Below are 144179 nucleotides of genomic sequence, written 5' to 3' on the forward strand. Positions count from 1 at the left end.
ATCTTAAAAAAAAAGGTAGAGCTGGCCAATAACAGATAAAAGGGGAGGGGGGAAAAAAAAAGAAAGAGGGACCTCAGTTTACCTAACCTCACAGGTTGACCTTTAGAGAAAATGAAAAATGCTAGTTACGAATGGTTGGATTACTGTCAAGCTACCAGGAGGACAATGTCTTGCTTCCTGTCTGTTTAGGGTGCCTATTACTCTTTTCTATATATGTTTTTTAAAAGAGAGAGATATATTTTTCTTTGAGAAAGTGTGGGAGCAATGTAGTGGGGAGGGTCAGAGAGAGTCTTTCAAGCAGGCTCCACACTCACACAGAGCTCGATCCCAGGACCCCTAGATCACGACATGAGCAGAAACCAAGTCGGTCACTCAACTCACTCGGCCAACAAGGCACCCCTTAGGCTTCCTTCTAAAAAGGAAAACCCATTGGAGGTATAAAGCTCTAACTGCACATCCTGTGGTGCCCTGTTCAAATGCAGGTGTCTCTCGGATTTCTGGCCGCCGTACTACAGTGGATATAAGCTCTGGTTCTGGAACGAGGCAATCCTGGGCTCTAATTTCAACTCAGTTATCAGAGGTAGCCAAGAGATTAATTCCTGGCCCTTGAGAAACAGGTTAAGTTATTGGGTGGGGCCTTCTGGAAAACCTCTTTTTTTTTTTTAAGGATTTTACTTATTTGACAGAGGTAGCACAAACAGGGAGAACAGCAGGCAGAGAGAGAAGCAGACTCCTCACTGAGCAAGGAGCCCAAAGCAGGACTTGATCCCAGATCCCTGGGATTATGCCCTGAGTTGAAGGCAGATGTTTAACCGACTGAGCCACCCAGCTGTCCCTTTCTGGAAAACTTTTCAAGTTTATTTATTTCAGTGATAATTCTCTACACCCAATGCGGGGCTTGAACTCACTACCCTGAGATCAAGAGTTGCACGCTCTTCTGATTGAGCCAGCCTGGCGCCAAGCCCCCGATCCCCATCCCCAAGTTTATTTAAAGTGGAAAACTTTAAAAGGGACAGAAGCAAATGACATGTATTTTTCTTTTCCCTTCCTTCTGTCTAGAACATGGACATGATGACGGAGGTGGCATAACTGCTTGATAGCGACAAGGTTGAAGGCCACATGCAAAGTATGAAAGAGCAGAAAGATGGAGGAATCTGGGTCTATGAGGGCGTCATGGGGTTGCACTGAGGAGCCTTAAACTGCTGACCTCCAGACTTTTTAATGTGAGAAAAATAAAAGCAGTCATTTGTTGTTGAATCTGTTTTTTGGGTCCATTTTTTTTTGCAGCTTAAATGTTAAGCTGACAAATGAATTCACAAGATTATTCAAGGATTAAAAGAGAAAAATCTATGTGAAGAGTGTAACACAGTTCCTGGCCTATAGCAAGTTACCGCTGAATGGTTGCTATTATTTTGGAGACGTTGGTTGACTGCCAACAGGGAAAAAAATCAAACATAGGATAAACAATTTGGGAAGTGAAGAAAAGTGCTGAATAGGTGCTATGATAGGGTTGTAAAAAAATTCAGAACACATTCAGAGCCCAGCCGTGCATGCTCATAAGGGGTCTGACTTATAGTAGATACTCATTGTATGTGATTTCTTTTGCGATCCTCTCTAAGAACACAAACTGATGTCATTTATTCATATGAGAACCTTGATCAATGAAGATGAGACTAAGCAGAGATTTTTAGGACTCTTGAGAAGGGCTTTATGTAAACAGTTAGATTTCAGTGAGGCATTCCATTCAGTGTTTCATGTTCTCCTGCTTAAGCAGTACTGTCAAGATATGGATTAAAGAAATACTCAAAAAAGGCACCGATAAAGAAAATGCCACCGGAAATGGTGACACAGATGTGGTCTGCCATCTTGATGACTCAGATACTAGGTCCTAGAGGAACAGAAATTTGCTGAATGGAGAAATCTATTTTGTTGCCAAATTGTAAGTTAATAATGTCAGTCATTCCAGAGAAACAATACTACTGAACTTGAACACATGAGCAGAGAAGAACTTCACAAATTCAGCTTGAAAACTACACCAGCAAAGTATAATGAAAAGAGCCATGTGAAGACCTGGAATATTATGATCAGATCAGAGAACTATGTTAATTTGTAACATAGTTATATGTGGTTGTGATTGAGCCTCCAAAGCAATGCACTGCAGAATAGTAACACATTTCAAGTAAACAAAAGAAAGAAGCTGGGAAGTTTAAAGGACTATTAAAATTTTTAGCTTTTTTTTTTTTTTTTTTAAGATATAAATATCTGACACTGGAATGACCCATAGAAGTGCAACTGTTCAAGAGAATGAAAAACACAAAGCCACTGCTGAATGTAAATACCAAGGGGAGGCTGAGTAAAAAGAAAAGATAGGAAAGGCAATAAATCACAGTCTACAACTATCATATTTTCAAAATTGTAATTAGGTATTACCAAATAAAGTAAATAAACAACTCTTAAGTTAGAGTGCAAAATGAAAGCACCTTATTGTTTTAAAGGCGCAAAAACAAGACAATACAACATAAGCATATCCACATTTTAAATAGTTGTGTGGTGGGTAAATGCCATTTAAAAACACTTTCAATAGAAAAATGATTTATAAGACAGTTTACAGGAGATCAAAAAAAAATCAATGTTTAATACCAACTTTAACTATAAATAACTAAAAAGAAACAAACTGCCCCCTATTGTGCTTTTGCTTCAACATCTATGTCTTCTGTTCTTTGCTTTTTGGAGAAAACATTGCATTGTAAGGCTGCCGTCTTTTGGGACGAGGACAAGGATCATGATCTTCCTTAATGTAACCTTAAAAACAAATGGCAAATTTAGAAGATTGTATTTGCAACATGTATTTCTTTCAGTATATACCATGTAACATCTGTCTTATTTAATGCACTCTAGTTTACATGATCCTCTGATTATTAGCTGTGCAATGTTAATGAATGATTTCACTACTTAGCATAAGTTTCCTCATTTATACTAACAATAATAGCAGCAAACATTTATCAAATGTGTTGTATACATTATCTCAGCTAATGCTCACATTCCTTTGAAGTAGCTTCCACTATATCTCCATCACAGATGAGGTGACGGAGGCCCAAGAGGTCAAAGAACTTGCTCAAGTTCACAAAGCTATGGAAGTGGAAGAGCTGGGACTTTGCCCAAGATCGGTCTAACCTCCGGAACCAGAGCTCATGAGTCCTTTCCTAGTCTGCCTCCTACAGGTTTCAAATGGAGACAAACCGCTAAACAAGAACTCTTCACTATTAGAATTCCAGGTGCTTATCAAAGGCTTTCTGTGGCAGCTACTTCTTTAAACGTGCCCCTATACTCTTCAACCACCTGATTCTCCTAAGGCATCTCGAATCACGTGGTCTGCATTCTGTCATATCCCCTTAAGGTCATGGTAGGTGTAAAAACACAGGCTCTATCTAGATTGTTTAATTCTATTTGATGACCAAGCAGCATCATTATGTCAAAGGGAATGTAATTCAGCTTGTTAATGGGGAAAATGAAAATATGGGAATAGTCACAAGAGACTTTGCACCTTTTGGAAAAACTATCTTACTACTTGATATCCTCATCTTCAAAGCTGTATACATTCTCAAATCATATTAAATGTCAGTGCCATATTTGAACGAGCTACTTGCAACAGTCCTCTAAACAAAGGTTCTTTTTACTCAGATGTGGTTTATAAATACCCAGCATTCGTAAGTGAGGTTTTAAAAGCTAAAATTCAGACTAGTTGCTTTAAGAAGATGCTTTCTTTTTAACAATATAGCTTTGCTAGCAACTTTTGTAATGTTATTATTTTACTAAGTCATTTTGATTATAAGAGAAATTAACTTTCTGAAATTTGAATGATAAGGATATTGAATGCACAATCATATTAAAGTGATTATACACAATCTCTGATTTCAATGGCATGACTCAGAGTTAAAGATGAGCCTTTTAACTTTAGGAATTTTTTTTTTTTTAATTTTTAAATATTTTATTTATTTATTTGACAGAGAGAGATCACAGGTAAGCAGAGAGGCTGGCAGAGAGAGAGAGAGAGAGAGAGAGAGAGAGAGAGAAGCAGGCTCCCTGCTGAGCAGAGAGCCCGATGTGGGACTCGATCCCAGGACCCTGAGATCATGACCTGAGCCGAAGGCAGCGGCCTAACCCACTGAGCCACCCAGGCGCCCCTAGGAATTTGTTTTTATGTCAAAGAACTAGCCCTTGAGCAGAAGGTAAGAGGAACCATGGGGGAAAAGTCAAATGGTTAGATTTGGGTATATATAGTATTTTTAAAAAAGTAATTACAAAATGTTATAATCTGTACTTTCACCTCTTTCCATACACGTCTGAGTGGAAGGAAAACCAACTTCCCAGAAATTCTCTGGTGTGTTGGGTGGAATGTAGCGGAACCGATGTCTTGAACAGGAAGCCAATTTCTTTTCTCTTTCTTCTGCTGGAATATCTGCATAATACTAATAATAAAAACTGCTAAGTTTTTCACTTAGAAATAATAAAGGGACTGTTAGGCTTATTGATTATAAACTAGAAGCTACTAAAGAAAGCAGTTAAAGTATTCAGCACGTTAAGGAAAACAACACTCACTGAAGATAATATTAGTAATTAATACTAACAGTAACTAGTGCTGGTCTGTGAAATGTTTGCTCCACAAATGAGAAAAGGAGCTTGGAGCTTGTATCACAATGTAAACCAATATGCTGCTTTTCTTATCAATAAGGTCTTACAATAAAAAAAAAAAAAACCAAAACACCCCCCCCCCCCCCGCCAAATGCCAGTTTAGCTTTACGGCATGCTGAGTAATGAGCTGATTTATATACTTGTGCAAATTCAACTAACAGACCAATAACAAAACTGTACTTTGAACAGTACCTTTTTTAGTTGTTATTTGGATATAACATGTGTGTTTTGAAGTAATTTTCTTATCCAAGTTTTTACAAATGAAAAGTTTAGCTTTGAATGTTGAAACCTTCATGATTTCCCCCTTTAAACTATTTTTTTTTCCAATTAGGATCAAAGACATATGATTTTTTGCAATTGCAACCCAAAGAATTTGAACTTCATAAAAACAAGGTTAAAATTTGTATATAAAAAATGTACAAGTCCTTCAAGCTCTAGCCCTAAGAAAACAAAGCAGCAGTATAAAGCTTAATAGAACACATGACAGGATCACACAATCCAGCTAATTCCACATCATACTTGAGAAACTGAAAATCAAATTGATGATTTACTGACAATATCTTCTATGGAAAGTGGCAGACTAAGGGCTAAAACTTAAGTTTGAAGGAAAGGTGTTTTGAATACCTCTGAAACAACTTTTTTGGGGGTTATCTCTTTCATCTTTCTCATTGCTGTGAGTACAAGTCTTGGTTACCTTAGCCTGGACATGGGATGGGATGACCCTAATTAGAGAGTCATGATTATCAATCAATTTAGAGAAACCCTGCCACCAAATTACAACACATACAAGAGCAACAGTGGGCCGGTGTAGCTGTAACACAGTGAGCAACCGGGAGAGTGGCAGAAGATAAAACCAGAGAGAAGTGGGGTGTCGTCCTTGATAAGGGCTTTGGGTTTTATTTCTGAGTGCAATGGGAAGACATGTAGGGGTTTCGGACATAGAAATGACATGATTTAATTTTTATTCTAAAAAGATCATTAGACAGCAAAAGATCATTGTGTTAGAAAGCACACAGTGAAGACAGAAATGCAGTAGACGTCAGTCCGAGCCAAGCCACTCGGTGCTGCTGCTCTCAGGCCCCGTCCTGCCCCTTGACACCCAGGATCCCGGACTCCCAATCCTCTGGCAGGGAGCCCAGGAATTGAAGCACTTAGTGCCGACAGAAGGACCTTTAATCCTAATTTCCCCACTGGGGGCAATAAAAACCATTAACATCTCAGAAATACCTTTCTTTAAAAAGAAAGAACATTAAAAAAACAAACAAACAAAAACATACACTGTGAGGAGACAAGTACAAAAAAGAAAAGAAAAACGAGGACAGAGGTATATGGGAATTCTCTGTACTTTCTGCTCAGTTTTGCTGTGATCTAACACGACTTTCCAAAAACAGTTGATTAAAATAAAGCAACAGAAGGAAAGCACTTAGAAGCCAATTATTTCAATAGTCCAGACAAGATGAAATGGAGCTTTGGTCCAGGCGGATAGTGGTGGTGATATCAAGTGCATGGAAATGGGATAACTTTGAAGATAGAACTGGTGGGATTTGCTGATAGATCCATTACTGAGATATGAAAGAAGAAAAGATAACTATAAGAACTTTGGTTTAAACAGCCAGAAGAATGGGGATAGAGGAGACTCAGGTGATGTTTGGGAATCAGCGGTAGAAACTGTTTGCTTTCGGATATGGTGAAATGTGAGAAGATTATTACACTTCCACATGTGTATGACATATTCCACAGGTAGAAAACATTGGGATACATTTAAGAACTGTAAGCATAGAGATAGTATTTAAATACACAGGACTAGCACTTTCATTCCTGGTCATGACAGAGTTAACAGGGAACAGATTTATCCCCTATCTTAAACAACAAAAATATTGAAATAAAATGTATGAGACAATGGTTTTTATTTATTTAGTTTTGAAGATTTTATTTATTTGAGGGGAGGGGAAGCATAGAGGGAGAATGAGAGGGAGAAGCAGATTCCCCACTGAGCAGGGAGCTCGATTCAGGCTTGATGCCAGGACCCTGGGATCATGACCGGAGCTTGCAAGGCAGACACTTAATTGACGGAGCCACCCAGGCACCCTGAGACAATGGTTTTTAGAGCCTGAGTAATAATACAGGAAATGATTCCTGAGAGAAGGAAGGAATCTGTGTTTTCAAGAACTTTTTTCTAACTGGTAGTGTTAGTTCCAGATTGTAAAGAATTACAGTTTTAACTCAAAACTGGAGGGTTGACCATGGTCTTTAGTTAAGAAATCATGACAAGTTCAAATTTGTGTTACGAAAATTCATGATACAGATTTTGCTTGTACTGTCAAACTGCTTTCCAAAATTGCGATCTCTATACTCCCACTGTTAGTTAAGAGCCTATTTCTCACCAAATGCTTACTCACCTGCACTACAAGCTATCCATAAATAACTTTAATTTGCTGGTTATAAAATTTTCTAACCCACAGCTGTTAAAAGGAAAATTTAAAGGAAACTAAATCACTAGAGGCAAGCGCCTAAAAGCCAACAGACAGCAAGGGAAGAAATTAAAAAACATGTTTCAAGAAAACACAGAGCCTGCCCGAGATATTTAGTGATGGTTGGGTTAGTACTACTTTTACTTCAATAGTCCAAGATAGCCAATGTATAAAAGGAAAATATAATTGTGTTCTAAGGATGACATAGAGCTTGCTCATTGCATTGTGTTTAGGAAAGAGTGGGGAGAAAGTTAAGAGATTACTGCCTCTTATTCTTTTTTTTGTGGTGAATTTTTCAGCCTTGTCATTTTGTCCAGATAAGAGTATATGAAGGAGCAAGTAAAATACTAAAAGGGTGGCAACAACCCCAGGAAAATATGCTTTAACCAAATCAGAAGAGATCCCAAATCATGAGGGGGGAGAAAGGGGATAAAAAGAGGTTCAAAAAAAAGAAAGAAAGAAAAAAAAAGGAATTAAAAAAAGAAAACAAAGAAAGAAAAGTATGAAAAAGAAAAAATATATATATTAGATAAACTAGTTAAAAAACGTTAAAAATGAAAAGGGTAAAAGTTAAAAAAATTTTTTAAAAATTAAAAAAAAATTTAAAAAAATTAAAAAATTTAGCAAAAGTAGAGAAAAAAAATGAAAAAGAAAAAAATTACTTTAACTGCAAGACTCAAAAATCACAGGGAGAAAGCCATGAGTTCCGTGCTTTGCTTTCTCCTCCTCTGGAATTCTGCTGCTCTCCTTGGTATTGAAACCACACTCCTTGGTAGAGCATGGTATTGGCACAAAAACAGACACATAGATCAATGGAACAGAATAGAGAGCCCAGAAATAGACCCTCAACTCTATGGTCAACTAATCTTCGACAAAGCAGGAAAGAATGTCCAGTGGAAAAAAGACAGCCTCTTCAATAAATGGTGCTGGGAAAATTGGACAGCCACATGCAGAAAAATGAAATTGGACCATTTCCTTACACCACACACAAAAATAGACTCAAAATGGATGAAGGACCTCAATGTGAGAAAGGAATCCATCAAAATCCTTGAGGAGAACACAGGCAGCAACCTCTTCGACCTCAGCCACAGCAACATCTTCCTAGGAACATCGCCAAAGGCAAGGGAAGCAAGGGCAAAAATGAACTATTGGGATTTCATCAAGATCAAAAGCTTTTGCACAGCAAAGGAAACAGTTAACAAAATCAAAAGACAACTGACAGAATGGGAGAAGATATTTGCAAACGACATATCAGATAAAGGACTAGTGTCCAAAATCTATAAAGAACTTAGCAAACTCAACACCCAAAGAACAAATAATCCAATCAAGAAATGGGCAGAGGACATGAACAGACATTTCTGCAAAGAAGACATCCAGATGGCCAACAGACACATGAAAAAGTGCTCCATATCACTCGGCATCAGGGAAATACAAATCAAAACCACAATGAGATATCACCTCACACCAGTCAGAATGGCTAAAATCAACAGGTCAGGAAATGACAGATGCTGGCGAGGATGCGGAGAAAGGGGAACCCTCCTACACTGTTGGTGGGAATGCAAGCTGGTGCAAACACTCTGGAAAACAGCATGGAGGTTCCTCAAAATGTTGAAAATAGAACTGCCCTATGACCCAGCAATTGCACTACTGGGTATTTACCCTAAAGATACAAACGTAGTGATCCAAAGGGGCACGTGCACCCGAATGCTTATGTCAGCAATGTCCACAATAGCCAAACTATGGAAAGAACCTAGATGTCCATCAACAGATGAATGGCTCAAGAAGATGTGGTATATATACACAATGGAATACTATGCAGCCATCAAAAGAAATGAAATCTTGCCATTTGCGACAACATGGATGGAACTAGAGCGTATCATGCTCAGCGAAATAAGTCAGGCAGAGAAAGACAACTATCATATGATCTCCCTGATATGAGGAAGTAGTGATGCAACATGGGGGCTTAAGTGGGTAGGAGAAGAACCAATGAAACAAGATGAGATTGGGAGGGAGACAAACCATAAGTGACTCTTAATCTCAAAACAAACTGAGGGTTGCTGGGGGGAGGGGGTTGGGAGAAGGGAGGTGGGGTTATGGACATTGGGGAGGGTATGTGCTTTGGTGAGTGCTGTGAAGTGTGTAAACCTGGCGATTCACAGACCTGTACCCCTGGGGATAAAAATATATATTTATTAAAAAAAAAAAAAAGAGATTATAGTTGTACCAGTTATTTAGAAAAAAAAAATATGAATATATCTCATTTCCTGAGAGTGCTGGGATAAGAAATAAATGTTAGTTTCCTACTAAAATATCAGAATTTTCCCCAAATAGTCTATGAATAAGGAAGGGCCTCTGCTGTAATATAACACTAGGGGGAAAAAATTAAACAAATACAAATAAACACAGAAAAGAAAAATGGCACAAATGTTTTTAAGTTGGTAAAAAGACGAGGGCTTAGGTTCCAGATTCACTTAATGAAAATCTGACAGATGGAGGGCTTTCATTTCCAAGTATTTAGATCTTCCAAGTCACAGCCAGTGTGCTCTTTACTTACCCATCCTGCTGTTCCTGGGTCAAATGAGGTTTCTACATAAAAATATAGCTCTATGATTTTTAAATCATGCATTTCTAATCTATAAAGCCGTATTTTAAAAAACCCACCAGACAGGATTCACATTCGTACTTACAATTTCACATTCCTTACATGTGTGTCCAAGCAATTTTCTTCTCTCTTCTTTTTTCCGAACTACCTCAATATGAGGAAAATTTTGTAAGCCGGTCTCTCTGGAAGAAAAATGAATTAAGTTTAAAAATTAATCCATTTGTTACTACAAAGACCTTTGGCTTAGATTTTTATTTTTATTTATTTATTTATTTTTAAAGATTTTATTTATTTATCAGAGAGAGAGAGAGGGAGAGCAAGCACAGGCAGACAGAATGGCAGGCAGAGGCAGAGGGAGAAACAGGCTCCCCGCTGAGCAAGGAGCCCGATGTGGGACTCGATCCCAGGACGCCGGGATCATGACCTGAGCCGAAGGCAGCTGCTTAACCAACTGAGCCACCCAGGCGTCCCTTGGCTTAGATTTTTAAATAATGAAGGTGAGGGCCCAAAGGAGAAATAATCCCCAAACATTCATTCATTTAATTTGAAATGTTTACTAAGTATGTTAGAAAAACACATTTTTTCATGCATTCTTCATTAAATCCTTATTAGGTGCTTACTGTATGTCAGGTATTTTTATGTATATTGTTTTCTAACTGGAAAAGATAACTATTACTTTCTATTTTTGCCTCTGATTGGCTGAATATAATATATAAGATAACCTAATTTATTATTATTTAAATATTTTAGGGCGCCTGGGTGGCTCAGTTGGTTAAGCAACTGCCTTCGGCTCAGGTCATGGTCCTGGAGTCCCAGGATCGAGTCCCGCATCAGGTTCCCAGCTCCATGGAGAGTCTGCTTCTCCCTCTGACCTTCTCGCCTCTCATGCTCTCTCTCACTGTCTCTCTCTCAAATAAATAAATGAAAAATAAAATCTTAAAAAAATATATTTTATGTATTTACTTAGAGAGAGAGAGAGAGAGAGTGAGGGGCTTGTGGGGAGAGGCAGAAAGAAAATCCCAAGCAGGCTTTGAACTGAGCATGGAGCCTGATGGGGCTCGATCTCACAACTCTGAGATCATGACCTCAGGTGAAGCCAAGAGTCAGATGCTTTTTTAAAATAATTAATTAATTAACAAAAAAAGGATTTTATTTTATTTATTTGACAGAGAGACACAGTGAGAGAGAAGTAATACAAGTTGGTGGAAAGGGAGAAGGAAATGCAGGCTACCCACTGAGCAGGGAACTGATGCAGGGCTCAATCCCCACTCGGTCCTGGGACCATGACCTGAGTAGAAGGCAGTTGCTTAACAACTGAGCCACCCAGGTGTCCCAAGAGTCAGATGCTTAACTGAGGAGTCACCCAGGTGCCCCTAAAATAACCTAATTTAGAAAGAAATACTGTACTATTAAAGCCAGGAATTGGTGTTCTATAACATAACCAAGGAAGAGAGTAACTATCTATTAACTCAGTTTTCTTTAAGAACTTGTATTTCTGGGCTAACCCACTCCCCCACCCCCCAAAAGGATATTTTTCTCTGTGTATATTATTATGTGCCATTTTCTCTAAAAATTTCTTTTGTTTTCTTTTTTTTTTTTTTAAGATTTTATTTATTTATTTGACAGAGAGAGAGAGGTCACAAGCAGGCAGAGAGGCAGGCAGAGAGGGGAAAGCAGGCTCCCTGATGAGCAGGGAGCCCGAGGTGGGCCTCGATCCCAGGACCCTGAGATCATGACCTGAGCTGAAGGCAGAGGCTTAACCCACTGAGCCACCCAGGCACACTCTAAAAATTTCTTTTTCTGCCTCCATGCCCCCTGGATTCTTCAAAATGTTAGGAATAATTATTTGCATTTGTCCTTAAATGGATCAGATCCTACTGAGAACTACTGGGAACCTAGGAGGCTCAAAGCCACTGAGCTATGGGTTAATGAGGTATAGAGGGCTTTGGGAAGAAAAAGCAAGCAGAAGTACAGATGTTTTTAATATACTGTATCCTGCTTTAAGTTTTAAAGCTCAATATAGAAAAGTCCAAACTTACAAAATAGGTAAATGAAGACTTGTGATGGTATACATATCTGTTTATATTAGAAACATCCCCAGAGAGCTTCAAGAGCCCGACTCACAAAAACCGATTTGTAAAACAACTTGTTGGGACAGTATCTACTCCTCTGAAGTGTTCTGATCCCCTGCCCCTCTAGTTGGCAAGCACTCTGTCTCAAAGGGAAGCTTTAATTGCTCTATGTCAAAGTATACGAGGTTATAGATCCTGTGGGGGCTTAAGCCCAAGAACTCTCAACTTTAGAGCAATCTGTAAGTTAAAAGGACAGATAAAAAATTGCTTTCTTTCAAATGGTTTATGGACTCTTAAAAGCTTATATAGGGTACATTTTGGCTGTACCTTCTCTGAGTATTGTTTATTCTGCTACTGTTGTTCTAATGCTGTAGGGAATCTCCTACGACTGGCATCTGTACTAGACCTTAAAGCATCCCCTAAGAGATTACTAAGCTTCTTGTCGCTCAAACAAAACAAAAACCAGGGTTTGCTAGTATTGTCTGTGGGGAAAGGAACAGTGCTAATTTTAAGATTTTTGCCATCCTCATGCCTTATACCCACCTCCTATGTCTCCAGCTATCTAGTGGTTTCAGAATAATATAAAATTACTCATATTTTTAAGAAGTTAGTGGACTTTCAATATCAAATGCTTGAAATGACAGTTCTTACTCTGCAGTCTTTAAGGACTCTATTGCAAAGATACACAACAATATAAAAAGAAAATGTACAACATTATTCACTGCAGCGTTCAGTGTTAGCATAACTGTAAATACTCCAAATACCCATTACTAAGGAATAGACTATGGTACAAACAATAAAGTACTGTGCAACTAAAAAGAGAAATGCGGAATACCACTATACGCTATTATGAGTGATTTTCTAGGATATATACTTAAATGAAAAAAGCAAAAGCAAAACACAAAAAGTATACATAGTATTCTACCATTTGTTTAAGGGGAGAAAGAATGACTATATATTTCTGTATAGATATTGACTTTTATTTTTTAAAATGGATTGACAACTCTATTTTTAAACAAATGGTAGGGAGCTAATATGGTAGAGGGGGCAATGATGGAAGCCAGCTATATTGGAATATACCCTGTTTTGTAGCTTCTAATACCATGTATGTATTTTACATAATTTAGGAAAAGAATTAAAGATAAAAGAAACTACAAAATCAAAGGCAAAATAAAACAAACCCAGGGACTGAGTCACAGTGACACATCTACACAAAAAGTAATTATTCCAAATGGCTTTAAAACACAATGCCTGGACTGTACATTCAGAATATACCTTTTCTTTTCGCTTTCAGAATTTTTTTTATGAAAAAATGTAGATAACATGGTTGTTCCAATAGAATATATCTTAAGAACAAAAAACCCAAAAGACATCTTAAACCATTTTCCTAAGTCATATTATTGGTGATAGTTTATATTATTCTGAGACTTCTCTATATATTAAAAAATAAGTTAAATGAGAAATTATGTTGTAGCACTGAGAAGTGGGATTCTCATTCGGGGGAAGTAGGTAAGATGTGAGACAGAAGAGGTTATTACATAAAAAGTTCTGAACTTGAACTGGTGCTATCAATGTGAAAAAGTGTAGTTATCTTAAAAAAGGAAACAAAAACCTTAATCCTAACTGTCCACCTGAAAGATCTAGAAACAATGACTAACTGTGGCAATGAGCAACCCTAGCAGTTAGACTAAAACACATGAAACATTTAAATCCATTAGTTCATAATGACCCCACATATAAAAACTCCCTAGTCACATTTGGGATGCTAGGGTACTATTTCTTTGGAGAACTGGTAAATAAAGGAATTAAGCATTTAGTAACAAAACAACAGCTCTTATCTATTAGAGTTTTACAGGCATCAATAAAAATTTGTCTTGGCCTGTCAGATCTCTAAAATCCTCAACAGAAATAAGTAGAAAATAAACTTTGCTTCTTAAGTGACTCAATTTGCTAGCAACATAACTTGAAAAAAAGAAATAAATTTTTTTTTGAATTGAATTACTATGCCTAAATTCACTTCTAGAATGATTAGTACATGATTAAAAGTTATAGAATTTGCCATCTATGGGGAAGCTGGAGGCTCAGTCAGTTAAGCATATGACTTCAGCACAGGTCATGATCTCAGGGTCCTGGGATGGAGCCCCATGTTGAGTTCTCCTACTCAATAGGGAGGCTGCTTCTCCCTCTACCTCTGCCCCTCCTCCTGCTTGTGCTTTTTGTCTCAAAAGGAATTGCCATCTTTGAATAAAAGGCACAAAGCAGCATTATTGTTCAAAATATAAGATGCGCAGTTTTTCTTTAAAGGTTTAAAAAATCTTCACACAACAATTCTCAAGCTTGCTACCTAAAATCTGATACTATATAATGGTTACAATATATAATACAACAAATTCCTAAAGTTCATATAAAGTCCCTACTAAAACAGAACAAGAATAAAATCATTTGTTATAAAAAAGAGAGAAAATAACTATTACTACTGTCAAAAGAAGAGTAGTGGGAATATAAATTTCCTTATTTGTAAATTTGTCATTTTTATGCTTCAGTCCCTCTGTTGTTAAATCATAAGGTAATGACACAAACTTGATTTTAACCAAAGTAGCAATTTAACAGTTCAGAGGTACTCTGACAAAGATAGTTCTGTTGTACTTCCAATCACATCGCTGGTATTAATCAAGACCAACTTACCTTGCATCATCTTTAAAATATGGCTCCACAAATGCTTTCTGTTTGACTTTATCTTGTTTATCACCAGGAACTGTAAACAAAACACACATACCACGAACTGAATGCAGAACTGAGAAATGGCTTTTTTGGAACAAGAATGACCTATATCAGAACTTCCATTTTTTTCAGATTTCATACTCTAGGCTCCTGGGCAACTTGTTTAAGTTTTCTGTAACTAATTTTCTCTTCCTTTTTCATCTGAACAATGAGATGGGTGTTGATTATCTTGTATACCTCAGAAATACTAGAGATAAAAATCTTACCTATAAAACCATTTTAGATTTAAAAACTGTATATACAAAGCATATGTACGTATGTATAGATTGTATATAAAATTATTTTAGCATTCAAAAGAATTATTCTGATGACCATTACCATTTGGCACCAAACAATAATAAGCAGCTTTTAATATGTTTCACTTACTAGTCCAGCTGATTTTTTTAAAGTAAGCTCTATGCCCAGTGTAGGGCTCAAACTCACGACCCTGAGATCAAGAGTCACAAGCTCTATGGACTCAGCCAGTCAGGCATCCCAGTCCTGCAGATGTTTATAATGTGTCTTTGAAGTAGATTAACTAGGAAATTGAGGTTAAAGAATTTTACCAGAAAATTGGTGACAAAGTAAGAACAAAAGCTTATGGACCCAAATCCCAAGTTGTCTAGACCCAAATAGGCAACTGCTATTGTGTATTCAAATAATCAAAATTAATCATGCATGGGACGTCTGGGTGGCTCAGTGGGTTAAGCCCCTGCCTTCGGCTTAGGTCATGATCCCAAGGTCCTGAGATCAAGCCCTGCACTGGGCTCTCTGCTCAGTGATCTCTCTCTCTCTCTCGGTCAAATAAGTAAATAAAATCTTAAAAAAAAAAAAATTAATCACGCATGGTACTAAGTTCTGGACAAGCAATGTTCAAGAAGAGAAACCAGGTCTCCTATCCTCATGGAGTCTACACCACAGTGAGGGAAAAAGACATTAAGTAAGTCGACAGCTAAGGCTTTTCTAAGGAAGGATATGAAAGGTGGTAACTGATGAATAAAAAGAAGTCAGCCACAAGAAGCAGGAGTGGAGAATGTTCTAGGTGAAGGTCCTGAAATGGGAAAAAGTTTGGTATGTTATAAGAACTAAGAGAAGGCCAGTGTGGTCAAGATTGAGTGAAGAAAGGTGTTAGGAAAGATGAGATCAGATATGTGGGCAAGCACCAGATTATGATGGGCCCTGGAAGCTGAAAGGAGTTTGAATACAAAGCAAACCACTGAAGACTTCTGAAAAGACTACTTTACTGAGGGATAATTTATATAAGAAACACACTGATTTTAAGATACTCTGATTAATTCTGACAAATGTTTACTGCTGTGCAACTACCAACCGAATCAAGAGAGAGAACTTCCATTGCCCCTAAATGTTTACTCCTATTCCTCTGCTTCTCAAACAGATGACTGTTCTCTGATGTCTCTCTCCTCTCTCTATGGAGCGATGATTTCTGCCACCACAACTTAGTTATGCCTGTTTTAGAACTTTGTATTAATGGAATTATATAATATGTATTTTCCATCTTTTGGATCTTTCTAGCTCAAAGGACTTTTAGAGATTCATTGCTGAGTCTAATACCCTCCTTTCTGTTGACAAGTAGTATTCCACTATATGAGTTTACCACAATTCATATTTAGTCACCTGTCGATGGACATTTGGATTGTTTTTAGTGTTAAGTTGCTACAAATAGCTATGTTATGAACATTCTTGAACACAATGCTCTGTGAACACCTTTTGTTTCTTTTCTTCATATACCTAGGACTGGAATTGCTGGGTACTACGGTGGGTGTATACATAACTTTAAAAAAACCTGACAAATCTCAGTAAAACTGTTATAAACCTTGCTGAACTCCTTTCCACAGTACAATTTTATATCCCTAACAGCAAAATGTGAGCGTTCCAGCTGCTCTTCACTCTTGCTAATGTTAGGTAGCGCCAATCTTTTTAACCATTTCAGTGGTGTGAAGTAGTTATCTCAGTCCCTCTTGTCCAATAATGTTGAGCATATTTACATGTGCTTACTGGCCATTCAAATACCTTCTCATTGAGGGTTTTTAAATAAGAAGATAATACAATCTAGTTTACATTTAAAATAAGTGAGTTTTGAGTCTGCAGAGAATGGACTGGAGTGGAGGAACAACTGTCATAAAAGACCAGTCAGGAGGCCTGCAGTAGAACTGTCGAGAGAAGAGAGGTTTAGACTAGGGCAGTGGCTATAGAGATGGAGAGAAGTGATATGAAACATAGTTTGGTGATGGTACTGCCAGAGTATCAGACTGGGCATGAAAAGGTAAAGAAGAAGTCAAATATGACTTTCAAATTTCTATCTTTAGTAACTGGGAGAATAGTTACTGAGATTTAATGAGACCAGGAAAGGCAGGGAAAGCCCAAATTTGGGTAAGAAAATAAAAATTTCTGATTTGAATGTATTAAGTTCAAGGTTCTCATAAGATGTCCAATAGGTAGCCGGAGTTGAGTCTGGGGTTCAGAAGAGAGAGGACAAAGCTAGGATTGATGAATATATAGAAACATCTTCACTTGGTGTCCATAATAGCACATACTCTTGATTCCCTCCTACTTCACTGGCTCTAGCTCCTTTTCAATTTTCTTTGCTCGTCCCTCTTTCTTCAACATTTCAAAGTTGCCATACCCCAGAGATCAGAACTTGAAATGCTTCTCTTCTCTATACTTGGGTGATCTCACTCAGTTTCATGGTCTTAAGAACCATCATGTACTTGCTGTTGACCTCCTGCCCCCTAAATTATTTCTTTATTCTGGATGTCTTGTCTAAACTCAACACATATCAATTATCTACTAATATTTCCACTTGAATGTCTAGTAAGTATCAACATGTCTAGAACCACGCTTTTGATATCCTCCCTGAAATTTGTTCTTTCCTGTGAGGAAAGACTAGGTAGAACTTTGTGAAATGAGGGTCAAGAACATGAAATACATGTTCTTGTTCTCAAATACATATATGAAGAATAAAATCCTAAACTATATGCCTAGGTGACTGGGAAAAATGAAAAAGCCTAAAAGGTCACTTGGTAAGAAATAAAGGGAACCTGGTTTGGATATTCTAAGTTTAAGTTGTTAAAAAGACACAAAAGTAGCATTTGCATTTGCATTTACATTATATTTCCTATAAGAAATGCAGGACTGGGATTTATCAGAGAAGACAAATTAGAGATGCAGAGGTAGTTAATAGAAGCACGAGAGAAAAGTATATGTGAGGAAGAAACAGTCTTGGGATACTCTAGGAAGCAGAACTTTCCAGAGAGCAAAACAACAGTGCGGAATTGCCACAAAAGATAAGTGAGAAGAAATTTTGGGATGGTCAATGTGAGAAGTAATTTGGAAAAAAAAGGACAGAAATTAATTATATCTTGTAAAAAAAATAACCCCCCCCTTAAGTGAAAACAATTAGCAAAAGGCTCTTAGGGGGAAAAAAGTGAACTGAACAGTTGTAAACTTTTATCACAAAAGTTGGCTTGGATCAAGTTTTTGCTACAGACTAAGCTACCATGCTGTTCTGTACCTTTGGTTAGGGTCTCAATTACTTTGAGCTAATAAGGGCTGTATTTTTTTATTAAACCCAATGGGAAGTATAAGGAAAACATAATCAAGGTGGACTATTCCATAGCAGAAGGTATGCTCATATATAACCTTTGCATTAGACTACTTTTTTACTCACAAAAAGGAAAAGAGACATTTAGCAAGTATTTTAACTTTCATTTCAGATTATTTAGTTAAGAGATTCACTTAGAGTATTCTTCTTTTCATTCCCACCCTGCACTATAAACTACTGCATCTTTTTTTTTTAATTTTTATTTTTTAAATTCTATTTATTTATTTATTTTTTTAATTTTATTTTTTAAAAAGACTTTATTTATTTATTTGACAGAGATCACAAGTAGGCAGAGAGGCAGGTAGAGAGAGAGAGAGAGAGAGAGAGAGAGAGAGAGGAGGAAGCAGGCTCCCGGCTGAGCAGAGAGCCCGATGCGGGGCTCAACCCCAGAACCCTGAGATCATGACCTGAGCTGAAGGCAGAGGCTTTAACCCACTGAGCCACCCAGGCACCCCTAAACTACTGCTTCTAATTGAAAGTAATTTTATTATTTATTTTTTAATTAAAAAAATATTTTATTTCTTTATTTGAGAGAGTGAGAGAGAGCTGAGTAGGGGCAGAGGGAGAGGGAGAAACAGGCTCCCCGCGGAGCAGAGAGCCCAGGTGGGTCTCAGTCCCAGGACCCTGGAATCCTGACCCAAGCCAAAGGCACACTTAAGTGACTGAGCCACCGAGGCACCTTGAAAAGAATTTTAAAAAAGACTGATACATAGAGTCACATTATTTTGTCTGGGAAGGTAAAGCATTCAAACAGAGAATTAGTCTGAATTTTTTGCAAAACACTTTCCTTCCAACTCTATTGCAATGATAATTACTAAACAAAGAACCCTGCCAAAACTTTTTTATGAACTTTATGCACAAGTTACAAAGAAATCTGTGTATTCGATCAAGATTAATTTCTTAGTTTTGATGAATATTTTATGGTCATATAGTAATATAAGGGGAAGCTTAATAAAAGGGACTAATTTTTTTTCTCTCTGAGCTATTTTCTTGTAATTCTTTAATTGGCCTGGAATTATCTCATTATCTATAAGAAACTTATATAAGAAATACAAAATTTTAGTTATTAATATACACCTCATCAAGTCTTTGTTAACTAGCTCATTGACTTAGTGTACTGATATAAGTGTAACTGAGAAGCCATAATTAAAAAGAAAATAGCCTTACTGTTTGGTTTCTTTGTGGTAGTTGACAATCCCTCTTTTTCATCTGCCACCTGGGGGAAGCTGTCTGCCAGACAGGATTCATATTCTTCATGTGTTGTCCGATCGAACATATCTTCCAAGCTATCATTCATTTTTCTTTCTCCATCTATGTAAAAGAGCACTGGCTTAAGGCAACAAGCAAGCTTTTTGCTTTCTATGCAGACCAATGTGAAACTTGTAGTAACTGCCACACAATACACTTGCCTAGTATGTACACGAGGCAACAGTAAACCCCCAAGCATAGTTACTGTATTTACAAAGATTTTATGGTAGGGCTTTAACTGTACTTTATTCATGTGCAGAGAAAGCTACTTTTTGTTGTCATTACATACATAAAAATATTTTCCTCCTTATTAGCTCATGTATAATTCATACTACACTAAAATGAGTTCTACCAAAAAACTGCGAGGAACAGAAAATGCATCATAATGAATGATGAAAAATACTAAGTTTAAATAAAATATGCATAAATAACTGACATTAAAATCTATAGAATCTTGCTCATCTGCTTATTTTTCTAATGTGGTAGCAAAAGAAGTATTTTCTTACATATATACATATATATATAGACATATATACATATACACTATTATTATCAACAGTAACACTTGGTAGTTGAGTATTGATAGAAATTATGAATTCAATTCCTCATTTGCTATGTTAAGTGCTAAATTCATCCTCAGAGTACTAACTACATTTCCCAATATATAATCACACTTTGTAAAAAACAGAAATAGATCCAGTTGGCTAACACACACAATAGAGCAGAAGTCTGCTGGGATTCTTCTCTATAAAATAACTACCACCTCCCCCAGTCTATGGTGCTCTAGCACCCTTACCCTGTTTCATCTTTCTCCAGAACTTGCCATCATCTACCATACCACATATTTGATTGTTTCTCCCCTTAAATCAGAAGGTAAGTTCCATGTACTTTTATTCTGTTTACTCATTATTTCCAGTTACTGAAACACTTCCCTTTATAGAACTGAAGCTCAATATTTACTCAATGATTATAAGTACTAGTTTTTTCACATTAAGGATCAAATTTGTAAATAATATACAACTTCTACATGCTAGGCAGTGTGCTAGGTATTCCCAAAATATTCTGTATATGCTGTTAGTAAATCACAATGTTAAATCATTAGTTTTTTATTCTTAAATAAAAATTTAAAAAAATTTTTAAAAATTTTAATTGTTTAGAGAGAGAGTGTGAGTAAGGAGGGAGGAGTAGGAGGGAGAGGGAGAGAGAGACTCTTACGGAGACTCCATGCCCAGCATGGAGCCCAATGCGGGGCTCAATCCCACCATCCTGAGATCATGATTTGATGCTTAACCAACTAAGCCACCCAGGTGTCCCACTAGTTTATGTTTTTGTTGGTGTGACGTCTGACTGAAATACTTGACAACGGAGACTATATCCTTATTAATCTACCATATCATCTGGGAAGTCTAATACACAGTAGAAATATAAAACACATTTTTAAACTGAAATACTAGCAGTATTTGGGGAATTTTATTGGTATGATTCATTTTTAACCAATTCTAAGTATAAGAAAGATCTACCTCATGGGTAAAATGCACAGACTGTCTTTTTCCACACATGGCTTTAAGAGTATCTTCTACCCCAGGTGCTGGTCTTAAACTCCTCCACCGCGTGGGAAGGGCTGCTTGCTTGTTTTGAATTTGGGTAGGTCTTTGTGACACTATACAGCTTCTAAGGCCAGATCATAAAAATACCATGCACTTCTGCCTTACTCTTTTTGGGATGCTGACTCTGGGAACCTAGTCTCCACATGACAAGGAAGCTCAAACTAGCCCACGTGGAAAGTCTGTATGGAGAAGCCCTGAAACTGAGTGAAGGTAGATGCCAAGCCACCCTCATACTACCCTATGCTTGTCTACCCTCTGCTGTTCCAGCTCTAGCTACCACTGGCCTACAAATGCGTAAGAGGCCCTGGGACAGAACGGTCCAGCCAAACTCTTCTCGAATTCCTGAACCACAGAAACTATGAAGGTTGAGAAGATGACTGTTGTTGTTTTAATCCTTTAAGTTATCAGAGTGATTTATTATATAGCAACAGTATTCACAGTATCTTATGTAGCCAAAACTGTCTCCACTCATTAGTTCAATTCTAACCTCATTTCCACATGATAATGCCTTCAAACATATTTGGGAAACCATCATATTTTTCAAATTAAATAGATAAACTTGAAGCCAAAGTAGTCATGCTTTAGTTTTGCCTGCTCTTTCTTTCTTCCTTCCTTCATTCCTTTCTTTTTTGACAGAAATAAGGAAAATATTATCAGGAACTGATACCAGACAAAACAATCTTAAAAGCAAATTACCTTCTTAAGAAGAAAGTTACTTAAGTATCATTCACTATAAAAGGACAACAAATCACTGTTGGTTTTTATTTTTTTTTTTTAATAGGCAGTCCTTTCAACGTGGGTAGCCAACTACTTGATTGTATGGTTATTCATTCCTAAAGAACAAAGAATTAAGGCAAAGGCTACTACAATTGTCCCTCACTTACTGCAGTTAGGGCAGCAAGAGAGAAAGCGTTTCTTTAAAAGATTTATTTATTTGAGAGAAGGGGAGTCAGAGAGAAAAATAGAGAGAGCATGAGAGTGAGCGCATGAGTGGGTGGAGGGGCAGAGAGAGGGAGAGAGAGAGGGGAAGCAGGCTCCTGGCTGAGGAGGGAAGCCCGATATGGGTCTCAGTCCCATGACCCTAAGATCATGACCTGAGCTGAAACCAAAAGTCAGATGCTTAATCGACTAAGCTACCCAGGTGCCCCGAGATAAAGTTTTTCAAAAGAAGTGGGGACATGACCGGCTCCAGCCCTGGGCAAATAGATTACAGAATATTCAGAACAAGATAGGGAATGTACATTCAGAGCATCCTTAGTTTCTAACAGATTGATCACTGGAAAATGTCCTTGCTTTTGGCATTGCATCCCCTGTTGCAGGTCCTAACTCTTCAACGTAAGAGTGTTAAGTGACAGTATTCCTGGGTTACTTGATCTCATGCCATATGCCTCTATAGTTAGGGATGTTGCTGACATGGTACCAACCAAAATCCTTCCACTGCTCCTGCCTCTTTTGGAAAATCAAGGCTTTAGATGAAGAATTAATAGTCTGTTACCAGAAAAGGCCAGACCTGTTTTCTGTAGAAGCAGAATATGGCAGAGTAACTCAGCATATACACTATTATTCTTGGTTTACTGCTAACTTACAAGTCTATAAGGTAGAATTTCTCCTTTTCACCTTAACAAATTGCAAATTCCTTTTTCTAAAACAGGACTCTCAAGATTCCCTTTTACAGAAAATTATCTAGCGGTAATATCAGGCATCAGCAAACTGTTTCTTAAAGGGTGAGTCAGGAAATATTTTTGGCCTATGGGCTCAGTAAGATCAGTCGCTATTACTCAGCTCTGCTGTGGTACCATGCAAGCAGCCATAGGCCATAGAGAGACAAATGTGAGGCTGTGTTCCAATAAACCTTTATTTATTAAACTGGCAGCAGGCTGTGGTTTGGTGAATCCTGCAAACAATTTTAAGTTTTCCTGGAAAAAAGAGACTTTGGCTAAAGATTTTTTTCCCTTGAAATACTGAAACTGAGCTTTATTAAGAGAAACCTATTTCTCAGAAGACGAAAAAAAACGCTGGTTTATGATGAAGTGGTCACTTTTGGTCATCAGTGCAATGGTACGACTATAAACGTCTCTCCACATTTTTATTAAATTAAAAAAAATCAAATCTTACTTGGACTTTTTTCTCCCTTCTGCTCCTGATTCTTCATTTTTAAAAGCACAGTTTCACTAACCAATGTGCAGTCCATGTCCACTGTCTCTCCTCCTGCTAATCTTGACTGACTGCCATCCTAAATATTTAAAAATTCAAAAATTTTAACAATTATCCTGCATGGCCTTATATATTACTTATAAAAAATTCTGGTAAAATATACATAGCATGACATTTATCATTTTTACCAAATTTTAAATGTACCCTTCAGTAGCATTAAGTTACATTTATTTTTACCTTAGGAATATATATAAATTAAGGTTTTATGTCTGTAAAACATTTTAGCTTCAACATACAAGCATCCTCTCTCAAGCCCATGAAAGGAAGGACTGCTGCCAAGGAAGGGAGAGTTGTGCACCACTGAATTCCCTGGGCTTCTCCTCCCTTTCTTCTCCAGTTGGCTTCATGATAATGAATGTCCGTGTACACACAAAGAACAAATTTCATACTATAGTAAGTTAAATACTTCATTAATATCCCCCCAACTGAAAGAGAACTTCTCAAACTATATAGAACCCAAATATAATCCAAAAGGGTTATTTCCACTAGGAATTTTAATTATTATTTTTTAAGAGGTAGGGAGGAGAGAGGGGGAGAGGGAGACAGAGAATCTTAAGCAGGTTCCACGCTGAACGTGGGCCTCCATCTCACAACCCTGAGATCATGACCAGAGCCAGAATCTAGAGTTGGATATTTAACTGACTGAGCCACCCAGGTGCCCCAGAATTTTAATTTTTAAAAAAAACATACAGTATTTAAAAAACAGCCAACTAGGAAAATAAATTTTTTTCTTGATGGTAACATTAATTTAATCAAATCATATAATGAATCACTTTGCTAAAATATAAAATTATCAAGGGGTGCCAGCCATGTGGCTTATTCAATTAAGTGTGCCTTCAGCTCAGGTTATGATACCAGAGTCCTGGGATCGAGCCCTGTGTCAGGGTCCTTGCTCAGCGAGAAGTCTGCTTGTCCCTCTGCCCAACCCCCTGGTTGTACTTGCTCTTTCTCTCTCAAATAAATAAATAAAATCTTTAAGAAATATCTATCTATATATGTAAGTTATTAAAATATATAACTAGAATTTTTCATTATTTTAAAACTATAATAATATTTTCCAGAAAAGTCCTTTTTAAAAAAATTTTTAATTTTTTTTTTTAGAGAGGGAAAGAGAGAGGAGGGGCAGGGGAAAGGTAGAGAGAGAATCTTAAGTAAGCTCCATGCCCAGTGCAGAGCCCAACATGGGGCTTGATCTCATGACCCTGACATCATGATCTGAACTGAAATCAAGAGTCAGATGCTTAACTGAGTGAGCCCCCCAGGTGTCCCAGCAAAGGCCTTTAAAGTCAGAAGGTATTATTATCCTTTCAAAAATATCATGAGGGACGCCTGGGTGGCTCAGTTGGTTGAGCAGCTGCCTTTGGCTCAGGTCATGATCCCAGCGTCCTGGGATCGAGTCCCGCATCGGGCTCCTTGCTCCGCGGGGAGCCTGCCTCTCCCTCTGACTCTGCCTGCCACTCTGCCTGTGCTCGCTCTATCTCTCTGACAAATAAATAAATAAAATCTTTAAAAAAAAAATCATGAAGTTAGAAGAATAAGCATTTTTATTTCTTTTTTTTTCTGAATAAATAAATCAGGTTTTAAGAGGTATTTGATTATCTTAAGGTCACAGAGTGAGTTAGGGGAGGAGGGTGACTAACAACTTACTAGAATAACCACATGGAGCTTGGTTTTACTTTCTAACTTACCTTTGTATCTATTACAGTAATATCCATTTTATATTGAGAAAGGTCTGCTCCTGGATCAATGCTCCACTGGATATTTTCAAAGGATACATCTTCAATAAGGAGAAAAAAATACAATTAAAAATGGATTTTTAAACATTCTTACTACTTTAAAACATTATGGGATCCACAGAATAGGAAAAAAGATTTGCAGATCATATAGCTGCTAACAGGGTTATATCTAGGACATATAAAGAACTCTCACAACTCAATAATTAGACAAATACTCCAATTGAAAATGAGCAAAGAATCAGATTCTTCAAAGAAGGGAACTGGCCAATAAAGCACACGCTAAGATGTTCAATAGCATCAACCATCAGGGAAAGGGAAATCAAACCACAATGAGAGAACTTCACACCCAGTAGGATGGCTAAAATAAAAAAGACAGATAATAACAAGTATTGGTGAGAATGTGGAGAAATGGGAACCTCATGTGCTGCAGGGGAGAATGTGAAATGACATTGACACTTTGGAAAACACAAAGTTCCTCAAAAGGTTAGAGAGTTAGCATACGGTCCAATAATCCTACTCCTATTTGTAACTCAAGAGAAATGAAAATATACATCTACATAAAATTGTACATCAATGTTTATAGCAAGCATGATTTACAATAGTGAAAAAACTGAAAGTAAAAGAAGTCACAAAAGATCATATATTGTATGATTCCGTTTATATGAAAACACCAGAATAGGAAAATCAACAGAGACAGAGGATAGATCAGTGGTTGCTTAGGATTGGAGAAGTGGGGAGAGGAATGTAGAACGACTGCTAATGGTATTGCTCTTAGAAAAAATATTTTTACTCAAGTATAATTAACATACAGTGTTACATTAGTTTCAGATATATAAGAGGATTCAACATTTCTATATACTTCTCAGTGCTAATCAAGAAAGTGTACTCTTAACCCCCTTTATCTATTTCTTATTTTTATTTATTTAATTAACATGTAATGTACTATTTGTTTCAGGGGTACAAGTCTGTGAATCATCAATCTTACACAATTCACAGAGCTTACTATAGCATATACCTTCCCCAGTGTTTATTACCCGGCCACCCCATCTCTCCCACCTCTGTCCCCCCCAGCAACCCTTAGTTTGTTTCCTGAGATTAAGAGTCTCTTATGGTTTGTCTCCCTCTCTGGTTTCATTTTGTTTCATTTCCCCCTCCCTTCTCCTATGATCCTCTGTCTTGTTTCTCAAATTCCTCATATCAGTTAGATTATATGATAATTGTCATTCTCTGATTGACTTAACTCACTTAGCCTAACCCTTTATCTTTTTCACTAATTCCCACCCCCTTACCTCCCCTTTGGCAATTATCAGTTTATTCTCTATATTTAAGACTCTGTTTTGGTTTTGCCTCTTCTATTTGTTTGTTTCTTAAATTCCACATGTAAGTGAAATCATATGGTATCTGTCTTTCTCTAACTTATTTCACTTAGGATTATACCCTCTAGGTCCACCCATGTTGTTGCAAAATGGCAGGATTTTTCTTTTTTATGGCTGAGTAATATTCCACTGTATATACATAACCACATCTCTTTAAATCCATTCATTTACCTATGGGCACTTGGGTTGCTTTCGTATCTTGGCTATTGTAAATAATGCTGCTATAAACATAGGGGTCCATATATCTTTTAGAATTAGTATTTTCATTTCCTTTGGGTAAATATCCAGTAGTGGAGTTATTGGATCATATGGTAATTTTATTTTTAACTTTTTGAGGAACCTCTATACTGTTTTAACAGTAGCTATGCCAATTTGCATTCCCACCAATGGTGCATGAGCCTTCCTTTTTCTTTACATCTCTGTTAACATTTGTTATTTCTTGTGTTTTTGCTTTCAGCCATTCTGACAGGTATAAAGTGATATCTCATTATAGTTTTAATTTCCCTATTTCCCTAATGATTAGTGATGTGGAACATCTTTTCATGTATCTTGGCAATAGGATGCCTTCTTTGAAAAAATGTTCAGGTCCTCTGACCATTATTAAATTGAATTATTTTTGTTTTTGGTATTGAGTTGTGTAAGTTCTTCACATATGTTAGACATTAACTTAATGGGTACTGTTCTTTTTGAGGTGATAACAATGTTCTAAACTTAGACTACAGTAATGCTTGCACAACTCTGCGAGTATACAAAACAACCGACTTGTACACTATAATGAGTGATTTTTATATCAAAAATAGTTTTAGGGGCGCCTGGGTGGCTCAGTGGGTTAAAGTCTCTGCCTTCAGCTCGGGTCATGATCCCGGGGTCCTGGGATCAAGCCCCACATGGGGACTTCCTGCTCAGCTGGGAGCCTGCTTCCCTCCTCTCTCTCTGCCTGCTTCTCTGCCTACTTGTAATCTCTGTCTGTCAAATGGATAAATAAAATCTTTTAAAAAAAATAGTTTTAAAAAGTTAAAATTATAACACTGTTTGGGGGGTGCCTGGGTGGCACAGTGGGTTAAAGCCTCTGCCTTCGGCTCAGGTCATGATCTCAGGGTCTTGGGATTGAGCCCCACATCGGACTCTCTGCTCAGTTGGGAACCTGCTTCCCCCTCTCTCTTCCTGCCTCTCTGCCTGCTTGTGATCTCTCTGTCTGTCAAATAAATAAAATATTTAAAAAAAATTGTAACACTCTTTTGGAGGAGTTTTCAATGTATGTGGACATGAATGACAACTACATAAAGCACAGTCACAAAACACAAAGTGGCATAATATTAACTTTAAGTAGATTGTGGAAGGTTAAATGGGATTTATAAGCCCTGGAGCAATCATGAGAAAAAAAAAACCCAAGTCAAAAATGTTAAAAAAAAAAAAAACCAGAAATGAGAGTGAAAAAAGTGTTTTCATACAGAGACTAAAACTATTGCTAGAAGAACAACTGAAGAATGTGCTTCAGGAAAAAGGAAATTAAACCTTGAATAAAGGAAAAATTTTGAATGAAGAATAAAAGCAAAAATACTACATAGGAAGTATAGAAATATTTCATGGCCGAAAACCAAAAAGACTCATTTTAAACACAGAAAAATTATGAAAAGATTAACATACCTATTAAGAGTAAAAAAGGTTTTCAAGTAAGAGGTTTACAAACCCATATAAATGTGTGTGTATATATGTGTGTGTGTGTGTGTGTGTATATATATACATGTAAATGCAAAGAAAAAGGACAGGCTACCTGTGGGGTGAGGAACAAGGTTTAGATGATGAATATTTTACTTTATGTATTTTAAAATTCCACATAGTTTAAAATTTGTAAAGCTTCTGTAAAGAAAATAAGAAATTACATAAAATAGGTAAGTCCACAAAATCATCTATAAAAGAAGGTTTTAAAGACCTCAGTTCATTTTTTCAAAAAGCATGAGAGCAGGAAAATCATATGTAAAAGGAAACCAGGGAGAATCATCCTGTAAACATAGAAATATGCAGGAAGAAATGTTTTTCCTAAAACAATTCAATATATTCAAAGAACGTATATTATATAACACTCAAGATCATTAAAAAGGAGTAGAAATGCTATTTTCTTTTTTGGAAATACTATTTATAGAAAACATACCTTGACTGTTTTGTACAGACTTTGTTTTAGCAACTCTACATGGATTTAACTGAAGGACGGATGTAAGTTCACATGCTCCACGGACTGACCTGGCTATTTTTACTGGTTCATGAGAATCAGCTCCCTTAAACAGAAAGAATTATTAGCATCTAGATGAAATCATGAACAACCATTTTAATAAAATTACTTGAACATTTAACACAAACCTTCACATCATCGAAAAGATTCTCGGTCTCCAAACTTTCACGTGGACGTAGAGGGATTTTAAAGATGGGATTTTCTTCCTTGATTTGTAATGGTGTTTTATTATCTGGAGATGATTTACCCAAGGACTGGAGGATGCACTCCTGTAAACAGGGTTCCTCTGGGGCATCTCTGGTTAACACACAGCTCCCGCTCAAGGCTTTGCGGCTCGAGGAAGAGCCCTTTGGAATGGGCTTCAAGGCCTCATAGAGAGTCACTTGCCTAAATCTGATTTTAGAGGTCTCACTTCCTTGGCTTTTCTCTTGACGCTGAATAGCGGAAAATCGATCAGACAGATCTAGAGGTTTATCCATCACATAGTCTCCATTCATGGAAGAATGACTATCAAGTAACAAGGGAAAGGCATTCTCTTTATCAAAAGAGGCTTGGGGGCTGCTTACTTCATCTTCACTTTCTTCCTCAATTTTCTTCCTTTTGGATGTTCTGCTTCCCAGTGATTTCAGGGGTGTCACAAGTTTGTCTTTATCAGTGATAGCATCTTTAATATGATCAAAACCATCCTGTTCATTTTTGGATTCACTTACGTTTTTATTGATAAGCATCTGCTTACTGGAAGATGACTGGTTAATGATCTTGTTCCCTTCAGACCCAAGATTATGATGTGTGAAAAGGACACTATCTTCAGATTTTGATCTAGTTTTCTCTGATTTAGAAGTAGAAGTGTTGTTGATGGGTGCTGTTTTCAGAAGGTTTTTTTTCCCAGTCTCTAAGAGAGAAGGGGATAAACTTGTATTCAAACCTAAACTACGTTTCATATTAGAAGTAGCTCCAAATACAGGAGAAGATACCCGAGTAGTTAATTCTTCTTGAGGAGGAGTCTTTGACTTAGAATCTGAAAATCTAAAAAAAATAAGGAGTGGTAAAACTTTTTTCCTACTAAAGAAATAGGGTAAGAATTTTAAGACAAGCATCTGAGAAGACTTATACTAATACAGAATTATTAATATTAAGGGTCTTAGACTCAGTACGGTATTAGACTCAGATGATTAACCAACATTTTTTTGAAATAGGGTAGAGCTGTCAGCTTTTTTCATTTGGCTGACAAAAAATAGAGGAAAGTGATACAGTAAATCTATCTTAATACCTTGATATTCCTATCCATAAATATTTTTCCTAAATAATTCAGAAAACTTCACTGTCTAAGAAAATTATATTTTATTAAATTCTACTGGAGACCCAAACTCTTTTTTTAGTATGAAATCTTGTCATAAGTGACTTTAAGAAACAAACTCCTCCTACAGAATTGAACATAACTTAGGAGCCAGTCTGCCTGTAGCAGAGAAGACAGCTGTGATAGCAGGAGTATTAAGGTTAAGTCTGAAGATGTGGAATGGGTAAGAGCTCTGGCTCTAGTCATTAACAGTCATGTGGTGTTAAATTAGGCATTTAATTTCTGTGGAGTTGCATTTCTGTTGACTAAAAAACAGGAGCAATAAAACCCACTTTAATGAGTTACTTTGGTGACAAATTAAATATGATAGATACATCTAAAACCAAAAGCACTTTTAAAAAGCAAAGCAATACACAAATACAGTTATTATTAGTGGATGTTCTGAAATTCATAAATGAGATACAATGCAATCTTGAAAATTCATAGAAGCTTATAGGAGCATTTTATACAACATTTTTCTTTTGGAAATACAAACACAGAAGGGATGACTGGGTCTTGATAGAGGCAGAGGAACAAGGCTGGAAACTTAAATAATGCTTCACAGAAGTACAAAAAGAATCTAAAAAATAATATCCATCTCTCTATAGTAATGCAAAAGGCCCTCAATTCATCATAAAGTGGGGAAAAGATGTATTTTTAATTATTTATTTGAGAGAGAGAGAGAGAGAGAGAGAGAGAGTATCTCCAGCAGACTCCCCTCTGAGCATGGAGCCTGACTTGGGGCTCAATCCCATGACCCTGACTGAGATCATGACATGAGTTGAAATCAAGAGTAGGACAATTAACCGATTTTGTTACCCTGGTACCTTATGGGGAAAATATTTTTTAAAATAAAAATTAATAGATGTTCTTTGTTGGCTCAGTCAGTAAAGCACACAACTCCTGATCTCAGGGTCCTGAGTTTAAGCCCCTGTTGGGCATGGAGCCTGTTTAAAAATAAATAATAAATAAATAAAACTGGAATGACAAACTATATGCTGACAGAAACAGTTTGATTACACAGAACTCACTGTAATGAGATCTCACCAACAGTCTGTAAATTTTTTTAACCAAAGTGCCCCAAATTACCTTGAGTTATCTTCATTATTTCTTATAGATTCCTCAAAAGGTTGTTTCTTGTGATCTTCTAAACATTGATAGAGTTCATCACCAAGAGGGCTCATGGGACCCTGAGATTCCTTCAATAATAAAATATAAATACATAAATACAATGGAAGATTACTCATTCTTAAAGAGGAATGAAATGTTGATACATGCTGTGATGTGGATGAACCCCCAAAATGGGGTGGAAGAAGCCAGACTCAAAAGCCACATAATGTAGGATTCCATTTATATGAATTTTCCAGAATAGGCAGACCCTTAAGGATAAAAAGCAGACTGGTAATTGCCAGGGGCTGTGGGTACTGAGGAATGAGGATCGAATGTTTAACAGATACAAGTATTATTCTGGGGTGATGAGAATGCTTTGGAACCAGAGACGGGGTAGCTGCAGAATACTGTGAATAAATGTGAATAAATGAATAAATAGTGAATAAATGTCACTGAACTGTAGATTTTAAAATGGCTAATTTTATGTCATGTGCTTTTCACCACAATTAAAAAAAAAATAGGACGTACTTTTAAGTTTAAAGAGAGAAAGCCATCAATTTATTTCACTATTTGAAGTAAGTACACTCTATTACTGGTATGTAACACTCCATCAACTCCAATTCCAAAACACATTAAGATGAGGCAAAAGGAATAAAGATAATTATTTATGTTGATAGTAAACAAATTTAAAAGAATCCTTTAGAGAGCGGTGCTTCTCAAACTTTTACATGCATTCAAGTCAACCGGGGACCTTGTGAAAACACAAGTTCTCTTGCTGTAGGTCTGGCATGGGGTCTGAGATTGTCTGTCGCTAACAGAACTTTAAGGTAACGAAGATGCTGTTGGCCTATGGATCACACCTGGAATAGCATGTTTTTAGAGATCAGCTCCCTTAATATATTTGGTGTTTAAACTACTTACTTGTCAGATTTATGGGTAGGAGGGAATTAGAAACCATTAAGACACATTTAAAGTTCAAAGGTTAAAAACTACCCACTACCACTGGAATAGTGGTTTAAAACTAGAAAGAGCAAAAACAAGATCCAAACGTAATGAAAAATCAATTCAATTTTTAAAAATTTAACAGTAAGACAATTTTATAAGAGCAAATATACATTTACTGACTAAAGCAAAGGAACAGTATTTTAAAGTTGTATAAAAATAAAACTTAAAATTGAAGAGTTAAGTTTTCTGTTTTTAGGGATCACTTAAGGAAAAAAAGTGAATGTGCCTGATGTAAGTAAGGAAGTACTAAAATAATGAAAAGAAATTCATTAGATCAATTTCTAACTTAATCCCTAAGAATTAGATTGCACATATAAAGACAAAAAGCTAAAGCATCTATAGCAGTCCCAAGAACTCAGCCTGTTTTCCAAAACAAACCTCAGATTAAAGGATATTGAAAAGTTCCAATAAATTCTGACACCAACCTTAAGGTTTAAGTCTTCATTGAGACAAAACAAGGTAGGAGTAGGGAGGACAGAGGAAGCAAGGAAGGGTTGGCCAAACCCTCCAAGCCATCACCACTCTCCCTAAATTTTTACTCAACCTACAACTTATGATCTAAAGAATTCTAGACTCTAGGTTTTTCGGACGCTGGAGTAGATAATATAAATGGGCCTTTCTAACCATATCAATTTTGTTCTAGGCCTTTATCCCATGATCCTTGGATAAAATAACTTTTCTCTTGCTCAATTCTCTAAAAATCGACCTAAAAGGACACCAATTAATTCATATTATCACCAAACTAAACAATTACTTACAGATTCTTCTTGAACACTAAATCCAAGTGTTTCAGCAACAACTGTAGCTAAGTTAAAAGATGACTTATCAGTAGGACAATTGCTTGTTCCACGTGTTTCTAAGTAAGAAAAAAAAACCCTGCAATTACACAATTGTAGAAAAGAGAGATACTGAAAAATACAAAAAAGGAAAAAAAGAAGCTTAAAGAACCACTCTATAGATAGCACTGGACAATTGTAAAATTCTGTGCAAAGAAGTCCAAAATATCTATTATAATAATAATAAATTAAATTGCAGGTACCTAGCATTTACATTTGCCAAGTTTTTTTTAGCTAAGGTTTTCTATTTTTCCTAAATGAATAGAATGCAATGGGCAGATTATTTTTCTTATTGCCACTGAAAAAACCCCCCAAATTCATATATAATTGTGCTGGATTTCTTGCAGTCTGAGATACAGCATGAATATAAAACTGTATTTGTAGTATCTTTCATGAAAACATACTTTGTGGGAGAGATTTTCAGCACTGCATAATTTAAGATTAAGCTAACACATATTTACAGAAATCATCTGTGTTCAAGTATTTAACAAAGTTTTATGTGTACAGAGTTTCAACAAATCAACAGGTATTGATGGGAACATACTATGTTATAGGCATTGTGCCAGGCACTAGATAAGAAGAAAGAAGGTTCTTGTCCTCAAGGAGTTTAAGGACTGATACAGGTGAAACAGAAAGGTGAGAAGAATTGCAATAAAATGTGATAAAAATTAAAGGTACAAAACGAGTGACTTAAACATAGAGGAAGGACTCCTAAATCTGTCTTGGGTTATCAGGGAGAGTTATAACAAGTGATGCCTAAGGTGATCCCTTGGTCACCTTAGCAAGAGGATCTGGAGAGGTCACCTGGGCCCAGGCACAGAGGGAAGGACTCTAAGTTAATGTGAAAGGGTTCAGAAACGTGAAATAAAACTGCATGTTTAGAGAACTACAGGTGTTTTAATTGCTGGAAATCAAAATGCAGAAGATATAACTACAGCAGGACATAAGCCCAGAGACGCCAGCGAGGAACCTCTGTCACTTTCTCTCTCTCTCTCTCTCTCTCTCAGGGGTGTGGAGAGGTGAAGAATGGAATCCCTCCCCTACTGGATTCAACTGGGATGAATGGGAGATAATACAGACGAGCTATAGAACACAGATCACTTTTTCAGCTTCGAAGAGAAGCTATAGCTAAGGACAGAGAAAATTAAAAGAGGGGTTATTTTTAAAAAGATGGAAGGTAACATATGCGTATATTGAAAAGAAAAAACCTGAAGAGAAGCTGGAGATATAAGAGGACAACTGAGGGAGCAAAGTCCTGGCAACAGGAGACGAGCAGCAGACGAGAATGGGCTCCAGAGTGTAGACAAGTAAGGATCTGCCACACTCAGTGTTATGTCTCCAGCACCCTTCGCCAGACAGTCTGTCTATACACATGTACACACACACACACACACACACACACACACACAGAATAATATGAAATGACTTGTTAGCTTTTAGAGAATAAGTTTTGTACTCACATTAAGTGAATGTGATTAACCTTGACCAACCCTTTCAACTGAGCTCTGGATTTCATCTCCTCTCACCTTGTCACGGATGTAGCAACTCTTCCCTCTTTCCTTAGAATTATTCATCTCTCTCTATTTGATCATTCCATCAACATAAAAATACGCTGCACAGGGGCGCCTCGGTGGCTCAGTTGGTTGACCATCCACCTCTTCGTTTTTGGCTCAGGTTGTATTCTTTTTTTTTTTTTTTTAAAGATCAGGTTGTATTCTTAAAGTCCTCCGATCAAGCCGGGTGTCTGGCCCCTCGCTGAGTGGAGTCTGCTTGTCCCTTTCCCTCTGTTCCTTCCCCCACCCCACAGCTTGCTTTCCCGCTCTCAAATAAATAAATAAATTTAAAAAATATGCTGCATATGCTATAATACCCCATCTTTTAACATCCTCACTTGACCCATTTTCTAGCTCCTGTCCCATTCTCCTTTCCCCTTTACCATAAAACACCTTGAAGGACCAGTTTGCAAGTGTTCTCTCTGCTTACTCTCCTAGCTTCTTTTGACATGCAACAGTCTGGCTGAATACCATTACATTTTAACAATTTGTGTTATGAGTTTTAATACTCCATGATCTGCATGAGACCACATCCAATAGTCAATTTTCAGTCTTCATATTCCCTGACTTATTAGCACTGTCTGCCACAGCTGGCCACCTCTTCCTCTCTCCACATGGCTTAAAGGACATTACTTTATCTCAGTTCTTTTTTAAAAGAATATGTATTTATTTATTTGAGAGAGAGAGAGAGAGAGCAGAGGGAGAGGGAGAGAAGGAGACTCCTTGCTGAGCACAGAGTCTGATGCAGGGCTTGATCCCAAGACCACAAGATCATGACCTGAGCAGAAATCAAGAGTTAGATGCTTAACCAACTGAGCCACCTAGGAGCCCCTACCTCAGTTCTATCTTACTGGCAGCTTCTTCTCCGGCTACCTACTTTGTTGGTTCCTCCTCATTTTCACAACCTCTAAATTCACCATCTAGTCAGCTGTAATATTGCCTTTAAGGAGGTGAAAAATGGTTCTGAAAGCAAAGGAGTCTTTTTATGCATAAAGCACTTATACATACACTCGTACCATAGGTCGGTAGTATTGAATTTCCATGGAAAATTGGTTAGGGGAAAAAGTGTCTAAAAAGGCTAGGGTAGTGGTAAGAAAAATAGCTGAGAATCGCTACTTTATATAATGAAGCACCCCAGAGCTAAGTACTTTAACTTCCTCTCTTCTCTATCTACATTCACTTGCTTGGTAATCTCATCTAGTTTTCTGATTTTAATACCACCTACACGCTAACAATTCCCATTCCTCTCTTAGACCTTTCTAAACTCACATCCAATTACTTACCTTACTTGAATGTCTATCTAGCATCTCAGAATATTCTCAAAAAATAAGCTTCTGATTTCTAACCACCCCACCCCACCCCACTTTATAAATCTGATGTTCCTGGTCTCTTTCTTCTTAGTAAACAGCAGCTCTAAAGAACAGAGTTGCCCAGACCAGTCTCCCCTCACTCACTTGGCCCCAGACACAGAGGCTTCCTTAATGTTCCTTCTAAAGAACCAAACAACACCCTGATCCCAGGGCCTTTGTGCTCTGATTTCTCTATCTGGGGTGTCCCTTCTCCCAAATCTACATAACTCCCTTGCTTCCTTACGTCTCTCCTCAAATATCACTTTCTAAAGTGAGGCTTCCCAATATATATATATATATATTTTTTTTTTTTTTAAGATTTTTTATTTATTTATTTGACAGAGAGAGATGACAAGCAGGAGAGAGGCAGGCAGAGAGAGGGGAGGAAGCAAGGCTCCCTGCTGAGCAGAGAGCCCGATGCAGGGCTCCATCCCAGGACCCTGGGATCATGACCTGAGCCGAAGGCAGCGGCTTAACGCACTGAGCCACCCAGGCACCCCGAGGCTTCCTAATATATTTTTAAATATTTTATTTATTTATTTGCAAGAGAGAGAGAGTGAGAGAGAGATCACGAGCAGGGGGGTAAAAGTAGAGGGAGAAGCAGACTCCCTACTGAGCAGGGAGCCCGATGCAGGACTCAATTCTAGGACCCTGGGGTCATGACCTGAGCCTAAAGCAGATGCTTAACTGAATGAGCCACCTAGGAGCACCCTAATATCTCTTCTTACCCAGCTTTTTTCTTTAGAACACATGCTTCTACCTAATATGTATTTATTTTCTTTTTCCCTCATCTAGATTGTACACTCTATGAGGTTTAGGGCTTTGTTTTGTTCAGTGCCTGCTATACAGTAGGCACTCAAGTATTTGTTGGATGAATGAATAAAGCACAGAAAAGCCTGTTTACTTAAAATTATTAGCTATTTGTATTAATATGGATGGGATACTACTATGAATTAATAATAGGATAACATGACTTTCCAATATGAAAAAGACTGCTATTCAACCAATAATACAAGCAAAATCATATGGAAAATACTGTCTAATTCAGATTTTTGGCCACTCTTGCCCACCAGTAATCACAAACTTTAAACTTATAAAGTAAATCTCAGTATGTTGCTTACTAGCCACCGGGGACTGACTCTGATCACAAGTGTCAGCCACTAGAATTTCACTTTCATTAGGTTTATGTTGTGGATGAGCTGAAGACTTTGGAACTTTTCTCAGTTCTAAAGGGAGAAAAAAGATTACATATAAATAAATAATTATGATACAAAATACCAAAATATATTATAAGCCAAAAGAAACTTGTCTTTAAGTGCATTAGAAGTATTATTTTACTGAAAAAAATTTTCATATTCCTATAAAGAGTTCTTTCTTTCAGTTTCACTAAGAAACAAGTTAGGACTGTGAGAGAAAAGGACTAGAATAGATAAGCTTCTTCTGACCTAACCATCCTAGAGTTCCAATATTTTAATACATCTTTTCCTTATATATTTGTTGCAAATCAGTAGGCTCATTTAAAATGAATACTGCATCATATATCTCAACAATCTTTGTTTTTAGAGTTTTTACTTATTGGAAGGAAATCCCAAAACATGCTTTATTAGAAACCATTCCAATGTTTAAGGATTTAATTTAACAAAAACCAAAAAAAGGACAAAGTAAAGGGAAAGAGACTTTTATTAACTATAACTAGAAAATAATAGAATACCCTATAAACTTTAAAATAAGGAAGGGTAATAATAAGGGAAGAAAACCATGTAAACAAGTTTTAAAACAATTTGCATGGCTCAAAAACAATCTTGTATTTTATAACCAAAATTTTAGATTATCAGTAAAAAGGGATCAGAGCAAGATTAAAACAGAAAAATTAAGTTTTTTTTTTTTTTAAAGATTTTATTTATTTATTTGACAGACAGAGATCGCAAGTAGGCAGAAAGGCAGGCAAAGAGTGAGCTGGGGAAACAGGCTCCGTGCTGAGCAGAGAGCCCGACATGGGGTTCGATCCCAGGACCCTGGGATCAAGACCTGAGCTGAAGGCAGAGGCTTTAACCCACTGAGCCACCCAGGTGCCCCGAAAAATTAAGTTTTAAAATAGTTAAAGGTTATTTTCATATGATGAAGAAATAAACCCAAAGCATTATACAAGATATAAAAATGACTTTCCTAATAAAGAAAACTGCTGTAATTTGTTTTTTTTAGGTATTCTTACAGATGGATTTAAACATGATCTAATATGTAGAGGCTTATCTGTAGTGATTCTGTCAGATAGCAGACTAAAAGGCCAAAGAACGTTTACTTTAGAGTCAAGACCTTACATTTTACTTTATTTAGTTCCTAATTAAATGTAAGATTTGTTAACAGTTCTTTTGTTTTCCACTAGATGGTGATGCAAGCTCATATAAAATGGAAAAAAGAAATGGTGCCCCTTTTCCAATATCAAAGAATAAGATCTACTTTTTATTTTAAAGGCATAGCTACTCTTAGTTTATTTGTATTACTAAATTATCTCTAGAAATATGTACAATCCTTCCTCCAAATGCTTTCTTTGTTACAATTTAGGTAAAATGAAAGTCTTTACTTCATATCAGTATTAAAAGAAATAATCATTGTATCATATCACATGATAAATTTCAGGGCTATATGCAAAGGCAGTTCCAAAGTATTTAGCAGAGGTGGTAAGTAGGCCTGGAGTTAGAAATATGTCACTGATTAAGCCACAAAGTAGATACTTTATAAAGCCACTTCCTGGTTACCATCAATTGCTACATATTATAACAAAAACAGCCAATTAAAGCTACTGGTAGGAGCTATGGGTAAGACATGGAAAGTACAAAAGTTTAGCTCCGGGGTGATCTGTATTTGAATTCTGACTCATCTACTTACTTGACAAGTGACCCAGAGTCAATTATCTAATCCTTCTGAAGAGCAAACCTTTCTTCATTACAAAATGAAGATACTGACAGCTACCTTCCAAGCTTGTCAGAAGGATTAAAATATAGTAATAACTCACTTGAATCACTCAGCATATACCTGGCACACAGTAGGTGAAAATTAACATTAAGTTCCTTTCCCTTTTTTCTTCTAATCCCACTCAGTTATAGTCATAGGAATATTTTTTTAAATAAAAAGAGAAATATACACTATATTTATAAAATGCTGGGGGTTTACATATTCAGAGAAGCAATGCACGCCCGTACATAACATAGGCAGAAAATGTGACGTACAGTTGCAAAGTAAGTTCCGTAACAGTGGCTATCTTCCTTCCCCTAGTTGGAAGAACAGAAAAACTCACCATAGCAGAACACTCTTGTACACACTATAAAACTCAAAAACCCTTACCGTTTGCACACACAGACTGCTCTAGTGTAGCATGTGTTTGTTCTGTGTATCGGACACGGAGGTTCTCCTTTCTTCGGAGCCGATTAATGCCCGAAAACGAAAAAGCTGTTATTGGTGAATCTGGAATAACATTTTCCTCAGAGTCAAGATCAGCCGCTTGGTGCTGTTGATCATTTCTAGAGGAAAATAATGATAAATGCAAGAAAATTAATGCAACACGTATTTATTAAAACATCTCTCTTTAGCATGGACTTATAAAAGAACACAGGTATGAAGCTGTAAGAGATGTAATTACTTGAATTTAATACTCCAAATCTAAATACAAGGAATAGAGAAGTATTCAAATGTTTTAGAGTGCCAAGTGGGGAACACTACTATAAGAAGTGAAATACAAAGTGTAGTTGGGGGTACCTTGAGGTGAAATGAAAAGAACTTCAAATGGGAGAGAAAATGGGCAGAGGAGCTACACATTTGAGTGAAGGCATTCGATACTCTGCACCTGGCATTAGAGAAGGGCAAGCTAGAACTACATGAGCAAGAGCCTTGATTAAGTTTGTGCATAACTTATAAAGCAAGAGGAGAAGAGTTAATTAAGGTTTTGGAGCATGGAAATAATGTGACAATTGAGCAGCAAGACTGCAACATGGACTGGGACAGAAAGAATGGAGGCAAGGAATCAATTTGGCAGTGTCTATGATCCAGGCTCTTGTCTATGATCCAGGCAAGAGTTTCTGTGGGTTTGAATTAGAATGCTGAAAATAGGGGCGCCTGGGTGGCTCAGTCGGTTAGGTGGCTGCCTTCGGCTCTGGTCATGATCCCAGGATCCTGGGATCGAGTTCTGCATCTGGACCCCTGCTCAGTGGGAAGCCTGCTTCTCCCTCTCCCTCTGCCTGCTGCTCCCCCTACTTGTGCTCTGTCAAAAAATTAATAAGTAAAAATCTTTTTAAAAAATGTTGAAAATAGCTATGGAGAGGAAGGGGCCAATGTTAAATACTGTGGTAGTAAAGTCAATATGATTTGGTAACTGACGAACACAGGGTGATGAATAATACTAACCGTGGTAACTACCAACATCTGTTGGAGGTTTATATTGCCAGGCACGAAGTAGAAGCGCGACATGCATCGGTTTAATTATCACGACTGTATGTGCTATAAATACCACTCTCATTTTATAAATGAGAAAATGAAGATATGGAAGTTAAGTCACTTATTAAAAAATTAGTAACAGAAGCAATATCTAAGTCCCGGCAGCCAGATCCCAGGACAGTAGTGAGAAGCACTCAATGTGTTATCCTTAGTGTAGACCATGAGACTAATAACTGACTACAACAAGTAGGATTCACACTTTGAGTTTCCACCACTGCTTCTACCCTGGCCCCCTTACAATTTACTCTCAACACATCAGTCATAAAAGCCCTACTAAAACTTCAGTCATAGAGTATCACTCCTCCGATTAAAACCTGCCATATCGGGGGGGACAAGATGGCGGGGTACTAGGAAGAGGCGTCTTTTCAGCTGGTACCCCAAAGTGAGCTGATTACCTACCAAAGAACTCTGATCACCCATGAAATCAGCCTGAGATCAGAATTATACACGTCTGGATCTCTACAGGGGCAGAAGACGCCAGTGAGCAGGTAAAGCGGAATGGGAACAGCGGACTGATATCGGAAGATAAACAAAAGGGGGAGGGAGCCACCAGAGGCGACCGGTGCAAAAGTAATACCCCGATACGAGCGAGAGTGCCCTGCGTCTGGGGACCAGCATTAACTCGGAGACTGGTTGAAAGCACTCCAAAAGAGCAAAGGATCGCGGGGGCAAATTGTGGGAATCGGGGCGGCTAGGGACAGGGGCTTGAGTCCCCGGTCCCAGACGGCCTCCCCGGCGCGGAGGCAGAGAGAGTACGGCGGAGAAACCGGCTCCTGGTCCCTAAGCCGCCAGCGTGCCCCAGAGCGCGGGGTTCCGGCTCCTGTGAGGGGATGGGAGCCAGTCTGCAGAACGCGCGCTAGCCCTACCACAAAGCTTGAGATGCGCGTGCACGTCGCTCCAGCTCTCCTGGGTTTCTAAGGCCCTGGGGCGCTTCTTGACCCGGGCCATTGTTTCAAAGTCTAAGCCGCGCGCCCGCGAAACTCTTCCCCGGACAGAGGCGCGCAAAAGCCCAGCCTGCGGCTTACGGACCAGCACCCCGTTCTCAGTGCCCCAGACGCGCGCCCGACCCACAGCCGCCTCTGAAAAGAGGTGCGCGCAAGCCGGGCACTCCCAGCCCCGGCCAGCGGCAAAATCTCAGTGTGCGATCGCTGCTTGGAACCTCTCTGGCGGTCAGGAGCTCCCAGACAGCCACCACTGCCTTGGCTTTGGGGACGAGCAAAAGATCCTGCGCCCCCAGGGTCTTTAACTTGGAACCTGCACTGCCAGCGTCCAAGGGGGAATTTATTCAGCTTCTGCACCCAGACTGAGGCTTCTGAGACGGAGATCAGGAAGTGTTCCAGGGTGCACCTTGACTGCACCAGAGTTGATACATCCAGCTACATCTGTTCAGTCTTCTCCCACCAAAATGACTAGGAGGAGGAATGCCCAACAGAAGAAAAATACAGAGGATGGACCTTCCGCAACAGAGCTAACGGCTATCAACATAGACAATATGTCGGAAAGAGAATTCAGGCTAACAATTATCCAGGCAATAGCTAGGTTGGAGAAAGCCATGGATGACCAAACAGAATTGATTAGAGCCGAACTGAAAGCGACCAGACAGGATGTTCACAATGTTAGGGCGGAGCTTAAAGCTACCAGGGAGGAGGTCCACAATGCTCTCAATGAGTTCCAATCCAATCTAAACTCTCTCAAAGCTAGGGTAACTGAGACAGAAGATAGAATTAGTGATCTGGAAGACAAACAGATAGAGAGAAAGGATCAGGAGGAAGCCTGGAACAAACAGCTTAGATCCCACGAAAGCAGAATTAGGGAAATAAGTGATGCCATGAAGCGTTCCAACGTCAGAATTATTGGAATTCCTGAAGGGGAGGAGAAAGAAAGAAGTCTAGAAGATGTCGTGGAACAAGTCCTTCATGAAAACTTTCCGAGTCTCGCGAATGAAACCAGCGTTCATGTACTAGAGGCTGAACGGTCTCCACCCAAGATTATACACTCCAAAAAAACATCACGACACCTGATAGTCAAATTGAGAAATTATAATTGTAGGTATAATCTCTTGAAAGCTGCCAGGGCAAAGAGGCTCCTTACTTACAGAGGGAAGCCCATCAGAATAACGTCAGACCTGTCCACAGAGACCTGGCAAGCCAGAAGAGGCTGGCAAGATATATTCAGGGCACTAAATGAGAAGAACATGCAGCCAAGAATACTTTATCCAGCAAGACTGACATTCAAAATGGATGGAGAGATAAAGAGTTTCCAAGACCGGCAAGACTTAAAAGACTATGCAACCACCAAGCCGATACTGCAGGAAATATTAAGGGGGGTTCTATAAAAGAGGAAAAATCCCAAGAATAGCATTGAACAGAAATATAGAGACAGTCTACAGAAAGAAAGACTTCAAAGGTAACTCGATGTCAATAAAAACGTATCTATCAATAATCACTCTCAATGTGAATGGCCTAAATGCACCCATAAAACGGCACAGGGTTGCAGATTGGATAAAACGACAGGACCCATCCATATGCTGTCTACAAGAGACCCATTTTGAACCTAAAGATACACGCAGACTGAAAGTGAAGGGGTGGAGAAGCATCTTTCATGCCAATGGGACTCAAAAGAAGGCTGGGGTAGCGATTCTCATATCAGATAAATTAGACTTCAAACTAAAGACTGTAGTCAGAGATACAGAAGGACACTACATAATCCTTAAAGGGACTATCCACCAAGATGATCTAACAATTGTAAATATCTATGCTCCCAATATGGGAGCAGCCAATTACTTAAGAAAACTGTTAATCAAGATAAAGAGTCATATTGATATGAATACACTAATCGTAGGTGATCTTAACACGCCTCTTTCAGAATTAGACAGATCATCGAAGCAGAAAATCAATAAAGAAACAAGAGCATTGAACGACACATTGGACCAGATGGACCTCATAGATATATACAGAACATTCCACCCTAAAACAGCAGAATACTCATTCTTCTCAAGTGCACACGGAACCTTCTCCAGAATAGACCACATACTGGGTCACAAATCAGGACTCAGCCGATACCAAAAGACTGAGATTATTCCCTGCATATTCTCAGATCACAATGCTTTGAAACTGGAGCTCAATCACAAGGAAAAGTTCCGAAGGAACTCAAACACCTGGAAGCTAAAGACCACCTTGCTTAAGAATGCTTGGATCAACCAGGAGATCAAAGAAGAACTGAAACAATTCATGGAAACCAATGAGAATGAAGACACTTCGGTCCAAAACCTATGGGATACAGCAAAGGCGGTCCTAAGGGGAAAATATATAGCCATCCAAGCCTTGCTCAAAAAAATTGAAAAATCCAGAACACACCAGCTGTCTCTACACCTTAAAGAACTGGAGGATCAACAACAAATCAAACCAACTCCACACATAAGAAGGGAAATCATCAAGATTAGAGCTGAGATCAATGAGGGAGAAACCAGAGATACAGTAGAACGTATCAATGAAACTAGAAGCTGGTTTTTTGAAAGAATCAATAAGATCGATAAGCCACTGGCTACACTAATCCAAAAGAAAAGAGAGAAATCCCAAATTCATAAAATTATGAATGAAAAGGGAGAGATCACAACTAACACCAAGAAGTAGAAACAATCATCAGAAGTTACTACGAACAGTTATATGCCAATAAGCTTAGCAACCTAGATGAAATGGATGCATTCCTGGAAAAATATAAACTACCAAAATTGAACCAGGAAGAAATCGACAACCTGAATAGACCGATATCTAATAACGAGATTGAAGCAGTGATCAAAAATCTCCCAAAAAACAAGAGCCCAGGACCTGACGGATTCCCTGGGGAATTCTACCAAACCTTCCAAGAAGAAATAACACCTATTCTCCTGAAGCTGTTTCAAAAAATTGAAGCAGAAGGAAAACTTCCAGACTCTTTCTATGAAGCCAGCATTACCCTGATCCCCAAACCAGGCAAGGACCATACCAAAAAGGAGAATTTCAGACCAATATCACTGATGAATATGGATGCTAAGATTCTCAACAAGATCCTAGCCAACAGGATCCAACAACACATTAAAAAGATTATCCACCATGATCAGGTGGGATTCATCCCTGGGCTACAAGGATGGTTCAACATTCGTAAATCAATCAATGTGATACAACAAATTAATATGAGAAGAGAGAAGAACCACATGGTCCTCTCAATTGATGCAGAAAAAGCATTTGACAAAATCCAACATCCGTTCCTGATTAAAACGCTTCAAAGTATAGGGATAGAGGGAACATTCCTGAACCTCATCAAATCTATCTATGAAAGACCCACAGCAAATATCATCCTCAATGGGAAAAAGCTTGCAGCCTTCCCGTTGAGATCAGGAACAAGACAAGGATGCCCACTTTCACCACTCTTGTTCAACATAGTATTAGAAGTCCTAGCAACAGCAATCAGACAACAGAGAGAAATAAAAGGTATCCAAATTGGTAATGAAGAAGTCAAACTCTCTCTCTTCGCAGATGACATGATTCTTTATATGGAAAACCCAAAAGACTCCACCCCCAAACTACTAGAACTCATACAGCAATTCAGCAGCGTGGCAGGATACAAAGTCAATGTGCAGAAATCAGTGGCTTTCTTATACACTAACAAGGAAAATACAGAAAGGGAAATTAGAGAATCGATTCCATTTACTATAGCACCAAGAACCATAAGATACCTGGGAATAAACCTAACTAAAGAGGTAAAGGATCTATACTTGAGGAACTATAGAACACTCATGAAAGAAATTGAAGAAGACACAAAAAGATGGAAGACCATTCCATGCTCTTGGATCGGAAGAATAAACATCGTTAAAATGTCTATACTGCCTAGAGCAATCTATACTTTTAATGCCATTCCGATCAAAATTCCACCGGCATTCTTCAAAGAGCTGGAGCAAATAATCCAAAAATTTGTATGGAATCAGAAGAGACCCCGAATTGCTAAGGAAACGTTGAAAAACAAAAATAAAGCTGGCGGCATCACCTTACCTGATTTCAAGCTTTATTACAAAGCTGTGATCACCAAGACAGCATGGTACTGGCATAAAAACAGACACATAGACCAGTGGAACAGAGTAGAGAGCCCTGATATGGACCCTCAACTCTATGGTCAATTAATCTTCGACAAAACAGGAAAAAATATACAGTGGAAAAAAGACAGTCTCTTCAATAAATGGTGCTGGGAAAGCTGGACAGCTATATGTAGAAGAATGAAACTCGACCATTCTCTTACACCGTACACAAAGATCAACTCAAAATGGATAAAAGACCTCAACGTGAGACAGGAATCTATCAGAATCTTAGAGGAGAACATAGGCAGTAATCTCTTCGATATCAGCCACAGCAACTTCTTTCAAGATACGTCTCCAAAGGCAAAGGAAACAAAAGCGAAAATAGACTTCTGGGACTTCATCAAAATCAAAAGCTTCTGCACAGCAAAGGAAACAGTCAAAAAAACAAAGAGGCAACCCACGGAATGGGAGAAGATATTTGCAAATGACAGTACAGACAAAAGGTTGATATCCAGGATCTATAATGAACTCCTCAAACTCAACCCACACGAAACAGACAAACACATCAAAAAATGGGCAGAAGATATGAACAGACACTTCTCCAATCAAGAAATACAAATGGCTATCAGACACATGAAAAAATGCTCATCATCATTAGCCCTCAGGGAGATTCAAATTAAAACCACATTGAGATATCACCTTACACCAGTTAGAATGGCCAAAATTAACAAAACAGGAAACAACATGTGTTGGAGAGGATGTGGAGAAAGGGGAACCCTCTTACACTGTTGGTGGGAATGCAAGTTGGTGCAGCCTCTTTGGAGAACAGTGTGGAGATTCCTCAAGAAATTAAAAATAGAGCTTCCCTATGACCCTGCAATTGCACTCCTGGGTATTTACCCCAAAGATACAGATGTCGTGAAAAGAAGGGCCATCTGTACCCCAATGTTTATAGCAGCAATGGCCACAGTCGCCAAACTATGGAAAGAACCAAGATGCCCTTCAACGGATGAATGGATAAGGAAGATGTGGTCCGTATACACTATGGAGTATTATGCCTCCATCAGAAAGGACGAATATCCAACTTTTGTAGCAACATGGACGGGACTGGAAGAGATTATGCTGAGTGAAATCAGTCAAGCAGAGAGAGTCAATTATCATATGGTTTCACTCATTTGTGGAGCATAACCAATAGCATGGAGGACAAGGGGCGTTAGAGAGTAGTAGGGAATTTGGGTAAATTGGAAGGGGAGGTGAACCATGAGAGACTATGGACTCTGAAAAACAGTCTGAGGGGTCTGAAGTGGCGGGGGGGGTGGGAGGTTGGGGTACCAGGTGGTGGGTATTATAGAGGGCACAGCTTGCATGGAGCACTGGGTGTGGTGAAAAAATAATGAATACTGTTTTTCTGAAAATAAATAAATTGGGAAAAAAAAAAAAAAAACCTGCCATATCTCCCCATTTCACTTGAAACACAAGTCAAAGTCTTTTAGATGATCTAATTTTCCCCCTCCTCCTCTTACCTCTCTGATCTTTTTTAAAAAATTATATTCTACTTCAATCAGCCTCAGTTTCTCAATCTACCCACTTTAGGTTCCTTGTTCTAGCTCTCCCGTCTGCTTGGAATGCTCATCCCCAGATAACACTCAGCTATCTCATTTCCTTCAAGTCCTTGCTTTAGTTTTACTTCCCCATCAGTGCCTACCTCGAACATGCTCTTTAAAATTGTAACCTCTTGGAGTGCTTGGGTGGCTCAGTTGGTTGAGTGCTGGACTCCTGGTTTTGGCTCAGGTCATGATCTCAGTGTCGTGAGACTGAGCCCTGCATTGGCTCTGCACTCAGTAGAGATTGAGATTCTCTCCCTCTCCCCACTCCCTGCTTATGCTCTCTAAAATAAACAAAATCTTGAAAAAAATAAAAAAATATAATTGTAACCTTGTTCCCACACCTTCGGTACTCCTGTTCCTTGTTACTCTGCTCTGTTTACTTTACCCACAGTATTTTTGGCTTTCAAACTTAGTATATAATTAATTTGTCTGTTGCTGACCTGCCAGAATGTAAGCTCTAAGAGGATAAAGAATCTTTGGCTCACTGATGCATCAAGTATCTACAACAGTGGGCACTTGGTACATACTCAATAAATACTTGTTAAATGAATGAATATGAGGGGTTCCCAGATTCTATTAGAAAAATAAATTTGTGCTGATCTAGGCATGTATTTTTGCCCAACTCAATTCTAAGACCAATGACACCTTAAAACTAGGTTTGGACCGAATTGTGGTTATCAAGTAAACAGTTAATTAACTTGAACTCAATTGACTTTCCCATGTGAAATGATTACTGATCTTATTGGTCAATTCTTTTTTTTTTTTTTTTTTAATAATTATTGTTCAATTCTTCCCAGTCTGTCAGGCATTCAAGGCTTTATGTGATAAAACCAGTCTATCTATTATACTTATTATCAATTTGTAATACTATTTCTAAAAAAAGAAGCAAGGAGAATTTTATAAACTATGACCAACAGAGATTTTAAAAAATTACAATATTAATTTTTCCTAATACAGATTTATATCTTAATTTCCTGGATATCAGTAGCCTATAATCCTATATTCTATACTGAGGAAAATCTTCAGAGCTAATATCTACTTTTTACTGTTTTATTGTGGAAAAATAGAGTAAGTTAAGGTCATATGAGAAAGCCTTATAAATTAATGGAGTGTAAAATCTATCTGACCTTGCCTTAACCAATCATGTCACAGGCTATCTGCCTATTAGTCATGAAAATTCAACCTGGAACATGAATGAGTCACAAGAAATTGATTTCCTGGCAGAGTCAACCTATAAGTAGTGGGGTTCACAAAAGGAAAATAAAAACAAAGCCTAAAAACCCTAGATCTAATTAAAGGTGTCTAAACCAGTACAAGTAAATTAAGTACTGATTTTGTCTTTTTTTGTCATAAAAGGGAAATTCGAAAAACCAAAACAACTTCCATGTATTAACCAAGTCTCTTCTTTAAAGCATTAGTCTCACTAATTTTTGAGAAACGTCAGAAGTTCATGCTATAGCTTTAGTTATTATGCACACTGGTCTACTTTCTTTCACTTTTCTAACAGTACAAGAGTAAAATTTTTTTGATTGTGTGTTTTATTTGTTGGCCTTCCCTTAAATTCCTTTCAAAACAACTTAAATTGTTTTTTTTCTTAAGACCTATAAAGATTCAGGGTCTCACTCTGTAAGAAGAGTCTACAAAAAAGTCTTTTAACATTCAGCTTTTCTCCTCTAAAGAACTTAGTTAAAACATGATTTAAACTTAACAAAGCAGTTATAGCCATCAAGTTTACTTAAACATTCTGATTTTCAAAAAAAGGAAAAGAACCCTAAAACACAAACTAGTGAGTCTGCTACCCTGATCTCTTAGAACCAGTATGTACTTATAATATTCATAATTCAAGTAAGACTAATTTTAATTCTGAGGAATGTTTTATTGTATATGAAGCTCTCACAGGAAGGCATGTGACAATGATTCTCTTGATATCATCTCCTGAAGAATGATAATGAAGGAAATATGTAGTAGTATGCCTCAGGGTTCCATCCTCAGGCAGATTTTGCTCAACATTTTTTAAATGATTTTGATGAAGGGCCCTAATGGAATATTCATCAAATTTGTCAAAGACATAAAGCTAAGAATAAAAGCTAACTTAATACATGGCAAGAAAAAAAATCAACATATGAAAGACCCCCCAGAGGTTGAAACAATGGGCCAAATCTAACAAAATAAAATAGAACAGGTTAAATGTGAGATTATAAGCCTCAATGAACTGAGTCAGAAGAGAGAGAATCCAGGCTCTGCCACCTACACAGGCAGATAACCTTTGGAGGATGCTTTAGCACGAAACTACAGAAAGGTTATACAAACTCTGAAGTGAGGAAGACCTGGATTCAAATGCTAGGTCTGACACTTATCAGTCACGGTGGATAAGTCAATTAACCCTTCTTAACCTTGGTTACTGTGTCTATAAAGGAAAGCTGTGAAAAGTAATATATGTAAAGATGAAATCCAATGCTCTTATTTACTTTTTTAAAGATTTTATTTATTTGACAGAGAGACACAGCAAGAGAGGGAACACAAGCAGGGTGAGTGGCAGAGGGAAAAACAGGCTTCCCACCGAGCAGGGAGCCTGATGTGAGGGTTGAACCCAGGACCCTGGGATCATGACCTGAGCCGAAGGCAGACGCTTAACAACTGAGCCACCCAGGTGCCCCAGTAGTGCTCTTCTTTTAAAATGAAGGCAGCTAAATGGTATAAGGTTTCTTTGACAATCTACTATGAAGCTATGACTCCTTTTTTTTTTCCCCCTAAAGATTTTATTTATTTATTTGACAGACAGAGATTGCAAGTAGGCAGAGAGGCAGGCAGAGAGGTGGGGGGGGAAGCAGGCTCCCTGTTGAGCACAGAGCCTGATGCCAGGGCTCAATCCCACAACCTCTGGGATCATGACCTGAGCCGAAGGCAGAGACTTTAACCCACTGAGCCACCCAGGCGCCGCAAAGTCATGACTCTTAAGTCCTGTATTTTTATCTAAAACAACATATCTACAAGTAGAGGATAGGAAAGACTCTGGCTTTAAGGTTTTAGTCACAGTAAGACCAATAAGAATCAACCAATAATATTTATGTGCTGTGACCACATTAATATAAGTAGAAAGATACAAAAAATGGAGAGAGCAAGATTGCTCTATTAGTCAGACCATACCTAGAATATGGAGTACTTTTCTTTCTTTCTTTTTTTTTTTTAAGAGAGAGAATACATGCGCGTGCATGGTGAGGAGGAGGAGAGGGAAGGAGAATCTCAAGCAGACTCTCCACTGAGCACAGAGCCCAACACGGACCTTGATCTCTGGACCCTGAGATCATGACCTGAGCCACAATCAAGAGTGGGACACTTGACCGACTGAGCTACCCAGGTGACCCTAGAATACTGAGTTCTTAGTTAGGATAATGACAAACTAAAACGTTAAAGAGAAATGGTTTTTGAAGTCTTGAAGTAATGCCTCCTGAGGAACAGTTTAAGAACAGAGGATATTTACCTTCAGGAAGAGTAAGACTCAGGAGGGCCCTGACAGTTGTCTTCAAGAATGTAAAAAGTGGCTCAGTGGTTTAAAGCCTCTGCCTTCAGCTCTTGATCCCACGGTCCTGGGATCGAGCCCCCCGTCAGGCTCTCTGCTCGGCGGGGAGCCTGCTTCCCTTCCTCTCTCTCTGCCTGCCTCTCTGCTTACTTGTGATCTCTGTCTGTCAAATAAATAAAAAAATAAAATCTTAAAAAAAAAAAGCAAAAAGTAGAAGAGGGGGTAAAACTTGTTTCAGATGCTCACAGAAAGCAAAACCAGAATCAACAAATAACCTGTAAGTGGACTGAATTCTACACAAACTTGGAAAGAACTTTCTATTAATATCTCACTAGAATTAAACAGGTTTGAGAGACTAAAATTGCAGTGGAAGTGTTCAAACAATGGTTATTTGTTAAGAAAATTATATAAGGAATTCAATTTGGAAAAAAGTGAAAATGAAACGAATATTACAGTCCTTGAATGTCTAAACTGCTTTGACCTTCACTGATTCAGTATATCCATTTCCTAAAACACAGAGAGCCATGACCTCAACACTTAGCTTATTTATTGCTTTCTGTGACTGGCAGAGTTGAATATACGTATATGCATACACACACACAATTTTTAAAACTTTAAGACAGCAGATTTTTTCTGAATAACTTCTTACTACAGTGTCACTAAATAACTGTCCTACCATATAAGTTATCTGTAACATTTAAACCAGCTTAGGTCAGAATTACTGGATTTAACAAGCAGAGGTGTAAGTCAAATGTTTTATCTAAGTGAACGTTCAGAGGGATTTTAGGCACTGACAGCATAATGTTACAGTGGTTTAGGGAGTCAAAGAAAAAAGATACTACTTGCCATTTTTTTAAACTGCCAAGCAAAAGTATATTTGTTTAAGGAGAGCAAGCTACAAAAGAGGTTGGCTTATGAGAATAACAACTACCTTAAACTTCAGAAGAGAACTTAAAGGCACAATAGATAAGCCCCTACACTGTTCTGATTCAGACATGTCTGAAATAAAAGATGCATACTTCGAAGCTCATGCATATAGTTACTCTTTACTGTAATTTCAAACTTTAGTTTTTATTTCTTTTCTAAAATATCAGTGAGCTTTAACAGAAAAACCTGTGACTTTCAGAACACTAAAAGTAAACTAATTCTGAGTGAATTTGAATTCATATTTCACCAAGAAAATGATATTGTCCAGTTTCAATTCACTTTATGTACCTTGGTTTTGGAAGCGTTTATGTTTCTAATCCCATATTAACCTCTACATGTTCATTATCTTATCTTTGATATTCATAAATACCAAGGCTGAGGTGTTCAGAATGCCATAAGCTACATGTAAATCACTTCACAAACCATTAATTAATGTAGGCCAACAATCACTTATCTGCAATCTTTGGAACCAGATGTGATGTGGAATTCAGATTTTTTTTAACACAATGGGTAATATGGAGCACATACAGCTTATTACAGAACCCCTCCAGGGAAGCCTGAGGTATCATCCTGTAGTGGGGTACATTGCCATTTTTACAGCAAAGCACAGGAATGCTCACGTGAGGTGGGATTGATAAGGACTATATAAATAGCATCCTGTGAGTTGGGGTGAGGTTAGGTTGTAAATACCATTAAGAAAAAAAAAAAAAACACTTTTGGGTTTTAGAATCATATATAAGAGATTGTGGATGTATGTTCTAGCTTACATCAATGTGTGGTAGGAATAAAACTGGAAAGTGTTGACATTTTCATACATGCATGTTTGATAATCTCAGTCTGATCCCACAGCCTTCTTTCTTCACCTGCCATTCCCCTTCAAAACTCCCTTCACTAATATTTAGTGGACTGATAAAATGGGAGGATTATGAAAATCCTATTGGATATCCACTACTTAAAAGTATATACTGATAAATATGTTTTATTCCACATATAAGATATGTTTATACATAAGACAGTAACTATTCTAAAGCCATAATAATGTGTCATACCCACATAGTTTACCAAAGATTTTGTAGATTTCTGCTCAAATGCAATAGAATCTTTAAGATCCCTATAAAACCACAGAGACTATTCTGAATTCTAATTCTTAAAAATATTTCATAAGTTTTATATAAATGGGAACTAAGAACTGGCCATATCTCAGCTCTGTGACAGATTCTTTTTCTGAGATACTGTTGAATAATGGAAAAATCAGAGGGGTTTAAGTCAAAAGATAGGGGTGGGAGTGATAGACTTATTTACCTGACTAGCTGTGAGACAATGGCAAGTTAATTGACTTCTGTGAACTTTGGCTTCCTTGTCTACAGAAGCAGAGATAATAAAAACTTGTAGAATCATAGTGAGGATTAGAAATAATAAACAATGCACAAAGAAGAGTAAAGTACGCAGAATACAAGTTATTATTTTTATTCTGTGTGAGAAATGGGAGAAGAGGATCAGAAAAAGTAAGAAGTTCTCCACGTCTGCAAAGTGTGTAAGAGGAGAAAGTTATTCAGATTGCTTTTATGAAGCTTTTGGGTCAGGGCTGAAAACTCATATATTTATTTAAAATATAAGTATTGGGGCACCTGGGTGGCTTGGTCATTAAACGCATGCCTTCAGCTCAGGTCATGATCCCAGGATCCTGGTATTGAGCCCTGCACTGGGCTCCCTGCTTGGCAGGAAGCCTGCTTCTCCCTCTCCCACTCCCCCAGCTTGTGTTCCCTCTCTGTGTCTCTGTCAAATAAATAAAATCTTAAAAATAAATAAATAAATAAAATATAAGTATTTCGGGGCATCTGGGTGACTCAGTTGAGTGTATGACTCTTGGTTTTGGCTCAGGTCATGGTCTCAGAGTTGTGAGATTGGGCCCCACTTTGAGCTCCCTGGAAACTGCCCCTCACCCTGGCTCATGCTCTCTCTCTCTCTTTCTCTCAAATAAATAAACAAATCTTTAAAAAAATAAAATACAAATATTTCAAATAAATAATTATAAAAATTAAAATGTTTTACATTAATTTTTTTCTTTATATACACATTAACCTAATAGATACATATACACTCTTCATGTGTACTCCCAAAAGAGTGATTTTCTTTATGATATTGCAGAAAACTGTACCATTTTTAAAAATGAAACTTGCAACTCTTAATATCTTCAGTTTGTATAGCTAAGTATAATAAAGAAAGAAAATTTAAGGGAAAATATTCAATTTTCTGTTGCAATTAAGTAGGAGATACTTACTCAATTTTCTGTTGCAGCTGTTCAGAAAGCTTTTTATTTTCTTCCTGGAGAGTATTCTTTTCATTCACTTAAATATAATATGAAAAACAAGCACATATATGTTAGGTTTTTTCAATAATATCAGTAATTATGGAGAAATTAGGATTTCTAATTCTAAGCCATAATGTTAGTCAGAGTTAATGCTACTGTGCAAGACTAATCTGTTACTTAGTAGTGATCACTACATCGCATATTGTGCCAGTTCTATGTAACTGATTAACTGATAATTTTATTTTATGCTTGTGGGCAAAAAAGAAAAAGTACTTCATGTCCTGGGGAGTACGGTTTAATTATTCTACTGAAGTCAAGAGGGCATTCCCTCTGTTACTCAGTCCTACTAATTCCAAATACCATTTTAGTAAAAGACCTTTATCTTAAAATAAATCTGATATTAAAAGTAAAATAACACCAAAGAGCAGTATAATTTTTATAACATTAGCACATTTAAGTCAAATTCTCTTCCTTAATTATACCCTGTTCCATAATTACAGCATCAGTAATTTAAATATATCCACTGAAATAGTATTTATTTGAATCTACCTTGATTAAATTTTCCTGTCTGTGTTTATTTAACTTAGAAAGCAGAAACTCAATTTTGGGCCAAATTTCTACTTCAGTCAGCACAAAAATAGATACTTTATATATACATATAGTATACTTTATATATATATATAGTATACTTTTGTATGTCACTAGCTACACATGTACTTTCCTAGGAGGAATATCCAAGAGCTCACAGTAAATATGACTAATCTCTAGAAATAAAGTTAATCATATTCTAAACATTTGTTAATAATTTAGTGGCTTATGAATATAAACATAATTTCCTTCATTGAGTAAATAAAACTTTTTTGGCTATCTATAATTATATGAGGCTACTAAACTACCTTCTATGGAGGATCTTAAAAAAATTGATATGGACAGTGTCTAGAGAAAAGTATAGCCTAATGAGGGACCAGATATTACTTAAACGTATTCTATACTGTTGAAAGCAAGAAGGACGTTATAGAGGTACAGAACTAAAGGAAATTTCAAGGAGAAACAGGTTACTTTGGGTTCTTGAGAAGATGAGGAAAGGATTCATCAAAGACAGGAAAACTGAACCAGAGTTTTCTGGTTTTTTGTTTTGTTCCGTTTTTTTTAAAGATTTATTTATTTGAAAGAAAGAGATCTTGAGTGGGGGGAGGGGCAGAGGGAGAAAAATCTCAAGTAGATTTCCTGCTGAGCATGGAGCCTGACATGGGGCTCCATCTTATGACCCTGAGATCATGACCTAAGCCGAAACCAAGAACGGGACTCTTAAGTGACTGAGCCACACAGGCACCCATGGACAGAGTTCTATGCAGAAAAGTAATGAAGCAAAGTTAGAAAAAAAGATTGGGTATAACAACAAATGGTAGGAAGTCTTCAAAATCAGGTTAAGTAATCTGAACTTCATTTTGAAAGATTACCAGGTTTTATTTTTCATAGCTGAATGATGGGAAGATTGGTTTGTTAGTATGTACAGCCTATACCAAGGTGAGAAAAAAAAGCACTGACAAGTCAGGTGATCCTTAAAATATGAAATGAGTATTTGGACTAATGTGGAAGGTACAGAAATAGGAATTGAGCACAGGCAGAAGAGCTATTACAGATGCAGAATCAGTAATTATTTGGCAATTCATCCTCTCTAAGGTGAGAGAAATCAAAGATGACCTTAAATTTCTTATAAAGATGGTTTTACTTGACTCTCCCTCTCCAAACGCCAATGAAATGACAAAGCAACTCTAACAATAAGTCAACTGCAATACTGACAAGTCAAAATGGTTGCCACCAGCAGATCAGAACTAAGAAAAATTCACTAACGTTTTAAAAATAGATAGACTCAGACTGATGGTAAAATCTAACCAAAGAAAAGGCCTTTTAAAAAGTGAGCCTTTTCCTCAGAACATCACATTAATTCCAGTATAGGCAGAATTCCAGAAGTTGCTGAATGAGCAAACAGTTGCCCTTATGCTAAAGTCATGAGAATAGATTTCCAGAAGTATTAACATTGGAGCGTCCATTAATAAATTCTGAGACAAGGAGATCAGGGCAGTAACTTACAGTAATCACTACAGAAGGCACTCCCAGAAGTGCCTAGAAGACAAACTATCCATATACCCTACAGAAAATCTCTCCGATCAAGTTCCCTTTTCTCCTACACTCTGCCATTGAAGTAGGGCTCCTGTAAACCAGAACCTGCACTCACTGTTAGTAAAGTAGGCATTCTTCCTTGAGCTAAAGAAGTTAAGTCTACATTTAACAAAAGCATTAATTTAGAGACATCTATAATTATAAACAATTAAGGGTCAAAAAGCACATAAAAAACTTAAAAAACACTATTTTTTTAAAAAAGAACTAAAAACTGGGACTCCTGGGTGGCTCAGTCAGTTGAGTGTCTGACTCTTGTTCAGCTCATGATCTCAGGGTCATGGGATTGAGCCCTGTGTGGGGCTCCACACTCAGCACAGAGTCTGCTTAAGAGATTCTCTCTCCCTTTCCCTCTACTTCTTCCCTCCCCCAGCTCTCTCTTTCCCTCTTTGTAAAATAAATAAATCTTTAAAAAAAGAAAAGGAATTAAAAACCAGTGGAAAAAAAAATTAGCCTCTGGATAAGTAGTTTTAATATAGGAAACAAAAGATATCTGATGACATCTTCAGATTTCAAAGGCTGATAGATTCATTAAAAACAAGCAACATTAAGTGGGTAGGAGAAGAATCCATGAAACAAGATGGGATAGGGAGGGAGACAAACCATAAGTGACTCTTAATCTCACGAAACAAACTGTGGGTTGCTGGGGGGAGGGGGGTTGGGAGAAGGGGGGTAGGGTTATGGACATTGGGGAGGGTATGTGCTTTTGGGTAAATTGGAAGGGGTGGTGAACCATGAGAGACTATGGACTCTGAAAAACAATCTGAGGGGTTTGAAGTGGCAGAGGGGTGGGAGGTTGGGGGTACCAGGTGGTGGGTATTATAGAGGGCACAGCTTGCATGGAGCACTGGGTGTGGTGAAAAAATAATGAATACTGTTTTTCTGAAAATAAATAAATTGGAAAACAAACAAACAAACAAACAAGCAACAGGTGGCCATGAAAGAAACAAAGGTCATAATCATTAAAAGCATAATAAGTGGGATGAAAACAGACTAAATGTGAATGAAGACAGAATATCTACCTAAGGAACGCACAAAATTCAGCATAAGAGGATAAAGTTACAAAGTGTAAAGAAATATTAGACAGAATGGGAGGACCTGGCATCTTAATAATATGTGTTCCAGAAAAAGAAACAGAGAGAATGGAAAGGGATACTTAAAAAAAGCAGAAAAAAAAAACCCTTCTTGGGCTAAGTAAACACTTGAGGATTGATGGATGAATTAGATATTCTTTTTTTTTTTTTTTAAAGATTTTATTTATTTATTTGACAGAGAGAGATCACAAGTAGCAAAGAGGCAGGCAGAGGGGTAGGGTGGGGTGGGGAAGCAGGCTCCCTGCCAAGCAGAGAACCTTACTGGGGCTGGATCCCAGAACCCTGGGATCATGACCTGAGCTGAAGGCCAAGGCTTTAATCCACTGAGCCACCCAGGTGCCCCTGAATTAGATATTCTAACAGTGATCTTGCTATAAAATAACTAGAACCTACAGAAAAACGTAATTTTTACTAACTGCTGAGCTCACAGGAATAGAAATGCAAGGGACTCCCACACCACTACCACAATCATCAACAAAAACAAAGTAAAACTCTGAGCTAAAACCAGAGCAGTGTAGGTAAGCAGATGCTGGTATCACAGCCCTGGTGGACGGACTGAACCTGAGATATCCAGTTTAAGCCCAAACTCCTGGAATGGATCCAAAGTAAACCTTATCCTTACCACTAGAGTCAGCAGAAGATAACTCCAATATGGATTCCCAAGTATTTCAGAATATAGAAATATCTTATGTAGTAATGAAATGGTTAAAGATTTAAAAGATGGAATGTCCAAAATGAACACACTAGAAGTGATTACAAAAAAGTGGGTAGGCAGACAAGGTTGAAATAATCTGAGCATCAATAATAATGATCATAACTGAGTGACACACATTCAATATATAAAATCCTATGGGTTTATTATACTCAAAAAAGAGAAAGCCCCACTTTAATCAAAAACAAAATGAAACATCACACACACACATAACCTATTTGTCACCACTGCCAGTAACTATTACAGAAGACCCTACTCTGAAAATTAGCAATTAAAGGGAGAAAATTAAGATGTACCATGCCTTTCTAGTAGGAACTATATTTCAAGGTAGCCAACAGTCCCAATTTATAAGGGTAAAATCCTATTTTCCGAAGAACACAGCTAATAAATGTAGAAAGAACAGACATGAAAATTTAGCATTTTATAATCTCTAAAGAATCAATTCAGGAAAGGCTCACCAGTAGATGTGAAAACCATTATGGAAAGACAGAAAGAATTAAAATTTTTGCAAGATTTCTTAGTATCACACAGCCACCCCCCCCCCCCCGATTACTTGGTGGAGAAAATGTGACTCTATTCTAATAAAGAAACATGGCTATCACCTTAACCCAGTGATCAATCTTAGAATCCCTAAGAGTGGAATAACCTGAAAATATCTGTCTCCTGATACGATGCAATATGAAGTAGCCAGCTTTAGTTATGAAGTACTGTTGTCAAAAAAATGTTTAATCTAGACCTAATCAAGCCTTCACATCCAGTATTTATTCAATAGGAAATAAAGGAACAAGATAAAATGTTAAAAAAAAATGCAGAAGGTGGCAAAATTTTAGGAAAATGACCCTACTTCAAGAAGCCAATGTTATGAGGGTGCCTGGGTGGCTCAGTTGGTTAAGCGTCTGCCTTCGGCTTCAGTCACGATCCTTGGGTCCTGGGATTGAGCCCTATGTTGGGCTCCCTTCTCAGTGGGGTGTCTGCTTTCCCCTTTTCTTCTGTTCCGCCCACCCACCGCTCATGTTGTCTCTTTCACTTGTGCTCTCTCTCTCTCAAATAAATAAAAAATCTTAGTAGAAGAATGAAACTCGACCATTCTCTTACACCGTACACAAAGATAAACTCAAAATGGATAAAAGACCTCAACGTGAGACAGGAATCCATCAGAATCCTAGAGGAGAGTATAGGCAGTAATCTCTTCGATATCAGTCACAGCAACTTCTTTCAAGATACATCTCCAAAGGCAAAGGAAACAAAAGCGAAAATAAACTTTTGGGACTTCATCAAAATCAAAAGCTTCTGCACAGCAAAGGAAACAGTCAAAAAAACAAAGAGGCAACCCACGGAATGGGAGAAGATATTTGCAAATGACAGTACAGACAAAAGGTTGATATCCAGGATCTATAATGAACTCCTCAAACTCAACACACACGAAACAGGCAAACATATCAAAAAATGGGCAGAAGATATGAACAGACACTTCACCAATCAAGACATACAAATGGCTATCAGACACATGAAAAAATGTTCATCATCATTCAAATTAAAACCACATTGAGATATCATCTTACACCAGTTAGAATGGCCAAAATTAACAAAACAGGAAACAGCATGTGTTGGAGAGGATGTGGAGAAAGGGGAACCCTCTTCCACTGTTGGTGGGAATGCAAGTTGGTGCAGCCTCTTTGGAGAACTGTGTAGAGATTCCTCAAGAAATTAAAAATAGAGCTTCCCTATGACCCTGCAATTGCACTCCTGGGTATTTACCCCAAAGATACAGATGTCATGAAAAGAAGGGCCATCTGTACCCCAATGTTCATAGCAGCAATGGCCACGGTCGCCAAACTATGGAAAGAACCAAGATGCCCTTCAACGGACGAATGGATAAGGAAGATGTGGTCCATATACACTATGGAGTATTATGCCTCCATCAGAAAGGATGAATACCCAACTTTTGTAGCAACATGGACGGGACTGGAAGAGATTATGCTGAGTGAAATAAGTCAAGCAGAGAGAGTCAATTACCATATGGTTTCACTTATTTGTGGAGCATAACAAATAGCATGGAGGACAAGGGGTGTTAGAGAGGAGAAGGGAGTTGGGGTAAATTGGATAGGGAGGTGAACCACGAGAGACTATGGACTCTGGAAAACAATCTGAGGGGTTTGAGTGGCGGGGGGGTGGGAGGTTGGGGTACCAGGTGGTGGGTATTATAGAGGGCACGGCTTGCATGGAGCACTGGGTGTGGTGAAAAAATAATGAATACTGTTTTTCTAAAAATAAATAAATTGAAAAAAAAATCTTAAAAAAAAATCTTAAAATAATTTTAAAATGATAAATGCATTGTGTATGAGGGTTCTTTACTATTCTCCCTTCCTTTCTGCATTTTTAAAATCATTTCATAAAAAAAAAAATAAAGAAGGGGGTGCCTGGCTGGCTCAGTCAATAGAGCATGAGACTCTTGATCTTGGGATCATGAGTTCAAGTCCCATGTTGGGCATACAGCTTATTTAAAAAAAAAAAAGAAGAAGAAAAAGATGACTAGGCAGACTTGAAAAAGAACCAAATAGAATTTTAAGGAATGAAAAATTTGGTTACTAAAATAAAATAACTCAGCACAAGAAAACTACTGAAATACTTAGTATATTGAACAAGACAGTTGAAGGGCGCCTGGGTGGCTCAGTGGGTTAAGAGTCTGCCTTCAGTTCAGGCCATGATCTCAGAGTCCTTCGATCGAGCCCGGCATCGGGCTCTCTTGCTCAGCGGGGAGCCTGCTTCGCCGGCCTCTCTCTGCCTGCCTCTCTGCCTACTTGTGATCTTTCTCTCTGTCAAATAAATAAAATCTTAAAAAAAAAAAAAAAAAAAAAGACAGTTGAAATCACTCAGAACACTGCAAAGAGAAACAAGAGGATGAAAACAGGAAAGGGATATCAAGTGTATGAAGGAGAGAATGATGAGGTCTCATCCAGAATCCAAAAACAGAGAATGGAGAAAACACAGTATTTGAAAAGCCAGTAGCTGACAGTTTTCCAGATATGATTAAAGATGTGGTTTCATAGATTTTGTAATATATACTAAACAGAATAAAAAAAAAAAAACTTGGTTAATTGGTTAACTGACTTAAAATTATAGAGCACCAAAACAAGAAAAAAAATCTTAGCAGCAGTCAGAGAAAAATGATTGTTACCCTGAAATAGCCTTACAAAAGTAAAAGTAAAATAAAAACATCTGTGGATAAAAACTAAGTGTAGAAGCAACAAATACCTTTTTTTTTAAAAAAACAACAAAAAAAAGATTTTATTTATTTATTTGAGAGAGAGAGAGAGTGAGAGAGAGCAAGAGAGGGGAGAAGGTCAGAGGAAGAAGCAAACTCCCTGCAGAGCCGGGAGCTGGATGAGGGACTCGATCCCAGGACTCCGGGATCACGACATAAGCTGAAGGCAGTGGCTTAATCAACTGAGCCATCCGGGCACCCCCCTAACAAATGCCTTCTGTAGGATGTATCTCAGAAAGGATAATAATCCTAGAAGGAAACTGAGGTGCAAAAGTAGTAATAAGCAAAGAAACCCATAAAATACATAGGCAAATCTTTTAAAAGACTGTCTTAGTAAAGTCATTTTTAAAGAAGCTTCTAACTTAGAATGCTAAGAAAAAGTAAATGAAATGCTAGGCATAAATAGTATGTAAGCAGAGTTCAGGTGTTTTAAGGTCTGTGTATTATTCGAAGGTGGTCAAGATATTAACTTTATATTTAGGAACGCATGGTAAAATTTCAGTTGTAGGGCGCCTGGCTGGCTTAGCTGGAAGAGCATGTAACTCCTGATCTTGTAGTTGTGAGTCTGAGCTCTGTGTTGGCCTAGAGCCTACTTAAAAAAATTTGTTTTCAAGGTTGATCAAAAAGATATAAAGAATTAAAAAACAAAAAGTAAAGTATCGGATACAAATAAAATAAGACAGACATCCTCAAAATTCAAAACTGGGAAAGTAAAAACATAAAAGAAAGAAAAGGGAGGAAGAAAACCAAATAGCAATGAACAGAAACATGAAAAAAATCATATATATGAAGGCCCTGGTGTTTTTTTATTATTATGATAACTTGGGACTTGACCTTGGCAATTTTTCTTTGGTAAAATTAGTTTTCTTAAACTTTACCATAATTATACAGGTAGTTATTACTAATGGTGCAATTCTGAGACTACTGTGCTTATGAGATTTAAAAAATGAGTAGTTGGGGGTATTTTCATTCTGTCATCCCTATGTCTTTGGGAACCAGGCTTCTCAGTATGGGAAGAGATGGAGATGCTATTAGAGAAAAGGTTAACAACAGATCTACAGTCTTGAATTTGCATTTTAAAAGTGAATTCATGAGGTATTTTGTCTCTCTGAAAATTAGGCAAAGGATATTCAAGTTATTCTCCAAGAAGAAATGCAAACTGAATATCATGTAAAAAAATAACTTAACCTGAATAGTTAGAAGGAGAATGCTAACTTAAAAAAGATATCATTCTTTACCCATAAGATAGGGTATTATTAATTCCTACGTTTTTGCTCGAAGCTAAAGAAGATGCAGGGAAATGCATGTTTTCAAACACCTCCCCCCACCAAAAATCAAGCTGTCCATCAACAGCAGAATCGCCAAATGACATCTACGCTATAGAATATAATGCAGCCATGAAAAAGAACAATGTCTTTAGTCCTTTGAAGAGTTTGGCTATTTTTCAGATAGCCAGATTTGTTGGTAATTTGATTATTAGGTATGCAGACACTATCAGAGATTATTGCTATACTAACAATAATATAATTGTAGATCTCAACTATGTTAAACAGAGATGTAATAGTTTTCTACTTACTGATAGTATTCTTATATTCCTAAATAAACATATGTACCCATTCACACATACACACCATAGAAGCTACAGACTTAAATTAACATGTAAAGACTTCTAAGTCATAGCCTAAAATGAATTAAAACATGTCAGAACAAGAAGTATGGTATGGTCTCATTAAAATTTAAAAGAGAAGAGGGGGACACCTGATTGGCTCAGTCAGTGGAGCATGTGACTCTTGATCTCAGGGCTATGAGTTCAAACCCCCCTGTTAGGTATAGAAATTACTTAAAAATAAAAATCTTAAAAAAAAAAAAGGGGGGGGGGAGAGAAAGAGAGAGAGAGAAGAGAGAGAAGGAAGGGATAAAACAAAGGAGAGACAGACAGAAAAATAAACCTGGACCCAGAAGGATACATGATCAGATTGTTAATAGTAATTATCCCCAGGAACAAAATAAAACTATGTTCTTTCTCTTTTGAAACAATGAGGTTATATATACTCATTTATTCTTGTTTGAGTAACCAGAGGATAGCAATATAATAGAAAAAAACAGAAGACGGACTTAGTTTGGAAAAGAAGCTAAATTAAATCTTAGATGTGTTGGTTGTGAGTTGTTTATAGTGAATCAAGGTAAAGGTCACTAAGAGAGTATATGAAGTGTTAATAGAGAATAAGGTTAAGAGAGGTATTAGAAGAAAAGGTTAAGAGAAGGCTAAGAATGTAAGGAAGCCCTACATTAAATGTGTAAGGAGACTCAATAGAAAACGATATATTTGTAATAGTATGTCATGAAAACCAAAGAAAGTATATACTTTTGTAGAATACTAAATTGTATTTTTTGTATTTAACTTTACTAAATACTAGTTAAATTACACGAAATAAAAATAACACTAAAGAAGGAAGTACAGACATAATGGAAGGAAATTTCCTTCTTGCTTTATAGCTAGTGGGACTCGAGGCCAATGTGGATAGTATTGAGCCCACCTTTTTGTACCCTATTTCTTACTAAAATAAATAAGAAGTTAAATCTACAGAAGGAGAATAAAGGACATTTGAACTTTTGCCCACATGAGGAAAAAATGTATGTGAACAATCCATTTGATTACAACCATTTTAATAGTAGGTTTTAAAAACAGTACATTATACTTTAAGTAATTAATGAAGAAAAGGAAACTCACTAAGTTCTGTGATAAGTTTAAGATTCTGCTGCCGGATATTTTCAAACTCTTGCTGTTTTTTCCGCATGTGCTCTTCAGTTACTGCACAGCGATCACATAATCCTGCTCTTAACCTAGGAAACAAAAAGAAAATATTTTTAGAATAGAACTTAAATGTTCTTACCAGAAATTAAGTTTATGAGATCATGGTTGTGTTAATTAGTGGAAATTCCTTCACTATGGATATGTTCACCAAATCATTATGATGTACACTTTATTTTACAATTTTATTTGTCCATTATACCTCTGTAAAGCTGAAATTCAATTTTTTCTGAACTACTAAAAGACACTTCATTATATTTGAAAGCCTAGATTTTTATGCTTTTTGAAGCTCTAAAGAACCGACTTGGTAAATACAGAGAAAATTAACTAGTTTAATGATGTATTATACCGTTAGCAAACACAAAATGAATGTTCAACTTTTTTAGCTGAATGAATACTAAAGGTCCAAGAATACTAAGTAAACAAAACAAAACAAAAACCCCAAAACAACCTTTATATTTTGTTCCTTTCATCATTAAAAAAGCCCCAATGTTGGTTTTTTTTTTTTTAATTTATTCATTTATTTTAGAGAGAAATGGCATGTGCATCCTGAATTGGGGGTGAGGAGGCTGGGCAGAGGGAGAGTGAAAGAGAAAGACTCTAGCAAACTGCCCTATGAGAGCAGAGCCCCATGTGGGGCTTGTTCTCACCACTGTGAGATCATGACCGGATCCCAAATCAAGAGTTGGTTAATGACTGAGCCACCCAGGTGTCCCTATAATAGACATACTTTAGATTCCAAGATACAAATACACTCAAGGCAAAAGGATGGAAAAAATATATACCATGCAAACAAAACCAAAAGAAAGCTGGAGCATCTACCTTAACTAATATCAGACAAAACAGACTGTAAGAGAGAATGTGTTACTAACACAGTGAATTTTATAATAAAAGGGTCAATTCATTACAAAAATAGAACAATGATAAATATAGGCATCTAACACTAGAGCCCCAAAATATACATAGAGCAAAACCCAAGAATTTGAAGGAAAAAAGGAAAAAACAAATTCAACAATAATAGTTGGAGATTTCCACTCTCAGTAATGAATAGATCAAGTGAGATGGGAAATCAACATAGATCTAGCAGACCTGAAAAAAACCAACAACACCCTGACCTGACATCTACAGAACATGCCACCTACAACTGCTGAATGCACATTTAGAACATTTGCCAGGACCATTTCCTAGGTCACAAAACAAGTCTCAATAAGTTTAAAAGCACTGAAATCATACAAAGCATGCTCTTCTATCACAATGGAATTAAATTAGAAATCACCAACAGAAGAAAATTGGGAAAATCCACAAATCTGTGAATCCTAAACAATGTATTCCTAAATAAACGAGTTAAAGAAGAATCACAAGGTAAAGTATAAAAATAGGCCACAGCATACATGCACATATAAAGCAATGGTCAATAAAAAGTTCTTGAAGACTAAATATGTGATTATCAAAATAATCTTAATAGTAGGGTTGGAAAATAAAATAGAAAAGAAATATTCTAGAACATGGGGAAAAAATAAGTGACAGAAATCAGAGAAAAGATTATAAAGAATCGGTTTATGGCTGAGAACTGCTCCAGGAGGAGAAAACTCAAAAATGGAGAGGGGAAATAACAGAAAAAAATTGCCATATCCTCAGAGATACCAGCCTTCAGGTTAACAGGCTGAGTGTCCAACACAATGAAGGAAACATACATACCCTTCCCTCACATAATTTTAGAATGATAAGAAGGTCTTAAATTCCAGGAAATAAAAAAAATCTATTATCTATAAAGGAATAACATTAGAATGGTATCAGTTTTATCAACACTGGGTGCTAAGAGATAATGAGAAAATGTCTTCAGTCTGGAGGAAATCTATTTTGAACCTAGAATTTTACATCTATTCAAAATATCATCTAAATCAATAGAAAACAACATTTTTAGACAAGCAAGGACTCTGAAGATTTACTTCCTGTGTACTTTTCCGCAGTTATTTGAGGGTGAGCTATAAGAAAATGAGCATAAAAAACGAATAAAAGGAAAAATAGGCCCACATTTTATCAACTTTTCATTGGTATATATTCAAGGTCTAAATAGTGTAGCTATAAGAAAATGAGCATAAAAAACGAATAAAAGGAAAAATAGGCCCACATTTTATCAACCTTTTCATTGGTATATATTCAAGGTCTAAATAGTGTCTGGCACAAAGCTGGTACCCCATAATTATCTGCTAACTGGAAGGAAATAATGGACTTAATGTAGAAATCCAGTGAAGAGAAATCCCAGAATGGCAGTTGTAGAATAACCTAGAAAGTAAATGCTCCAAATTAGTACAGAAAGTTTTTTAGCTCAAGAAAAGGAACAAAAAGGATTATAATCAATAAATAGAATAACTAACACACTACATAATATTAATGACCAGTAAGGAAAACATGTTTCTTATCTCAACATGAAAAAAAGTAGTTACAACTTCTAGGACAAGCACAGCCAAGCTCATACAAATATGTCCTTGTCATAGCACATTATGGGCTGATTTGAGGTTAATTTGAGCAGCTGATTTGAAACAGAGTAAAAAAGTAACTATGTGGCCTGGACATTAGAAACAGTCTCCTTGAGTGGCACAGAGGTCATGACATCGGATCTATAGAGAAGAAAATGTTATCCTGGCTCAGCAAAGAGTATTTACAGAGTCAATAAATAAACACTATTTACTATTTTTCGGCTTCTATAATTAAATTATAACCCAAATACAAAAAAGATTGAGATCTGGTAACAGAAAACAATATAACCATTGTCAAGACTGTCAATATTATTTACATGGAAAGATTCAGGTTAACACAGGGTGGGAAGTAGAAGAGAAGAATGACACAGGGAAAGGTTGAAATATCAATACCTTCCTCCAAATACAGTGGTGAGTTCAGGGAGACTGTTCAGACATTTTCCTAAAATATATTCCTTGTAAAGACATACTTTTACATAAATGTATGTATTAAGGTTCAAAGGTAACATAGAAGAACTAAAATAGTAACTATTCAAAAATATGTGAGAGATAAAAAGAATTCTCATTGTCATAGTAAGAAGTAAGCAGATATTGTCTCAAATTGATAAATCAAGTATTAAAGTAAAAATACATCATTGATGGGGTGCATGGGTGACTCAGTCATTTAAGCGTCTCAGTTTGGCTCAGATCAAGATCCTGGGGTCCTGGGATGGAGCCCTGCAACAGGTTCCCTGCTCAGTGGGGAGTCTGCTTGGCCTTCTCCCTCTGCCCCTCCTCCATTTGTGTGCTCCTTCTCTCTCTCAAATAAATAAAAAAAAATAAATAAATAAAAAGCAAATACATCATTTAGAACTTTGGAAAACTAAGAACTGTGACTGACAGGGATGGGAAAGATAGGTACAAAAAACCTTTTTTTATGGTAACTATGTATCTTTATAATGTACATGCATTACTTGAATAAAAATTCAAAAGGGGGAACATAAAATAAGCTAGATAGCATATTCATTTCATCACAGCATTTAAATTTAACAGTATTATATTCTCAAATACTTTGTATGACATCTTTTTGAGAAGGTACTAAAAAGTATATACACTTTCTTGTCTTTCTGCTATAATACTTGTATCTTCAGATTCTCAAGCATTTCTACAGCTAAGGGTAAAGTCTATTTATGCCTTTAAAATTCCAAAGAAAATAAGTCTCTGTAAACCATTCCAAAACCAAAACACTATTAAACTGTTATAAGAGGCAACTCAATTTTAACTATTTGCTTAAAGTACCTGACATTTCGTATTTACATTTCTCTTTTAAACATTGCTGTAATTAATAGCTTAGGGTCCTTGTAATAAACAATGAAATAGCTGACCTGACTGTGGTAAATAATTTATACACAGAATTACTAAGCCATAAGGGCCAAAGAGAACATGACATTGAAAAGTCATTGAAGGGGTGGCTGGCTGGCTCAGTCAGTAGAGCATGTGACTCTTAATCTCAGTGTAGTGAGTTCAAGCCCCATGCTGGGTGTAAAGCTTACTTAAAAAATAAATAAAAAGTAAAATAAAAAACAGAAAAAGAAAAAAATCACCGAAAAACACTGAAAGAGGTAAATGGCACTGAACAATTCTCATGAATTATTTAAATGTCATTCTACTAGTCAGTTTGTCAGTAAAAATTGAACACTATTGTTTCTAAGAAATCAAATCTAATACATTAAAATGTTATGATGTATCATCAAAAAGAATTCCTTGGAATCCCTAGTTTTCAAGTTCAAAAATGCCACTGATATAGATAGCTAAAAAATGAAACAATATTCCCTAGCTTCTTTATTACTTCTAGTTTTCTCCAATTAACTGCCATTCTTGATAACAATATCTGTGGAAAAGTGTCAACTCTTGATTGCTTCCAGAGCCTAGTTTAAATTTAAATGAATGTGAGAGGGGCGCCTGGGTGGCTCAGTGGGTTGGGCCGCTGCCTTCGGCTCAGGTCATGATCTCGGGGTCCTGGGATTGAGTCCCGCATCAGGCTCTCTGCTCGGCAGAGAGCCTGCTTCCTCCTCTCTCCCTCTGCCTGCCTCTCTGCCTACTTGTGATCCCTCTCTCTGTCAAATAAATAAATAAAATCTTAAAAAAAAAAAAAATGAATGTGAGAAAATATGCTAGCTCCTATTTCCATCAGCAAGGTTCCACCACTTTCCTCTTGCCTATTTTCCACTGATGCTATCAGAGAAAGAAACAGCCTCAATTTCACAGGAGAATGAATGCAATTTCAGTCGCTGTATATAGGTAACAGGGAAAGAAGAGTAATTCTACTTGTAAGATCAGAAAGCAACAACTATCGTGAGTTATATTTCAGTTTGTTCATAGGGATGAAGAAGTAAAACCTTTAATTTTGCAATTGGAAAACTTAGCAGATTAACAAGTATGCTCAATTGTTTGCTATACCCCAACAAGATTTCCTCAAATTTATTCATTTTCAAAATGAATAAATTTTCAAAACATGTACAAAGAGTACTGTACGTGCTAAAATACAACAGTGCCCTGTCTTTTCTTTTAAAGAGTTTATAGTGTATTAGAAAAAGAGAGGCAATAAAAAAGTAATTATGGCAAAGAATCATGACAGTGGAAATAGGGGGTACTATGAAAGCACTCAGCAGAACTAAATCCACTCTAGAAAGTCAGAAAAGGTCTCCTGAAGAACATATTTAAATTTAAACCTATGAGTAAGACAAAAAGAGGACATTTAGTCTAGTATTTGAAAAATAGTTGCACAACACTAAGTCCTCTGATTATGAGTACAAATTTTCCCTTTCAATGACAGATGAAATACAAGTTTCCTATGACTGCCAAAAATGCTTTTAAAAATACTGAAATCTATTAGACAATCATGGCTTAACTGCTTTGTTCAGATTTTTTTTAATGCATTCTATCTACTCCACACAGTAACTATTTCTTAGATTTAGTGAAATACTTTGTTTTCTCTAAGGAAAGTCTATTATAACAGCAGTAGTAGAACATAAAGCAGCCATATAAAATTATAACTTTTTATTATCTAATTTACCTTTACTGAGTAATTCCTCTCATCTAAACATCTCACAATGTTTTTACATTAGCATAAAAATTTTGTTTCATCCTATGAAGAGTAAGCAGCAAGTTTCAGAATTAGTGTTTAGAAATTTTAACAAAACACATTTTGCTTTTTATTTTATTTATTTATTTATTTAAAGATTTTTATTTATTTATGAGAGAGAGAGAAGGGGAGAGAGCGAGCACAGGCAGACAGAATGGCAGGCAGAGGCAGAGGGAGAAGCAGGCTCCCTGCTGAGCAAGGAGCCAATGTGGGACTTGATCCCAGGACGCTGGGATCATGACCTGAGCCGAAGGCAGCTGCTTAACCAACTGAGCCACCAAAATGTCCCACATTTTGCTTTTTAAAGGTTTTAGCAAAACATTTACTTTTATAGTTTTTTTAAAACTTGCTATAGATATCATTCTCATACAAAATAAAACTAATATGAAATTTTAAGTAAGGCAGAACTTTATCAAATTTTATCTACTTAGACATTTAAAGACAGAACAGAACAGAATTAGTAGCAATTTAAAAGATAAATTAAAAAAAAAAAATCCCCAAAAAGTCAGACTAGAAAGTGGACAATGCTGGGGAATTAACATTTCAGAGTATCTGTTTCAATAACTTTAGGTCAAGTACAAATACTTTGATATGATCAGTCTTTACATAACATTTACAAAATTAAGAAAATATACAGACAAGGCTTAAGAAAAACAGAAACTGGGGGGGGGGTTGTAAAGTCAAATTTAACCTAATTATCCATAAACTGTGATCTAGCGATGGTTTCTTAAATCTTTGCCAGCTCAGTTTCCTCACACATAAAATGGTTTTACTATCTACCTTACAGCATTAGGGTGAAGATCAGGTGTTAGATGTCGGGATACAAAGTGAGCCCCCAATACATATCAATCGCTGGAGAGTTAAAGCCCGAGAAAGATGTCCTCTCCACCATTCCTCCCAAATGCTCCACTACATATCCAGAGAAAACAAGGATGTGCCTCACTACACTAAAAGAAGAATAGCTGATGATTTCCTTTTTTTTTTTTTTAAGATTTTTCCTTATTTATTTGATAGAGAGAGACACAGCGAGTGGAAGAGGGAACGCAAGCAGAGGGAGTGGGAGAGAAGCAGGTTTCCCGCTGAGCAGGGAGCCCGATGCGGGGCTCAATCCCAGGACCCTAGGATCATGACCTGAGCCAAAGGCAGACACTCAGTGACCGAGCCACCCAGGTGCTCCTGATGATTTCATTTTTGATCCTGGACTAGCTTCCTGATACCTTAGCTGGAGAGAGACTGGGTCTGGGTATGACACACAGTACAGACTGGAGTGCTAAGTGGCTGGAACCACAGTCACCAATTAGGAGGGATAGCAGAAGTTTCTAAAAATCACTATATGTACTTTTAATTGTATTAATCTTATTTAATCATCCAGGTAGCCCTGAGAAGGTATGGCTAGTGCCATGTCATATATTCTTGGCTTTTCCTCCACTCTGATAATTTTTGTTTCACAATTTTTTTTCGTTGGCCGGGCCTTATTCTTCATTAAAGCTTAATTAGTATGTCCAAGGATTCTGCACTAACACCTCTTCCAATTTTCTTCCAATACCCTTTAAGATGTCCTTAGATCTCTTATCCAGTCTCTAGGTTTTTAAATCCCATTTATATGGAGAGGATAGCATTCAAATTCTTTTCTCCAGCCTGAATTTCTCTAGTTAGTTTCAGACTCACATATATAACCATCTACTTGAAATCTACATGTGGATATAATAGTTGCTGTCAATATCTGTTCATATCCGTTTGTAATTTCCCTACTTAAACCCTCCAACTGCTTCCCATTGCAATTCAAATCCAAACTTTTTGCCCATGATCCTACATAATCTAGTTACTCCCACCTTTCCAATCTTATCTCCTATAATTAACCCTCCTATTAATTAAGAACCACAGTGGACTTCCTATTTTTTTTTTTAAGACTTTATTTATTTGACAGAGAGAGACACAGTAAGAGAGGGAACACAAGCAGGGTGAGTGGGAGAGAGAAGCAGGCTTCCTGTTGAGGGGGGTCATGACCTGAGCTGAAGGCAGCTGCTTAACGAATGAGCCACCCAGACATCACTGGACTTCCTATTCTTCAAATGTTTCAAAACTTTTTTCTCCCTAAAACTTCTGCATTTGTCTGTTCTCTTTTTTTCTCTTCAAGTTTAGTTCTTCAAGTGACTAGCTCTTACCGGATTCATTCAGGTCTCAGGTCAAATGGCACCTCCTCTGACAAGGCCATCCTTGACACCCATCCCTTCACTTCCAAATCAATGTCTATGACACTTACTTATATCATTCCATTTTATTTCTTCATAGCACTTACAGTCTGAAATCACCTTATTTGTATGACTCACTCCAATCCTCTGTAAATTAAATATCAGCTCCATGACATACCATGGACAGTATTATCCCTAGCACCTAACAGCAACACCTAGATCATAGTAAAGACTCAAATATTTATGAATCTGAATCAAGGGCACAGTATAAGCTTGAAATTCAAATTCACAGCTATGACTCCGAAGCCTATGCAGCTTTATTCCACAACAGGCTGCCGACTGCAGTAAATGTGCACCCTCTGGGACAGCAGTTGTGGAAGACAAATATACAATTGTAGTCTGCCTAGGTGTGGAGTAGATTATCTCACCTTTGCCTCCAAGATACAGAGGCAAACTCAAACCACCAGCCCTTCTGTAACATATACAAAATAATAGCAAAAGAAAATTATTAACTGTTATTTGTTATCGGTAGTTCAAGGTCTTAGATATCACTTACAGTTCAGATGGAGGAATATAGCAAATCCTGGAAGTCTTTTCTAAATCTAGGGTGTTAATCTCATAGGAGTGAAAAGTAAAGTATGTATCTGGAAGTAAAGTAAGTGATAGGCATTATTGTAGAAATACTCAGAAAGAAGAATCCCTAGACTGCCTGCAAATAGAGAAATGTGAAGGAGGAAAAGGGAAATATGAAGATAAATAGAATTGTGAAGCAGTTTCCACCTACTTAGATGTAAAAATGCAATTAAGCCATCAAATGAATCAGAACATTAATTCTAAGTACTTAGAGCTATTCTTAAGCTTGTCCTATATCAAACACCAGATAAAGAAATATTACTTAAAGGGTAAATTGATGAGATTGCTGTAATTAATAAAAAACAAACTTGTAAGTATATATCCTTAATTTCATACAGTATTTATTCAAAGTTGACATCAGGTTGGAAAAGGGCACTTTTAGTCCCAGAACTGTTTATAAGTCAAAATCAATGTTCTATGCAGGGGGAATCACCTCCTACTCGAGAACACCTAAGAACCAGACTCACCGATCTTCTAAAACTTTAATGGTTTCATGGAGGACTTTCTGTTGCTCTCTCAGCTGTTGATTTTTGGTGAAGAATTCCTCTAGTCTCTGTGCGTCTCTGAAAGTCAAGAAATAAGTTTATAGAAAAGTCGTAATAGGATAATTATCATAACAGGAGAATTCTACTATAAGAACCCCAAATTATGGTCCTACCCATAACATGTATTTCTTATACTAAAATAAATAACTTCAAAGGTAAAGTTTAAATATCTTGTTAATTAAAGTTCAAATTATACTAGAATTTGTTCTGCAGTGTTTTTATGTATTGTGAAGGTATTATTCTAAGTACCGGGCATTCATTATACAATGCTGGAACACAGAGGAAGGAGTGGATTCTAATGCCATCATTGACTCAATGTTGTAAAAAATGCTATTAAAGTATACACTGTTTATTATTTTGTCTACATTTGTTAATATAAGTAACAGATATCTCCACTCATCTCTATTCCAATTATGGGAGATATATACTTTCTTATTAATGTCTGTATTGCCTAAACTTATTTGGCATTAATTTTTAGCCAGACCTAACAGTGGAGTGGAAGTACATGAACCGTATATCCGTATATCCTAAACCTAGTTTTGAATCTCAGCTCTCAGTTGTCAGCTGTGTGATCCAGTGCAAGTTATCGAAACTCTTTGTGCCTCAAAAAATGTGGATACATTACCATTTATCTAATAAAGTATTTGCAAGGACTAAACAATAATGTATGCATAGCATGCAGAATAGTACAAGCACTCAGTAAATTCTATTTATGCACCTATCATTGTGATTTCATAGTCCAGAAAAAACAAAGACATCTAAAATGTTCTTCTAGTAGATTACCTGTTTATTTTCAAAGGTAATGTCATATTCTACCTCTCCATCATATTTTTTAAAAAGATCACATTATTATATAAAGTATGCATATAATTTAATTCTAAGAAAACCCATTAGAAATTTGACTGGGATTTTCTCTATGGTCTTAAAGATGAAAAAGATAATACTGTGATTGAAACATCTTCCCCAGTCCCCTCAAGGGTCTAGAATATCAGATGACAACTAGTCCACTACAAATAGTAGATGTCAAAATGACTGTATCAAAATGGCTAGAATGTAATATAACTGGCAGCAAAACAGAGTCAAACAACTAAGTAAAAATGTCAGATACCCAATATAGAGGATACTTTGTACATTCTGGTTGAATAATTCACATTAAATGAAAAAGGAAAAAATCAATACATCAAAGAGAAAGAGTAACAGTCTACTGCATATAGTTCTGGTAGTGTATGTAGACATCTGAAATTTTGGATATATATAGTGATAGCTGAAACTCATTAATTTGGCTGTTTCCCACTCAATTAACAAAAGATTGTTGGGGCACCTGGGTGGCTCAGTGGGTTAAGTGCCTTTGGCTCAGGTCATGATCTCAGGGTTCTGGGATTGAGCCCCACATTGGACTTCCTGCTCAGCGAGGAGCCTGTTTCCCCCTCTCTCTCTGCCTTTCTGCCTACTTGTGATCTCTCTCTCTCTGTGAAATAAATAGAATCTTCTTAAAAAATTGTCTATTAATACTTCTAGAAAATGTATTTAATTCAGAGGTAGTACCAAGATTTCATTGATCCTACTTTGCAAACAAATATAACCAAACTAAGAACTAAGAACTTATCTAAATTTGGGGGGAAAATTGAACACTTTTTCGAAGTTAACAGACTGTTAGCTGCCAGCACCCATCTGAATTTATTTTTAATCTAAATAACCTGTATCATAAAAATATAACAATAAAATATTACATTCCAGATCATACATTGAAGAATTACACTCTCTTTTTCTCTAAAGGAATGAAAAGGTCATAGCAAAATGTTTTTTCTTAAATTATGAACAAAAGAGAAAACTTTGTAATAGTAATGTGATATTTGATTTTTCCTACATATACATATTCTATTCCAGTCTATTTAGAATGATTCAGAATATAACAGCATTTGTTTTAAAACCAAATAGACTTATGGCCTAAGTTTAAATTAAAACTAATCTCAATTAAAAAAATATTCGGGGTGCCTGGGTGGCTCAGTCCTTAAGCGCCTGCCTTCAGCTCAGGTCATGATCCCAGGATCCTGAGATTGAGTCCCACACTGGACTCCCTGCTCAGCGGGAAGCCTGCTTCTCCCTCTCCCACTCCCCCTGCTTGTATTCTCCCTCTCACTGTCTCTCTCTCCCTCTCTGCCAAATAAATTTTAAAAATCTTAAAAAAAAAATATTCATGTCCTGGGGGAGGGGGTGGCTGGGTTATGGACATTGGGGAGGGTATGTGCTATGGTGAGTGCAGTGCTGTGAAGTGTGTAAACCTGGCAATTCATAGACCTGTACTCCTGGGGCTAATAATACATTATATGTTAATAAAAAATTAAAAAAATTTTAAAAAATTGTCAACTCAGTGGTAAACATAATGGGGTTACATGAATAACTTAACAAATTCCTTAAGAAAGGAAATTGATGAATTCTTTTTTTTTTTTTTTAAAGATTTTATTTATTTATTTGACAGAGAGAGATCACAAGCAGGCAGAGAGGCAGGCAGAGAGAGAGGAGGAAAGCAGGCTCCCTGCTGAGCAGAAAGCCTGATGCGGGGCTCGATCCCAGGACCCTGAGATCATGACCTGAGCCGAAGGCAGCGGCTTAACCACTGAGCCACCCAGGCACCCCAAATTGATGAATTCTTAATGGTACAAAAACCAGTCATGCACTTTCAAAAAAATTAAGAGTGAAATATATTGTAAGATAGGTCTACCTTGGACCTCAACCAAAGGAAGCTGGTTACTACTATACAAATAACCAACCTCAGGTGCCTGGGTGGCTTAGTCAGTTAAACATCTGCCTTGGGCTCAGGTCATGATCCCAGAGTCCTGGGATGGAGCCCTGAATCAGGCTCCTTGCTCAGTGGGGAGTCTGCTTTTCCCTTTCTTCCCACCCTCAGCTCATTCTCTCTCTCTAATAAATAAAATCTTTAAAAAACAAAACAAAAATAAACAACCAATCTCCCTTACCTAATTAAGATAATCTCGATGTATCTATCCCATAAGCAGTTGTTTCTTCTTTTTTTTTTTTTTTTTAAGATTTTATTTATTTATTTGACAGAGAGACAGCAAGAGAGGGAACACAAGGAGGGGGAGTGGGGCTGAGCAGGAAGCCTGATATATGGGTCGATCCCAGGACCCTGGGATCATGACCTGAGCCCAAGGCAGACTCTTAATGACTGAGCCATCCAAGTGACCCAACAGGCAGCATTTTACTGGAGCCTCAGTATCATTTTCCTAGTAGGTAGCCTTCTGTCTTTTGGAGGTAAATTAACATTTTTTTTTTAAGTTTTGTTAATTTATTTGAGAGACAGAGAAACAAATGGGCTGGGGGCAGAGGGAGAAGCAGGCTCTCCACCAAGTGGGGAGCCAGACACAGGGCTTGATTCCAGGACTCTAGGATCATGACCAGAGCAAAGGCAGACACCCAACTGACTGAGCCACCCAGGCACCCTGACAAATGCACATTTTAAATAAATGGCATGTAAATAATAACTGGCATGTAAAAGTAGATAAACCTTGTATATGAAAATGTAACTATAAAATCAATGTCATATACTGGAGGGGTAGAGAAGCACTATAGTAAGAGACATAGGTAGTACTATGAATGAAGAAAATGGAGAAAATTATATGTGTTCAGGTTATATGCTCCATAAACTTTGTTATAAGGAATTAAAAGTATGTAAATAGTCCCGCACAACTACAGGATTTTTTTCTTTGTAATTTTTAAAATTTCTTCATTTCAAAATAATTTCAGGGGCACATAAGTGGTTCAGTTGATTAAGCATTTATCTTCAGCTCAAGTCATGATCCCAGGGTCCTCGGATTGAGCCCTTGGTCAGATTGGGCCTGTTTCTCCCTCTGCCTCTGTCCCTTTCCCCTACTCATGCTCCCTCTCTCTCAAATAAATAAAATCTTAAAAAAAATAATTTAGAAGGGTTTATTTTGCAGGTGGGTAGTTTATACTTTAGAATTTTAAAATTTCTTGGCAGCTAAAAAGGGAATTATCTTGACTATTATAAAGCTGGATGGCTAAATATGGTAAATGTTATCTTTCTATTTCCTCAGAGGAAATTTAAGTAGTTATTATTTTTCTTTAAAGAATGGCAAACAAATAGGATGATCGGATTCACTGGCCATTAAGACAATCGGCTGGTAATAACGGATACACATTGGTAAAAACAGATGTAGTCCATGTTCATAAGCATGGTAAAACAATCAGACACAGCTTAAGTATAACTTTTCAAAACACTCTCATAATATTCAGTTGTGAATGCTTTTACATGTTTAATTTTATAAATGAATTTGTGTAAGAGAAAAGCATTAACATGTGTAGAGACAACTATCATCTAAACATGGGTCTGAAACAACCAAGTGATGGACAAAATATGGTGTAGTTATTGATTCCTCTTCTAAGGATAGGGAATTCTTATCTTATAAATACAGCTATTCTAACAACATGGAAACAAGACATCCTGATCATTCTTATACCAAACTGTATACTATAAAACATACTGACAGAGAGGGATTATGGTAATATACGTAATATACGTTTATGGTAATATACGCAATATAAGTAAAGGGAATTCAATTACTTACCTATGCTTCTAAAATGATGTACATAGGTACCTGATGTACCAAGCTACCTGATGTACATAGGTACAAAGCAATTACAATATATATTAGAAGGTTGCTAAGAGGATCAAATGACTCTGTAAACTACAAGTGAAGTAAGGCATTATTATCAGCTACTGAAAAACCAACTGGGTTTCCACTCTAAAATTCAAAACTGTGGGGCACCTGGGTAGCTCAGTTAAGCATCCGTCTTTGGCTCAGGTCATGATAGTGGGATCCTGGGATCTAGTCCCACATTGGGTTTCCTGTTCAGAGGGGAGTCTGCTTCTCCCTCTCCCTCTGCCTCTCCCCCTGCTCATTCTCTCTCTCTCAAATAAGTAAATAAACAAAATCTTAAAAAAAAAATCACAAGTGTTATAGATGATCTTTGAGAAAGTAAAATTTGGCAGTCATTTACAAACTTAATGTTTCTCATGTAGTTACCAATTGGTAACCTATATTATAGGTTGGTTATAGGTATAGCAAAATACATTCTGTGTAAAATGTCTGTAATAAAAAAGTGTATTTGTGATAAGCAAATCTAGACTGTTTCTAATTATGCGTCATGACTCAACTTCAGGGAAATATTCTGATTCAAGCTAAGAGGAAATATTACCTTGTAGTTATAAATCTATCATTTAAAATAGTAATATTGTAGAAAATAGAATCACTAGACCTACATGAAGAATCCATTTTAATAAAACTAAATTCCTTTAAAAACATGTAGTGAATGAAGTTTGAAACGTGCAGTCAAATAGCAAACACAGTAATTTCTGGGTTTCAGTATTGCTTCTTATTTTTTTTTTTAAGATTTTGTTTATTTATTTGACAGAGCGAGAGAGCACAAGCAGGGGGAACACCACAGGGAATGGGAGTGGCAGGCTCCCCACTGAGCAGGCAGCCTGACACAGGGCTCCATGCCTGACTCAATCCCAGGACCCTGGGATCATGACCTAAGCTGAAGGCAGATGCTTAACTGACTGAGCCACCCAGGCGCCCCTCAGTACTGCTTCTTAAAAGTGACCAACATTGTGATTAAAGGATGTCATTCTAATCAATGGTTGTTCATCTAGCATAAAGAAGATCATTAATCAACAAGGAACCAAGGCACAATATAAAGAACTCATTGTCTAACTACTGATCAGCTCTGAAACATTATGTGTTTGGTAGTAGAAAAGCAGAAGTGGGGCGCCTGGGTGGCTCAGTCAGGTAAGCATCTCACTCATTTTCGGCTTAGGTCTTGATTTCAAGGTGGTGAGATGGAGCTCAGAGATGAGCTCCACTCTGAGGTGGAAACTGCTTAAGACGCTCTCTCTCCCTTTGCCCCACTCTCTGCTCCTGTACTGCCTGCACTCTCTCTCTCTCAAAAAAAAAAAAGAGCCAAAGGGAATAAGTTTGGTATGGTACTTATCTTGTGATTAGCAATGTTTGTAGCAACCAACACTAGTTGGGCTATAAATAAAAATGGAGATGAAAACAACAAAATTAGTACACTCAAATCATTAAAAATATTTTCATCAGGGGCGCCTGGGTTAAAAGCCTCTGGGTTAAAGCCTCTGCCTTCGGCTCAGGTCATGATCCCAGGGTCCTGGGATTGAGCCCCACATCAGGCTCTATGCTCTTCGGGAAACCTGCTTCCTCCTCGCTCTGCCTGCCTCTCTGCCTACTTGTGATCTCTGTCAAATAAATAAATAAGATCTTAAAAAATTTTTTTTCATCATTGAAAAGAAGTGTATTAGGGTGCCTGGGTGGCTCAGTGGGTTAAAGCCTCTGCCTTCGGCTCAGGTCATGATCCCAGAGTCCTGGGATGGAGCCCCACATCGGGCTCTCTGCTCGGCAGGGAGCCTGCTTCCCTTCCTCTCTCTGCCTGCCTCTCTGTCTACTTGTAATTTCTGTCTGTCAAATAAATAAATAAAATCTTAAAAAAAGAAAAGAAGTGTATTTATTCCTAAGTAAAACAATAATGTTTCACCTTTTTTATTTCAAGTGAATTAAAAAAGAGAAATTTTACTTATTAACCAAGAGAATGATCCTGTTTTCCTCAATCAACTGACACAGTTTCAATGTATTTATTTTTGACATAACTCTTATCATGGGAAGAACTTACATATACATATAACTCCAGTTTTCTTCTGCAACTATGCAGACAATTCTGACATACATAAACTATCAATACTAATTAAAATACACTAAAAAGCTGCAGAGTTTTTGAAATCCGTATTGCCCATAGACACAAAAGGTAATTTGTGCCATAAAAGCAAATCATGCCTCAAGAGCTGCACAGGCAGCTCTGTAGGAATAGGATTAGTCTAACTAGTGACGTTTTTTGATCACCTATCCAACAGCCATTTTGTTCTCATTCCTTGCTAAAGAATACTGAATTTCTTGACTATCCGACAGTTGCTTGAAGAGAAGTTGGTTTCTCTAGACTCAGGGGATGAATGTTAATTTTTTTCAATTTTTTTAATGTTTCATCTTAAAATAATTTCAGACTTACTATAAACAAGTTATAAACATAGAATAGAGTATCTGTATATCACTTGACTTCTCAAAATTTCACATCTTGCATAGCCATAGTACAACTATGAAAATCAAGAAATTAACATTGATACAATACTATTAACTAATCTACAGACTTCACCCAAATTTTTCCAATTGTCCCTCTAATGTCATTTTTCTGTTCCAGGATCTAACCCAGGACCCCACATTGCATTTAATGTAATTCTCCTTACATCTGTGATAATCTGTCCATCTTCCTTTGTCTTTCACAATCCTGACATCTTGAAAAGTAAAGGTCAGTTATTTTGTCCTTCAACTTGGGTTTTTCCATATTTCCCCATGATAAAACATGGGCTATGCATTTTTGGTAAGAGTACAACAGGAGTAATGTTGTGCTCTTCTTAGTGCATCAAATCAGGAGGTAAATAAGACTGACATATCTGATTTCTAGTTAACTTTGATAGTTTAACTGAGATGAATTCTGCCTGGTTTCTCTGCTATAATATTATAATTTTGCCCTTTGTAATTAATAAGTATCTCAAGGGGAGATACTTGGAGAACTTTGCAAAATTCTAACTAATAAGATACACACCCTAAGTTTACTATTCAGGAAAGGCTTAATTTCCTCTATAAGTTAAGAAACATCTCTCAGTTGTGGGAACTAAACATAAGAAACAGAGAAAGAAATTATTCTGTGGTTAAGATATTTAAAATGACAACCGTAAGGCAGGAATATGTATACTCTCAATAATACAAAGCATTTAAAAATATTGCTAACTAAATAGCATCATAAAATCACTCTTCAAAAAATCCTGTTTTAAAAATTTATGACTTTATATTTCTGAATCTAAGTTATCTCCCATACATGATTTTCTAGGTGTGAAAGGAAACTTCCCAAATTTTCATTTTCAGATTATAATGGAGAAAAACAACTGGGTGTGTTTTGATGGGTGGCTGTTAACTCCAGCTTTTGGTTAGAGCCTTGGAAGCTCTAGGAATATGAAGTAACTGAGGCCCATTGGTATGTATATACCACAGAACAAATTCAATATTAGTCACAATGATAATAATTTTTGTTATGAGCAATAATATTCTATGATGCCATCTGTTTCAGATTACTGAATGTGGAAGCCCTAGGGAGCCATGACTAAAATCTGCTTCTGACTTAGAAATTCAGATCTGATTCTAGGCTTAATAACCAAAACAATTCAGGGGAACCTCTGGTAATTTCAAACTGATTAAATAAAAGGGTCTCATTTGTTCCCATTTCTTATATCAGTTCAGAAATCCCAGAATTATTCTGCTCCCCTCTTGTAGTATCTTAAATTCTAGGTGTTAATCACAGGTGAGAAAAGAATGCTACTGACAGATCAAAATGAATGTATATAGACCAGGTCTCATCTTAATAAATACCTTACGGAAAAAATTTATATATATATATATATATATATATATATATATATATACACACACACACACACACACACCCATTTATATGTGTGCACATATAAAAATTATATTAAAATATAAATGAAGCAAATATTAACTAAGGATATACTCCAAATTAAGTTAGTCTTTTTACCTTAGAATTCTGAAAAATTCGTTGTCAACCATCCAAGGTCCAGGCTGTAAAGCTAATTTCTTATAATGGGGCACCTGGGTGGCTCAGTGGGTTGAGCCTCTGCCTTCAGCTCAGGTCATGATCCCAGGATCCTGGGATCGAGCCCCGCATTGGGCTCTCTGCTCAGTGGGGAGCCTGCTTTCCCCTCTCCCTCTCTGCCTGCCTCTCTGTCTACTTGTGATTTCTGTCAAATAAATAAATAAAATCTTAAAAAAAAACCCGCTAATTTCTTATGAATAAGACATTAAGAGCAAATAGGACATTAGTATCAATTACTTTAAACATAGGAAATCATTGTTATACACTAATACTTACAAAATTCGTTCCTTTTTTAGTTTGGTCACTTTTACTTGCAAACCTAAAAAGAAAAAAAAACCACAGTATTTTACTTACACATTTACCATCTCTAAAGCAGTTGATCTGAGTTTATGAGTCTAATGCTACACTATTAAGTCACTCGACTCTGGGCTCTGAATAATGAGCCAGGTCCCATTAGTTTGGAGAGTGTATTTCCCTTGCTTTTACCCTGAGGTCACAAAAGTATATCAGCAACATTACTGCTTTTAGTCTGTGACAGCTAGTAGAATAAAATTTTCTCCACCTAAAGTGAGTTACTTCCTTTATAATAGCAGGGGCAAGCATATAATTAGAGGTTCACTATAAATGGAGATCCATGTTCTGACATAGCCTGTGCATTTGCTAACAGTAACCGTGCTTATGTAGGCTCAAGTCTTTTGGGATTAAAATAGATTATGGCAGGAAGTCTTGGACGAAGAGCAAAACTGCTAATGCTAAAGTACTTAACAAAGGACACCCAAGATAGCTGTTATATGTATTTTTAATTCTAATTGAGTCTGACACAGAACATAAGAGAAGACCACTGCCTTTGGGACTCATGTAGTTCTAATGAAGAAAGGCTGAAGGGCACTTAAACTGCAAGGAAGGATATGGACAAAATAGGGTAAACATTTTTAATTTTTAGAAACAATAATTAACAAAAGGAGAAAAACAGTCATTAAACAAATATGAAAATCTATTCAGCATCACTAGCAACTAAATAGAAATTCAAAATAAAACAATTACTTAGCAATATTATGAAGATTTTAATACCCAGTATGTTGATTAAAAAAAAGTGTTGTAGGGGCACCTGGGTGGCTCAGTGGGTTAAGGCCTTTGCCTTCGGCTCGGGTCATGATCCCAGGGTCCTGGGATTGAGCCACACGTTGGGCTCTCTGCTCAGCAGGGAGCCTTGCTTTCCTCTCTCTCTCTGCCTGCCTCTCTTCCTGCTTGTGATCTCTGTCTATCAAATTAAATAAAACCTTTTATTAAAAATAAAGTGTTGTAAAACTATATTCCTATACTTTGCTGGAAATATTACAAATTGATACAATTCTTATGGAAAGCAATTTAGAAATATGTAATAGGACGCTTTCATTGAGATCTTCTTTCTTGGATTCAAACCATAGGGAAACTCATAGTCACAAAGAATACTGAGCAATTTATAGCAATACAAACTGCTTAAAATAGGCATATGTTTAAGTAAATATAACACTTGTTTTTTAAAATAATACAGTTACTAAGATCATTAAGTAAAAAGAATGTTGATTTAGCAACACTAAACTATATGGTTTTCTATTTTCTCTATGACCTCTATTTTCTGCAATATGATTATCACAAGGGGAGGAAAAAGTTTCTGTATTACTTTTTCTGATTCCTATATCAATCTTTTTACTGTTCTACAATTTTCGCAATTGTGGATATTTTATTTACTTTTAAAAATACTGCTTACCGAGTTTTTAAGTTCTATATCTACTCAAGAATTTCTTTTATTTGGGGTAGAGTTAGTCCCAATAAATAGGTATTAATTGACTAATTTTTTTTTTAAAGATTTTATTTATTTATTTGACAGAGAGAAATCACAAGTAGATGGAGAGGTAGGCAGAGAGAGAGAAAGAGAGAGAGAGAGAAGCAGGCTCCCTGCTGAGCAGAGGGCCCGATTCGGGACTCGATCCCAGGACCCTGAGATCATGACCTGAGCTGAAGGCAGCGGCTTAACCCACTGAGCCACCCAGGCTCCCCCTTAATTGACTAATTTTTGAAAACTCAAAGGTTTAGTGTTTGCCTTTGGTAGTTTATGGGTTCTAATAAGCCATACATTTCAAAAAGTTTTCCATGTAATATATATAGTAACATTAATAAATTTGTCATTTTTAAGAACAGGACTTTTCATTATTGGTTTAATTTAGGACAAGCTTTTGAACAACATAATTTAGACAAATAAGAGTTTTCAAAAACTTACACATTTCTCCCACCAATCCCCCTCCATGTTGCTGACTAGGGATGAGGCTAAAAGTCATATAAATACTGAAGGGAAAGTCACCTCTCCTTATTACACCAAATAGTAATGATATGCTGCTAGGAAATCTAGATATTATAGAAAAATGAAGGCCCTGGACAATTTTTTTGTGTTAGACTTTGGCCCTATTTCTCAAGTTTCACCTCTAGGAAATGTCCAACTGATATGATACAATTTTACCCCTATTTTCACAGCCTAAAATTTGACTAAACAAGTATTATGAACAGTAAAAAAAAGTTATAATCGAATATTCACAGCAGCTTTATTTATAATAGCCAAAAACTAGAAACAACCCAAATACCCTTCAACAAGTAAACTGTTAAAAAGAAAAAAACCTGATGCATACTCATAGCACATGCTATGATTATGCTATAATCATGCTATTGATTATTCATCAATAAAAAGGAAAGAAATAATGATACACGCAACAACTTGGATGGTTTCCAAGGAAATTACGCTGGCTGAAAAAAAGCCAATCTCAAAGAGTACGCCCAGTGTGATTCTACCTACATAACATTCCTCAAAGGAAAAAGTTATAAAGAACAGATTATGGGTAGCCATAAATTGGAGGGGTTGGGGTGGAAGAAATGGGGCCAGGAACTTAAGAAACTGTTGTGAGGGATCTTTGGTGGTAGTCACAGGAATCTATGTGAAGTGCATAGAAAACACCGTGTAGACATATACAAGTAAGTGCATATAAAATTAGAGGAATCTGAATAAGGTTGGTAAATTGTGCCAATGTCCATTTCTTGGTTGTGCTATGGTACTCCAGCTATAAAATATGCTACCACTGTGGGAAACTGGGTAAAGAGTAGGACAGTTCTTTGTATTATTTCCTATGACTTCATATGAACCTACAATAAGCTCAAAATAAAAAGCTAAAAAAATTTATGGAAAAAGATCTTCCCTAAGAATTGTAAAACTGTTAAAATACAAAACATAATAAAGGAAAATATTTCTTTTAATTTCAAGAATTAAAACTGGTATGATCTTTTTTTAAAAAATCTTTTTCATCTGTCAAATTCAGGGAATGACAAACTCATGAGAACGTAAAGGTACTTAGTAAGACATCAAATCATTCCTGAAGAATTAAGAAAAGAACTTATGACCTGACTAAAATCAGCAGTTTTTCACTCTCTTTCCTTCCCAAAGTGTGTGAAAATTTACTTATTGATAGATTTTCTTATTTTTAATTTTAGCCGACTTCTAAAATTCAATGCAGCCAAACATGAAATGGATTCTTGCCATGACCATTTTAAGGAAAAGGAACAATGAGATAGAAAATCCATATAAACATCAAAAGAAAATTCTTGGGAAATATGGAAAGAGTACTCTTTTATCTTGTTAGCATTCAACACCTGTGAGGCATTTGTTCTGTCACGCAGATCAGCCCTGAAACAGGTTTATGTGTGCATGTGTATGTGTGTGTGTTTAAATTTTAGCATTTGCTATTCATCAAGTCAATTAGGCATCTACAATTAGAACCCCTATAAAGTGTGCTTTAATCCTGCTCCACACCCATCGGAAGGAATGAGGCTATACAACAATGCAGCTCCTGTATGAACAGGTAGTCTGTTCAGTAAAGTATTTGGGATTGTAACACTGGCAACCTGAGATACCTACTGAGGAAACAGCATTTACAAGACTAAGCACTGAACTACAAATTAACCCTACACTGGTGAACACATGAATATTGGAGGAAATGAAACAATTAAGAGCCTATATGTGTAGTTCTAACATATTAAACAAATTTAAGTAAGAATTTAGAAATGAGGCAAGAATTCATTTTAAACAAACAAAAAAATCAGTTAATTTTTTTACTTATTTTAGTTCTCTATGCAGAACAACCCATATATAGTATACATACTATCACTTTAAAACAGGTTACTATGGTTTTGAATAAGCCTAATAACACCTTTCTTGACAAATAGTGGCTTTATGTGCATAGCTCAAGTAATTTAATTTCTACCAAAATACATAATCACAAGTATTTCTGCAAGGACCTAATAAGTTATTTCAATACCAAAGTGAAAACTTTTGACTTTATAAGATGCTTAGTTTGCTCTTAAGGTTTAATTATCTCAAGGATAACTGGGTGGCTCAGGCAGTTAAGCATCTGCCTTCAGCTCAGGTTAAGATCCTGGGGTCCTTGGGGGTGCCTGGGTGGCTCAGTCATTAAATGTCTGCCTTCCGCTCAGGTCATGATCCCAGCGTCCTGAGATGGAGCCCCATATTGGCTCCCTGCACAGTGGGGAGCCTGTTTCTCCCTTTCCAGCTCCCTTGCGCTTGTGTTCCTATCTCTCTCTGTCATAAATAAATTTTTTTAAGAATCTGAAGGGGCACCTGGGTGGCTCAGGGGGTTAAGCCTCTGCCTTCGGTTCAGGTCATGATCTCAGGGTCCTGGGAATGAGTCCTGCATCAGGATCTCTGCTCAGCAGGGAACCTGCTTCCCCCTTTCTCTCTGCCTACTTGTGATCTCTCGCTCTGTCAAATAAATAAATAAAATCTTAAAAAAATAAACAAAAAATTTTTAAAATCTCGGAAAAAAAAAAAAAAAGATCCCGGAGTCCTGGGATCCAGCCCTGCATTGGGGGGGGGGGTCCTTGCTCCGTAGGGAGCCTGCTTCTCCCTCTGTCTGCTGCTCCCCTGCTTAAACACTCTCTCTCTCTCTCTGCCAAATAAATAAGTAAATAATCAATTTTTAAAATAAAGATTTAATTATCTCAAAATGGATAAATTACTTTTTGTGCACTCCACTGAACACATACATGTTAACACAAATGGAAAAATAATAGATGTGAGAGCTGCTGATAGACAATGATGTTATGGACCAAAATTGCACACAATTCCTTTCACTGTTAATTTATATGTCTTAGTATGAATGTTATCTTAGGAATTTCTGATGAGACATCTGAGAAATAAATGAAATAGTCCAAAACTTAATCAAGAAGTATTTATCCTGTTGTATTAGAACCTCTATAGCTTCCTATTTCTTCTTCTTTTTTTTTTTTTTTTTTTTAGTTTATTACCTTATTTTAGTAATCTCTACACACAATATGGGGCTCAAACTCATGAGATCAAGAAGTTGCACGCTCTTCTGACTGAGCCAGTCAGGTGCCCTATATTTTCCTATTTCTTCAAAGGGTTTCTAATTTTGTCCTGAAAAATGCCTACTTTTTAAAGAAACTGATCATCACATTTATCAAAACATTATTAGATGAGATGCTGATGGTAGAACATGGCATGAATAAGAGACCATTTACATTCTGAGGTCTAGCAGCATCTGTCACAAAAGGAACATAAGACACTAGAGTAAACAGTCATGAAAGGATACAATTATCCTAAAGATAAAAGATATAAAAACTCAGTCACAAATGTCTCCAGAATTTTCCAACAAAAAGGTCTCATTTATATTCAGGTGAATACACACACACACACACACACACACACACACACGGTCTCATTTGAATATTGCTATTCAATAGAAGTTGAAAGACTTTATTTATTCATGCCGTTTTAAAAGAAATGCATGCAGCTTAATATATTCTTGTGATCAGTGTACAAATTGTCTTGTATATGGCATGTTTTAGCTATCATTTTATCATGTTTTGGTCAAATGAAGCAAAACAAAAATCTCAAGATACAGTGGGGGTATTCAGATGCATGTAAGTTTCTATGGGTAGGTAGACTTCTTTGGATATCTAAGTAAAAATTATGTATTTCAAGTACCACCATTCAGAACATTTCTTTTCTCTCTTTCTCTTTTTTTAAACTGACACAAAGGTTTAAAAGTAATGAGTCAATTTTGATTTCTATATATACTTCAAAACCAGCAAAGTCCAGACAAGTCCATGTTTGATGTCTTTCAAATAGCCTCTTATACTGGTTTCTCCAAGTGGATCTCCCACTTAAAAAAAAATTTAGTAGCCTTCAGGCATGTCTTTGATGTTATCACACAGTTGGAAGATCTAATTTTATATGGAACTAGGTGAAATAAATTGACAAAGAACTGTGGTTTAAAAAGTCTGCTTTCAGCAAATTTGCCTTGTCTGAATCCAAACATTTTAAAATAACATATTAATTTTTTAGCAGTGCTCGTTCATTTACACCTTTAAGAATCCATAGATGAATTTGAAATGGAAAAAGTACCCTGATCAATCCAGTATTACAACGTACAGAAATTATCTTCTCTCATCAGTTCACATATATATCTAATACCTACCATTCATAAAGCACATGGATGTTAGCTAAGTATACTATAAACTGCTGTATTTCTCTTAACATTTCCAGTGTATACAAACTAACTCCCTCTTCTGAGAGTGTGATGAGTATTAGAGCACAGCTATGATTACACAATTTTAAAGAATTACCCACCATGTATTATTTGTGAGTTTTACATGTTCTACAATCTGATGAATATGGCATGCTGTTTCTGATTAAAAAGTGTCTTATTTATCTTGACTCTTCCTCATCATTAAATAGGGGTCTCCTGAAGATCTTGAAATACTGAGGAACATGAAGAAGAAATCTGCCAAATATTTTATCCCTGGTTAAAACAAAAGCCTAAAAATAAAACTAGCCCAATTTTAAATGTGGATATGTAAATGGGCATATATAAAAATTCTAAAGTTCTGCACAACAAAAAGCAAGTAGAGTTTAAATAATGAAATAACAAAAATAAGCCAGATATAAAACACTATGTACACTGATCACAACAATTCAATAAGCTGCACACATTTCTTTTAAAGCCAGGAACAAATGAACAAAAAGCCACAGATGCTGTTCTTGTAGAATGGTGATTTATTTTTCCTTTCCCAACTTTCTACGGTATTACCTAAAACGAGAAATATTAAAGTGTAAAGATAGTAAAGTATTTCAGGGTTATAAAACAGATATAAAATATTTTCATATATTATGGGATTTAAGATACTGATGTTCAAGAAAATATTCCATTGACCAAGCTATAAACTATGGAATTCATTCAGATACCATTTATTAATTTTTTACCATGTGCCAAACACTTTTACCTACAGGAATGTAAAGATGAGTAAGATAGGGACTCTGCCTAATAAAAACTTAATGATCTTCTTCAAACCAGTTATAAAACAACAGAATGTAATTATTTGAAGGATAAAGAACTTAACCTTATGCTTGAAGATTGCAGAATGCTAACTCTCTATCAAAAATACCAACTCTCTGTCCCTACCTAGCAACTCAAACATGTCTGGTCCTATTTAAAATATTTTAAAATATTATATTAGCTTCACTTCCGGGTCACAAAGAATAAGTCCCAGTTTTAAAAGTAGTGCCTATAGCAGATTACATTGTTGCTATTAGTGTTACCAATATCTGGCTTATTTTTGCTATCCTTTCATTATATCATGACATTGTATAAATATTTTCCTAAAAAAATAAATGGAGGCACTGGGTGGCTCAGTGGGTTAAAGCCTCTGCCTTCGGCTCAGGTTATGATCCCAGGGTCCTGGGATGGAGCCCTACATAGGGCTCTCTGCTCAGCAGTGAGCCTGTTTCCCCCTCTGATCTCTGTCTGTCAAATAAATAAATAAAATAAAAAAATAAATACAAAGCTCCCCACACCCACTGTGTCTTCTTGAAATTTTATATGGAACTAGGTGAAATAAATTGACAAAGAACTGTGGTTTAAAAAGTCTGCTTTCAGCAAATTTGCCTTGTCTGAATCCAAACATTTTAAAATAACATATTAATTTTAATAATTTTTAATATTTAAATATTTAATTTTAATAATTTTGTTGTATCCTCAGCAACTGCTATCATTCCTCGCATATAATCCAATTACTACTCACTGAATGAATGGCAGTCTGTATTAAAACTCAGAATTATTCTGAGTTTTTGTAAGCTAACAACAATTATTCTGAGTGGTTTTTTTTTTAAGATTTTATTTATTTATTTGACGGAGAGAGATCACAAGTAGGCAGAGAGGCAGGCAGAGAGAGAGAGAGAGGGAAGCAGGCTCCCCGCTGAGCAGAGAGCCCGATGTGGGACTCGATCCCAAGACCCTGAGATCATGACCTGAGCCGAAGGCAGCGGCTTAACCCACTGAGCCACCCAGGTGCCCCTTCTGAGTGTTTTTGTAAGCTAACAACAAACAACTAGAGGAAAGGGAACTAAAAGGAAATGAGGAGCATCTGCCTGGGTCAGTTGGAAAGAAACTAAAAGGAAATGAGGGGCACTTGCGGGTCAGTTGGCAGAGCATGCGAAACTTGATGTTATTAGGCTCGTTAGGTCGAGCCCCAGGTTGGGTGTAGAGATTACTTTAAAATAAATAAATAAATAAATAAGTAAAAAACCCAAACAAACTTTAAAAAAAGAAAATGAAGAAAACAATTCCATTTATAGCAGCATCAAAAAGAACAAAATACTCAGAAATAGATATAACTAAGGGGATGAAAGATTTATACGCAGAATACTACAAAATATTAAGGTAATTAGAAGACATAAATAAATTGAAAAACACGGCATGTTCATAGACTGGAAAACATAATACTGTTAAGATGTTAAAAAAGACTTCTTAAAAAGATCTACAGATTCAGTTTAATCCCTATCAAAATCCCAATGAGGATTTTTGTGGAAATAGAAAAACCCATCCCAAATCCATATGGAATCTCAAGGGACTCTAAATAGCCGAAACAATCTTGAAAAAGAACAAAACCGGAGATCACATGCTTCCTGATTTCAAAACTTACTTAAAGTTCCAGTATTCAAAACAGTGTAGTACTGACATAAAGACAGATGTAGAGGCCAATAGAATAAAACAGAGAGTCGAAATGGTTTTTGACAATGGTGCCAAGACCATTTAAGGGGAAACTGTCTTTCCAACAAATGGTGTTGGGAATACTGGATATCCACATATAGAAGAATAAAGTTTCACCTTTACATCGTATACAAAATATAACTGAAAATGGATGAAAGACTTAAACATAAGCAGTAGAACTATACAATGCTTAGAAGAAAACAGGGTAAAGGCTAAATAATACGGGATTTGGCAATGATTTTGGATGTCTTGGATCCAATGTCTTGGACAAGAAACCAAAAGTACACGCAACAAAAGAAAAAAATAGATAAATAGGACTATATCAGAATTTAAAAGTTCTGTGCATCAAAGGACACACATATAATCAGAGTGAAAAAGCAACCCACAGAATGGGAGAAAATAGTTGCAAATTATGTATCTGATAACGGTTAATATCCAGGGGCACCAGGGTGGGTCAGTTGGTTAAGCTTCCCAACTCCTATTTTGGCTCAGGTCATGACCTCAAGGTCCTGAGACTGAGTACTGCATCTTGTTCTGCACTCAGTGGGGAGGGTGCTTGAGATTTTCTCTCTTCCTTTCCCTCTGTCCTTCCCCTGGCACATTCTCTTTCTCTCAAATAAATACATCTTGAAAAAAAAAAAAAGATTAATATCCAAACTATATAAAGAACTTCTACAACTCAATAACAAAAACCAAAACTGATTAAAACATAGGGAAAGGACTTGAATAGACGGATCTCTCCAATGTTACACCAATGGCCAATAAGCACATGAAAAAAATGTTGAACATCACTAATCATTCGGTAAACACAAATCAAAACCACAGTATCATGTTACATCCAATAGGATAGCTATCCAAAAGAGAGAGAGAGATAAACAGAAAATAAGAAGTTTTGGTGAGAATGTGGAGAAATTGTAATCCTCATGCATTACTAGTGGTAATGTAAAGTGCTGGTATGGAAAAGAGTATGGTAATTAATTTAATTTTATTTTTTAAAAGATTTTATTTATTTTTTTGAGAGAGACAGAGATCTCAGGCAGGGGGTAAGGGCAGAGGGAGAAGCAGACTCCCCACTGAGCAGGGAGCCCAACTTGGGAATCCATCCCAGGACCCTGGGATCATGACCTGAGCCGAAGGCAGATGCTTAACCAACAGAGCCACTCAGGCGTCCGAGTATGGTAATGTAAGATTAAATATATAATTACCACTTCTAGGTAGATACCCCAAAGAGTTGAAAGCAGGGTTTTGAAGAGACTACTTGTACACCCATGTTCAGAGCAACATTAGTCACAGCCAGAAAGATGGAATTATTTATTCATAGCCAAAAGATGGAAACAACTCCAATGTCCAATAATGGATTGATAAGCAAAATGTGGTATATATAATGGAATATTATTTAGTCTTAAAAAAGAAAAAAATCCTGATGCTACAATATGGGTGAATCTTGAAGACATTATGCTAAGTGAAATGAGCCAGTCACAAAAAGATAATATTGTATGATTTCACTTTTATGAGGTACTTAGAGTAGTCAAAATCAGAGATAGAAACTGGAATTGTGGTTGCCAGCGCTGGAAGCAGGTAAATGGGGAGTTATTGTTTAATAGGTATAAAATTTCAGTTTTATAAGAAGAAGAGCTCTGGAAATGGATGTGGTGATGGTTGCATAACATTATGAATGTATTTAATACCAATGAACTGTATACCTGAAAACGGTTAAGATGAAAAATTATGTATATTTCTTAATAATTTTTTTAAGTATCCCCATTCTCCCCCTTGCCAAAAAGAGATAGAAGATAAGAATTTTCTAAGATCTCCTAAGCATTTATGTTTCCTTTGGCTATTCTTTTTGTTTGTTTCCAGAAATTAGCAGTTTAAAAAATCATAAAGAGGAAAATAAATGGAATCTGTATGTGAAACCTCTATTACAACTGTTTTATAGTATCTAATTGTTACTAGCTGGGATGGTCCACAGCAGGCATTGATAATATAATGGTGCTGCTTCAGAGGGATAGCATTCTAATATCTAACACATGATCGCTAACACATATATTGCTTACTGTGTGCTGGAAACTTTCCCAAATGCTTTACATGTATGAAACTATTTAATGCAGTATGAAGCAGCTATTAATAGTATCTTTATTTTATAGATAAGGAATCTGATGCACTATAAAGTTAAATAACTTGCACAAGTTCACCACCTTTGAGTGGTGAGATGGCTTTCAAATGGCATCTCAGAGGGCAGCCCTCATCCAGAACTCACAGACTGAAATAAGTACATCACATGACCTCTTTCTGAACATGGCACTACTCCCAAGCAAGAGAAGGAGACACTTAAGATGAAAATTTAGACCAAATCCTAAAGACAACGCATGATAACAATCTCTTCAGCATAGTAATGTTTCACATAATCTGAGCCTATCTCCCTTTCTAGCATCAACTCCTATCCACCTGCCCAATAAAATCCCACCTCCTGCCTCATTCTACCTGTGAGCTATACCAACCTGTCTACAGTTCCTTGATTAAAATCAGGCTGTGAGGCGCCTGGGTGGCTCAGCTGGTTAAGCAACTACTCAGGTCATGATCGTGGAATTCTAGGACGAGTCCCACATGGGGCTCCCTGCTCTGCGGGGAGTCTGCTCCTTCCCCTGACCCTCCCCCTTCTTATGGTCTCTCTCTCATTCTCTCTCACTCTCAAATAAACAAATAAAATCTCAAAAAAAAAAAGATAAAATCAGGCTGTTAACTACCAAACTTTTCCACATGCTGTTCTCTTTCCTTAAAACATTCCTTCCTCTCCTCCTACCATCTTCTTTGGCTAATCAGAATTAAGTTGTAAAGCAGTCTGACAATAAATCTCACATGCACCCCCATTCTTCCTGTATGTTCCCAGATAACATGGTACACTACAAAATTTCTTAGAACTATAACTTTGGGGGCGCCTGGGTGGCTCAGTGGGTTAAAGCCTCTGCCTTCAGCTCAGGTCATGATCCCAGGGTTCTGGGATTGAGCCCCACATCAGGCTCTCTGCTCCACAGGGAGTCTGCTTCCTCCTCTCTGCCTGCCTCTCTGCCTACTTGTGATCTCTGTCTGTCAAATAAATAAATACAATCTTAAAAAAAAAACAAAAAGAACTATAACTATATATGACTCATTCTTATTCACAAATTGTGGCCTATGGTAAGGGCATCCCTTGAATAAGTGTCTCCCGAGTACACTGGGGCATGGAAGAATACTTCTGGGGTTCATGTTTCAGAACCCATTAATTCATGATGAGTCCATTATGATGAGGTTCTGCCAGAAACAACACTTACACACAGGAAAGTTCCAATACAGACCCACATACTATAGATTTAGGTGGATTGTATTTTAATGGCACCCCAGTGTAATGTGAAAGCTGTAAAGCACTGTAGTATTAAACCTATAGTTGCAGCAAGAAACAAATGTAAAACTAAGCATTTCCCCTACATGGGGAAAATGTTTTATGTTAAAGTCACAGAACTAGAAAGATACTAATATCAAACCTTGAGTTTACCTTTAATAGAAAATTCTTTTACATGGAGTACATTTTAACACAATCACAAATATTTATATACCTATTCCAACCATAATAGCTGAATCCTCCGTATACTCATTGCACTTCATATAAACGCTTTTGCTCTTATGTCATTATACTATAATTACCTGTTTACACGACTCTACCTCTATTAGACTACAGGCTCTTTGAAGGCAAACTACCATTAACTTTTATATCTCAGTGCCTGGTAGCAAAGATTCCCAAAGCTTTGAAGAATAACTTAAGTAGTATTTCAAAGTCTATAAAGAATCTTGTCTTACGGAAAAAAATTAAGTTCAAAGGTTACATAACTTGGCTGAGATCATAGAGCAAACAGATAAATGAATTTAGAATTCAAATCCAGATCTTCAGTCAACAATCTCTATGCCCTTTCCACAGCACCACACATATTACCATAAGTAAATAACTATATATTGTGCAGGTACTACATCCTATAGTAGTTGTCTATGGTTATAAAGCAACAATTTAGCCATAACTGATCACAAAAAATTACAATAATAAAGGTCCTTTCAAAATGAGATCTCTGAACTGTCACAGTTAGTTATCACTATTAATCTCAATAGAATACTGCTATAAGTATTTTTAAAAAAAGATTTTACCTTGTACTTCTTTATCATGATACTCTTTTAGTTTTGTCCAAAGTTCCTTAAAGTCATTAGATATATCTACAGAACTAGGGCTTCCACAACTGCTTCCAGAGATGTTCATCTTGCTTAATATGCACCACACTTCTATTTGCCTAATGTTTTCTGACCTTTTTCTGTTACATTATATAGGTATGAAGTTGTCTTTGACAGTTGAAATACCTGAAACGACAGATTGCAACATAAATGAATTTTGCATTTATATGTACGTAATTTGAAGTCAGCCAGCTCTTCTCAAGTTTTCCTTATTTACCTACAACCAACCACTTTGAGAATTTGGGGGATGGGAAGTGAAGATGATTATGGTGACAACCCTGATTTCAGTTATTTGGTCCTTAGTTAAGCTAAATTTTCAGGCAAATTTTCTCTTATTCTTCCTAGAAAGAACTTACTTGAGATGATTCTGCTACTGAGAAGTTTGTAGTCATTCACGCTCAGTATTCATTGATTCACCATTCTAAAATAATTTATTCCTTTGTTGAACTTTTGATATGGAGTGCAACAAAAACTGGAAAACATTCTGAAATACTCTTGACTTAAACTTAAATATTCATAGAAGCACAAATCTTATAAAAGAGCAAGAAAGGTGATTGTGATTAATATACTTGAAGATTTGAATACCTTTCTCATAACAAAGGAAATAAGTGAGCAAGACATAGGCATAGCAAAGATCTATGAATACAGAAATGTCTAGTAACAAGGCAAAAAGTGTAAGGCCATTTTGTGCCCCTCTGAGAGGAGAGGTGAAATGATTATTACTTGTGTAGCCCCCAAAGGAAGCAACAGGATACTAAGAAGTTCAAGTGGATTCATAAATATTTTAATATGCGTCCTTAAGGTGAAACCATTAACTAGCTACTACTTAAAAGTCAAATGATTAACAAGTCTACTATATCTCACATATGGCTCTTTAGCCAATGCCTTACCATTTAATGTACCCAAATTAATGTAAGTGTCTCTTAAAACCATTTCTCAAGGTCTCTGATGATGAGGCTAAAATAAGCAATGACTTTTTTTTTTTTTTAAAGCAGGCTCCATGCTTAATGTGGGGCTTGAACTCACAACTCTGAAATCAAGAGTCCTATGCTCAACTGACTATGCCACCCAAGTGTCCCAGCAATGACATTTCTAAAGGAGCAAGATTATGACTGAAGTCACTTTGAAAAGCACTAGAGAAATACTGTAAAAATACACTTTTATTAAGCTTTTTAAAAATTGTGATTTAGGTTTTTTTTGAGACAATCAGTGAAAACTGAACATGTACTAGATTTTAGATAATGTTAGAGAATTATTTTTAATTGTCTTGGGTATTAAAATGTGCTCATATTAAAAAAAGTCCTTAGCTCTTAGAGATACATACTGATATGTTTACAGGTAAATTCACCTGTTCTGTATTTGCTTTCAAATATTCCAGGTAAAACAAACAAAAAATGTTGGGTAAAGAGATGAAACAAGAAGGGCCGCTTTGACAATTACTGGAAGAGGGTAATGGATGAGTCTGTGACAGAGTTCGTAATTCTAGTCTCTCTCTTGTGTACATTTATTATTTCCATAATAAGGTTTTAAAAGAGGGGTTGGGTGTATGAATTAATACAGCTTTATTCCAAAGAGGCCGGACTTCTACTATTTCTTAACCCTAAAAGATAATAGACCTATTGTCAACAAAAGTCACCATTTGTTGTTTACTATATAACAGATACCGTGCTGTTTTATAGCCATTTTTAAAAACTTCATCTGGAGAACTCTATAGAACAGTTACTGTTATTAATTTCCTTTTAGAAAAACAGGTTTACGAGATTAGATGACTCGCCCAAGTTCATACAATTAGGTCCCACGCTAAGGAAGGCAAAGGTAAGGAGGTGAGGGGAGGGGCGCCAAGGATGCTAATTAACCACAAAATACTTTAGCCCAAGAAAAATACTTATTTCTATGAAGTAATAGTTTAAAACAAAGTTTTAATTGCTTTAATGAATAATTTAAAATTGCATTGTATTAAACTGCTTAAAATCAACCGTGTAAAACAAGCATTTTAAAATATATCTTCAGGGGCACCTGGGTGGCTCAGTCGTTAAGCGCCTGTCTTCAACTCAGGTCATGATCCCAGAGTCCTGGAATCGAGCCCCATGTCGGGCTCCCTGCCCTTGGAGGAGTCTCCTTCTCCCTCATCCACTCCCCCTGCTTGAGTTCCCTCTCTCGCTGTATCTCTGTCCAATAAGTAAACAAAATCTTACGAAAAAAAAATTTCCCACATAAAAACAATTTACCAACACAACACTAAACTTGCAAGTTCTGGCTCTCAAAATCCTCTCCAACCTATGCTGCACGCCCAGCACTTTGGTCAGAATCTCTCTTTTGGCCTGAACCGTTATCGATGCAGGATGAGGTGCCTTAATTTCGCAGAAACGTGCACTTGTGTCTCCAGGTGCATCCCGGGCTCAAAGGTCTGTTATAATTTAATACACTTCTGTGCATCCTGCAGCAGGGTAGACCACTGCAGGGAACGTGCTCCGCAAAATACTTCTTTCCTGTCGCATCCACCACACATATTCTCACACAGGTAGGGCAAGAGCCGCGCCTGGAGTCACACAGGTGCCCGAGATAACCGAATAGGGGCTCGGGCTGGTCCTCTTACAAGCCAAGCAAAGGTCGAGAGGATCCTGTCCCAGGACCGGTAGACACCACCCACTCCCGCGCGCCTCCGTCTCCCAAAGGTTCCCAAAGCCTGAGGCGCTACGGGAGCGGAAAACGTGCACCGCGCCCCCGGCGCATGCGCGGGGCGGATTCGGCCCCGGTAGGTGAGTCCTCAGCCCGCGCGGAAGACCGAAGACGCCCAGGGAGCGCAAGCTCGCCTCCCTCCGACTCACCTCCATCGGAGTTTAGCCGGGCCCTAGTGTGCTCCCTGAGGGCTTACCACAACTTGGGGGCCAAACGCCTGTGTTCGGCCGGCAGCTCGAGACCGGAAGTAGCCGCTACGACCCCCGCTCAGGATTGAGGAAAGGAAATTCCTCTTTACTCACGGCTTCCAAGATTGCCTCAGAGAGTCTCGAAAACCTCAGCACGGAAGCAGGCACGGCTTCGGGGCTGTGAAGAGGCAGCGGCTTGCTTTTCTTCCCCTCACTAGTCTGCCAAACCCCCTCCGGGAAAGCCGGCCCCTCAGGGCTGCCCGCGCTTTCTGGGGTTGGGGGAGGGCCCGAGGGCCACCGGCCGGGTTGGGAGGTGCCCAGACCCGCCCCCCCCCTTAGAGCGCGCTCGACGTCACGCGGGAGTTCCCGCCACGTCATGCCCCTCCTCCCGCCGCGAAGAGAGGCAGTTCCCCGGCGCTCCTGTAGCGGAAGAGCGTGGTGGCTGGTGTGTCCCCAGTCCGAGGGCTGTGACTGGAGAATGGAGCGCCAGCCTCTGCGCGATCGGGAGCGGCTCCAGCAGCTTGCGGCCGCCACAGGATTTTTGTTGAGACGCCCCGGAGAAAGCGCAAGCTTTTTCTGTTTGGGGAACCTCAAGCCTTTGGCGTGTCTGACTTTAGCACATTTCAGGAAGCTCGTGTGAGCGGCCAGTTCCGCATGGAAAGTTAAAGCTAACTGATGGGGGAATGGATACGGATCAAGCTAACGTAGTTTCTACCTGGTAGCTATTACCTGCAGTTTAGTGATGTGACCCGACAGCACCGGGAGGTGAGGCCGTGTAGCAAAACGAGGTGTATTTTGCTGAGGTTAAATGGAAGGTTCCTGAAGACCCTGAAATGAGACGGAATCAGAATGACCAGCGTTTTTTTGTTGGAACAACAACCTGTTAGGTAATTTAATGTTTTGAAAAATAAATCCTTCCCGTGGCTGTTTGTAACGTTCACAACGTTAGTATGTTTTCTTGTTTTGGTTTCTAAAAGAAGCATTTTAGCATTAGCTATTCTACAAATGAAGTTAAAAATAAGCAGAATAAGCTAGAATCACAGAATCTTTTAAACCAGCTGACTACTTTTCTGTAATTCTTGTAAAATCTGGGAGGAAGACAGGAGAGCACCCTGAACTTCTAAAAGTTAAGTGGTGTTTAGGAAATGATAAGTGCAAACTGTGAAGATAATTTTTCCACTCCGTCCCAGTGTTAAGGGATGACTATCAGCTTACTCCTTGGAACTGCACCCAACAGGATGTTTCTGTACCATTCTAACAATGTTATAGGAACATTGGTTTCTTTAGGGGAGAGGGTTGCTGAATCTTCATTACACTATTTCAGTAACTGTCATTGGCTTCCAAATTTTATAGACTTCATTCATTATACTTTTAAGGAAAATGGGTGACAAATTGATTGTTATTTCTATTATAACACAGGCATAATTGCTTGTATGAATGTTTAAAATGGAAACAAAGTTTTGTTATAAATGGAAAGAACTTGTAATTAGTTTGTCATTTAACAGTATATTGAAATAGCAGTGTACTTGTCCAAAGAAACATTGAGAACAAAAAACCTAACCTGTTCCTCTGGCCTCTGCTTAAAGCTCCACTGTCCAATGCATTTATGCAAGTCAGAGGAAATGAGTCAGGATCCAAAGAATGAGCCTTGACACCTTTTTCCCCTTTAATTCTTACCCTATCCAATCTATCACCAAGTCCTTTCAGTTTTACTTACCAGATAGATTCCAAATTAATCCCCTTCTTTCCTTCACCACCACCATATTCCGAAATACCCCTTTCTCTTACCTACTCTTGTAGTCTATCCACCCAACCAAAAAAACCCACCTAAACCTTTCTCATCACTGGTGTTCAGAAAATATTTGAGCATTCTCAAATCATGCATATATTTAAAATTTAAATTGTATACATTAAAAAAAAAATAAGGGCGCCTGGTTGGCTCAGTTGGTACAGTAAGCAATTCTTGATCTTGAGGTTGTGAGTTCAAGCTCCACGTTGGGCATAGAGCTTACTTAAAAAAAGAAGAAGAAGAAGAAGAAAAAATAAATTGTGTACATGTATTGTTGAAAAATGGTGTGTAGTCTAATGGTTAAGTCAGGCTCTGGAGACCGACTTCCTGGTTTTGAATCCTGCTCTAATACTTCCTTACCAAATGACCTTAGACTGATTTCTTAACCTCTGTCTCTTTTTCTTACCTGTAAAATGAGGATAATGGTACCAAACACATAGGGTTATGAAGAGGAAATGAGTTAGTGCATGTAAACTGCTTAGTACAATGTTTAGATACACAGTAGGGACTCAGAAAAAAGCTAGCCCTTATTAGGACTTCTGAGCTAACGCATGACCTACAAAGACATTTTTTAAAAGGTGGAGAAAAAATGGAAATTAATATTTTTTCTCCTCCCACCTTAAATTTTACCAACTTTGAGCCTTTAGACTATAGCTACTGTGATCTTTCTGAAAAATAAATCTGATAACACTGCTTATACCCTTCAGTGGTTTATTGTTACTCTTTTTTTTTTATTTTTTTATTTTATTTATTTGAGAGAGAGAGACAGTGAGAGAGAGAATGAGCGAGGAGAAGGTCAGAGAGCGAAGCAGACTCCCCATGGAGCTGGGAGCCTGATGTGGGACTCGATCCCGGGACTCCAGGATCACGCCCTGAGCCAGAGGCAGTCGTCCAACCAACTGCGCCACCCAGGCGTCCCTATTGTTACTCTTAAGATAGTCCCTCTGAACTGCCTTTACTGTGTCTCCAGGCCTCACTGACTTTAGTGTCCACTAGGTCTTTGCATGCCTTTGCTTCTGTTTGGAGTTATGAACCAAACCTACCCCCACCCTTTGCCTAGCTACTTATTACCTTTTTATCTTGTTTTAATAGTCTTTTCTATTAAATCCTCTTATAGCACTACGTACCTTCCAATCTTGTACTTACTGGTTTTAATTATTTAATTAATTCTCTCTTCTCACTAACTTTTTTGAGGTCAAAACCATATCTTGTTTACCTTTTTTGTTTGTCTTGTTGTTCACCGTTTTACTGTCACAAACTAACTCATTGCCTCCCATAAAGTGAGTACTATGTGGATAAATGAATAAATTGAACATCTGTAACGGGATTACTATTTTTTATGTAAGTGGAGAAAAATCTTTGAATCCATTCAAAATTCTTAGATTCTCCGTGTGAGAGTTTATGATGGTCATTTTGGTGTAGAAATGGTGGGCGCCTGGGTGGCTCAGTGGGTTAGGCCTCTGCCTTCAGCTTGGGTCATGATCTTAGGGTCCTGGGATCAAGCCCCACGTCGGGCTTTCTGCTAAGTGTAGAGGCTGCTTCCACCTCTCTCTATGCCTGCCTCTCTGCCTACTTGTGACCTCTCTCTCTCTCTGTCAAATAAATAAATAAATAAATCTTAAAAAAAAAAAAAAAAGCAAATCTTCCATTAAAAAAAAAAATAGAAAGAAATGGTGGGCATACTCATAGATATTCTCTCCCAATGGGAGCTATAAGACCCACATGGTAGATTAAATTATGAGGTCCTAAAGATACGTGAGAAAACTTCATGGCTTTGAACGGTGTTCCCAAACTTTTCCAATACTTGGAAAATGAATATTTGTATTACATATTGTAATAAAAAGATAAGGCTTCTTCCATCCAGAGACAGCAAAAGTTGGACTCCACCTCCTCACCCCTCACCGTACCCCATCAGCAATGCCCCCTTGAGGGCTGGAATTTTAAATGTCCTAACATACCTATAACTCAATAGAGTTCCCTGGTTAGGGTGCTTGGCTTAAAAATTGTGTGGTGAAATAATTAAAATGGTGAATTTTATATTACATACATTTGTACATTTAACCACAGTAAGAAAAATTGTGTGGTTGTTGTAATAACTCTAGGATTCTTAGAACTGTAGAATTTTGGAATTTTAAAATTATCTAACTCACATCATTTTTTTTTTAAAGATTTTATTTATTTATTTATTTGTCAGAGAGAGAGAGAGCGCGAGCGAGCGCACAGGCAGGCAGAGGGGCAGCAGAGGCAGAGGGAGCAGCAGGCTCCCGGCTGCTAACTCACATCATTTTAAAACAAACTTTTTGTTGATTGTACAATCTGCTTAACTCTACAGTTGGGTAGCTGAGGGTTGCAGAGGGAAAATCACATAGCAGGTTAGACTGATATCACTAAAATTACGTGGTTTCAAATCTCATGTAGGGCATCAATTAATTCTTAAAATAGGGGAGCCTGGGTGGCTCAGTTGCGAAGTGTCAGCCTTTGGCTCAGGTCATGATACCAGAGTCCTGGGATGGAGCCTCACAGTCGGGCTCCTTGCTCAGTGGGAAGCTTGCTTCTCCCTCTCCGACTCCTCCTGCTTGTGTTCCCTCACTTGCTGTGTCTCTCTCTGTCAAATAAATACATAAAATCTTTAACAAAACAAAACAAAAACCCCTAAAGTCAGGGACACCTAGGTGGCTCAGGTCATGATATCAGGGTCCTGGGATGGAGCTGTGTGGGGCTTCCTGCTCAGTGGGGAGTATGCTTCTCCATCGCCTCTCCCTTTGCTTGCACTCTCTCACTCAAATAAAATCTTTAAAAAAAACCGAAGTCAGAACAAGATGTTGCCCTGCTAAAAACATCCCAGAGTCTTCCCATCACCTTAGAATAAAATCAAACCCGTTTCCATGGAGTCAGGACAAGTAAATTCCCATTTTATATTGTTGTTATCTCCTGAATAATAGTTTTGTTTTAGTGCTTTCCTTTCCATTCCCTTATGCCCTTGTTTCGGCCCTGATATTTCTTTTTTTTTTTTTTTTTAAATTTTATTTATTTATTTAACAGAGAGAGAGAGAGAGAGATCACAAGTAGGCAGAGCAGCAGGCAGAGAGGTGGGGGAGGCAGGCTCCCTGTCGAGTAGAAAGCCCAATGCAGGGCTCGATCCCAGGACCCAGACATCATGACCTGAGCCGAAGGCAGAGGTTTAACCCACTGAGCCACCCAAGCATCCCAGCCCTGATATTTCTTACATAGACTATAGCCTCCTTGCTTCCAGGCTTCCCTGCCTTAACGAGATCTCCACACAGTTGCCAGAAATCTAAACCATTATTTCTGATCCTGGCATTTCCTTGCTTAAAACACTTAGTGGCTCTCCATTGCCCAAATATAATCAATATAAAAAATTACTAATGATACAGCATTTCTTTTTTTTTTTTAAAGAGTTTATTTATTTATTTGACAGAGAGCACAAGTAGGCAGAGAGGCAGGCAGAGAGAGAGGAGGAAGCAGGCTCCCCGCTGAGCAGAGAGCCTGATGCGAGGCTCAATCCCAGGACCCTGGGACCATGACCCAAGCCGAAGGCAGAGGCTTAACCAAGCACTGAGCCACCCAGGCGCCCTGGATTAGCTGCATTTCAAGTGCTCAAAGCCACACGTGTCTAGTGATTACTATATTGGGCAGCACAGACCTAACATAGTTTATATAATGAACAAACAAATGTTGAATGAACAAGTGAAGCGACATGGTTTAGCTGAAGAACCAGGAACTAGGACTAGGACACAGAAAACTGATTCCTAGACTGAAGCTATTTCTGCTGTTTGTGCTGGGCATTTCTCATCTCTTTCCCACTCCCCACATCATCCCATTCCTCTCCTCCCACCCGGCATTGCCTGTATCCCCAGGCAAAAAATTTATTTTTTAAAAGATTTTATTTATTTATTTGACAGACAGAGATCACAAGTAAGCAGAGAGGCAGGCAGAGAGAGAGGGGGGGAGGCAGGCTCCCCTCTGAGCAGAGAGCCTAATGCGGGGCTCCATCCCAGGACCCTGGGACCATGACCGGAGCCAAAGGCAGAGGCTTAACCCACTGAGCCACCCAGGTGCCCCGCCCAGGCAAAAAATTTAAAAGTGATTAAACCCATTATGATTATTTACATAATACCGTCCTGTAATATGAGCACACAATACTAGTAAACTGGGGTGGGCTGTCTACAGTTAGAACTACTTCAAGAACAAGACAAAAGACTGTTTGAGAGATAAGAAGGAAAAGAATTTTTGAGACAAAAGAAAATTATGTTAACCGTCAGCATTTGTGTCAACTTGAACACTTGATTTAGTTTTTTAAGTTATTTACAATAAATACTAAATGTTGTTTGGGGGTAAGAGTATATATCAGTTGTTGATCTTGCCCCAAGTGCCAAATGTTTTGTTGATGATTTGAATTGATGGTGGCAAGATTCCAGTTGGGTTGAGCAGTTTTATAATTGTTTTAAGAAATGTATTTAACATTCTACAAAGGATGTCAGTATTACAGTTTTTATTTTGGCAGTCTCAAATGGTCATTAAGGTACTTACAATGAACATTAAAGATTATACATTGCTTTCCAATTAGAAAAATTAGCCTCATGTATTCTGGCCAACTTCCAACTTAGATATCAGAAGCTTTGTTTTGATTTTTACCATGGCTCCATATACCTTCTTCATTTCTCTTTATAAACAAAAGAATTTTTTTGTTTGTGTTTTTAAATATCATTCACTTAGCTACTTCATTTCACATCAGTCATGGGCAGAGGGTTTTTTTTTGTTTTTGTTTTTGTTTTTTTTTAATTTTTATTTATTTGTTTGACAGAGATCACAAGTAGGCAGAGAGGCAGGCAGAGAGAGAAGGAAACAGGTTCCCTAGCGAGCAGAGAGCCAGATGCGGGGCTCAATCCCAGGACCCTGGGATGATGACCTGAGCCGAAGGCAGAGGCTTTAACCCACTGAGCCACCCAGGTGCCCCCAGAGTTTTATTACATATATTATTTGTCTAATTTAGGAACAATCTCTTTATACTTAATAAAGATTTCTATACACTACATGATACGCTCTATGCTTGGTTAGGTGCCTAGGTTTAAAATGATGGCAGGCTGATCAAGAATGCTAATGATCTGTTATGGCAAATGACTTTTGTGAATGGAAAGGGACTTCATCCAGGTCAACAATTTTATAATATAATGGCTCCTTGGTAATATTTCATACCTATGCGTATAGGTCTATGAAGCCCAGGAATTTTGTTAGCCCTTATGTCTTATCTCCTAACGCTGACTTATAAGAACTTCAGCGCTTAATTGCTGTGGAGATGATAAAAGAATTTAAGAGCGATCACTAAGACTGTAGAATAGAAAAGTGGATTTTATTTTGAGAATCTTGTAAAAAACTAATATTTCCCTTTTTATCCAGTAAATCTAGTACTATACTTGCATTCTGTTTACATATGCCACCATGATGGAAGCTGTGGGAACAGTATTTATATACAATAATGTAAATGCGAAGTATTATGAAGGATTAACTATAGGGATAAATCTCTAACAGTTGGACTCAATTAAAGCATTCCTTAGTAGGTTCACAAGAGCAAACACATTTAATATTCATTGCTTTGTCCACTTTTTAAAAAAATGATTTGCATCTTATATGCTGTTTTTTCCATCAATTTATTCAATCCTGACAAATAGTTGTGATCTTTAATGTACTCATGCCTCACACATTACAGGTATGTTTTCAAACACACTGGCAGACTTTGTTTCTCAATTTTTCTCTATTCTAACTATGTTGGAGAAAAATAGACTTTGTTTAAAATATCAGCTTTTTGCTTTTCCTAATCCATATGTCAATCTAGGTTTAAGGAAGCTTTGATAGTTAGTTACCTTTCCAAAAATGTTTTACATTCAAAATTTAGTTCTTAGTGAAGACCTTCAATTTTGGCCAAGACTTTATAAATTTTACTTAAGTTAGTCAGAAGTATTAGAAATTAAATTATGTTTAATTTACCTCACACCCTTAATGACTATTTTTGTGGATTATTTGGGATACTAAGACAAACCCAATATATATTTTTAAAGATTTTATTTATTTATTTATTTGACAGAGAGATACAGGGAGCGAGGGAACACAAGCAAGGGGAGTAGGAGAAGGAAAAGCAGGCTTCCATGCTGGGATCATGACCCAAGCCAAAGGCAGACGCTTAACGACTAAGCCACCCAGGCGCCCCTCTAACATGCTTCTTTAAAGTGACTTGGGGGGCCTGGGTGGCTCAGTGGGTTAAGCCTCTGCCTTCGGCTCAGGTTGTGATCCCAGGGTCCTGGGATTTAGTCCTGGCATCAGGCTCTCTGCTCAGCAGGGAGCCTGCTTCCCCCTCTCTTTCTGCCAGCCTCTCAGCCTACTTGTGATCTCTCTTACTCTCTGTCAAGTAAATAAATGAAATCTTAAAAATAAATAAATAAATAAATAAATAAAGTGGCCATACCCCTGGCTTACTAGCAGTAGGTCTCGTTAATATCTATTGTTCTGGTTTAATTATTAATAGAGCTCCTGTTTACTCTAAAAATGTCCTGGTTTGGGTGATAAATCATATGGTCAGAAGCTTTAAGGTATTTGAAATATAAACTAATAAAAAAGGGAAGATTTATATGACTCTTTGTAGTCTAGAGTATTTCCTTCACAACTATGTACAGATCAATCTAAATTGTTTTTAAAGAATATTTTGGTATAGATAATATAAGCCATAAAAGGATTATACTTTTTGACTTTATCAATACTACTCTGAAATTCCCTATGAGTTGAGAAGTGATTTAATACTGACAGAAAAATGGATTCAAACAATTAGCTATAGTAAGATACAAAGTACTTTTCCTATGTATCTTCTCTTTGAACCTAAAAATAACTGTGTCATAAAGGTAGAAGAGTTACAGTTTTCATCTTTTCACAGAGGTTGAGAAATTAGGTGGTTTGACTAACACTGTATGTACAAACTAGTAGGTAAGTTGACCCAAGACACCAAACCCAGTTTTCTGGCCATTAATCCTATATCTTTGCTCTTTTCAATACACCATATTATTTTTGAATAATAAAATCTACATAAAACTTATTCTGTGCTTTTCTATTTTTTAACTTAAAAACTATTTTTGAGAAAATAAAGTTTCTGAATTTTGATCAATAATTATACCTATTTATAAAGATTTATTTATTTATTTGACAAAGAGAGAGAGATGACAAGTAGGCAGAGAGGCAGGCAGAGAGGGAAGGGGAAGCAATTTCCCTGCTGAGCAGAGAGCTCCATGTGGGGTTTGATCCCATGACCCTGAGATCATGACCTGAGTTGAAGGCAGAGGCTTAACCCACTAAGCCACCCAGGTGCCCCTCAAAAAAAGTTATTACCTACAGGCTCATTTTTAGTCTTGGTGCATCTTTCTATTTATTTCAGAAACTTATATGAGGTCACTAAAATGACTTTAAAATTTGATAGTAATTTGTCTCATAATTTAGAAAAGGAAAATAAATTGGGCTATCTCATTCAGGGTTGAAGTGAGGCACCTATTATATGGATGAATTTCAGTTCATTTTGTAGACTTTCTGCATTAACAATTATACTTAGTAGAAATTATGGCATATGCATTCTTTTATGTGTTTTATAATGGTGGACATTTGAGAGATGAATATAATTGACTTTTTCTTTTTTAGGATTTTATTTATTCATTTGACAGAGAGATCATAAGTAGGCAGAGAGGCAGGCAAAGAGAGAGGGAGAAGCAGGCTTCCTGCTGAGCAGAGAGCCTGAAGCGGGCTCAATCCCAGGACCCTGAGATCATGACCTGAGCTGAAAGCAGAGGCTTAACCCACTGAGCCAACCAGGTGCTCCATAAATTGGCTTAATGGAGTTAGCAAAAGTGTTTGTGGTAGCTTTTCCAGCCCGAAGTTTTAGCTTCTTCCATGTTGGAAGTTTAAAATTAAATTGATGGAGGGGTCTTGAATTATGTTGATATCTCAGAAGGGACCAGAGCAGGGAATGCCCCAAAAAACTATGTTCTACATTGATGATGGCATATAGACATATTCCTGGCATATAGTTTTGTGCAAGTCCTGAGCTGGAGACAGGACCCAGAATTTAAGATTTAAACTCTAGCCCTGTCTCTGTTAATCTGCATGTTTCCTAGACAAATCTTATTTCCCCAACCAAAAAATGAGAATACTTATACTTACTGTGTCCAAAGGGATTATTGTAAGAGAATATATGTGAAATTTCTATTTTTTTAAAGATTTTATTTATTTATTTGACACAGAGAGCACGAGCAGGGGGAAGCGCAAAGGGAGAAGCATGAGCAGGGAGCCGGATGTGGGGCTTGATCCAGGACCCTGAGATCATGACCTGAGCCAAAGCCAGATGCTTAACTGACTGAAACACCCAGACACCCCTATATGTGAAATTTCTTAAGGACAATGTCACAGAAGTTTGAAGCAACTTGCCTATTGGGAGCAGAGTGGTAGATGGCTTTCCAGGCAGAAGGCATGTGCAAAGGTTCTGCTAAGGGGAATCATTTTGAGTTCTGGAAACTGTAAGTATATAATGTATTTGTAGAGGTTGACAGTGAGAAATCAACAGCTCCATCTAATTTGTTGAATGAATTTTAATTCTTAAATTCTACTGATTCTACTTAATTCTACTTAATTCTACTAATTCTACATAAATTAATTCTACTGAACAAGTAATTTAATTTCTCTGTGCCTCAGTTTATCAGTAATAAGAAGGTAATACGTACCTTGGGTAATTTACATACAAGATTGTTGATGGGTTAGAATAATTATAGATGTATCTAAATAGTGTAAGAAATTGTGGTTAATAGATTTAAGAAGTACAGCTGATCTGAGAGATCTCTTCATTTGCTGAAGTTATGTAATCATAGTGAAATTATTGAATTGTTACGGAAATTGAGACATTTATAATTATAGAAGGGATTAAATTACAATGTAAATGCTTTTAGATATCTTATTTGATTCATGTAATTAGGTTTAAATAAGTCAGGTAGAATTATTATATTGGTGTTATTTCTGTTATATTCCAAGGGACTTTAAAAATCATGTAGCCCAACTGCAAAACAGTATAGAAAGGGGAAACTAATTTCTTCATGTACTTTAGAAATTTGTGGTTGTAAGAAATTATTTACCTAACAGATTTATGATCTACTCTGCTTCAGTTGCAAGAAAGGGGGTGTTGGCATCAAGTTGATTGTGATCTGAGCTAATTTAGTAAAGATCTGTGTACATTTGATAACTCCTTCTGAAAATAGTATCTCTTCTTTTTTTTTTTTTTAAAGATTTTTATTTATTCATTTGACAGAGAGAGATCACAAGTAGGCAGAGAGGCAGGCAGAGAGAGAGGAGGAAGCAGGCTCCCTGCTGAGCAGAGAGCCCGATGCGGGACTCGATCCCAGGACCCTGAGATCATGACCTGAGCCGAAGGCAGCGGCTTAACCCACTGAGCCACCCAGGCGCCCAAAATAGTATCTCTTCTTAATGGCCTTTGTTCAACAGTATGTGTCCTCTCCTTTTTTTATTCTATGCCCTTTTCAGTCCAGTTTTTCTATTTCACCCTTATGAATTCATTAGCTTATTTAACCACTGTCTAAAAGAGGGTTGTTTTTAAAAACTCAGATATTTGATTTTAACATAATTCAAGTTAAATGAAAGATACACTTTTAATTAGATTTATTTTTTACTTATACCTATTTCTTCCTCATTTTCTCTAAACTAAGTTTTTATTATGCAACAAATACGATATTTACTTAAGTAAAGCACAAAACTGGCTATTTCAGTTTTGTTTTTAACCTACTTGACTAGAGCCTTTCTCTAATGTATTCTTCAGAGCCATGCTCCAAGATCACATAAAGGTTATAATGAATTAGTTCTTGTAACCAGACCCTCTTGGACATAGTCCAACACAAACTTCTACTATTCAAAATTCTGTATTTCGCTATAATGAGAAGTGTTACTTGAGGGCCCAGTGTAGTCAATCTATTTTTACTATAATTTTAGCAATGTAGACTAATGTAGATCAATACTGGACATAAAACTATTTACAGAGTACATACTAATTGTTCACTTGGTGTGGTCTGGCCCTTTAAAAATTGGCAGCCAAATTCAGGAAATGAAATGTAGTTTATTAGAAAATGCCTTTCTCACAAAAGATCAAGTTTCAGTGCATCTCAGGTTTTGTGGGAATGGATCAAATACATCAGACAAAAATAGGCTAAAGTTCCTCACTTGCGCTTTGAAATTGCTTTACACATTTTTCAGAAAATCCATTTTAGTTTCTTAGTGTGTTAGTTAAAATTATATTGGTTAATTAAGGAAAAAGCAGTTTGATCCTGTTTGTCCTATAATAGTGAGGTACTGGACACCTCTTGGACCCCGCTTGCTTTAACCATTCCAATGGCAACCAGATTCATGAAGGTGAAACCCGACAGCCCTTCACCTGGGGCTTCTCTGAGGCCTTTAGAAACAGAAGCACTCCCTGAAAATGTGAGGAAATTAGCAATCTATGAGGCAACTCTTAACTACCTCTCTCTCATCTTCTGGCAGGCAAGCCTGAGGCAGCTTCATGACTCCTAAGGGTCCTGGGAGAATCTTTTCTTGCCACTTTTAAAACTTTACTGGACATTAGAATAATCTGGAAAATAAGTAAATATGTAGATTCATAGGATCTACCCACCAGAGATTCTAACGGGATATGTCTAGAATGAAGTTTAGGAATCTGTATTTTTAATAATCATCCTCCAAGTGAGTCAGGTGGTCTACAGACTGCACTTTGAGAAGCATTGATAAGTTATTACAGTGATAATACCACTGAGGATAATCTGTGACTATGCAATAAATGAAAGCCAGTTTACTCCACAGGGACTGAATTAGTATCAGGATACCATTAATCACATGTTCTAATAAACGGAGCTAATAAACCACAGACTGGGAAGTCAGATTAAAAAGATAACTCAATTTTAATTTCAGAGTCACTGTGCTCTTCTTCTGTAGAAATTTGATTTGGTAATACTTACTTGGCTTTAATATTAGTATAAACATGTGGTTTCTTATGGTACCAATAAATGCTGAGATGTGTTTATGCTAGATGTGTTTAATTTATACTTATTGATGGAACTAGAACAACATGCCATTAATCTCAAAGATGTAAACACTCACATCTTAACAAGCAAAGCTGTGTAAAAAGAGACTGATATTATCATGCTGGATTGGACTGAACAGTTTTCTTGCTGAATGGCCTGTAGCCAGGTCCTGGTGGCTAGTTCGATATTATAGTTAAAAAATAGTATACTTATTCCTGAGCAATGTATGTTTGTTTTAAATTTTGTTAAACAATTGCTGGGAAAGTGACTAGAACAGAATTTAACAGTTCACTAAAATGCTATGTAGATGGTATTTACCACTCAGTAATTATTGTATAATTGAAAATTGGTTACAATATTTATATTTTTATAGAGATGTGACTGATTTTACCATCTACTTTCAGTTAGGAGACCTTGCCCTTCAAATTTAGGCCTGTATATATTAAATGTAGATTTTTTTATAGACATCTACATCACAGAGTTCTATAATATTGTTCCATGTCAGTATATGTTGTACTGCAAGCTACATAAAGTTATTGATACTGTATTTCTTAATGTTTCAAGATTCATTTAGAAATTCTTTAGATTTAAAATGTTTTCATGTTGGAGGGAAGTGTTTATCATTCCTAATCTAAGTTACTGTGCTTGTGATAGGCAATAGGGAATAGACTTCAGATAGAACTTTGAAACTAAAAATTTGCTGTGCAAGTTATATTTTCACTTTGTCAGTAATATATAACTTCCAAGGCAACAGTTTTCTGATTGATTTTAAGTCTGTATGTCTTTAAGAATGAGCTATAACGGAGCACCTGGGTGGCTCAGTGGGTTAAGCCGCTGCCTTCGGCTTAGGTCATGATCTCAGGGTCCTGGGATCGAGTCCCGCATCGGGCTCTCTGCTCAGCAGGGGAGCCTGCTTCCCTCTCTCTCTGCCTGCCTCTCTGCCTACTTGTGATTTCTCTCTGTCAAATAAATAAATAAAATCTTAAAAAAAAAAAAAAAAAAAAAAAAGAATGAGCTATAACGGAGCACCTGGGTGGCTCAGTGGGTTAAGCCGCTGCCTTCGGCTCAGGTCATGATCTCAGGGTCCTGGGATCGAGTCCTGCATCGGGCTCTCTGCTCAGCAGGGAGCCTGCTTCCTCCTTTCTCTTCTGCCTGCCTCTCTGCCTACTTGTGATCTCTCTCTGTCAAATAAATAAATAAAATCTTAAAAAAAAAAAAAAAAAAAAAAAAAGAATGAGCTATAACGGAGCACCTGGGTGGCTCAGTGGGTTAAGCCGCTGCCTTCGGCTCAGGTCATGATCTCAGGGTCCTGGGATCGAGTCCTGCATCGGGCTCTCTGCTCAGCAGGGAGCCTGCTTCCTCCTTTCTCTTCTGCCTGCCTCTCTGCCTACTTGTGATCTCTCTCTGTCAAATAAATAAATAAAATCTTTAAAAAAAAAAAATGAGCTATAACATTTTCTATTTCCTAGTTAGTCTTTGATCCATAGGAAGTTTGGTTGGTAGTGCCTATTTATCCAAATCAGCTATTTTATGCAGAAATTTAAAATAATTATCTTTTTTTAAAAGCAAGCTCTATGTCCAATGTGGGGCTTGAACTCACAACCCCAAGATTAAGAGTTGCGTTCTCTACTGACTGAATCAACCAGGCGCCCCATAAAGAAATATTTCAAAAATATATTTTAAGTTTATGTTATTCCCTGTCTTCTTTTCAATTGTTTATGGTAATATCCATTCAAAAAGCATGAAAATAAATAGGCAAATTGAATACTAATTTAATGAGTAGTCAAATAAAACTAAATTGTTTATGTATCTAATAAAATAGTTTTAATAAGAATGTTATATAATTAGTGGGCTACATTGTTGAAGTGGTATTTTTTCTTTAGGTATACCATCTATATACAAGCTTTTTACTTTAAGAGAAAAACAATTTGGGGCTTCTGGCTGGCATAGTCACTAAGTGTCTGACTCTTGGTTTTGTCTCCGGTGGTGATCTTGGGGCCCTGATCTCAGAGGAGTCATGAGATCCAGCCCCTCTGTTTGGCTCTGTGCTCAGCAGGGAGTCTGCTTGGCATTCTTTCCTTCTGCCTCTTCCCACTGCTCATGCCTATGCATGTGTACCTTCTTTCTTTCAAATAAATAAATAAATCTTTTTAAAAAAATCTCTCAGGAAATTAAAGTTAATTGTAAGAGCTCACTAAGATCAGTTTGTGTTGTAAGTAGATCTTTTTTTTTTGTTCTAACATCAATTCATAATCTTTTTCCTGCTTTTTATTTACACTTTGGGAGATGTGTCATCAACCCAACTTTGTTTATTTATTTTTAAGTGTTTTTGTTTTTTGTTTTTTTAGTAATCTTTACACTCAGCATGGGGCTTGAACTCATGACCCCAAGATCAAAAGTTACATGCTCTTCCAGCTGAGCCAACCAGGTACCCCCTTGACCCAACTTTAGTAGGCAAGTTCTTAGAAGGTTTTGTCACACTATTGTGAACTCCTTTTTTTTTTTTTAAAGATTTTATTTATTTATTTGACAGATTACAAGTAAGCAGAGAGGCAGGCAGAGAGAGGGGGAAGCAGGCTCCCCGCTGAGCAGAAAGCCTGATGTGGGGCACCATCCCAGGACTCTGAGATCATGACCTGAGCTGAAGGCAGAGGCTTTAACCCACTGAGCCACCCAGGTGCCCCCTGAACTCCTTTTTGACCCACGATATAACATTTCATAATATCTCATGTGTGAACTTTGCTCATTGGTTTCATCTCTTAATCAATTTATCCCTTATTTAGTATTACTTTTAGGAAATGTTAAATCCTAGTCCATCCTACTTCTTATACCAAACACATTTTGGACTCAATCTCTCTATCATTATTTATTATCAAGAGAATAAAATATAATTTAATACTACAATAAATTTAATTTGGAAGAGAATCTTTTGGAGGAAGAAACATATTCTAGAGCCCTGAAGAAATAACTCAATTAGCACTAGAAAGAACACAAGTCTTAGAGCATATAGAAATCTTTGGCCAACTAATCTGATGTCATATAAAATAATAGATACAAATAGATATGAACTGTCTTTGAAAAACCTAGATGTGAGGCACAATTAAGCTATAATTTGTACTATCCATGTTATAGTTCCTTTCTTTGGTATAGATGATTAAAATTTGAAATTTTAGGGGTTCTTGGCTGGTTCAGTCAATAGATCATGTAACTCTTGATCTCAGGGTTGTGAGTTCAAACCCTACATTAAGTGAGGAGCCCACTTAAAAAAAAGAAAAAAAAGGGCAATTCTCCTTTACCTAAGGAACCTATCTGCATAATAAGACAACCTTTATTTTTCCAAACACCTCCTTTCACCTTCTTGGGAATGGTCTTCCTCGACTTTGTATCATCAGACCCTACCCCTCTCCTTGCTCATATAAGTTTCATGTTGCCTCATTGTCTTTGGAATTTCATGTCCATGTGGATTCCCCAAACAACTATTAAGTTTGATTTTCCCCTGTTAATCTGTCTCATGTCAGTTTGATTCTGAGTCTGGCTAGAAGCACCATAGTGCGGGAGAAGGCTTTCCTCCTTGATACCTCCGAGTTTGCTAATTTAGTTGTTATTTCTCTTAAAAAATATGTATTCCAAGCTAAGTTTTGACTTCTCTCACTTAAGCCATTTGCTGAAATTTATTATATGTTCTTTTAAAGAGGTGGGAAGGATATTGACATTTGTTGCACCTACCATGTTCTAGTGGCTATGCTAGGAGTTTTAGGCACAGTATCTCATTTAGTCCTCCCAACAACTGAGAGAATGGTATTAGCTTCCTTAACTTACAGACAGAGGAAAGAGAATTCAGAGTTAATTCCCAAGGGTAAGCTAGTTTGTAACAGCCAGTATTCATATTCATCTTAGTTTGACTCAAAAGCTCATATGTTTTCCAGTGTACTTCCTTTTCTCTTGATTTTAAAAATGAGAAACAAATGAAGTGATTATTTTTTAGAGTCCACTTGGGCGGAACTGAATTTACCAAAGTTAAGAAGCATCCTTCAGGTAGGAGTTTACCTGTGAAAAAATAAGGGGATTAGGAGAATTAAGTTTAGTTCTAGGAATCAGAAGTGGAATTTTTGAGCCTTTGGTTCTCAAAGTTTCTGTGGCCCCATTTCTTTGGAATTTCTTAAGTTAAAAACATTTAAAACATTTTTTGAGAACTTCTGTGCAAAGCACTGTATTAAGAGTCTTACCCCTTAAGAAACATGTTCTATTACCTCTAAAATGGGTTTTGCATTTGCAATTCTGGTCTTTATAACCTTATTGAAACTTTCCTGCCAATTCTAACAATATTTTATTTTATTTTTTGGATTTTATGTATTTATTTGAGAGGGAGTGAGAGCCAGAGAGATCACAGAGGGAGAGGGACAGGAAGAAGCAAACTTGCCGCTGAGCGGAGAGCCCAGTGTGGGGCTCAGTCCCAGGACCCTGAGAGCATGACCTGAGCTGAAGGCAGACACTTACCGACTGAGCCCCTCTAACCAAATTTTAGAAGTACTAACTTCTTAGGCAAATCCTAAACTATATCCTAAGCATATGTACTAAGAAAATAAGCATTTTTATTGCTTATGAGTCAGCAGAGACTCATAACATACCATAATTTTACCTTTTTACAATTCTTTTAGAAAATGTAGATTAGATTTAATGTAATATTCAGATGACTCAGTGTAGGATAGTGAAAAATATTAGTTTGGGCTGGTATTCTGGAAACTGGTGTGTTCTGGTCCCAGTTCCACCTTTAGAGAGAAGAGTAGTGATTTAACTACGTTTGGGGTTTTTTATTCAACTGAATAAAAACTTGGATGCATTATTTACTTATTTATTTTCAAATAAGCTCCTGGCCCAGTGAGGAGCCCAGTGTAGGGCTTGCACTCATGGCCCTAAGATCAAGACCTGAGCTGAGATCAAGCGTCAGATGCTTAACTGACTAAGCCACCTAGGTGCTTCTGCATGAATTATTCTTTAAGAGTTCTTTAAGCTTAAAAATTTCATGATTCTAAGTGCTTTTTGTAGGAAACACATGAAGAATTCAGGCAGGAAAGAGGTTGCAGTTGTTAAGAAAGCTAGCATTGTTGACAAAAAGAGTCATTGTGCGAAACTGAGTGGCTAGGAATAAGGACAAAGGAATGTGTCCGTGACTTCTTTTAAAGAATAAAGAGATTTTTAGGTGAGTAGAAAACTTTTTGACCCAGACCCACAGATAATGTAGGGCTATATAAAATATGCACACATACATTTACAACTTCCTAATTTGATTTATAAATCCACATGTCCTTAATCTTAACAAAACATCACAATGCATCAGTATTTTAAAGGGGTCAATTTACAGGAAATACACAAAGGTTATATTTAATAGGACTTTCATATATTTGAAACTGAAAATTCTACTTTATGAAAGTTGTAGAATCCCTCTCCAGAGTGCACTTAGGCTTGAAATTTTACCCATATATTTTATATGAAATATATATCTAGTTTCTAAATAGCTTTCCTCAAAACCATAAACATAAAAGATGCTCACTAAATAAATTGGAATCCTCACTTAAATTTATCTTTAAACAGTAAGCTCTGTATTTTAAACACACTATGGTTTAAAATTTTTTAAATTAATACATATAACATACTTACCAGAAACACAAAGTGTACTGTAATGACATATATCTCTACCTTGCCCAAAAACTAGTTGAAAAGAGAAGCATTCAACCGATAGAAAATTTTGATCCAGATTCCTCCCTAAAATAGTCAGAATACAGTTTATGCTGAATAAAATTGCTTTCAGTTTGCTGAATCAGCATATTCCTTATGCAGATTCAACATTACCTAGCTTTTTAGAAGTTTAGCTGAATTTTCAGAAGTTTTGTGCAGAATTGCCTTTGAGTGGGACTGAAAAGCATCCAAACCTTCCCTGCAAAAAAATGATATCTCATCTGAACATTATTTTTCACTTAAAAAAATTATTTAATAACATCCTAAAGAAACTCTTAAGAGTCTTTGAGTTTGAACATCATGACAAAGTGAGGACCCTAGGGACAATGAAAAAGATGCATCAGTCTTGCTCAGTTTAAAACAAAGTCATATTAAAATGACCTACAAATAGCTCTTGACAGGAAAGTATTCAGTATGATTCTGTTTTAAAAGTTATTTTAATTCCCAGATAAATTCACATGTCAGCTGCTATGTTAATTGATGCCCGGAAGATATGTGCATTTAATTCAATCCAATATTAATAATGAAGAGGGGAGTTTGGTAACCAAAATAAATAAAAAGGGATTGGTAACTTTGATTTTAAATGACACAAACTTCTTAAAAATAAATTAATTGCATCAGTGGAAGAGAGGGGTAAAATAATTATTTTAAAATAAAATATAAAGGGAAGATCCAAATATTCTTTAACTTAAAAAGTTTTTCGGACCTCATAGGCATGACAAAACCTGTCTTCATTCCTTTCTATTCAGCTCAGCGAGTACTTTTGAGCTCCAATAGTTAATCAGTTACCAGATTCCACAATCTTTGTTTTTCACACTCCCCAATTCTTACTGTGAATTGTTCTTGTAATGTACTTAGGATCACCAGGCAGGCCAACACTATTTAATATGCCTTAAAAAGGCAATTATTATCATATTCACAATTAGATTTACTATATAAAATTGTTACCATATAGCAACAGCCTATAAAACATAATAGTATATTATCAAAGAAGTAGATGGCTTAAGATGAATCATTAATAGGTGAATATATTTAGCAAAATTATTCAACCCAGTATTCTTCATGACTATAGCCATGCCCAACTTACAGAAAAGTGTAGCAAAAGTCTAGTGTATTTTATACCAAATAATCTTTATCTAAACAAATCAATGAACTTATGTGTATCATGAAACAATATCTAACCAACTTTACAGAAAAGGTATAATCCAGGTATTATCATATTAAAAATAGATATCTGTTTAAACATTTCTTAATTTAACCTTTAAAAAGTGCATAGGAAATTGAGGAATATAAAAAACATGTTAACTTACCTTTCAATTTATTTAGAAACTCTCTGCTCTGGGTCAAAAGCGTTTCACTTCTGACTTCTGAAGCTACGAACTTTAACCGTAAATCAGAGGAAGCCACCTCTCTGGGCCACTCTAGAGTTTGCTAGACCCTACTGCTATGTGAAAGAGTCCTGCTGCATCTAAGCTATATACAGTGTGCAATGGATAACCTAATATGCCTTTCATTTAACTGGCTGGGCAGGTTTCTACCGTCTGTGGAACATGGAATCAAACCAGAATATGTTGGCATAACAGGCCAGTCAGACCGGTTCTTCTGTAGACCCAGAACCTGTCCAACCAGTCTGCATCAAAGGCTAGCCCAACAAGCTGCAGCGGCTCAGCTCTGCTAAGCTTGTATGGGTGAGTTATCCCCACCTCCCATCAACTCCCGACAAACTACTCAGAATGTTGTAGCCTCCAGCAAAATAATTCAGAGTTCTAGTGGGAGGGATAGATCTATGTCAGGCATAGCAAAAGTCCATTGTTATAAACCTCTCATTGTAGATACTTGAGTATCTATCAGCCTCAGAGGTAGGTAATCCTTTTTAAAATGTACTCCAGGGTTTTCTGCAGATTAAAGCCTCTAGAAAGAGATTATCTACAATGAAGAAGAATCCATAACGCCTGACCTCTTCCACAAGTCCGCTTGGCTCTGCTTGGTCTAGCTTAGCCTTGAGAGGGAGGTTCATATTCCCCACAACGTAGTGGCCCTGAGAACTAGAAGGAAGAATTTCTAGAGGGAGGAAAACAAGGTATAGGTTGATCAGTTGTTTGCCTGTGTGTGTTATCTTCCTTGTACTCAAATGATCTTCATATCATTCCAGTCTAAAGCTGGAAAAACTCCTATTTCTACAGGCTAGGACACCTTGGATATTCAACAATTGAACACAAATCATTGATACTTACTATGTGCCAGGAACTGTGCCAGGTACAGGGTTAAAATGTATAAAAGAGAAGTTTAGTAAGAGAAGGGAGCAAGGTCCAAGTTCTCAGTTAAGTATGCCTAGTAATCTTTTGGAAGGAAGAAATAAACAACAGATGATCATATTTTGGCAGAAATTGGTTGTGTTAAGAAGGATCAAGTGAGATTAGTTCTTCTCATAATATTTGCTCATTTAGAAACAGCCTTTCCTATCTACTGATGCAGTGGTTCTCAAAATTTCCTACTTATGTATCACCTGAAGTGCTGATTATGAACAGATCACTGGGCCTTACTTACCTCCAGAGATTCTGATTCCATAGGTCTGAATGTACCTCAGCACTCTGGTGATCTGCTGCCGCTGTGGTAGGGACCATGGGCCCAGACTCCATGCTCAGTCTCTCTTCTATATTAAAAGTTGCTATATTTACTTTTATATCACCAGTGTCTAGAACACTGACACTTAGAAAGCATTTAGTAAATGCTTATTAAGTAAATATCTACTCAGGCCCAGCACTTGCTAGATCCTAAGGAATCACAACTGGTAGCTATTATGTGAATGAAACTGCATTAAGTACTATAATTATAATAATTGAGGTAGGAGCACAGAAAAGGGAGCAAGTATGATTGAGTATGGGAAAGACTTCACAAAGGAGATTGGTTTAGAGACTTTCTTTTTTAACCATGACCAAAGATTACTATCTGCAGGATAACAAAAGGTTGAGGGAACAATAAAAAGAATGTTTTTGATTTGATACAGTAATAAAAGCTTTAAAAGTACCAGAGGACACCATGACCTCAAAACTTGTAATAAGGTTATTTTCAGCAAGTTTTTCCACAAATGATTAAAGAATAAATATGTAGGGTTCGTGGGACAGATTGTCTGTTTCAACTATTCACCTCTGACATTATAGCACAAATGCAGACATAAACCATAGTCAAAGAATGGGTGCGGCTATATTGCAATAAAACTTTATAAAAACAGGTGATAGGATGGGTTTGATGAGTAGGCTATAGTTTGCTGACCCATGCTCTAGAGTGAAATGTGTATAAATTAACAAGATTGCTTAATTGGTTAGGAAAATGGACTTTGGGAGTCAGAAAGACTTGGTTGGTTTCCGTCCCAGTTTTGTTCCCTTAAATTAGTTTTGTCACGTGAATTAAACATCTGTTTTACTTATAAAATGTGAATGAAAATAACAGTACCTATCCTCTAGAGCTACTGAAAGCTTCAACTACTGTAATTCATGTGAGGTATTATCCCAAATCAGTAAAGGCCCCATAAAATGTCAGCTAAAAGTAAAACTTGTTAAATATGGTAGTTAAACATGTGAATGTTTATTTCTATTATTTTTTTTCACTTTTTTTTTTCCAATTTATTTATTTTCAGAAAAACATTATTCATTATTTTTTCACCACACCCAGTGCTCCATGCAAGCCGTGCCCTCTATAGTACCCACCACCTGGTACCCCAACCTCCCACCCCCCCGCCACTTCAAACCCCTCAGATTGTTTTTCAGAGTCCATAGTCTCTCATGGTTCACCTCCCCTTCCAATTTACCCAAATTCCCTACTCCTCTCTAACACCCCTTGTCCTCCATGCTATTTGTTATGCTCCACAAATAAGTGAAACCATATGATAATTGACTCTCTCTGCTTGACTTATTTCTATTATTTTTTAAAAAGGTTTTATTTATTTATTTGGCAGAGAGAGAGAGAGACCACAAGTAGTCAGACAGGCAGGCAGAGGGGGAGGGGGAAGCAGGCTCCCTCCTGAGCAGACAGCCCAATACGGGGCTAGATCCCAGGACCCCAAGATCATGACCTGAGCCGAAGGCAGAGGTAACTCACTGAGCCACCCAGGCTCTCCTCTATTTTTTTTTTTTTTTTAAGATTTTATTTATTTGACAGAGGGAGAGAACGCGTGCACACAAGCAGGGGGAGCAGTAGGCAGAGGGAAGGGGAGAACCAGGCTCCCTGCTAAGCAGGGAAACTGATATGGGACTAGATCCCAGGTTCCTAGGATCAAGACCAGAGTCTCAGGCAGATGCTTAATGGACTGAGCCACCCAGGTGCCCTATTTCCATTATTTTTTGAAAGTCCTACTCAAATGGCAGTAAAGAACCAAATAGCACGAGCTCTTAAGGATCAAAAAGAATGAGTAACATAGCAGACAAGAGATGTCCATAAATTTTGGAAGAAGGAATGAGGATGAGTGGTGATTGATTTAGCAGAACAGAGAAAGAGGAATGTATTTGTAATAATAAAAGCAACTTTATTTCTGCTGCAGAATTATAAGTAATCTTGGAGATTAAAGGCACAAGATACCTCTAAATAGTCTTGGGAAGTTGGTGGGGGGTGGGGGGCTTGAAATGGAAGGATTAGTTAAAAATCTGCTTAAGGAGCAGTTTGCTCCCTAGGTCCCTTTCCTAATCCAGATGCCTGGAAACCACCTGTTCTTCAACCTTAAGAGAAGATCAGTGGGAGTTATTGATTTATCACAAAAGAGATTGTCCCAAGTTGGTTCTGGTCTTGAGGATATTAAGCAGAGGGGAGAGTAATGATAAAGTACCAAACAGAAAGCAATGTGATTGTGTTCATTTCCTATGGCTACTATAACAAATTACCACAAATTAAGTGGTTTAAACAGGCACAAATTTATTGTCTTATAGTTCTGGAGGTTGGAAGTCCAAAATGGGTCTCAATGGGCTGAAGTCAGGGTGTCAGTCTCCGTTTTGAAAGCTAGGAGAGAATTTGTTTTCTTGTTTTTTCCAGCTTCTAGAGGCTGTTTGCATTTCTTGGCTCATGGCCCCCTTCCATCTTTAAAGCCAGAGATGGTCAGTCACTCATGCTACATCTTTCTGATATTGACTCTTTGGCTTTGGCCTTCCACCTTTAAATCCAACCGTGTTATCCACCCAAATGGGTGATCTTCCCATTTTAAGATCAACTGATTATCAACTTTAATCTCATCTGCAAATTTAATTCTGCCACATAACATAAAATATTACAAGTTCCTGAGATAAGGATGTGGACATCTTTGAGAGACCATTATTCTGCCTACGGCAGAGATTAAGTCAAGGTCTCTGTATTGAGTGGTGAGATGCGCAGGTCCGGTCTTCTGGTAGGCTTCTGAATGCTAGGAACCAGGTTGGCACTTCTCACTCAGGAAGCAGAAAACTGGAGAGTTTATCACAAGAAACTCTCAAAACTCTCATTACCATAACATAGTAGTTATTAACCAGGGACGATTTTGCCCCCAGAGGACATTTGGCAATGTCTAGAGAACTCTTCTATTGTAAACAACTGGGGGAAGTGGGGAAGAGGTGTGCTACTGGTATCTAGTGAGTAGGAGCCATGGATGCTACTAAATATCTTAACAATGCACAGAATTACATCCTTCCTTGTCCTTACCCCCCAAAATAATGATCTGATCCAAAATGTCAGTAGTGTCAACAATGAAAAAACCTACCCTCATGTTAAGACAAATAGTCAACATCAACCTGATATAAATTAATAAATCCTACCTACGCACACAGAGTTGCAAATCAGCATTTTTGCTCCTCATTTTAAGATACAGAGAGCATGTAGCATGAAAGAGATAAAAAGAATCCAATAGATAAAATGAATTTACAGAAAACAGTCAATGTTGGGAGCAGAATGATAATTTTTAAGATATTAAGATATTAATATCTTCAAAGAAATAAGATACTGATGACTTAAAACAAGGACAGAAGGCTATCCAGAAGTGGAACTTTGGGAGAATAAAAAAGGAGATATTGGAAAGTAAAACTCTGATAGTAGAAATAAAGTCTATAGGCATTAGAAGATTAAGTTGAGGAAATGTACTAGAAATGAAAATTAAGAAGCTATTGAGGGATGTGCTACAAATAAGAGAAAATTAAGAAAGATGAGATCACGGAATCCAGAAACATGGAAATGGAGATATCAGTCCCTTGAAGACTCTGTGATTTTTAATTCAAATTTGAAGTGCTATGACTAAGGGAAAGAAGGGACGATTAGGAGGGGAGGAGAGAGTGAGGGAGAGGATAGGAGGGAAGGAGATGTGAATATGACTAGTTTGAGTATAACATTTAAATTTAAAACATTTTTAAAAAATGGATGTATTCACTTGCTTCACCATTAACCAAGGGTTAATGTTCAAAGATCATAAAATGAGGAAGGTAATCAAACTCTACAAGTACAAACTTGCACCTGCAGAAAAAGTTTGCACAAACATTTATATCTGGCAGTATTCATAAGGAAGGGTTTGCAACATACTATCCAATAGCTAGTAAAATTTGATCACTGTAAAATTAAAAGCATGTTTCACCCGTATAAGGCCACATGAAGAAACCTGATTTTAAGCTTGTCTCAGTTACTCTTATGTAAACATGAATTAGTTACTTACCATCCCGAACCTGGATTACTTCATTTACTAGCTGAGGGAGTTTAATTGTATATATTCTTAAAAAACCCCAAAACATTTTATTTATTTATTTATTTGAGAGGGGGAGAGAGAGAATGCGAGAGTGAGGGGAGGAGTTGAGGGAGAGGGAGAGAGAGAGAATCTCAAGCAAACTCTACACTGAGCATGAAACTGACTTGAGGCTGGTTTTCACAAACCTGAGATCATGACCTGAGCCAAAATCAAGAATCAGGCTGACTGAGCCACCCAGGGCCCCCTTTTTAAGTAGACACAGGGCTTGAACTCACAACTCTGAGATCTAAAACCTGAGCTGAGATTGAGTCACGCTTAACTGACTGAACCACCCAAGTGCCCTGGATATATTCTAAATATCTATTCAGTTCCATACTTTTATTCTAAAGTTCTTTTGAAAAAATGAACAACTCAAAAAACGGAGCAAAAGCGAAATAGACCAATCAAGGAGACATTTTACAGAAAAGCAATTTAAAAATACAAGCTAATTTTAGGTTGTGTTCTCCAAAGGCTGACACTGAGATATGGATTCAGGTCCAAGTGATTAATTAGAGATGAGTGATAATATGAAATCAGTAAGGTAGTCAGGGAGGCAAGACAAGAAAGGAGAATACAAAAAGCCAGGCTATGATTTCAACATCAGCCTAGTCCCAGGGAGCTCCAGAGCATAAGTTACAAAGTAAGAGTTTATCTCACCTGAACGCACAGGAACTAGATTTTCATACCCTGAACAAGTTACCAGCTTCTGGGTACTCCAGGGATTTATAAACTTCTGGGTACTTTCACCTCTCTGCGAGAAGTAGCTCTCGTAACCCAAGAATATTCCTTTGAAGAAGGTGCAGGTGCTATAACATTAAGAGTGAAGCGTTAAGACTTCTGTTTCTACCTAAGATGGAAGTTATAGAAATAATACCCTACCACCTGAAAAACAACAAGGACAAAAATGTGTAAAACAAAGGTTTTCAAGACAGTGTATATGAATCAACAAAAAATACTTAATAGATAGAAAAAGATATCCCATGTTACAGAAGATAAAAAGGGTCATTTCAAAATAAAGGGGTTAATTCATCAAGGAAACCTAATCTACATATTAATGCATCTAATCATATAAATAAAAAGTACATGAAACAAAAACTGATAGTACTGAAAGGAAAAGAGAACAAATGCATAATTATATTTAGTAATTGTATCTGGGAATTTCAACACCCATTTCTCAGTAATTGATAGAATAAGTAAGAAAGGAAATCAGATTTAACACTATGAAACCACTTGATATAATTGATATTTATTTATTTATTTATTTATTTAATATAATTGATATTTATAGATCACTCAGCCTAAATAAATTGAATACGCATTTCTTAGTGTCTGTAATGGAACATTTACTAAGTTAGACCATATTCTAGGTACTTTAAAAAGTCTTACATTTAAACGGATTAGAACTATACAAAGTATACAAAGTATACTTTTTGACCACAGTGGAACTAAAATAGAAGTCAGTAAAAGAATGATGTGTGGAAAATCCCCAAATATTTGTAAACCAATAACATACTCCTAGATAACTAATGGGTCAATGATGAAATAAAATAGGAAATTAAGAAGCACTTTGAAATAAATGAAAGTAAAAATACAAAATATTAAAATTTGTGAGGTAAATATATATTTAAATTCAGAGTGCTCAAAGGTAATGGTGGTAGGTAAATCACCTTTAAATCTAGTAAGAAGGCTATAAGACAAAAGTATTAAAAATAACTATAATTATAGGGTACCTGGGTGGCTCAGGGGATTAAGCCTCTGCCTTCAGCTAGGGTCATGATCTCAGGGTCCTGGGATCGAACCCCATATCAGACTCTCTGCTCAGTGGGGAGCCTGCTTCCCGCCCCCCCCACCTGCCTCTCTGCCTACTTGTGATCTCTCTCTCTCAAATAAATAAATAAATAACATCTTTAAAAATATAACTGTAATTATAGTAATCTGTTAATGGATACATAAGGTAAAAAGATGTAAATTGTGACATCAAAAACAATGTTGGTGGGAGAGAGAATGAAAATATAGAGCATTAGTATGTGTTCTAAGTTAAGTTAGTTGCTATCAAATTAATACAGACTGCTGTAACTATAAAATGTTTCATGTGAGTCTTGTGGCAATCACAAAGCAAAAGACCTATAGTAGTTACATAAACAAAAGATAAAGGAATCTAAGCATAGCACCACAGAAAATCACCAAACCACAAAGGAAGGTAGCAAGAGAAGAAAGGAACAAAGGAATTATAAGACAAGCAGAGCAATTAACAGAATGGCAATAGGGAATCCACTTTTATCAATAATTATTTTAAAATGTAGATAGACTAAATTCATCAATGAGAAGACACAGAGTGGCTAAATGGAAAAACGAACAAATGAACACGATCCAACTAAGTGCCCACAAGAGACTTACATCAATTTAAAGGGCATACATAGACTGAAAGTGAAGGGATGGAACAAGATATTTCATGTAAGTGGAACCATAAGCAAGCAGGGATTGCTATGCTTATATGACAAAATAGATTTCAGTCAGAAACTTATCAGACAAAGTAGGTCGTTATGTAAAAATAAAAGGATCAATTCATCAAAAAGACATAACAATTATAAATATTTATACACCCAACATTGGAGCACCTAAATATATAAAGGAAATAATAACAGATCTGAAAGGAGAAATAGGCAGCAGTACAATAATAGTAGGGGATTTATACATAGATGGGCAACTAATTTATGACAAAGGAACAAAGAAAATACAATGGGGATAGGACAGTTTCTTCAATAAATGCTGTTGGGGAGACATGCAAAAGAATGAAAATAGACCCTTATCTTATACCACACACATAAATCAACTCAAAATAGATAACGGGCTTGACTATAAACCTGAAACCATGAAACTCCTAGAAAAAACCATAAGCAGTAAGCAACTTAACAGTAGTCTTGGAAAATAATTTTTTAGATTTGACATCAGATGCAAAGCTAATAGAAGCAATACATTAATAAGTGGAATGCACCAAACTAACAAGCTGTATATTGTTCTGTGTATTTGAAACTTGTAAAGTGTTAGAGAGTTGGGGTGCCTGGGTAGCTCAGTTGGTTAAGCATTATCTTTGGCTTAAGTCATGATCCCAGGGTCCTGGGATCCAGCCCCACATAGAGCTCCCCTAGGGAGGCTGCTTCTCCTTTTCCCTCTGTCTGCTGCTCCCCTTGCTTGTGCACTCTCTCTCTGTCAAATAAATAAATGAAATCTTAAAAAAAAAAAAAGTCTTAGAGAGTGTATCTTAAAAGTTTTCATCACGAGAAAATTGTAACTATGTACTATGATGGATGTTAATTAGACTTATTGTGATGATTATTTTGCAATATATTCATATATCAAATAATCATGTTGTCACCTGAAACTCATAAAATGTTATATGTCAATAATATGTATGTGTGTATTTATTTTTATATTTATATATTTGTATGTTATCTATAGCAATATAATATTAATATATTATAATATATATTTTATTATATTAAGTTTGGGGATTTAAATTTGGGATATATATTATATTTATATATAATATATAAATATATACATAATACATATAATATAATGTATATAAAATATACATATTTTAGCCTTCTTATATATATATTTAAGATTTACTTAAGTATTTAGAGAGCATGAATTGGGGGAGGGAGGGAGAAGGAGAAAGAAAGAAGCGGACTCCCCACTGAATATGGAGACCAAGGCAACGCTCGATTTCATAACCCTGAGATAATGACCTGAGCTAAAATCAGGAGTCAGATACTCAACTGACTGAGCAACCCAGGTGCCCCAATTATATTTCAGTTAAAAAACAAAGTGAAGTCAGAGCCTATGTCTCCCTTGTTTTGCATTGTACCTCCAATACCTAGCATAGGATCTGCCTTACACAGAGTGAGCATTGAATAAATACATGTTGCATGAATGTGAACCAAGCTGTATTTGACTTGGTGATCCGGAAAAATTTCTTTTTTTCTCTAAGTGTTAGTTTCCCTCTCTGTAAAATGAGGGCTATGGACTAGACACTCTCTAAGGTTCTTTATGAATTTGTCATTTTATGGTTTACTTCCTTAAACTTTAGTCCCACTCTCAGTAACATTTCTCATTGATGAAAAAAATAGTAGGGGTCTTAACTTTCTTGCTTTCAACGGCTGATAGGCTATCTGGACAAAAGATCAATAAGGAGCACTGGGCTAAAACCTCATATTTGATTAGTTGGACCTAATAGACATACACAGAACATTCAATCCATATTTGACTAGATGGACCTAGCAGACATACACAGGACATTCCATGCAACAGCAGAATACACATTCTCAAGTGTACATAGAACATTCTCCAAGAAGCCTTACCAAATATAAGAGGACCAAATATCTTTTCTGACTATGCTGGTGTGAAACTAGTTATCAGTAACAAGAGGAAAAGTAAAAAATTTGCAAATGTGTGGAAATTTAATAACACACTCCTGAACAATCAGTGAGTCAAAGAAGCGATTAAAAGGGAAATTAATAAATCATGAAACAAATGAAAATGGAAACAGCATATCAAAATTATGGGGTACAGCAAAAGCAGTTCTAAGAGGGAAGTTTACAATGATAAATGCCTACATTAAGAAAAAAGAAAGATTTTTTTTTTTAAAGGAGGCTTCATGCCCAATGTGGAGCTTGAACTCATGATCCAGAAATCAATAATCAAGATAGTCTACTGACTACTGAGCCAGCCAGGTGCCCCAAGGAAAAAAGAAAGATCTTAAATAAACAATGTAACTTTACATCTCAAGAAAAAGAACAAACTGCGTCCAGAACTAATAGAAGGAAGGAAATAATTGGAGCAGAAATAAATGAAAGAGAAACAAAAAGACAGTGGAAAATATCAAAGAAATTATGAGATTTTTTTGAAAGATAAAAAAATTGACAAACCTTTGGTTAAACTAAGAAAAAAAAGAACAGACTCAAAATCAGAAATGAAAGATGAGATATTAAAACTGATAATAATTACTAAGGATCATAAGAAACTAATGTGAACAATTATAATCTATCAAAACAAATAACCTACAAGAAATAGTTAAGTACTCAGAAGCATACAACCTATCAGTATTGAAGCACAAAGAAGAGAAAATCTGAACAGATGAATCACTAGTAAGGAAATTGAATCAGTAATCAAAAAACCTCTCAACAAAGAAAAGCTCATGATGAAATGATTTCACTAGTGAATTCAACCAGACATTGAAAGAAAATTAATAGCAATCCTTCTTCAACTCTTTTAAGACTGAAGAGGAGGAAATACTTCCAAACTTCTTTTATGAAACCAGAATTGCCCTGATACCAAAGCAAAAAAAGACACTACAAGAAAAGATTATAGACCAATATCTCTGATGAACATAGATGCAAAAATTCTCAATAAAATATTAGCAAACCAAATTCAATAATACATACAACTTGATCAAGTGGGATTTATTCCTAGGATGCAAGGATGGTTCAACATATACAAATCAATAAATGTGACACGCCATATTAGCAAAATGAAGGATTAAAATCATATGATCAGCTAAATAGATGCAAAAAAGCATTTGATAAAATTCAGCGTCGTTTTATGATAAAGAATTTCATCAATATGACAAACCCACAGCTAACAGTACTCTATAGTGAAGAGCTAAAAGTTTGTTTTATAAGATCAGGAGCAGGGGCGCCTGGGTGGCTCAGTGGGTTAAGCCGCTGCCTTCGGCTCAGGTCATGATCTCAGGGTCCTGGGATCGAGTCCCGCATCGGGCTCTCTGCTCAGCAGGGAGCCTGCTTCCTCCTCTCTCTCTCTCTCTCTCTCTGCCTGCCTCTCTGTCTACTTGTGATCTCTCTCTGTCAAATAAATAAATAAAATCTTTAAAAAAAAAAAAAGATCAGGAGCAAAACAAAGATGCCCATTCTTACTACTTTTATTTAACATAGTACTAGAAGTCCTAGCCAGAGCAATTAGGCAAGAAAAAAGACATTAAAGGCAGCAAAATAAAAAGGCAAGAAGTAAAATTGTCTCAGTTTGCAGATGACATGATATTACATATAGAAAACCAAAAGACTCCACCAAAAAACTGTTAGAACTAACAAATGAATTCAGTAAAGTTTCGGAATACAAAATCAATATAAAAAAATCAGTGGTGTTTCTATACACTAACAGCTAACTAACAGGAAGTGAAATTAAGAAAATGGTCTCATCAAAAATAATATAATACTGAGGAATAATTTACTGAAGGAGGTCAACCATGAAACATTGAAGAAAAAAAATTGGAAAGATGTTCTGTGCTTGTACATTGGAATATTATTAAAATGTTCACACTAGTTAAAGCAATGTACAGATTTGATGTAATCCCTACCAAAATTCCAATGACATTTTTCACAAAAATAGAACAGACAATTGTAAAAATTTGTATGAAACTACAAAAGACCCTGAGTAACCAATGCAATTATGAGAAAGAACAAAGCTGGAGGCATCAACGCTTGCTGATTTCAAACTATATTGCAAAGTACAGTAATCAAAACAATATGGTATTGATATAGATCAATGGAAGAGAATACAGAGCCCAGAAATAAATCCACACATCTATGATCAATTATGACATAGGAGCCAAGAACATACAATGAGGAATGCATAGTTTTTTCAATAAATAGTGTTGGGAAAACTGGACAGCCCCATGCAAAAGAGTGAAGCTAGACTGCTGTCTTATACATAAATAAAAATTAACTTAAAATGGATTGAAGAATTTAAGGGCTTAAACTGTAAAACTCCTGGAAGAAAAAAATAGGAGGAAAGCTCATCGATATTGATCTTGGCAATGATTTTTTCTTTTTTTGGATTTGAGACCAAAAGCAAAGGAAACAAAAGCAAAAATAAATAAGTGGGACTATACCAAACTAAAAAGTTTCTGCACAGCAAAGGAAACCATCAACAAAATGTAAAGACAACCTACTGAATGGAAGAAAATATTTGCAAACCACATATCTGCTAGGTGATTAGTACCCAAAATATACAAGGAGCTCATACAACTTGTAGCAAAGACCCATAAAACATAAATATATATGGGCAAAGGACTTGAAGAGACATAGATAAATAAATACATGCTACAGAGAAATCATTCATGAAAGGTGCCAAGGTGGATCAAGTCCCACATCTGGTTCCTTGCTCAGCAGGGAGCCTGCTTCTCCCTCTCCCTCTGCTGCCTTTCCCCCTGCTTGTGCTCCTTATCTCTCCATCTTTCTCGACAAACAAGTAAATAAAATAAAGTTTTAAAAAGATAATATAATTTTTACCTTTGTTATTTTTGCTTCTTAGTGTTTAGGAGGAGAAAAATCCTCCCTGTAGCATCTCAGTTTAAGCAAGCAGATTAGCTGATTAGAATTGGGTTTCAATTCTAAATCCCCAGGAAGGAGAACCAGATTGACAGATGTTAGGTTATATATCCATCCCTGATCACTCAGTTTGGGCCAAGGTCAGGTTATTCAACACATAGCAGGCTGATGGAGCCCATCCTTGTTGACCAGAGGCAGTTTCCAGTGAAGTGAGAACAGGAGCTGGTCAGTTACCTTAAACAATATTTACCATTATAAAATTGGTGTAAAAACTATTTAGAATTAAATAGAAAAGAGAAATATGGTATATTTTCCAACTTAATTCCTAAAACTAACTATAGTAGTAGAATAAACCCTTGAGAATTTATGACTTAGAAAATTTTATGATTGAAAAGACTTGAAAGAAAAAGAACTTGAAATGGGTATTTTATATCTATATTTAATGTTGGAGTAATTGGTGTGCTTAAACATCCAATATGAAGTCATAGAACTACAAAGCAAAATGAATTTATGGTTAAATATTGCATCTTGCTTTGTCTGAAATTACCTAAGTACTATATAGGTGCTAATGAATTCTCCAACTTGAGGAGACATGTAATGAAAATTGCATCATTCTTTGGTTCTGAGTGCTGCTGTAAGCAGTGATTTCTTTTTTCCACCCATACTTTTTTCCTTTAAATTGCTACCTTGTGCCAAATTAAGAGATATGAACTTGCAAATAGCTTCACTTTATGTTCTGCAATAATAACTAGACTCACCAAGGAAAGGTAACCTCAGCCACCTTTATGAAATTTCATATTTCTTTTTATCATTTTATACCTGTGTCACTACAATTTCTTCTTTTCTGTGACATATGTTAGAAGGAAATGTCCCATGTCTGAGGGTGTCATGACCACTGTGTTTAATGCCAGAGAAGTTGTGATTAGCTGGAAACATGCCTGAAGGTCATATTTTCTAAGTAACAACATGTCTTTACTTCTGGTTGGAGGGCAGTGGCAAGCTTCTCTTTTTGTCCTTTCAATTCTTTTCTCCTGGGCATTATAGTATAGCGGTTAGGAGTCTGGGTTTCAGAATGAGAAAGGCCTGAATTCAAACCCCTGTTCAGCCATGTACTACTTGTAAATTCTTAGCTAAATTACTAGGCTTCTGAGCTTAGTTTCTTTATCTGTAAAGAGGGATAATAAGATTATTACAAGGATTAAATGGGATAATATTTGCAATGTGCTTAGAAAGAACTTGGCACATAGTAAAAAAAGTAGTAAGTATGGTTAAAAATGATACTTACTATTATCTTCAGTGCTAGTTCTGGGGAAACAAAGATGCACTAAGGCATGGTCCTTGTCTTGAAGGAACTCATAGACCAACAGAGTAGGAGACTCAGAAAGTATCATTGTAAATGTATCTTTATGTTGGAGAGGCACTTCCAACTTGATAGTTCTTGATATGTCCAGTAAGATCTACATTATTATTATTTAATAATCTATAAATAAAATTTATTCTTAACTTTAGATTTTTAAAAAAGATTGTATTTATGTATTTGACCCAGAGAGAGAGAGAGAGAGAACACAGGAGAGGGAACACAAGCACAGGGAGTGGGAGAGGGAGAAGCAGGCTTCCCGCAGAGCAGGGAGTCTGATGTGGAGCTTGGTCCCAGGACCCTGGGATCATGACCTGAGCCAAAGGCAGGAACTTAACAACTGAGCCACCCAGGTGCCCCTTATCTTTAAATTTTAAGAGCATTATACTTAGAGCAAGTTATTGTAAATGACTCACTAGAACTGTAGGTGTTGGCATTCTTTCCCTTGTTCATAGTTCCGTTCCAGTCACACAGGCTTTCAGGCTCTTTCTTGGGTACAAGGGAGAGATAAAGATTAAAAAGAAGAAAAGAAAAGAAAAAAAAAAAAAGAAGAAGCGTAGTCAGTCTAGAAGATTGCCTCTAGTACCAGATTTGGAGGTGGAGATGAGGGACTAAAATGTGAGATGCAAACCCAGGCAATCTATCTAGAATTGAGGCAAAGAGAGACAGGGTTAAGACATTCAGTTGATACCCAGAGCTAGATGTTTTCCAGGCACCTGTATCTGGGGAAGAGGGAACAGAGACACCAGGAATTCCAGAAGTCTGGGTAGAAGTTCGAGCCAGCATCCTGACCCTCACACAAACAGTTGAAGCTGGGGTGAGAGAGGTAGAAAGAACAGCGCTACCACTGCTTTTGCCCAGTGGTGTCCAAGCCTTCTGACTGTTGATCTTTATTTATTTATAAATTATATACAGGTATCTGTATATAATTACTAGTAGCATATTAGTGCATAATAAAGTTCTTTGTTAATGACAATTGCAACTTGAATTTTTGTTAATGACAAATTTGCAACTTTGTTAATAATAGTTACCTTTTTTTGTAGTAAAAAGACTATTAAGAAAGCTTTGTGCAATTACTTTAAATAATTTAAGAAGTAAAAAAAGAAGTAATTTAGAATTATTTTTGGCCAGCTTCTCAGCAGATTTGATTATACTGTTACTGTTTTTAATGAAGATAGGCTGAGGAAGAAGAGATTGGGTTGCTTATTGATGTTTGGTGTTGCACTTGCTTTGTCAGTGTTATATTCAACTTGACTTTGTATTTTAAAGTCATCATGTGAAGTTTAGGTTAGTAATTCATAATACACTTAATTGAGCTCACAAAGACAGAAACAAATTTCTATATACTGAAATCTAGTGAAAATTAGGGTTCCGTTTTTTTCTCTTTTGATTTTTAAAGCTCCTTTCCCCTCATATTCCCCTAACACAGGGAACTTCTTTTTTTTTTTTTTAAGATTTTTATTGTTTATTTGACATACAGAGATCACAAGTAAACAGAGAGGCAGGCAGAGAGGGGGGAGGAGGAAGCAGGCTCCCCACTGAGCAGAGGCCCTGATGCAGGGCTCAATCTCAGGACCCTGAGATCATGGCCTGAGCCGAAGGCAGAGGCTCAACACACTGAGCTACCCAGGTATTCCATTTTGGCAGTTTCTTTAAAAACTAAACATATATTTAACATTTAATCTAGCAGTGATGCCTGGCATTTATCCCAGATAAATGAAAATTTATGTTCACAAAAGAAACACTTGATATAAATATTCATGGTATCTTTATTTATAATAGCTCCAAACTGTAAACAACCAAAATGTCCTACAATAGGTAATTAGCTATGGAAATGGTGGTGTATTGATACCAGGGAATACTACTTAGCAATAAAAAGGAACCAACTTTTGATAAATGCAATATTTTGGTTGAATTTCAAGGGCATTATGCTGAGTGAAAAACATCAATCTTAGAAGGCTACATACTATATAATTTCATTTATATAGCATTCCTGGAATGATTAAATTATAGATATGGAGACAAATTACTGGTTGCCAGAGTTTGGGGGTGATGAGGGAGGGTGTGGCTATAAAGGGGTAGCATAAGAGAGTTCTTTGTAGTGATAGTTCTGCATCTTAATTGTGGTGATGGTTCTGTGAGTATAGAAATGTGACCAAATGGATGGAAAATAAAAATGTCAGTATCTTGGTTTTGAGATTTCTTGATTTTGAGTAACTATAGTTTCTAAGATGTAACTGTTGGGTGAAACTGAAGTGAAAGGTATGTTAGACATCTCTGTACTTTGTGTCAATCTATAATTATCTCAAAATACAAAGTTAAAAGAATGGAAGAGACTAAATTTAGGTTAGATCCTCATCAGCCTTTGTCTTCATTCTTTTCCTGACCCTAAAAAGGCCATAGAGGGATGTCAAGGGGCACATATGAGAAATATATTATGATTTCTCTTGTGAATTTTTATTTGATTTCAGTATTATGTAAAATTGTGTTAATTTTCTAATTAATTTCAAATTTAATTTCATTATGTAAGATTTATGGAAACCAAGAGTCAGATGGGACGGTTAACTGACTGAGCCACCCAGGCAGTACTCCTGTTTTTATTTTTTAAAAAATTTTATTTATTTATTTTTTTACATCAAGTTGGGGAATCTGGACTTTCATTATATTTCTCTTCCTGGATGGGTCTCTGCAAGCATTCTGCAGTGAGTGAAGGGAAGTCAAGCAAATTATAGTGTTCTTTACATTATTTTTCTCATAGTTTTAGCAATTCCTTACACTTGCTAAGGTTTGTTACACTGAGCCAAGGTTTGTTATTTCATTTGTTCATTCAGCAAATATTTTATTGAGCAGCTATGATGAGCCAGGCACCCTTCTTCTTCTTTTTTTTTTTTTTTAAATAAGGTATAATTGACATATAATGCTCTATTAGTTTCAGGTACAAAATAAGGATTTACTGTTTGTACATACTGCAAAATGATCACTGCAATATGTCTACTTAGCATGCATAATCATACATAGTTGTAAAATTTCTTTTCTGGCAATGAGGGCTTTTAAGATTTACTCTCTCAGCAACTTTTAAGTGTGCAATATGGTATTATTACCTATAGTCACATGCTGTACCTTACCTCCCTATAACTTATTTATTTTATTCCTGGAAGTATGTGCCACTTGACCCCCTTCACTCATTTCATTTACCACCACCCCCAGTCCCATCTCTGGCAACCACCTATCTGCTTTCTATATCTATTATCTAAGTTGTTTTGTTTTGTTTGGATTGGTTTTTGTTTTTGAATTCCACATATAAGTGAGATCATATGGTTTTGTCTTTCTGTGTCTGACTTATTTCATTTAGTGTAATGCCCTCAAGATCCATCAATGTTTTACAAATGTCAAGATTTCATTCTTTTTATGAGCTGAATAATATTCCATTATACAGTTTCTTTATCCTTTTGTCCATTGATGGACACTTAGGTTGTTTCCATATCTTGGCTATTGTAAATAATGGTACAGTGAACATGGAGGTGAATATACCTTTTTGAGTTAAAGTTTTAATTTTCTTTTTTATTAATTATTTTAATTAATATATAATGTATTATTTGCCCCAGGGGTTCAGTATTTTTTTTAAGATTTTATTTATTTATTTGAGAGAGAGCAGGGGAAGAGGTGTAGGGGGAGAAGCAGACTTCTCACTGAGCAGGGACCCTGAGATTGTGATCTGACCTGAAGGGAGATGCTTAGCTGACGGAGCCACCCAGCTGCCCCTAAAGTTTTCATTTTCTTCAGATAAATACTCAGAAATGGAATTGCTGGATCATATGGTAGTTCTATTTTTAGTTTTTTGAGGAACATCCATATTGTTTTCCAGAGTGGCTGCACCAGTTTACCTTCCCACCAACAGTGCACAAATATTTCCTTTTTTTCCCCACATCCTTACCAACACTTGTTATTTCTTGTCTTTTTGATAATAGCTCTTCTAACAAGTGTGAGATGATGTCTCATTTTGCTTTTGATGTATATTTCTCTGCTGATTAGTGATATTGAGCATCTTTTCATATACCCATTGGACATTTTTATCGCTTCTTTGGGAAAATGTTATTCATATCCTTTGCCTGTTTTTACATTTTTTTTTGCTATTATGTTATATGAGTTTTTATGTATTTTGAATATTAATCTCTTACCAGATATATGATTTGTAGATGTTTTCTCCCACTCAGTAAATTGCCTTTTCACTTTGCTGATGGTTTCCTTTGTGTGCAGAAGCTTTTTAGTTTGAAATAGTCCCACTTGTTTCTTTTTGCTTTTGGCCTTTGTCTTTGGTGTCAAATCCAAAAAGTCATTGCCAAGATTAATGTCAAGGAGCTTACTGACTATGTTTCCATTTAGGAGTTTTATAGTCTCGCATCTTACATTTAAGTCTTTAGTTCATTTTGAGTTAATTTTTGTTTATAGTGTAAGATAGTGGTCTAGTTCATTCTTTGGCATGTGGCTGTCCAGTTTTCCCACCACCACTTATTGAAGACACTGTCTTTTCCCCATTCTTGAAGCACTTGTTATAAATTAATGAACTATATATGCATCAGTTTATTTCTGCGTTCTCTATTCTGTTCCATTGGTCTATATATCTGTCTTTATGCCAATATCATACTGTTTTGATTACTATACTGTGATATAGTTTGAAATCAGGAAGCATGATGCTTCCAGATTTTTTCTTCTTTCTCAAGATTGCATTGACTATTCAGTCTTTTGTGGTTTCATACAAATTTTAGGATTGTTTGTTATATTTTTGTGAAAAATGTTCTTGGAATTTTGATAGGGATTGCGTTGAATGTGTAGATTGCCTTGGGTAATATGGACATTTTAACAATTTTAATTCTTCCAATCCATTAGTACAGAATATCTTTGTATTTGTTTGTGTCTTCTTCAATTTCATTTCATTAATGTCTTACAGTATTCAGTATATAGTTCTTTACCTCCTTAGATGAATTGATCCCTAGATTTTCTTTGAATACAAAGCTTGGTTGTTGATTTGAGATTTTCTTGTTTTTTTAATATAAGAATTTAGAGCTATAAATTTACCCCTCTGCATCTCTCTTTCCTGCAGCCCATAAGATTTGGTATGTTGTGTTTTCATTTGTGATTTATTTTTTTATTTATTGGTTAGTTTCCACAGTTTTGTGAATTTTCCAGTTTTCCTTCTGTTACTGCTTTCTAATTTCATACTGTTGTGACTAGAGAAGATACTTTATGACCTCTGTCTTTTAAAATCTTTTGAGACTTGGGGCACCTCAGTGGCTCAGTAGGTTAACATCTGCTTTCCTCTTAGGTCATCCCAGGGTCTTGGGATCAAGCCCTGCATTAGGGTCCCTGCTCAGCAGAGAGCCTGCTTCTCTCTCTCTGCCTTTCCCCCCACTCATGCACACACGCTCTCTCTCTCTCTCTCTCTCCCTCCCTCTCAAATATATAAATAAAATCTTTAAAAAAATATATTGAGACTTAATTTGAAGCCTATCACATAATCTCTTCTGGAAAATGTGCATGTGAAATTGAGAAGAATATGTATTCTGTTATTGGTTAGCATTTTCTGTATAGGTCTTTTTGATCTATTCAGTCTATCATTGTTCTTTAAATCTTCTTCTAATTTCATACTGTTGTGACTAGAGAAGATACTTTATGACCTCTGTCTTTTAAAATCTTTTGAGACTTGGGGCACCTCAGTGGCTCAGTAGGTTAACACCTGCTTCATCTGTTTTTTTTTTTAATTTTTTTTTAACTTCATCTTAGGTCTGGCTTTCTATCCATTATTGAGAGTGGGGTATTGAAGTTTGTAACTATTCTGTAGAACTCTTTTTTCCTTTAATTTTGTCGGTTTTTGTTTTATATATTTTGATGGTCTGTCATTAGGTACATGAATGTTTATAATTATTCAATCTTCTTGCTGTATTAAAATTTTCATTAATATATAGTGTCCTTTTGAGGTCTTTTTAAAACTTTTTTTGATTTAAAGTTAATTTTGTCTGATATTAGTATAGATATCTCTGCTCTCTTTTGGTTACTACTTGCATGAAATCTTTTCCCATCCCTTCCCTTTCAGTATGTTTGTGTCTTTGGATAGCATATACTTGAAATGTGTGGTTTATCCTAATGCCAATCTCTGTTTTTGATTGGAGAGTTTACTCCACTCACATTTAAAATAATGTTTGATAACAAGGGGCTTTCATTTGTGATTTTGCTATGTGTTTTCTATCTTATAGCTTTATTGTCCCTCATTTCCTATATTACTATCTTCTGTTTTTAGTTTAAATTCTTTTCTCATTTGCTCTTGTATATATTCTATAGCTTCTTTATTTGTGGTTACTGTGGGGATTACATTTAACATCCTTAAGTGTAACACTGTATTTTGAATTTAAAGTAGGTTAACTTCAATAATATACAATTTCTCTGTTACAGGTCTGTCCCCACCCCTTTCAATTGCTGACATACAGAATGATGTTATTATACATTATGTACCCTAAAATGTAAACTATTAATTATTTTAAATGTATTAATCTCTTAAATTAAAGAAAATAAGACTTGGAGTTGTAAACCAAAGTTACAATAATACTAACATTTAGGCTAATAATTATTTTTTCCTTTATATGTATTAGTCTTTTAAGTTATGTAGAATATTAAAAGTGCAGGGGTGTCTGGGTAGCTCAGTCACCAAAGCATCAGACTCTTGGTTTTTGCTCAGGTCATGATCTCAAGATTTTGAGATTGATCCCTGCGTGGAACCTAGCGTGGAGCTCCACATCAGGCTCCCTGCTTAGTGCAGAGTTGGCTGCAGATTCTCTCTTCCTCTTCCTCTGTCCATCTCCCCTAATGAAGTCTTTAATTTTAAAAAAAGTTCCAAAAAAAGAAAATAAAAAGTGCAGTTACAAATCATCATTACAACAATACTAGCTTTTATATTTGCCTAGGTACTTACCTTTATTGAAATCTTAATTTTTCCACGTGATTTCAAGTTACTGTCTAGTACCATTTTATTTTACCCTGCAGGACTCCCTTAAGCATTTCTTGCAGGGCAGGACTAGTGGTTTAATGACCCCCCTCAGTTTTTGTTTATCTGGGGATATCTTAAATTTCTCCCTCTCTTTTGAAGGGCAATTTTGCCAAATATAAGATTTTTGGTTGACAGGTTTTTTTTCCTTTTTCCTTTTTTTTCTTCTTTCTTTTAATACTTTTTTCTTTTAAAACTCCCTGCTCAGCCAAGAGCCTGCTTCTTCCTCTGCCTTGTTACTCCCCCTGCTTGTGCACTCTCTCTCTCTTTCTCTGTCAAGTAAATAAAATCTTTTTTAAAAATTAAAAAAAAACAAAACACTTTTTTTTTTTTTTTTGGACCCATCCCTGCCTGTCTCCTGGCCTCTAAAGTTTCTGATGAGAAAACTGCTAGTTATCTTTTTGATGATTCACTTCTCTCTTGCTGCTTTCATGATTCTCTTTGTTTTTATCCTTTGAAAGTGACTATAATGTGTCTCAGTGTGCACCTCTTTGAGTTCATCTTACTTGAAGCTTGTTGAGCTTGTTGGATGTTTACATTCATGTTTTTGATTATGTTTTCCCTGCCCCTTTCTCTCTCTTCTCCTTCTGGGACTTCCAAAATGTGTATATTGGTCTGTTTGATTTGTACCAGAGGTCCTTTGGACTCTCATTACTTTTCTTTAGTTTTACTTTTCTTTTTTTCTTTTCTGTTCAGATGATAATTTCCATTTTCCTGTCTTCAAGTTCCCTGATTCCTTTGCCTGATCAAATCTGCCTTTGAATCCCCCTAGTGAATTTTTCATTTCAATTATTGTACTTTTAAGCTCTAGAATTTCTTTTTGGTTTCTTTTTAGGTTTTCTGTATATTGCTATTCTGATTTTTTCCCATATGTCTTTTTCTTGACTTGTCTTCATCGTCCTTTAGTTTTGTGAGCATCTTTAAAACAGTTGTTTTAAAATCTTTGGTACATCTGCCACGAAGTTTTTTCAAGGACAGCTTCTGTTGATTAATTTTTTTTACTTTGAATGGGTCATACTTTCTGCTTTCTTTGTATACTTTGTGATTTTCTTTGTTCAATACTGGATATTTGAATCTAATAATGTGGCAACTCTGGAAATCACATTTCCCCCTTCCCCTGGATTTGCTATTGTTTTTGAATGTCCTAATCTTTCATGTCTGACTCCAGAGGATAAAGAAGGAAGAATGAAGGGGAGAGGCAGTTCTTTAGGCTCCCTGAAAGTTACTACAGGCAAAAGGGAAAGGGTTTGCATCACTGTTGTGAGGTGCTACAACAATGTCTTCCCACCTCTTTGCACCTCTGTGCCCAGAGCTAGTAATCAGTGATCAGAGCATAGATCCCAATATTTGGAGGACAGGGTCATTTTTGCTCACTCTGGCTCCCACAAGCTATGTGCAAGCTGCTCCAAGAACATGTGCACAGGGCCTGCCCTATGACTGGGCTCTGAGATAGGTAGCTACTATTATGCTAGCTGAGATTGGCCAATGTTAACTGTAAATCTTTCCCTGGAAGTTGCAAGCCTTTAACAGACTGCAAAATTCCAAAATAGTTACACCAGACAGATTCTGCCTGTGTAATTATTATCTGGGTTGGAAAGACAGATTCCTGGTGCTTCCTATTCCGCCATCTTTTCAGAAACCTCTGTTATATCATTTTCTATATAATCACTCTTACCATGCTTCTGTGCTCTAACATTTTACGTATGTATGTATTTTTATGTAAATTTTGTTAACATATAGTGCAATATTGGTTTCTGGAGTAGAATTCACTGATTCATCGCTCACAAACAACAACTGGTGCTCATCACAACAAAAAAACCCCTCTTTAATACCCACTATCCATCTGACCCATCCCCTGCCGACCTTCTTCCATCAACCCTTAGTTTTTTCTCTGTCTTTAAGAGTCACTTATGACTTGTTTCCCCCTCTCCTTTTTTCTCTTGTGCTCTAATATTTAAAATATCTTTTGTTAAAAGCAGATAGCTGAATTTAAGAAAGTGCCAGTTTTGGAGTCTCTGTTTTGTGTTTCGTGAGGTATCCCACTTAGTGATTATTGGCGTATTTGGAATTATTTTTATCATCTCATTTTGAACTTCATTTGATCTATTTTTCCTCTGATTTTTTTTCCTTTCTCACTTTCCTTCAATTAATTTGCTCAATTTTGTTTATTCTCTCCCCTTCCACTGTTTTAATAGCTGTTTATTCTATAATTTCAGTGGTTTTCTTAAAGTGTATGTATTTCTTAACAAATTTAAAACAAATCAATATACTCTCGGTAAACAACATAGGAACCTAAAGTTACTTTAATTCCAGTTATCCCTCTCCAATGTTAGAGAGAGAAAAGATAGATTGCTTATAAATGAATGACAGTCTGATGGAAAATTTCTCATCAGCATCAACAGAAAACAACTGTGAAATAATATCTTCTGAGACCTGAGGTAAACTGTTTACTTGAAGGTTGTAACCACCTGAAATATCATTTAAGAACAAAACTCATAGATCCTTTTTGAAAGAACACTAAGTGTATGTGCTTTGATCAGAAGAAAACCAATTGCAGAACAAAGAGTGGGATGTAAGAACCAATGTTGATCAAAGAGATGGGTAAATGTATTGGTAAATTTTTGTAAGCACTTACTGTAAGATCTAATACTCAGAATAATCCTTAGTTGGCTCCCCCTTTTTACAGATGGAGAAAAGAAGGGTGGAGAAGCTAAGTATCAAACTTGTGTGAAGTCACACAGTTAAAGAAGACTAGTGCTGGGAGAATGCCCTCTTGTTCAGAAATGCCATGAGACTCAAAAAGCAATACTTAGCAATCTCTGTTCATCCTTTAAGCTCACATGTGACTCAGAGAATTTTTGTATCTCTGAGTTCTAGAATGTATAAGAAAAATTCACTCAGGTGTTATCCTTTGAATTAAGGAGAACATGGAGCAAGAAGACCCACCAAAGATAAAATGTGACAGTTTATCTTACTTGAAATCCAAGTTGTACAGAATGATTTTTCAGTCATCTTGCCAGATTACATAAACTTTGAGAAGTATTAAATAACTGATGGCGATATGACCATGTTAAGAAACAAAGGTGGAGGGGACCCTGGTTGGCTCAGTTGGAAGAGTGTGTTACTCTTGATCTTAGGGTCATGAGTTCAATCCTCACATTGGGTATAGAGATTACTTAAATAAATAAACTTAAAAAAAAAAAGAAAAAGAAACAAAAGTGGAGAGAGAAGCTGAATTGAATCAATAAAATTACTCTTTGTAAATAGCAAAACATAGAGTTCCTCTGTATTCTAAACAATAAAACACATGTGTGTTGTATTTTATTAAAAATCACCTGATTTGTTCTCAAACCAGGCTTACAAGTTACAATGTAATCTTTTGAAATTATGGGTAATTACAAGCAGGCACATTAAACCTCAGTTAATCACAGTTGTTTCAAAAGTATGTCCTCTCTCTTAACAAAGCAGTAACCCAGCCAAAGCTTGGATAAACTGGCATTTCCCTAGATCACATGTTTCATTCCTAAACACAATGCCCCTTGTGTTTCTTTCAGGTGTCCATACTTTCTCTGAAAAATAGATCTCCCCTTCTAAAGCTTGAGTATTATCTGCTCTTTGTTTGAAAATAAATGCATTGTTCATGTGTGGACTAGTCGTGCAGGTGTTTTACCTCTCTTTTCCCAGTAAGGCTGATTCTTAAGCCTTTCTTGAAATCTGTGCAGTTTCGTTAAACCTCTGACATTCACTTCTCATTGCCATTTCCCTTTATAGCCATAATATAAGCCCCAAATACAACCAGATCATCTTTCATTCCATTATGTTTACATTTTAAAATTTATCTCAGAAGTTTGCCAACACTACATCTTTCTCAGTTCTTGAAGGCTAACCCCAGGGCAAGGCCAGATTTCTGATCATTTCAGGTTGCTTTCATTTTCCCTAAACTTCCAACTGCCGCCTTATGGTACAGATTTGCTCCTGTCACTGGAAAGAACTATCTGAAAGCTTTGCATGAAATTAAACTCCCTGAGGTGTAACCAAACTGAATAAAGCCACAGAAGCGTGTATTGAAACAACTCTTTTCCTGAGTAGGGCATGTGAAACACTGACATTCTTAACACAGTGAGGATTGGTATTGAATGTCAGGTAACTGGTTCTGTCTTCTGAAGTATAGGATTTCAATCACTCCTTTTATTTTCAAACAATCACTTTTATGTTATTCCCTAGAGAATGAGGATGGTATGAATCTCAGATCACTGGATAAACTATAGCTGAAAAGGGAAAACGAGGGGTGGAGGACAGAATTACTTAAAAACTTCATCTATTCAGTGCAAAAGATAGTCATTGATATTACTTATCAAAGGGTAACTTAGAGTTTTAAGCAATTTCTTATTGTCATTCATGTCTCTAGATTTTTTGCATAATCCCCATTCTCTGTCATTCTCTGTAACTCAAGTGTACTTTAATAAAACATAGTGCATATTTTAAAATTTCATTATTCTTATTGCTTTCATGGCTGAGAGTTTAAAAATTTCATGTTCCATTGTAAATGTTGGAAAGTTTATATGAAAATAGTGAATAATTATTCATTTTCATAGTGAGTAAGAAGTAAAGAATCTGTCTGCTTTACTGTTTCTAATTGGAATATTTTGCTTAACACAATGTGCTCAATAATGTGTTGATTAAGGAGAATGTAATACATGTATAGTGAATATTATCACTTCTTTGCCCAATTAATCAAATGTGACTAATCTGAATTTAATTGTGAAACACATTATCCTCTTCTGAGTATCTGTAGCATTCTTGTATAATGTGGCAAGTCCGTTTTAAAAATGAGTACACATTTCTTCAGTTGTTTTAAAAAGTGGTTTTATAGAAATCAGCAATCAACCTCAAAATCAGTTTTGCTTTATGTTTTTGGACTTGATAATGCTATAGAAGATGTTAGACCAAAGTTTGGTATTCGTATTTCATGTGGCAATTTTCTGAAACATGGTGGTATAGAGTTCATATGGACTATACAGTGGAAGTCAGCATTATGTAAAGATAATAAGATTTTACTTATAAGGAGGTGCCATGCTTCTGGCCTTTAAGAAAGTATTAATCAAGACTTTTCAGTATTTTGAGATTTTGATATCAATGGCTGAAGTGAATTGGCAAAACATAATCTTTTTTTTTAAAAGATTTTATTTATTTATTTGACAGAGGTCACAAGTAGGCAAGGAGGCAGAAGAGGGGGAGAAGCAGGCTCCCTGCTGAGCAGAGGGCCCGATGGGGGCTCGATCCCAGG

General features: G+C 36.7%; 1 protein-coding gene across 4 annotated transcripts; it reads right to left on the reverse strand.

Annotated features, from left to right (window-relative positions):
* Positions 1–2402: 2402 nt before the first annotated feature.
* RBBP8 (RB binding protein 8, endonuclease) lies at positions 2403–117918 on the reverse strand. 4 transcript variants are annotated; one of them, XM_044243285.1, is made up of 20 exons: positions 117734–117918; positions 98502–98600; positions 94825–95031; positions 81818–81860; positions 72683–72778; positions 63706–63818; positions 53693–53759; positions 39162–39337; positions 36941–37045; positions 32840–32937; positions 31056–31165; positions 28759–29656; positions 28553–28676; positions 24977–25065; positions 23190–23307; positions 19387–19530; positions 14523–14592; positions 9851–9947; positions 4328–4469; positions 2403–2802 (listed from the first exon to the last, which is right to left on the reverse strand). In XM_044243285.1, the coding sequence occupies exons 3-20, from the start codon at positions 94931–94933 to the stop codon at positions 2705–2707; spliced, it is 2697 nt and encodes an 898-aa protein (XP_044099220.1). In that variant the 5' UTR covers positions 94934–95031; positions 98502–98600; positions 117734–117918; the 3' UTR covers positions 2403–2704. The 4 variants fall into 4 exon arrangements, with proteins under 4 accessions (XP_044099220.1, XP_044099219.1, XP_044099217.1 ...); XM_044243284.1 differs by lacking the exons at positions 98502–98600; positions 117734–117918 and adding an exon at positions 97887–97990; XM_044243282.1 differs by lacking the exons at positions 98502–98600; positions 117734–117918 and adding an exon at positions 97734–97872.
* Between the last annotated feature and the right edge of the window lie 26261 nt (positions 117919–144179).

Source organism: Neovison vison, chromosome 3 (assembly GCF_020171115.1).
Source record: "Neovison vison isolate M4711 chromosome 3, ASM_NN_V1, whole genome shotgun sequence".
Taxonomy (NCBI): domain Eukaryota; kingdom Metazoa; phylum Chordata; class Mammalia; order Carnivora; family Mustelidae; genus Neogale; species Neogale vison.

Excerpts from the sequence above, each read along its gene's own strand:
- RBBP8 (XM_044243285.1), bottom strand. The coding sequence starts at position 94,933 with ATGAACATCTCTGGAAGCAGTTGTGGAAGCCCTAGTTCTGTAGATATA. Across the intron at positions 39,338-53,692 it reads CAGCTGCAACAGAAAATTGA|AAATGATCAACAGCACCAAG; the intron begins GTAAGTATCTCC and ends ATTTTCCTCTAG. Across the intron at positions 23,308-24,976 it reads TTACTGTAATAGATACAAAG|GATGGCAGTCAGTCAAGATT; the intron begins GTAAGTTAGAAA and ends TTAAATATTTAG.